This window comes from Diplotaxodon limnothrissa, linkage group LG4 (assembly GCF_057381915.1).
Source record: "Diplotaxodon limnothrissa isolate DT_005_m linkage group LG4, D_limnothrissa_male_GT1.1, whole genome shotgun sequence".
In the NCBI taxonomy this organism is placed as follows: domain Eukaryota; kingdom Metazoa; phylum Chordata; class Actinopteri; order Cichliformes; family Cichlidae; genus Diplotaxodon; species Diplotaxodon limnothrissa.
The window spans coordinates 6292307-6436485 of record NC_140599.1 but is presented as its reverse complement, the minus strand read 5'-3'; the positions used below and the strand labels follow the sequence as shown (position 1 = coordinate 6436485).

General features: G+C 40.7%; 4 protein-coding genes across 5 annotated transcripts; 1 reads left to right on the top strand and 3 right to left on the bottom strand.

Annotated features, from left to right (window-relative positions):
• Positions 1-48144: 48144 nt before the first annotated feature.
• prr15la (proline rich 15 like a) lies at positions 48145-48495 on the top strand. The gene has a single exon (XM_085352030.1). It carries the CDS (start codon positions 48145-48147, stop codon positions 48493-48495), a length of 351 nt encoding a protein of 116 aa, XP_085208156.1.
• An 11215-nt stretch (positions 48496-59710) lies between these two features.
• On the bottom strand, positions 59711-101239 carry igf2bp1 (insulin-like growth factor 2 mRNA binding protein 1). 2 transcript variants are annotated; one of them, XM_085352029.1, is made up of 15 exons: positions 101065-101239; positions 99869-99929; positions 67749-67797; positions 66046-66097; positions 63689-63752; positions 62947-63240; positions 62491-62625; positions 62253-62375; positions 61953-62088; positions 61596-61718; positions 61370-61486; positions 61100-61174; positions 60859-60990; positions 60631-60744; positions 59711-59866 (listed from the first exon to the last, which is right to left on the bottom strand). In XM_085352029.1, exons 1-15 carry the CDS (start codon positions 101237-101239, stop codon positions 59711-59713), a joined length of 1806 nt encoding a protein of 601 aa, XP_085208155.1. The 2 variants fall into 2 exon arrangements, with proteins under 2 accessions (XP_085208155.1, XP_085208154.1); XM_085352028.1 differs by having other exon boundaries at positions 66046-66110; positions 67750-67797.
• Positions 101240-112802: 11563 nt separating this feature from the next.
• On the bottom strand, positions 112803-125023 carry LOC146633137 (uncharacterized). The gene is made up of 6 exons (XM_085352027.1): positions 124822-125023; positions 122263-122558; positions 121922-122168; positions 117057-117263; positions 116786-116968; positions 112803-113422 (listed from the first exon to the last, which is right to left on the bottom strand). Exons 1-6 carry the CDS (start codon positions 124954-124956, stop codon positions 113255-113257), a joined length of 1236 nt encoding a protein of 411 aa, XP_085208153.1. The 5' UTR covers positions 124957-125023; the 3' UTR covers positions 112803-113254.
• Positions 125024-127724: 2701 nt separating this feature from the next.
• rab11fip4a (RAB11 family interacting protein 4 (class II) a) lies at positions 127725-143550 on the bottom strand. The gene is made up of 15 exons (XM_085352026.1): positions 143398-143550; positions 137812-137899; positions 137271-137359; positions 134490-134635; positions 134219-134380; positions 133370-133504; positions 132449-132484; positions 132095-132203; positions 131658-131761; positions 131273-131413; positions 130504-130585; positions 130136-130273; positions 129860-130006; positions 127922-128065; positions 127725-127841 (listed from the first exon to the last, which is right to left on the bottom strand). The coding sequence occupies exons 1-15, from the start codon at positions 143548-143550 to the stop codon at positions 127725-127727; spliced, it is 1791 nt and encodes a 596-aa protein (XP_085208152.1).
• Positions 143551-144179: the final 629 nt, after the last annotated feature.

Sequence of the window (144179 nt, the reverse complement as noted above, 5' to 3'; positions counted from 1 at the left end):
TCCCGATTGCAGTGGTGTAGAAGAGGAATTATGGAAGGAGCAATTAATCGGTAGGACTGTAGATTTTGACCAGTTAATTGAGTAATCTGATATTCTTGCAAAAGAGTTTATCAATTCAATCACCCCAGAGATATTGGTTTGTGAATTTTGGAGAAAGAGTAACACAGGGGCAGGGATAGCTCAGTAGGTAGAGTGGTAGCCCCATGATCGGAAGGTCGGGGGTTCGACTCCACTGAACGGCTACCCTGAGGTACCCCCGAGCAAGGTACCGTCCCTACACACTGCTCCCCGGGCGCTGCACTGGCGGCTGCCCACTGCTTCACTGGGTGAATGGGTTAAATGCAGAGGAACTATTTCCCTATGGGGACTAACACGCACACTTTTTACTTTTTACTTTATCATCCGCATAAAGGCTGATTTTATGTTCCACGTTCTTGCATTTTATGCCCTTAATTACTGAATTCTGTCTAATTGCTGCTGCTAGTGGTTCAATAAAAATTGCAAACAGTGAAGGGGAGAGTGGGCATCCCTGCCTGGTGCCCCTCAAGAGACAGAAGCTGGAGGATGTCTGGTCATTTGTTCTGACACAAGCTGTTGGGGAATTATATAATATTTTTAACCAGTTTATGAAAGAGGATCCAAAACCAAATTTGTGTAAAGTTGCAAATAGAAATTTCCAGTTAACTCTGTCAAATGCTTTTTCTGCGTCTAAAGAGAATATTGTAGTTTCTAGGTTTTTACTGTATGAGTAGTCTATCAAATTAAGTAATCTACGTGTATTTGTTGATGAGTGCCTACCTTTTATGAAACCAGTTTGGTCAGGATGAATTAAGAGGGGGGTTATTTTCTCCAGTCTCTTTGAGAGAGCTTTGCAGATTATTTTAAGGTCTACATTTATAAGGGATATTGGACGATAGCTTGAGGGATATACAGGGTCTTTGCCTGGTTTTAGCAGGAGATTAATGTTTGCAGAATTCATATTTGATGGAAGTCTGCCCTTTTCTTTAATTTCCAACAATGTTCTGTAGAAAACTGGTGCTAGAATCGACCAGAATTCTTTGTAGAATTCTGCAGGAAAGCCGTCTGGACCTGGAGCCTTATTATTGGGCATACTTATCAGGGCTTCCTGGAGTTCACCTGGTGTCAGTGGTGAATCCAGTGCCATTGCTTGAGTGTCCAATAATTTTGGAAGAGTTATGTTGTCCAAAAACTGATCAATTTCTTTTTTAGATGGGTTTATTTGTGGTGAATACAACGTTTTATAGAAATCCCTGAAAATGTTGTTTATTTGTATCGGATCATATATTGTGTTCCCAGATGAATCTTGAACAGCACATATAGTTGTTTTTTCTTTATTTATTTTTAGCTGGTTTGCTAGAAATTGACCGGATTTATTACCATGTTCATAATTTTGTAGGCGTAGTCTTTGTACTAAGAATTTTGTTTTTTTTTTATCAATTATCTCATTTAATTCTAGTTTTGTTTTGCATATTTTGTTCAATGTTTCCTGATCTTGGTGGGACGCGTAGGCTTCTTCTAGTGATTTGATGTTTTTTTCTAATTCCTGAATATTTTTGTTTTGTTTTTTCTTTTTATGTGATGAGAAAGAAATTATTTTACCTCTCATCACAGCTTTCCCTGCTTCCCATAGAACAGAAGCTGATGTTTCGGGAGTGTCATTATAGTCCAAATATGAAGTCCACTCTTTTTTAAAATATTTAATAAAGTCTTCATCTTTAAGTAGTGATATATTAAATCTCCAGTTTTTTCTTGGCGTAGTATTATTCTTGTGCATTAGTGTTAAAGATACAGGACCATGATCGCTGACAGCTATAGGGTGAATCTCAGTGTCTGAAATGTCGCTCAGCAGTGAGCTGCTGACCAAAAAATAATCCAGACGGGAGTAGGAGTGATGGACATGTGAGAAAAAAGTATATTCCTTACTGGTGGGGTGAAGGGAGCGCCATGCATCGCAAAGACCAAAGTCGCTCATATACTGTTTGATTATATTTGTGGACTGCCAATTACGCTGAGTTCCCGCTGTATTGAGCCTATCCATGTCTTCATTTAGTCCAAGGTTGAGGTCGCCTCCAAGAACAAGTGTGCCATCTAAGTGTTCAGAGAGTGCACTGAAAAAAACCGTGAAAGAATGAGGGATCATCAACATTTGGACCATATACACTTGCAATACATAGCTTTTTATCACGTATAGATAGTTTAATGATTAAGAATCTACCCTCTGGATCTATAACTGTATCGAGTACTGTGAAATTTATATTTTTATGTATTTAAATTGCTACTCCCCTTTGTCTAGAATTATAACAAGCTGAGAACACATTAGGAAACTCAGGTGTTTTAAGTTCATTCGAACCTCTAAGAGGTCTGTGGGTCTCTTGTAATAGGACAACATCCGCCTGTAGTTTTTTGAGTTGGTTAAATATTTTTAACCTCTTTACTCTGGAGCCAGCTCCATTTATATTCCATGTAATGAACCTCAGTGTACCCATAGATGTTTGTGTATAACTAGGGATGTATGCTGTGTGCGTCGCTTAGACAGGTGGAGAGAATACGTCACTTGTTCATAAATAAAGAGAAGGAGAGAGAGAAAAAATGTGTGGCGAGATGCTCCCTGAGTCTGACTATGTGTTTGCATATTTACTAATATGAGTAGGCTTGGCTTAAGTGTGTGTATCCTAAACGACTGTGTGCGCTGTCTGACTGATGTAAATGTGCTGCCGTTGAGCGCATGGTGCGTATGTGTCGAAATAAAGGATGTTTGTGGATGAGTGTCGAAGCAGGTGATCGAGGCAGTGAAAGGAATAAAGAAAGAAACCAAGGACAGGGGTGAGCAGCATAAAACCAAGAGGGGGAAAAGAGAGGGAAAAAAAACGAGAAGAAAAAAAAAACAGAAACAAAACGTAAACATTCCAATTAAATCACTGACGGAGAGTGACGGTGTTAATTCTGCTATGAAATCACACTTTAAGATGCGATTTGATACTGGTAAGTTAAACAGATGTTAATGCAAGTTAGTGTGAGTGGATAGGGAAATGGTGTAGCTGATTCTTATCTGGTGTGAGGTTAATACAGCCACGGAGTGATGTTGGGGTCGCGGTGGAGCTGTCCATCCACGTACAGCCGGTCCACAGCGATGACAGCGCGGGAGCCCTTCTGGATGAAGCCGCGTCGGATTGGGAAGAGGACCCTGCGTCGTTCCAAGATCTCTTTGGGGAACTGGTCGTTCACGATGAAGTCCGTTCCTTTTAATTCCCTGCCGCGGCTTTTTCACATGTTGCTTTTGTTTGAAGTGGCCACGATAGGACGTGGTCTCCCGGCCGTAGCCCGAATGGGGCCGAGGCGATGTACCCGATCGAAGACGATGTTCTTCACAGTGTCGTCCGGCAGCTTCAGGTGGGTTTTGATGAAGCTTTTTACCGTGGTCTCCACGTCCTCTCCAGCGGCTTCTGGAATACCAGAAAATACCAGATTATCACGCATGCTACGAGCTTGTAGATCGATAACTGTTTCTTTTATTTTTTTATTTTCTCTATTGAGCTGGGTAACATTATCTGTGAGACATTTCACCGACTCCCTTAGCGTGGCATTTTCAGCAGCAAGCGTTTCCACCTGCTGCTGGCTGTACTCCAGGGATTCTCGCAAGCATTTAAATTCTCGGTGAAGAATCTCCACCAAGGACAGCCTTGCGTCGAAACTGGACAATCGCTTGTCGATTGACTCCAGTATGTCGGCAATATCTTTGCCGGCTGGCGATGTTGAGCCGGGGGAATCTGCCGGGCGTTGTCTTTTCGATGACGGCGTCTCAGGTTTGGCCGGGGAAGCTGCACACTGGGTCTTCTTCATCACGAGATCCTGAAAGCACTGATCAATATAATCTTGGAGAGCCTCTAAACTCTCCTCGTTGTTCTCCAGGGTGTTGGAGATTATTTAGACAAATAGTGTTAGTTATAAGACAATTGATAAGTGTATTTGGTAATACTGAAGCTTAAATAAATTTGTTCAAATCTAAACTACCATTTGCTTTAATTTTCCGCCAAAATCTCCGGCGTCTGACGTCAGTTACAACATGAGTCGCTTACCTTGTCCGTCACTTACCTCTCACTTCCGTCACTTACCTTACCTTCCCCAAAGTAACCTAACCAGAACAAGCAGGAGGAACACTAGGAAAATACACTAGGGAGGTGGACAGACACTCTGACAAAGACTAAGAGGAAGACAGTGCTATATATGTATACAAAAGGCAATCATATGGAGACAGCTGGGGGAAACAAGACACAACTGAAAAGAATAAGATGACAAAATAAGGGGACAAATAACAATTAAATCTAAAAAATTAAGACAAGACAAGACAAAATAAGGAACACTGAAGGAAGAATTAAATTCTAATACAAACTGGAACTATAAACTTGAGACTGAATGCAAAGAAAATACATAAAGAAAATATGAACAAAAGTATAACTAAGAACTAAGAACTCGGGAATAAATAACACTGAGGGATAAAAGAATCCAACAGAAAACATTTAAGTAAATAAAACTAGAAAGTCCAAAAACTCCAAAACAGTTGATCAACAATGCAGGAGGTGACACTCACGAGCACGATTGAGTATAAAAGAAGACCTTAGAGAGGCAGAGTCTCTCAAATCTGCAAAAAGAAAACATTGTATTTACAAATTGTATTTTTATGCAAATTGTTGGACAATAATATTCATCAATGTAACATTATGAAGACTGAGTATCTCATCTTCTACAGTAGATAATAACATCAAATAATTATAATTACCAAAATCTGGAGAAATCTCTGTGAGCAAGGAACAATGCAGAAAATCAGTAGTGTTCTCAGGGCGCACTGCATTAAAAACAAGCATGTGGTGGTTCGCGGTGTCCAGGGCTGGGTGCTCGGGTGTGTACTGGCTCACTCCCAGTGGTTGCTGGCCCCCGAACTCTGTCGGGCCCTCGGGTCTTGGTCTGCTCTAGCATAGCCAGCTGCCGACAGAGACTCCAGGCTTGTCGTTGCAACCCACTGTGGCTACTGCACCGTGGCTGCTGGGTGACCCACATCTGGGGCTCACCTCAGCTCTTTTCCAGGTGGGTGGCCTGATTGCGCTTGCAGTGGTCCTCTTTGGGCTCTCGTGCTCTGGGGGGCCTACGGATGTCTGGGGCCTGGATCGCCTCCATGCCTACTTCATGTCCTTGGTGTCATGGTCCAGGTGAGTGGCTGTTTCTCTAACAGGTTTCCTCCCCTGGGTGGAGCCTCATATGCCTGTCTATTCTCCACACCTGTTGAAATTCAGCTGGCAGTATTTAAAACTGATGCTCTCAACGAGTCGTCACCAGAACATCTGCTAACCTTAGTTTAAGTTGTGCTCCTTTTGTAGTTTACTCTCGTCGTGCTAATTCTCTTCTCTTATGTCATAGTACCTCCCGGACCATTACTCATCTGTGCAGTGTGTCTCCACCAGTCACTCACCATTCTGGTTACCTGCTCCACCTGCCTGCCCTCCTGCCATCCCCTCTGGACTTGGAACTCCCTGGAACCCTGGATCATAGCCATAAGGTCCCTCACCCAGAACCCGCCGGCAGTTCCCCCCCCCCCCCACATTTCCTCCAACCTGCTCACAAGTAAGACAGAGACTCAATACCACCTGTTCACTTGTCCTCCCTCCTGAAACCACCTGACACTTGTCTCCTCTGTTTCAGAACCTCAAAGCCCAACACATCGTATCCAGATCAGCTGCCTGTGCAGTACCATAGTTACTGTCACTGAACTCATTTATAGCTAAGTTTCGTAGTTGCCTGTTTTTGTGTGACTCCTCACACCTACTATTAGACACTTGCTCACACGCACAGGTGTATACACAGGTACTCACAGACACACACTATCTTCGTTGGCTGCTGCCTCTAAACATATCATGCATTATTAGTACTGGATGCTGCTCAGTAACATTCTATATTTATTATTTACTGTTACTTACACATATTTTGGTTGTTGCATCTCTGATGCTATGGGCAAGTGTCAGTGCCTGTGGAATGGGCAGCTTCCAAAGGCACCATCAATGCTGCAACACATGGTCCCATCCAGATGAGAGTCAATAGACAGTGTATGTTATAACTATATACTACATCCATTAACTGTACGGGTGCAAAGCACGCACACATACACAGTGTCGGTGTTATGGATGGACCTTGAGGGGTTCAGGTCCTTACAAAAAGGTTACTTTTCCTACTCAGCTGAATTCTGCTGACACACTTCTACAACTATTAAATTAAGTTAGTTTGGTAATGAATAACATAAACACCCACATCACTGATTAGTCATTGCAGCACAAGCTCAAGTTAATTTTTCAGCTGATAGTAATTTAGTCCTTCTAGGACCACTGTGAGGTATACCGACTTTGGATAGGATGAGCCTATGCAAATCAGACTTTGGGAGCCAACACTTCTAAAACTGTTGTTACATTTGTCTGTGTGTATACAAACAAAACACAGTCCCGTGTATGATTGTAATTATAGCTACTGTTCATGAAATAATTTAAAATGGCTTTATTATTCTTAAATTGGATTTGTAGCCTATAACAGTGGCTAAGTGCAGTGCAGTTTAGTTTCTTGTTTGATAGAAAGTATAGAGAAAAAAGTGTTTGTATGAATGGTTGTGAATGAGGGAAGTTGTAAAAAGTGCTGTGAGTGTCAGGTAGAGTAGAAAAGCAGTCCATTTACTATAGGATGTGTAAGCGCACAAGCACAATTGCACATAAGTGACAGTATGAATGTTTATTTTGCAATTTACTTGCAGAATTTATTTATTAATTTATTTTGTTTCATTTCTTTCAGCTTAACTGGAAGTGCCACAAGACCTTGACAGATAAGAACAACAGAGATTTGGGGGCTTCTCATCCATATGCAGGACAGATGTTTCTGTAAACTAGCCCATCTACTTATCTTATCTTCAAATATTTGCAATTTATTTCAGTTTTATTTTTACAGCGCTAAATTACACAGTCGCCTCAAGGCAGCATCTTTGTAATGTATTTGTGGGTGCTCCATAAATACACTCACTAAGCCTCATCCTCCCTCTCTCTGCTGCTCATAGAGCCTCATAGTAGACCAAATGTATTGAATCTTGTACCTACCATTCATCTGGTTTCTCAGCATCCAGTTTACCTTCTGGAGGCATTTGGCTGTGAGTGAGCTTTGTGCATCTTGGCCTGTGGGATATCCAGGTCCTTCAGTCCATATCACCTTACCTGTCTTTGCAACCATTTGGCCAAACTTATCCAGTCCAAACAACATCCTGATATCCTCACTGAAGATCCTGGTGACGTGGATCAGTAAGTTGATGCCCACACACTTTCGGCATACAGCTTGATGCCATCCATGTACAGGAAGTGGCTGATCGTCACTCCACACTTGAAACTATATCTGTATCTGTTGTTAGTGATCAGCTGGCTAAGTGGATTGGGGCCTATCCCAACTAGCATCTTGGCCTTGCTCTACACACGATGGTGACTTGTGCTATTGCCTTGGTTTTGGCCTCCAATGTTGTCATTTAATTCCTGATGATTGTTATCAAAGCTATTGGCTTTGATACAGTGCCAAGCACTCCAGTGTCCATTTGTGGGACATTTCTTATAGTCAATCCAGGTGGTCCTCAGGTTGGTCTGCCTGGTACAAGAGTCCTGGTGTACAGTGTTGTCAACTAGGAGCTGGTGCTTCAGTCTTCTGGTGTTATTTCCATTGCCTTTCTGTACTGTGTTCATGTATTAACTCATGTGCCTAATCGGCTTGATTGTTTTAGCCTGTTCTCCAAAGGACTTAGCCTGTACTTCTCTGATATATGATATATGTAGCAATACCAAGTGATAGCAACATAAAGGATGAATGGGGATAACCTCACTTAAATATACACTCACTTAAATCATTTAATAAGTGCTGGTACAGTAAAGTTAAAGGTAAAGGTAAGTAATTTTTTAAAGGTTTTTACTATAAAAAAGAATGTTGCACATATACATTTTTCAACATTGTATATGTGCAACGTCTTTCAACAAGTTGATGCATTCTCATAAATGTAGAGTTAATCCATTGAAAAAAGTAAATTTGAGCAGGCGCTGGTCTGTGGTCTTGTTTTAGTTTTTTAATCATTGAAGTCATTTGCTGTACAATTATTCCACCCTGTAAAAACAACAATACAATGCCTGTTCCAGACAGTTAGCTATATTATTTCATAGATTATTCTAACAACATTTCCAGAAATCACCAAGTCAGCAAATCTGATGTCAACATCAGTGAAATTAACTAACTAACAGACAGCTTTCAGCTGCAGCTGATTGCACCAAATGCCACCTGTCAAAAAACATGGCTACACATGTAATTTGTGGCCAAACGAGTTATAAATTGCCCCTCCATAGAGTGATGAAGGAGTAAACTGTCTATAGATGCCAAAACCATCTTTCTATGAGACCAATGACAGGCTTTTTAATGCTGGACAAGCTTGGTTTTTAATACGGGAGTCTGCAGGGATTGATTTGCTTTTGGTGCTCAGGTGACGGTTTAAGGACTGCAGTTCACTGCACTTGGATTTACATTTCAGTCCCAAAGGTTGCAAGTTGTCTTACATTAGCCACCATTTATAGCAGGTTTGAGGGATGTGAAACATGATTATGAATAATGAAAGCAGCAGAACGTGAAGAAGTCACTTGGATGAGTGACGAAACGTTTCTCCCACAAAACGCTACGTCCAGATGAACAGAATCAACTTTTGGAGAAAGCAGCAGAAGTGTATCCATCACTTTGTGTGCAGCATCAAGATTAGCAGTTTTGAATCCATATATAATGAGCATAAAAGTCAAGTCATCAAGGCTTGTGACTATCTGTTTAATTTATCTGTTTAGCTTTATGCATTTATTATATATACCCTGCTACACAGGAATAAAAATTCCTGCTTAGTGTTGCATAATATTCAACATACGGTAGTTTGAAAGATATTCAGTGTAGTGTCCTTTAAATAATGGTCAAATAAGTTGACTCAGGTCAACAAACACACCCTTCAGATTGTAAATATTTTGTTATTCGTCTTCTCCACTGTACGTCCAAGTCTTCCCTGACTAATGTCCATTCATCTTCTTTGTTTCTCTGTCCCCATCTCTCTTCAGGAAGCAGAGGGTGTGTTAGGTAGCTAATGGCTGGAAGCTTTTCATTCCTCCCAGCCTCTAATGTGTTACATACACACACACATACAGATGGACACCTACACACCCGAATCCCACTGTGACATCATGATGAAGTGTCAGGTGCTGCTGGCTAATTTCTGCCTCAATGTGTGCATGGAGGAGAGGTAGCGTGGACTGGTATGAATACTAAACAGCCAGCTAATGATCTCTATTTTCAGTGTGTGTGTGTGTGTGTGTGTGTGTGTGTGTGTGTGTGTGTGTGTGTGTGTGTGTGCAGCAGCTAGCTAATGATATCTATTTTCTTAGTGAACAAGCCCACTGTTTATCTCTTTTCCACTTCTGCTGCCGACTGTTACAGGATTATGTGTATGCAAACACTGTCACACAGGGTAGGATACATATCACCATAAACGTGAGTGATGTTCCTGTAAGTTCATTTAGGAAGCATAATAAAGTTGCTGCACAATGAATGAGTGCTGATGAGATTCACTACTTTGAGTAAAAGTCGCAGAATTGTGTGCTTGTTTTTTTTTTTTCTTCCCAAATATTCGAAGAACCACTACAGCAAAAAAGCAAAAACGAGTCTCCATGTTTGACTAAATAATGGTGAAATATTGTGGGGGAATGTTTTTGAAAAGATGAATAAAAAATGGATGTAGCCACCATCCATCTTTTCTAGCGTGTGGCCAGTAAATATGTTTTTAATGCTGTAAAGTTGGACAGCTTGACATGTGAGTCTGCAGATACTGAGTTCCTTTTGGAGCCAGACCCAAGTGGCACCTAGAGGAATTGTAGCTTTTACCCCTTGGTGAAAATACAGACAATATCACATTGTCTGTATTGGCTTTAGCTGTTGGCTGTCTGCTCGACCCCACCTCTCCTCTCTCCCTATACTGGTTTTTCTTCACCATTTCTGTGACTTTAGGGCAATTTGAAGCAGTTTTAATCTGACAAATAATATCAGATAATTCACTATAATTCACTTTTGATGACTGAAATTATTATTCTGTTAGTGTCTGTGTCTACGTGCTGCACGGGTTTATGAAATTTATGAAATTTATGAAAAAAATTTCCCATCCAAGCTTTCTAGCTTAAACTAATAATTTAGCACTCCCAGTTAACCCAGTTATTCAAATACAGTCACTTCAGGCACCAAAAGGCCGTGTTGGCAGCCAAAACACTAACATTAAAGCTTCAGAATGCACAATCCAAACCTAATGGTTAATGCCAAAATGGCTGCGTCCAACTATTGCATCACCTCTGGGTCATTCTAGGTAGGTGCAGTGAACACTGTGTTACAACTATTTCATAACCTAATCCAAAACCAAACGTTCTTGCTCAATGGCAAATATATACATCACAGTTTTCCCTCCAGTTGTGTATTACACAGAAATACACCACTTCTAGTCCTGGTGTCATGAGTGCTGACCTCGCTACCGATTTCATTTCCGTTGCCTGATGGCAAGTGATCCCTGAGGACAGAGGGATACAGGCAAACCTCTGTTGATGAGTGTGTATCTGCCTCACACATGTACACTGTGTTCTGGAGGTCTATATGTGCATGTGTGTGTGTGTGTGTGTGTATTGTCATAGCTCAGTGGGTGGCCTGTTTACACAAAGAACCTTCTTCTGAACCACAGATTTTAATCTTTCCTAATGAAATTATCAGAATTCTACTCCAGACCATGCAGTCTCTCTCTCTCTGTCACTCTCACAAAGACACGCACACAATGGTATGCTCCATCCCTACCCATTACTCTTAAATCTATGTAGTGTGAAGCTCATAAACAAATGCATGTTCAGAGGTTCTGGCAGATAAATACTCACAATTTCACAATACACACACATTCACACAGACTTCTCAGGATGCCATTCATCACTGTGGCAACAGCAGCAGGCTGGAATGTTGACCTCTGACCCCTCAGAGGTCAGTTCCCAGGGGTCAGCATAGCTGTTTGAAAAAAAGGAGACATGCGGGCATCTGGTTTGAAACAACGATGGTCTGTCTACACTGGTTGGTGTGTGTGTGTTGTGTGTGTGTGTGTGTGTGTGTCATGTATGCATTTTTTTGTTTGCACTTTGTGCTGAAAGTTACACAGACAGAAAACAGAAAATAATCATGCAGTGTTTCATATTCAAATAAATTTAATTTACCTATGCAACAAAATCATATTAAAGAGCACCACTAAAAATAGCAACACACTGAAGTGGGCAAAGAAAAACCCTCTTTTATGCTTTTTAAAATATTTTTAAATGTTGAGAAAGGCTCGCCGATTTTTTGTACAGTAAAAATCACTGATTTGATAAGTGTAAAGTTTAAGATAAATGTGCACATCTGGAATTATCCACTCATTCTTGAGTCTTTTCTGCTGCTAAATGAACAGCTCCACTTGAAGCATAGTTTTCAGAATGGGAGGGGTGACTCTTCATATGGAAACACAACAAGCCAAAAGTCTACTTCTCTACTATTGTAGCGCAGATCAATATAAAAGATGAATGCCAAATGAAAAGGGAGGAGCCCTTGTGGGATGTGGAATAGCCTTAAATGCTTTCATTTTTTTTCAGTGGCCAGCAGGAAGTGACTTCGCTGGCTGCAAAAAGAATTTTAGTTGTGTCGATGTTTATACAAAAAAACCATCACAGATCACAGCTGGTGTACTCTTGCTGTTGAAAATACGAGCACTGGTTATAGAACAAACATGCTTAACAAAAGTGTGTGTGTGTGTGTGTGTGTGTGTGTGTGTGTGTGTGTGTGTGTGTGTGTGTGTGTGTGTGTGTGTGTTAGAGTGGATAATTAGAGGTGCTCTAAAATTGATTGGTTGACAGTTTTTAACAGTTTTAATATGTTTTGTCATCTCTGATAATTTTGTGAGACTATTGTCTTTACTTTTGAAGTAATGAGGGATCACAAATACAAGAACAAATAATGCAAAAGTGCAAGAAACCCACCCTTCAGTAAATTTTCATAGTAGAGCGATAAAATTTTATACGCCTTCATTACATATACTAACATTAGTAGGTCACTACTTCCACACTGATAGCTGGTATCATAGATATGATAGCTTGTGTGATCAATGGCAACTAAAATACATAGATTAAAAGGTAATCACCTACTGCATGTTAAGCCTGAATGCTGACTCAGCAGCAATTAGGGTTGCTGCAGTTTAAATATCTTTATCACCAGTTGTATGTCTAGACTTGAGACCAATGTCCAAAGCAAAGGCAGAATTTATCTGTTTTAGGCAAACTACTGATTAGGATCCATACATTTTGGGAACATCTTATAGACACACATACTTAGTGACAAGTAACAGACTAATAAAACATAATATTTTTCACATAATTCCATTAAAATTCTCCAAAAGGCTCTAACAGCACATATACAGTCAAGGGGACCAGAACAGCTGTGGTTGAAAGCAGTAAGCTTACAGTGGCTTGCAAAAGTATTCGGCCCCCTTGAACTTGATCAATTTTATTGGAATTCCACGTGAAAGACCAAAACAAAGTGGTGTGCACGTGAGAAGTGGAACGAAAATCATACATGATTCCAAACATTTTTTGCAAAATAACTTCAAAGTGGGGTGTGCGTAATTATTCAGCCCCCTTTGGTCTGAGTGCAGTCAGTTGCCCATTGACATTGCCTGATGAGTGCTGATGACTAAATAGAGTGCACCTGTGTGTAATCTAATGTCAGTACAAATACAGCTGCTCTGTGACGGCCTCAGAGGTTGTCTAAGAGAATATTGGGAGCAACAACACCATGAAGTCCAAAGGACACACCAGACAGGTCAGGGATAAAGTTAATGAGAAATTTAAAGCAGGCTTAGGCTACAAAAAGATTTCCCAAGCCTTGAACATCCCACGGAGCACTGTTCAAGCGATCATTCAGAAATGGAAGGAGTATGGCACAACTGTAAACCTACCAAGACAAGGCCGTCCACCTAAACTCACAGGCCGAACAAGGAGAGCGCTGATCAGAAATGCAGCCAAGAGGCCCATGGTGACTCTGGACGAGCTGTAGAGATCTACAGCTCAGGTGGGGGAATCTGTCCATAGGACAACTATTAGTCATGCACTGCACAAAGTTGGCCTTTGTGGAAGAGTGGCAAGAAGAAAGCCATTGTTAACAGAAAACCATAGGAAGTCCTGTTTGCAGTTTGCCACAAGCCATGTGGGGGACACAGCAAATGTGGAAGAAGGTGCTCTGGTCAGATGAGACCAAAATGGAACTTTTTGGCCAAAATGCAAAACGCTATGTGTGGCGGAAAACTAACACTGCACATCACTCTGAACACACCATCCCCACTGTCAAATATGGTGGTGGCAGCATCATGCTCTGGGGGTGCTTCTCTTCAGCAGGGACAGGGAAGCTGGTCAGAGTTGATGGGAAGATGGATGGAGCCAAATACAGGGCAGTCTTGGAAGAAAACCTCTTGGAGTCTGCAAAAGACTTGAGACTGGGGCGGAGGTTCACCTTCCAGCAGAACAACGACCCTAAACATAAAGCGAGGGCAACAATGGAACGGTTTAAAACAAAACATATCCATGTGTTAGAACGGCCCAGTCAAAGTCCAGATCTAAATCCAATCGAGAATCTGTGGCAAGATCTGAAAACTGCTGTTCACAAACGCTGTCCATCTAATCTGACTGAGCTGGAGCTGTTTTACAAAGAAGAATGGGAAAAGATTTCAGTCTCTAGATATGCAAAGCTGGTAGAGACAGACCCTAAAAGACGGGCAGCTGTAACTGCAGCAAAAGGTGGTTCTACAAAGTATTGACTCAGGGGGCTGAATAGTTACGCACACCCCACTTTGAAGTTATTTATTTGTAAAAAAATGTTTGGAATCATGTATGATTTTCATTCCACTTCTCACGTGTACACCACTTTGTGTTTGTCTTTCATGTGGAATTCCAATAAAATTGATTCATGTTTGTGGCTGTTATGTGACAAAATGTGGAAAAGTTCAAGGGGGGCCGAATACTTTTGCAAGCCACTGTATGTACACCATCAGTCAGTCATAATTCCCTAGTTTTTATGTATAAGTTATTATTAAAACTCTTCCCATGCCGTTAGATAGGTGTCACTACATAGTGTTCATTCGTTGAGACCAAATCCAAACTGGGTACCGGTATTTATGCAGCACTATTACATACATAGCCTAAACTCTGATTTGAAAAACTGAAAAAACAGAGTCATTACTTTATAAGATAAGAATCTCCCATAGACTATGGATTTGACTGACACAACTCAAAAATGGAGTGCAAGCCAGAGACTTAAAATTATTATTATTATTTTTTTAAAGGCAACTTCTGGTTAAAAAAGAAAAAAAAGGGAAAAAAAGTGAAAGCATTGGACGGCCTGGTAAGCTCTGAAAATGTGTTCCTGTAACTTGTAATTTGGTTGTACTCTTCCTCCTGTCACAAGCTGTCATTACCAAATATTTGCGTTTTTGCAAAAACACTTTAGTGACTTTATTTGCAAGATTACCTTGAAATGAAATGGTGCTTTGCATTTGGCCTGAGCAGAGCTTGTCACTTTCCCGGGGAATTTCTGCAAATGAAAACTCTATCCATAGACAAAATCGATGTTGCACAGTTCTGGAATAGTTACAGTGATAAATCAATTCAGTAAAGAGGTAATGCAACAAAACCCACCACAGCACCCCTGTGTCTGTCAGGTCTGACTCGCAAAATCAAGTTATACATTTGATTCCGTAATACAAATTCCCATGTTACCACAATACAAGCATCAACCACTTCTTAGTGTGTGTGTGTGTGTGTGTGTGTGTGTGTGTGTGTGTGTGTGTGTGTGTGTGTGTGTGTGTGTGTGTGTGTAATATAAATTGAATTGACAGCACTTTTTCACCCCTTTCCAGCTCAAGCACCCTATGTGTTCTGCCAGCTGTCCATCACATCATTTCCCAGTGATGACCCTTTCCCATAACCTCTTCCCCAACTAGACACACACACACACACACACACACACACAAAGAGAGAAGGAGAGAGAAAGGAGAGAAATGGTGTCAGTGTTAAAAGTATCAATCACAATGACAGAAAGACTGACAGGACACAAATAACTATACACACACACACACACACACACACACACACACACACAAAAAAAATACACACACAGCTACTCTCACTCCCTCTATGTCATGCACCCATGCAGCCATATAATCACTCCCACCACCACCAAATACACAAACACACGCACGCGCACACACCTTTTTCTCGGGCTCTTATATACACGGGTGTGCGCAGGCAGCCAGTGTGAGTATGAGTGATGGTTTCAGCTTGTGTCTATCCATTACAGCGGTCTGGCTGAAGACAGGTGAGCAGGCTGATACATGAGCAGGGTTTTATCTGCACCCACCGACTCCCCGCGTCGTTTCATTCAGCGGCTCGCAGTGTTAACAGCCCCCCTCCACCGCTACCACACACCCTCCCACACCACCTTCATCACCACAAAGAAGGCAGGAAGGAAAGAAATATCTTCAGCTACCATTAAATATAAATTCATTATTAGAATATTATATTAATAGCTGGCAAGTATGAAACATGAGGTGGTTGTTATCTACGCTTCACCGGTAATATCACTCACTGTTTTATTTAATTGGCATTCACACACTTAACATACAGCAAGTGAAGTGCTTATTTCTCAAAAATATATTTCTGTGTGCGTTTTGAAAAAAAATAATTAGAGAGCGTCATTATGTCAAGCTCATAATTCAAGTTAAAGTATAGAGCACTCTCAAAAACTGTAGTTGCAGGCAGAATGAAAGAGCAGTAATATTTGCTGGGTGTCACCTTTTTTAAATGACCTGTGTGCTGTTCTGAGACAAACCTTTTTTATACTCAAATGTAATCATTTACAAGCTTTCACATTAAAAGAAAATCCTTTTCACAAAAGAAAGTGCTGTAGCATCCTGTCATCACATACTGATGCTTGATAGGCTTCACAATGTGGCACATTGGGTGGTATGATAGAGTTCAAGCTATAGTTCAAAAAGAGAAAATTTGAACCCAAACCTGATGTTATTCCTAAACCTAATCAGGTTTTGTGCCTAACATCAACTACACATGTATGGAACAAAAACAAAAAACAAAAGAAAGTACCGGTAATCAAAAAAGTGTGAAAATAAGAAGTTTTATGATTGCTCCAACCAACCTCCAACTTCTAAACATGGACTTTGGTTGGTTGTTAGTTTTCTTCAAGTCAAAAAAAATTGTATCCTGATGCTGAAAAATCCAACTAAGGTGAAAACCTTTAGTCGGTATGACTAAAGGTTTTCATTAGGCCATGAACTGGGAATGAGAAGGTGTTGGCAGAAAGATCTTTCAAGGCAGGACAGAAAAGTTGGTGTGTACAGTGGGGCAAAAAAGTATTTAGTCAGCCACCGATTATGCAAGTTCCCCCACTTAAAATGATGACAGAGGTCAGTAATTTGCACCAGAGGTACACTTCAACTGTGAGAGACAGAATGTGAAAGAAAAATCCATGAATCCACATGGTAGGATTTGTAAAGAATTTATTCGTAAATCAGGGTGGAAAATAAGTATTTGGTCAATAACAAAAATACAACTCAATACTTTGTAACATAACCTTTGTTGGCAATAACAGAGGTCAAACGTTTACTATATGTCTTTACCAGGTTTGCACACACAGTAGCTGGTATTTTTGGCCCATTCCTCCATGCAGATCTTCTCGAGAGCAGTGATGTTTTGGGGCTGTCACCGAGCAACATGGACTTTCAACTCCCGCCACAGATTTTCTATGGGGTTGAGGTCTGGAGACTGGCTAGGCCACTCCAGGACTTTCAAATGCTTCTTACGGAGCCACTCCTTTGTTGCCCGGGCGGTGTGTTTTGGATCATTGTCATGTTGGAAGACCCAGCCTCGTTTCATCTTCAAAGTTCTCACTGATGGAAGGAGGTTTTGGCTCACAATCTCACGATACATGGCCCCATTCATTCTGTCCTTAACACGGATCAGTCGTCCTGTCCCCTTGGCAGAAAAACAGCCCCATAGCATGATGTTTCCACCCCCATGCTTCACAGTAGGTATGGTGTTCTTGGGATGCAACTCAGTATTCTTCTTCCTCCAAACACGACGAGTTGAGTTTATACCAAAAAGTTCTACTTTGGTTTCATCTGACCACATGACATTCTCCCAATCCTCTGCTGTATCATCCATGTGCTCTCTGGCAAACTTCAGACGGGCCTGGACATGCACTGGCTTCAGCAGCGGAACACGTCTGGCACTGCGGGATTTGATTCCCTGCCGTTGTAGTGTGTTACTGATGGTGACCTTTGTTACTTTGGTCCCAGCTCTCTGCAGGTCATTCACCAGGTCCCCCCGTGTGGTTCTGGGATCTTTGCTCACCGTTCTCATGATCATTTTGACCCCACGGGATGAGATCTTGCGTGGAGCCCCAGATCGAGGGAGATTATCAGTGGTCTTGTATGTCTTCCATTTTCTGATGATTGCTCCCACAGTTGATTTTTTCACACCAAGCTGCTTGCCTATTGTAGATTCACTCTTCCCAGTCTGGTGCAGGTCTACAATACTTTTCCTGGTGTCCTTCGAAAGCTCTTTGGTCTTGGCCATGGCGGAGTTTGGAGTCTGACTGTTTGAGGCTGTGGACAGGTGTCTTTTATACAGATGATGAGTTCAAACAGGTGCCATTCATACAGGTAACGAGTGGGGGACAGAAAAGCTTCTTACAGAAGACGTTACAGGTCTGTGAGAGCCAGAGATTTTCCTTGTTTGAGGTGACCAAATACTTATTTTCCACCCTAATTTACGAATAAATTCTTTACAAATCCTACCATGTGAATTCATGGATTTTTTTTTCACATTCTGTCTCTCACAGTTGAAGTGTACCTCTGGTGCAAATTACTGACCTCTGTCATCATTTTAAGTGAGGGAACTTGCATAATCGGTGGCTGACTAAATACTTTTTTGCCCCACTGTAACGGGTATGGCAGTCCATTCTCCCTGCAGCACGGACTACACTGCCCATGAGGCTACATTCTTTAGGCCTATGCCTGTAACGCTCTGCTTATTACCGTATTCCGCTACTCCCCAACACTGTTCATTGTCAGAACGTGAATGTTAAATAGAAAGCACTTAAGCATATAAAATTATTCTTGTGTGAATGGGTGAATGAGGCATGTTGTACAATGTGCTGTAATGAAGTAGACATGAGCTAGTGTCACATACTAATGTCAGCATTGTGAGTGTTGCTTGTTTTCACTGTGAAGGGCACTGCTCTAGTTGTTGGGTTGATGTGACACAACTGGTTTGCTCACCGGGTGGCTCAAAAATGAAGCCAAAATCATGATTTGGGTTTCAGACGAAGTCTAAAAATACAGTTAAAATTGTTACATATTATTAGTCTGTTATTGAGGACTAAGTAGCAGATATGTGTCTGTGCATTGCAATTAGTGTTAGCTAGCAAGTTAGCTGTCCACCTTCTCACGTTTGGTAGTGTCCAAGTGCTACTTTTAAAGCTTTAAATGCAGCGTGGACAGTCACAGTGACTATATTTCTCTTTCATACGAAGTCTATGATGCAATCAGATCATTTCAAACCAAAAGACAGGGCTTTTGGTCCCATCAGTTTTCAGGCCCCTCTTCTGTGGAACCAGCTTCCAGTTTGGATTTGGCAGACAGACACTATCTCTACTTTTAAGATTAGGCTTCAAACTTTCCTTTATTCTAAAGCAAATAGTTAGGGCTGGATCAGGTGACCCTAAATCCCCCGTAGTTATGTTGCTGGGGGGATTGAGTTTTTGATTGAGTATTTCTTCTTCAGTCACCCTTCTCACTCACTATGTGTTAATAGACCTCTCTGCATTGAATCCTACTTGTTATTGGTCTCTGGCTGTATCCCAATTCAGGGTCTGCAGCCTTAAAGGCAGCATTCTAAGGCCGATTACGTCACCGCGACGCGACGAAGGCTGTCCCAATTCGAAGGCTCCTCGAAATGCAGCCCTCAAATGTGTCTTTCATTTCCCTGAATTTTAAGGATGTGGCGGTGTAGACTTCGTGGCCCAATATATCCCAGAATGCATAGCGCAGCGGTGGGTGTGGATAATTTTGCCGAAAAAAACGGCGGATGAGGGGCGCCCAAAGAGTAAACTTTAAGTACTGAATATTATGTCACTTATTTATGTGCAAATGTTTAATAACGAAGAACACTAAAACATTACTGTTGGCCACATGTCGGCAAAGTTATGTGACATCAGTGACGTTTGTACTAACTTGGTTTTAAAGCCTTTACTTTAAAATATACGCCGTTCAATAGCTGAGCTTAATCTTACAGAGAATGATCAAGGCTCATGTAGAAACAAACAAACAAATGAACAAAATATTTTCTCCTTCATTTCTGTTAAACAAAGCTGTATGAAACGTTTCCAGCTGTTAGTATCATGGTTGCTAGTCCCATTTCACAAGCCTCGCACTTCCGGCCTTAGCGGTCTTTAAGTACGCGGCCCTTGAGGATCGTTGAGGCTGCGTACTTTAAGGCTGCAGACCCTGAATTGGGATACAGCCTCTGTCTCTCTTCCACAGCATGTCTTTATCCTGTCTTCTTTCTCTCACCCCAACCGGTCGCAGCAGATGGCCCCGCCCCTCCCTGAGCCTGGTTCTGCCGGAGGTTTCTTCCTGTTAAAAGGGAGTTTTTCCTTCCCACTGTCGAGTGCTCGCTCATAGGGGGTCATATGATTGTCGGGTTTCTCTGTAGTATTATTGTAGGGTCTGCCTTACACAATACAAAGTATCTTGAGGTGACTGTTGTGGTGATTTGGTGTTGTATAAATAAAACTGAATTGAACTAAATTGAATCTGGTGCCACTGTTTTAATGCTTCCAGTTTAGACTTTTAATTTTCTTGTTTCTCTTTGTTTATGTTTAGCTTTAGGTTAGGATCACTGTGAAGGTTAAAAAACTTCCTTTCAGAATATTAATCACATGTTTCAAGGCAAACATTTGCCATCTACATGTCTTTGGTTTCCAAGCTTCTTGACAACACTAGCACAGCACAGTTGGCTGCCCGTTTCAGTTATTCAGGGACTTGGTGGACTCAAACTACCATACATGCTGAAAATTATACTAGGGTCCACAATGCTTTAAACACCTCTGGGTCCTGATCAAGTGTCAGTATGAAACAAGCTTTGAGTGAGAATGTTGCCTGGTCCTGGCTTTAACTCCACTGGTCAGCTGCTTCGAGTTTCTCTCTGGGTGCTCCTGCTTCCTCCCACAGTCCAAAGATATGCAAGTTTAAATCTAAGACATCACAGATTTTAACCCTACCCTAAAAATAGTCTTTATAATTATATATTATAAAGATATATATATATATATATATAATTTATTTGTCTCAGACTTGAGAGAATAATGGGTAAAGATTAAGGATAAGATTGATTTGTCTCTGATGTTGACTTAGACCTCAAATAGATAAAGGATTACGATCAGCATTTTGTTTGTATGCTTGAATTTTGTGCCTGGCAGTAGTCAAACTGAGCTGAGTTTGTGACAGACGATAATGTTCAACCTTTATTGTCCATTTTTGCAAAGAATGACATTCGGAGGAAATTCAGCAGGGTCAATTTATTTAAACTTCCCAAGGCCTTTTCCCTGTTGTGAGAGAACAATCCATCCCCATCCCATAATGTCATGCCTAATGCCATTTAGTCAGGTGCATCTTCTCATTACATGCATGTTGTCCTGTGGAGTCAGCTTCCTGGTGCACCAGCCATAGCACCCGGATAACAATCCACTTTTTTAGAGGTTTGCTAAATCCAGTAGGAGGTTGGAAGGATGGTGATGGAATACAATGGTTTTGCTTCTTCTTTGTGTTTTGCATTTTATTTGGATATAAGGTAACAATGTATCTTTTTTCACTGAGTGAATAAATACTGTAACTGTTTAACATGATGATTTAACAGCTGAGCGTCTCACTCCTATCTCACTCTCTACAAGAAAGGATACGAGAGAGTTTGTAGTTGAGCAGTTGCTAAGAACGTATCAAATTTCAGTAGCATGTAAACACATTCTATATGTAAACAATGAATTCTTTTTCATATTTTGAAGTTTTAATGTATAATTGGAGTGAGTCCTGGTCTTCATGATGGATTGTTCCCTTTTCGTCACGTTTCAAAATCATGTATAATATCTGCTACTTTTACATATTGGAGATTGAAAGATAGACAGTGAAAACAATCAATAAACAAAGTAGATGACTCAAAGAAAGAAGTAAAGAAGGAGAGCAAAGTATTAAAAAAAAGAGAAAGACCAATGTTTTTTTCTTGATTTGAGAAATTAAAGACTGGGTGAAAAGGTAAAAGTGAGGCAGAGAGCAAGTGGAATGAAAAAAAACTACACATGGCACATGAAAAGACACACACAAGACACACTCATACACACAGACACACTCGCAGACTTCACTAGTTTTCACCACTCATGTTAAGGCACACACATACATTCAGTCACTGTTACTGTGGTGAAGTTAAACAGTGCTTAGTATGTGACACCACCATCTATTACACTAAAACAGGAGAGTGTGCGCCAAAACCTGAAACTGCACAGACCGTGTGTGTGTGTGTGTGTGTGTGTGTGTGTGTGTGTGTGTGTGTGTGTGTGTGTGTGTGTATGAGAGAGTGAGAGAGTGAGTGAGAGATCCATCCATCACACCTGAATAACTGCTGATCTGACAGGAAGTGCCTGTGGCCCTCCTGCTTCCTGATTGGGCTGTCTCTCTGGGGTAGCACAATAAACAGGGGTTAAATGTTACATGATGGTGAATTTGAACAGCACTTTCAAACTCTAATGGTATCGCTTACTTGTTCGGTCCTTGAAAAATGCCTGCCACTGGAGGGCACCAATGTGAAGATAACTGATGGATTTTAAGTTTCTTTTAAATCTAATGAAATTTTGGCATTACATGTTCTTGGTATATATGAGATGGGTCAACTGTGGTCATAAAAGGATGACATGGTCAGGTACGCTGGGATTAAACAAGGCAGAAATCAGAATTCATCAGATCAGACAACTTTTTCCAACCATCTATTTCCTGTTCTCAGGTCACAGGAGTGACATCCGGTGTGGCCTAATGCTGCTGTAACCCATTGAAGGATCAACACGTGTGTTTAAAGATGATCTTCTGCATACTTTGATTGTAACAAGTAGTTGCATTATTGTTGCCTACCTATCAGCTTAAAGCCAATCATTCTCTTCTATCCTCTGACACCAAAAAGGAATTTCTGCCCAGAGAACGGACACACGGGATATTTTCTCCTTTTCAGAACATTCTCTGTAAATCCCAGAAAATGTGCAGAGATGTCAGCCTTAGTGAGAAGTATCTCTGAATGCTTCACTATCATTTCTATTATGAGATTTTTATTATGATTCCTGAAAGATAACATTATTGGTGGGATGATTTAAAGTAAACAATTATAAATACACTACCGGTCAAATGTTTGGACACACCTTCTCATTTAATTTTTTTTTAAATTATTATTATTTTTACTACTTTCTACATTGTAGATACATACTGAAGACATCAAATATATGAAGCAAGATATGTGGAATGATGTAACAAAGAAAAAAGATACATAACTCTAAATAGGTCTAATATTTCAGATTCCTCAAAGTAACCACCCCTTTGCTTTGTTGACAGGGCTGCAAACCCTTGGCCTTCTCTCAGTGAGCTTCATGATGTAGTCACCTGAAATGGTTTCACTTCACAGGTGTGTTGTGTCAGGGTTCATTTGTGGAATTTCTTTCCTTCTTATTTGGGTTGGGAACATCAGTTGTGTTGTCCAGAAGTCATGTTAGTACACAGCTGACAACTGTTAGAATTTGTATTCTGACAAGAACCAATCAGCTAAGTAAAGAGAAACAACAGCCCATTATTACTTTAAGAACTGAAGGTCAGTCAGTCCGGAACATTGCTAACTTTGAATGTGTCCCCAAGTGCAGTCGCAAAAACCATCAAGTGCTTCGACGAAACTGGCTCACCTCTGCTGCTCAGGATTAATTCATCTGAGTCAACAGCCTCAGAAATCTCAAGTTAACAGCACCTCAGATTAGAGCCCAGATAAATGTCACACAGAGTTCCAGTAGCAGACTCATCTCTACAACAACTGTTCAGAGGACACTGTGTGAATCCGGCCTTTATGGTCAAATAGCTGCTAAGAAACCACGACTAAGAAAAATCAACAATCAGAAGAGATTTGTTTTGGGCAGAGAAACACATGGAATGAGACCAGTGGAAATCTGTGCTTTGGTCTGATGAGTCCAAATTAGAGATCTCTGGTTCCACCCAATGTGTCTTTGTGCGACGCAGAAAAGGTGGTCTCTACATGCATGCTTCCCACTGTGAAGCATGGAGGAGGAGGTGTGATGGTGTGGGGGTGCTTTGCTGTTGGGGATTTGTTCAAAACTGACGGCACACTGAACCAGCATGGCTACCACAGCATCCTGCAGTGGCATGCCATCTCATCAGGACTGGGTTTCATTGGACCATCATTTATTCTTCAACAAGACAATGACCCCGAACACACCTCCAGGCTGTGTGAGGGCTATTTGACCAAGAAAGAGAGTGATGGAGGCCTGGCCTGCACAGTCACCTGACCTAAACCCAGTCAAGATAGTTTGGGATGAGATGGACCGCAGCATGAAGGCAAAAGGGCCAACAAGTGCTCAGGATCTCTGGGAACTCCTTCATGACTGTTGGAAAACCATTTCAGGAGACTACCTCAAGAAGCTCATCCAGAGAATTTCAAGAGTGTACAAAGCAGTAATCAAAGCAAAGGGTGGATTTGTACACATATGACTGTGTGGCCACTACCAGCTCCACCACCATCATCAAGTTTGCTGACGACACCGTCGTGGTGGGCCTGATCTCTGATAACAACGAGACGGCCTACCTGAAGGAGATTAGGAATCTGGAGAACTGGTGCCAGAGGAACAACCTCCTTCTAAACGTCAGTAAGACAAAGGAGCTGATAGTGGACTTCAGCACTAAGCAGGAGAGGAACTACCAGACCCCCGTCATCAACGAGTGCCCAGTGGAGAGAGTGGACAGCTTCAAATACCTCGGAGTTCACATCACGCAGGACCTGTCATGGTCCTGTCACATCAACACCGTGGTGAAAAAGGCCCGACAGCGTCTCTACCACCTCAGACGCTTGAGAGACTTCCAACTGCCCTCCAAGGTGCTCAGGACTTTTACTCGTGCACCATAGAGAGCATCCTGGCGGGAAACATCTTAACCTGGTTCGGGAACAGCACCATGCAGGACAGACGAGCTCTACAGAGGGTTGTGCGGTCAGCTGAGCGCACCATCCGCTCCGAGCTCCCTGACCTGCACTCAATCTACAGCAGGCAGTGCTGGACCAAGGCCAGGAAGATCGTGAAGGACCTCAGCCATCCCAACAACAGACTGTTCTCTCTGTTGAGGTCAGGAAAGCGATTCCGCTCCCTGAAGACCAACACAGAGAGACTGAGGAGGAGCTTCTTCCCGCAGGCGATACGGTCTCTCAATCACACCACCACACAGTACTGACCCACACATATGGTTCTTACACACACACTGGACTTTCTGGACTTTGGTTTTGCACAACACTGGTCACTATATTCTTCATTTCCGGTTAATACTTGTACAGCTGCTGTTATTGTGTATATATTTATTTAGATTTAGATTTCTTCATACATTCTTATATAGTTCTATATTGTGTATTGTGTATTTTGTTGTACAGTTATTTTATTTTCAACTTTAATTTATATATTTATCTTTATCTTATTCTTCCCAGTTAAATTTACCCTTCATTCTAATTTGTGTTGTACAGTTATTTCATTTTTAACCTTAATTTATATTTTATTCCTTCCTAGTTAAATTTACCCTTTTTGATTTTTCATATTTATTTCCTATCTTATTCATAGCCTTTTCCTTTTTTGTTCTCTTTAGGTCACGAGCAGTTGTCCAAGCATTTCACTACATATCGTACTGTGTATGACTGTGTACATGACAAATAAAATTTGAATTTGAATTTGAATTTGAATTTGGATACTTTCAAGAATCTAAAATATAAAACATGTTTTGAGTTATTTCACACTTTTTTGTTTCCTGCATGATTCCATATGTGCTCATTCATAGTTTTGATGCCTTCAGTGAGAATCTACAATGTTAAAAGTCATGACAATAAAGAAAAACCATTAAATGAGAAGGTGTGTCCAAACTTTTGACTGGTGGTGTATGTCACTGTAAACAAATAAATCTGTTTATCAAAATCATCATTATTTTTAGGGGTGGAAATCAAGAACCACTTCTTGTTGATATTGAGTATCAATCCCATTTATCCGTTCCAGTTAAACTTGAATTACAATCAGCTGATTCCAGTTCATGGATTCAGCAGCTAATTTACAGAGTAACTCTGCATTAACTTGCAGAAAAGTGCTCTGTGTAAATTTGTAATAATTACTTTTTTTGAGTAACAGCCTAAACACACAAAACAACAAAGAGGGTTATGCTGCCTATTGATGGTGGTGAACCTCAAAGCGAAGCCAGTGAGAACCCAGTGAGCGTCACTAAGTGACTTAATAAGGAATCAAATCGATAATGGAATGAGAATCATTGAATTCTTATTCTTCTTATTATTAGTATTAGTATTAGTAATATTACTAGTAGTAGTAGCATTAATAATATTATCACCTAGTAAAGTGTAAAATTTTGCACCTTACTAGTCTTGCACCATTTGTCATACAAATGGTTCTTCAGATTTGCTGCCTCTGTAGACATGTAGGCACATTTTGACATGTTGATACGATTTACTGTTTTGATGTTATAAGCCATTTTTTAGGCTGGATGCCACACACAGACTGAATGCTGTTACCATGGTAACTCAGTGGCTTTTCCTCTGACACAGCTGCAAGCTAATGACTGTTGATGTGTGGATTTATTTGAATATTACCATTTCATTGGGTTGAATCTCTTTTGTTCCATCACCTTTCTCTATTAGTATGCTGTACTGTAGTGGGGGTTTCAGAATTCAGGCCATAACATGGTTCATGTAGATTTCAAAATGTCTCCAAAAGTGCTTAGAGGGCAATTTCAATGTATGAATAGCCACAAAACTGCCTTTTTTGGTGATTAATAATCAGAAAAAATCCGTAGATCTATAGTTTGCATGCCACAGCATGTTAACAGCATGTTGTTAAATCTTTGAATATTTATTTATGAGTCAAATACTGAAGGATTTTTTGAAATATCCTGTCTCAGAGTGACACTAAAAAACTAGCTCTTGCATTTATTACTTCTAGGCTGGACTACTGTGATTCATTATTATCAGGATGTCCTAAAACTAGAAAGAGAGAGAATATTTCTCCTGTATTGGCTTCCCTTCATTGGCTCCCTGTTAAATCCAGAATTGAATTCAAAATCTTGCTCCTCATATTCAAGGTCTTAAATAATCAGGCCCCATCTTATCTTAATGACTTTGTAGTACCATATCACCCTATCAGAGTTTGGATTGAATTTGGGAGACACACTCACTATGTGTTAACAGACCTCTCTGCATTGAATCATTACTGTTATTAATCTCTGTCTCTCTTCCACAGCATGTCTTTCATCCTGTCTTCCTTCTCTCACCCCAACCGGTCGCAGCAGATGGCCCCGCCCCTCCCTGAGCCTGGTTCTGCTGGAGGTTTCTTCCTGTTAAAAGGGAGTTTTTCCTTCCCACTGTCGCCAAAGTGCTTGCCCGTAGGGGGTCATATAATTGTTGGATTTTTCTCTGTACTCTGTAGTATTATTGTAGGGTCTACCTTACAATATCATAAAATGCAACTTAGAACACACATGCGTCAACACTACATATGAGCGGGCGGAGGGAGGTTTGGAGTCTTCACACACCCCCGTTCTCTGTTGGGGCGGGGGGGCGCTGGGAGGAGGAGTTGGCCATCCAATTGGGGTCTGGAATGTGGGGCCTCCCTGCTGCCGCTGAGCGGGCGGTCTGTTTCTCTCCACCCCAGAGAAAAGGGTAACACTACCTGGGTCTGGGTGCAGTTTCCCCCTCCAGGGGCAAGGGTACCTAGACCTGGGGCTTAGAGTATGCTTGGGGAGTGTGATTGTGTGTACAGTGTCTCTCTATGTCTGTCTCCACGTTGGTTGAGTGTTGAGTAATTGCATATGAGAGCATGAGGGTGGGAATGGATGTATGTATCTGTGTGTGCCTGTTTGTCTGTGTCCATATGTCAGGTTGGGTATCAGATGCCAGCTCTCTGGGGACATCCAAGGTATGGAGGTCGATCTCCCCCACCACTTCCCCTGCCAGTGGCAGACACCCTCAGACATCCGTGCGTTGGTGGTTCTTTGTATCCGGGGATGGGCGTCCAGGTACACACCAGCTCACTCCTGGTGGCTGCTTGTCGGGGCCTGGAGCCTGGGGCTCGCTCGGGCCACTTCGGGGGTGGGGTGCCCTCGGCCTGGGGCTCGGTCACTCTGGCGCAGCTGGCTGCCGGCGGAGCTCATGGGCACGTCACTGCAACCCCCCCTGGCTTCTGCTCTGCAGCTGCTGAGTGAGCCCTCATCTGGGACTCTCCTCAGCTCTTTCTGGGATGTGGTGCAGCTGCCCCTCTGTTGGTCTTCCTTGGTCTCTTGTGTTCTGGGGGCCTCTGGATGTCTGGAGTCTTGATCTCCTCAAAGTCAAAGTCCTCTAGGCGTCTTGTGCTGGCTTATCATTTTAAACCACTCTCTCTCTCTCTTATGCCAGTGTGTGAGTGTATGTGTGAATGGGTTAACATCAGTTCTTGTGTTTCAGGGGTGGGACCTATCCGGGGATCCCACATTCTAGCTCTATTCAGCTCCAAAGGAGCCAGAGCTAACTTGTTAGCAACCTGCTGCTGTTTAAAATATATTTCGTCAACATCCAGACAAGAAAAAACATGGTTCTAGTTTACTGCATGGACATGACACCATTTAATCTGTCACAGCGAGGGACAGATTCACACTCACTGACATCACTCATTGTATCCTGTATTCACTACAGCTGGGATTATTTTCATTGTTATTATTACGAGTTAATCTGGGGAGTTTTTGGTTTAAGTTTCACGTGTCATGATCGACATGTTTACAAATCATAGGAACTCAAAATTACTGATGGACAAGTGAAGCTTTCTTTAGTATCAAAGCTTGTATCTAAAAAGGGTTCATCACTCAGAGCTTTTCAACACCAACCTCCTTGGTGACATCTGGTGGTCAAAAGTATGAAGAGCAGCTCAGATCTGCAACTTGAACTTTTGCTTATTTATTTAATAAATAATTTTGATTAAAAAAAAGTTTCCCCTGTTTAAACGTGTCATGGTGTGGTTTCTTTGCTTGTGACTTATTGACATTTCAAGATAAGAGGATAATAAATATTTTTTTTAAAATAAAGCAAAAAGACAACATCACCACCAAAACACACCAGAAATCAAACCTCTGATTTACTTCCTTACAAACCACTGAATCGGGTACAGAGGAAGTGACGTACTGATTGAAGCTTCTGATGTCATTCATCACGTCACTCTGGTCAGAAAAAATCAAGCCTTACTGCATGTCTCTGAAGCACTGTTTTTATTTATTTATTTTGACTTGTGCTTCAGCTTCAAATAGACCATCACTACCCAGAATTTATGCTGAGTCTGTCCGGTACTTTCCTTCACATTTGAGCCAGACTACTCTACAAATGGTGGCAGTGGTGGCTGAAGGCCAGTAGGTGGCAGTAATGCACAATGTAGATATAAGTATCCAGATGTCAACTAGCTGCTACTACTGTAGCTAATGAGTAATCTACTGAACCACATAACATTGCTGAACTTTCTAACTTCTTGCATAGCCTGAGCCAGCAGCAAATTAACTAAGAGGCTGGATGGGAACTGGATAAGCAATGGCAGAAGGAGCATTGGTGAAAAAATGGACACCAATTCACTCAGTTCCAGAAGTAAGTGCAGTCAGAAGTGCAGTTCAGTTATAAAGGTAAAGAAGGACATTCTTGAAAAAACTGAAATATGTGCAGAGACTTATAGGCTCAGATTTCGCCCCAGTATACTGGAGGATGATTAGACACCTAAAGAGTTGTGTACATGCTTGAGAGATAGGGCCAAAAGAAAAAAAAATACTAGAAAATAATACTAGGAAATAGAAGATGCCATTGTTTTGGAGCAGTTTCTGAGAGTCCTAAATGCTGACTTGCATACTTGGATAAAGGAACAATGCTTAAGTGCATCTAAGTAGCATAGAGGCCTGACGCTTTCTTTGCAGCCCAACTCCCAATAAAGGACTATACAAATCCCAAACCATCAGCCCCTGCAATCGTAAGGAAGATTGTGTGTGAGAATGGTCACAAAATTAGAAATTTAAGGCAACAGCCTTAGATAAGCACCAACTTAGATAAGCACCACTCAGAAGGACTTTAAGTTGGAGTGAGTTTCTGTTTGAAGAAAGCAAAGTTCTTGGCCCATCAGATTGCAAACTGTTTAATGCAAATGTTCTTGGGGGTGGTGATGCCCAAGAATTTGATACTGACCAAGGGTCCAATTTTACCTCTAACTGCATAAGAATCAGTTCAGCAGATTTAAATGAATAGATGATGTAGTAGTAATCTATGTAGTAATAGATTATGTAGTATCTATTAGAGAGAATTACTACTATGTTTTTCACTTAGCCGTTGCCTCCCTTCTTCCATAGATGAGCAAGAAGGCCCCATGCTATCTTACTTTCTACAATGGCCCAGCGTGTGTGTGTGTAGAACACATGTGATAGAGCATAAGACACATTTGTGATGCTATTCTACGTGTAAATAACTAAGTGAGAAAGTGATATTGTTAAAATATATGATCATTTGCCATCACACAACATTTACAGTGGCTTGCAAAAGTATTTGGCCCCCTTGAACTTTTCCACATTTTGTCACATTACAGCCACCAACATGAATTCCATGGCAGTTTCCCTGAGTACTTCAGCTGTCCTTTCCTAGACATCTTAAGCCCTTACTATTTTTTGCAAATTTATATCTTCTTTAATTTCCACAACTTAGTCCTTGTCTCCGCTTCCACTTGTTTCCTTCTTTTGATGTCCATAGTAAATCTACAGATTACCATATGATGCTGCATACGCACATTGTCACCTGCCACCTCAGTGTCCTATCTCTTTGAGATCACACCTTCTGGCTGAGATGTAGTCCGCCTGTGCACACCTTCCTCCACTCTCATACATCACCTTCCATTCCTCCATACCAACACCTCCTTGCCACCTCTATTCTTTTCACCTGTAAGTCCACTGAAATCTGCTAAAATGACCAGTCTCTCAGTCCCTACATTTGGAATCCCTCCTCCCACAGTCCTGCCTTTTTTTTCTCTCTTGCTGCCTCCTACCATCCCCTCCCCCTCTTTTCTTCCTTTGTCTATGGGTAACGGATGCACAGTTTCCACTGGCTTCCAGGTGGCCAACAGGACTCCAGGTACTCATTGTTAAACTCATGTCAAAAAATTCCAGTACAGAAATCTTATTGTTTATGATCCCCAAGTTGCACTGATGCAACCCTCAACATTTATCCAGGGTGCTAGAAGTAGAAGTAGAAGGCTTGTGGCCCCCTGGTGGCTGAGTTATTTAATTAATCGGATATTGTTTATTGTAATTTTAAATGGCTCAGTCTCTAACTTGAGTAATTTCATTTTTTATAGTAGTATGTGTTTACTTAACTAAAGATTCTTTTGTGAAGTTTATCTTACCACCTAAATATATTTTATGTGTTTTCATAAAAAAAAAACATTAGCACAGACCTGCACGTGGTGCCACACATTTTGAAACATTCATATTATATTCTTGTAATACTTATAATTACAGTCCATGTCATATTTAAGGACAGAGCCAAACTGTGGCTGTTGCTATTCAAATCATATTATGTGTGTATGTATGTTTAGCATGTGTGTGTGTCGCCAAGTAATGAACTCATTATCCCAGATTTAATAACTGCTCATCTGCATAGCAGCATAAAGACAAAGCTGAACAGCCAACAGAGACTGAATTCACATGTAATGAATCACATGCATGATAATGGGGGCAGGGGGCATGATTTAATGCATGCTCTTTGGTGATGTGTGCGCACATGACAAACAAAGAGAAGAGAAACAAATTTAAAGAAGACAAATATTCCAAAAATCTAAATTTGCGCCGCTTCCTTCACATGGTCTGGGTTTTTTGGGTGAATGTGAATGTGTGAATGTGTGTTGGTGTGTGAGTACATGTTTGGCCAAGATAAATGTAGTGTGCAGATGAGCCTACCCACTATCTAGGCAGCTACATATCCCTCGAATAATGAATGTATGTGAAAACCTGCATATAAACCTGTTATTTGCATTTTATTTTTTTTATTTATTCAATATTACAAAGATTACAAATTAAGTAATCTACATATTCCAAGGCTGACACTATATCATGTGGCATTTGCCAAAGAAATAAATTCATTCAAGCAAAGCTAGATACAAAGTAGTCGGTGTACAATTTAAAGAGCAGACAGCTACACAATATGGGGACCAGATTAAAAATTCCATCTTCTGGTGCAAGTTCCCCTGAACTGGGCGTCTCAGATGTTCAGAAAAGGACAACTTTTCTCTAGTCCAGTCAGGGTGCACTCTGACCCTCGAGTATCGTTTGTACTGTGAGCACATGAGTGATGGCTTTCAAGGAACCCTATTCTCTATTCTTCCGACTGCGTGAAGGCTTTCCGTTGGATAACATCCTGCATTAAAACCCTGCAGGCTCAGAATGGGACAATAATAATCAAAGTTTTTAAGCCAGTCAGGAAGTTAATTTCTCTCTCCTCCACTCATAACAGTAAAAGTATGTGAATGGTAAACTGGGGCGTGTAGTGTAAAGGTTCTATGAGTGGTCAATGGAAAATGGACTGCCATTTTTATAACACTTCAGTACTCTTATTGATGAGTCAAACTGGATTAATGCAAGCAGCTTTACCATTAGGCTTTTAGCTGCTCCTCTGTTGCTCTTTGCTCAGCGCCATCATCTGATTATTCTGCACTTTTTCCTCTTTCAGTGAACCCATGCTGGCTTTCTCTTCTTGAAGATGGCCTCTTAACTTCTTAAAGTTACTTCTCCTCTATGTCTGTTGAGGGTAGACTATAGGCTGATTAATTTAGCCTTAACATGGTTTGTAAGCTTTCGTCTTCTCTTTGGGGGATTTAAAACGCTCACCAATTTTCCTAGTTGTTGCAACTTGAAGGGGTAAACCAAGGCCAAAATAATAAAGAGAACTGGCAGTCCTAAAAGGCAGTTCAACCTTTCTAACTTCTAACTAACTCTTGATAAACAAGCTACATACAAATAGGCTGATGTCCACAGCAACACTAACGCCTCACTACAGAAAACTCGAGGCTTGGAGTTTTGGAGGGGCTTGGAGGCCAAGGAGAGGACCAGAATGCTGCTGCTGTCAGTTGTTGCTGGGAGTGCTGCTGGAACTTGTTTTTTTAAAATGTAAGTATTTGACACCAGACTCACTATTACCCTGACCAGAGTGTCAGCACACTGATGCCAAAGGACAGTATCACTAAGACGCCAGCAGATATCTGAAAATGGAAATGAGAACTTTCTCAGTTATCTCAGCTATTTGTTCATGTAAATTCAACATTAATAAATGTCAAAATAACAGCAGCATATCAGTCAAGATGCAAATTCCCAGTGATTAGTAAATGGACTGGTTCTTATATAGCGCTTTTCTACTCTGTCTGAGCACTCAAAGCACTTTATACAACTAATTAATTCACCCAATCACTTCTAAGCTTAAGTATCTAACATTCATACACATTCACACTCCGATGGATGCATCGGAGAGCAACAACTTGCCCAAGGATATTTGGCATGCAGACTGGAGCAGCCTGGGATCGAACCACCAACCTTCTGGTTAGTGGCTGATCTGCTCTGCCACCTGAGCTACTAGTAAACTGAACTATACGACTCAAACTGTACTAAACTATTACTGAGCAAACTACAGTGTTTATTCTATCAAGAACAGTGAATGAGTCATCAAAGAGGTGATTTTGAAACATTCTGGGAAAAATTCTTCCATCTTTCCTGCAATACCTGAACATGTAAAGTTTATATATCAACTTCCAACATAAGTGTCACAATATGATTCATAAGAAAAAAGCTCAAAAAAATGGACTGGTTCTTATTTAGGACTTTACTATTCTGCTTGAACACGTTCTCACAAGCCTCTTACACAAATTAATACTCAATCATTTTTCTATATCTAAGTAGCTCATATCTGACATTCAAACTACGACGAATCCATCGGGAGCATCTCAGAGCTCAGTATCCTAACAAAGGGTACTTTGGCATGCAGACTGGAGGAGCCAGGGATTGGCCTGCTCCACCTCCTGAGCCACCCCAAGGGAACAAAAAGGGTTGGTTGGTGTGGGTTTTTTTTTTACATTATGTTTTTTATGCATTTTTAAACTTTTTGGGCTTTTGGGTAAATTTTTAAAAAATGGATCTCAGAACTTGTTTAGTTTAATGTCAACATTCAGCAGGTATCCAGCAGCACATTTAGGTTCAAGGCTATGATTCAGTTGCATTTTAGTGAAATACTTAATAACAACAAGTTATTTGTCATATTAAGTGTCATAGTCCAAATATTCCCAAATCCCAAATATTCAAAAATGTAATGAAAGTAAGGCTAACCTCATTATGCCATCCCTAAATTAGGATTAACATCTACCGGTAATCTGGTGGATGTTATTAAACTGAGGCATATTGAACGTGTGCTTAAAGCTAGTAGGAAGTGCTGAAAGCAACATGAAATTCAGCAGTCCAGCCCAGACGGAGAAGAAAGGGTTAAGATAAACAGGGAGTCTTCACTTTAATCTTCATAATGGAAGCTAAAGAGAACTAATGATGCTTCCTCTCTCCTCCTCCCTCTACTCCTTTATCCTTCCTTTTTTCCACACCTCCATTCTTAACCTCAGGACCCTATCATCCTTATTGCTTCTCTGACTTCCATCCTTCACCACTCCATCATTCCTTACTCACCTCCCTGTCTTGTCTCTGCCACGTTTCCATTTGCATCCCTCTCTTTTTTCCCTCCTCAGACACAGTCAGGCATTACCACAGTGACAAATGTATCCTCCTACAGCACAGTACTGCCCACTGTATGTGTGTGTATGTGCGTGTGCATGTGTGTCTAGGTGTGTCTAGGTGTGTGTGTGTGATAGAATACAAGGATGGAATTTGGATTAAGACCAACATTTAACTTGTCTTAAAGTGTTAATGACGAAAGTGTGTGTGTGTGTGTGTGTGTGTGTGTGTGTGTGTGTGTGTGTGTGTGTGTGTGTGTGTGTGTGTGTGTGTGTGTGTGTGTGTAAAACTTTCTGTAGTAGGAGATAGAAGTGTTTTTTAAAAATCTTGCCTTGCGAATAAATATGCGAGAATGCAATGGGTGGAGAACAATGGAGGTGTTAAGACAGTGTGAAAGAAATTATAATGATGAAGAGAGGTACATAAGTAAAAATGGGGAGGTTAGAAAGCTGCAAGGCATTCTTATCCAAATGCATCATGAAATGTTGCTTTGTCAGATGCCACCTGCTTCCACCCGTAAACATAAGTTATTTCATGGTATTGGTTCCTTGATGCTGGTTTTTCAGAAAGGAGACACTGGTCTGGTTTGTTTTTATTTTCACTTTTTTATGTTTATAAAAACAGGCCTGGCTCAGGATATTGGGTCTGATTAATTTTGACTTACTTAGAGTGTGTGAATAGTGTTGTGTAAGTAGACAGGATGAAGAATCTGAAGCAGGCAATTGAAGGAGGGAATTTGAATGTTGTCAACATGTATGTGCCACAGTCACACATTTAGAGGAGAGAGAGGAATTCTGGAATAAATCAGACAAAGTGGTAGAGAGTGTTCTTGAGAGCAGATTGGATCAGACATCGATCAACATACAGGTGAAGGGAACCGTGAAGCCGTCTTTAAGAAATGTGTTTAAAGTTTTTAGAGCATGTTTAGTGCCACCTTGTGCCATTACAGAACATGACATCACTGGGTTGGTTTATGGTTGGTTTATGATTACTCAAACGACTGGAGAACTGGGCAGGTCTTTCAGGAACTGTACTAAACTGGTTCAAAACATACTTAGAAAACAGGAAATACTTTGTATCAATAGGTAACTTCACATCCGAGCAGACAAGTATCACATGTGGAGTTCCCCAAGGTTCCATCTTGGGACCCCCTCTGTTTAACATTTACATGCTCCCACTGGCACAGATTATAAAGAACAACAAAATAAACTACCACAGCTATGCAGATGACACACAAATATATATCACAATGTCACCAGGAGACCGAGGCCCTGTACAGGCTCTTGGTAAATGCATTGAGGAAATTAATGACTGGTTGTGCCACAATTTTCTCCAACTAAACAAAAACAAAACTGAAGTAATAGTCTTTGGCGCCAAAGAAAAACGATTACAGGTCACCAGAGAACTTCAATCTATACATCTAAAAACCACAAACCAGGCGAGAAATTTGGGTGTAGTGATGGATGCAGACCTAAACTTAGAAAAACACATTAAGACAATAACAAAGTCAGCTTACTATCACCTCAAGAATATTTCAAGGATAAAAGATCTGATGTCTCAACAGGACCTGGAAAAACTAGTCCATGCATTCATCTTTAGTAGGCTTGATTACTGTAACAGCATCTTTACAGGTCTACCTAAAAAATCAGTCAAACAACTACAGCTCATTCAGAACTCTGCTGCTCGAGTCCTCACTAAGACCAAAAAAGTGGACCACATCAGTCCAGCTCTGAGGTCTTTACACTGGCTGCCTGTCCGTCAGAGGATAGACTTTAAAGTTCTGATGCTGGTCTATAAAGCTCTGAATGGTTTAGGACCAAAATACATCAATGACCTCCTGACCCAGTATGAACCTTCCAGATCCCTCAGGTCATCTGGATCCGGTCTTTTATCAGTTCCCAGAGTCAGAACCAGACACAGAGAAGCTGCATTCAGCTTTTATGCTCCTTATATCTGGAACAAACTCCCAGAAAGCCTCAGATCAGCTGAAACACTCAGTTTATTTAAATCCAGGTTGAAGACTCACCTGTTCTCAGCTGCATTTGAATAAAGCACCAAATCCACACTTTTAAGCTTAAATTTCAAAATTTACACTAACTACTGATCTTATCTATTTCTGATTTTATCTGTTTTGATTTTATATACTGTTTTGTTTGTTTGTTAAGCTTAAATTTCAAAACTTACATTAACTACTGATTTTATCTACTGTTCTGATTTTATCTGTTTTGATTTTATATACTGTTTTGTTTGTTTGTTTGTTTGTTTGTTAAGTGGGTTTAGAGCTCTGGGTAGCTCCCCAGCTGGGTCTAGACTGGGTCTAGAGAGTATTTTAAATTCAGGGAATTTAAAATAGAAAGTAGCTCGTCCACAGAAGGACTGGTAGCTCCCCTTACGATAAGGGTTCAGATCGCGCGAACAGGTGTGAAATGTGTGTGTTTAGTTAGTTTGTTTGTTTGCTTGTTTTAATCAATTTTAAATCATGCTTTTTATTTGTTTTTGTTTCTAATGTCTCTGTAAAGCACTTTGAATCACCTTGTTGTTGAATTGTGCTATACAAATAAATTTGCCTTGCCTTGCCTTGCCTTGCCTAACTCAGTGGAAAACAAGGAAACTAAAACTGAAAAGCAGTCAATTACTTTTTTATGGTAAAAATCAAGGATACTGTCCACTTTTACTCTTAAGCTCTTAAGCAGTAAGATGTTCTCCACCACTGATTTGTGGTGATGATACAGGAAAACCCAGCTATTAGCCTTAATGTTAAGGTTTGTGCAGCACTTTTGGACTGAGGACAGTTTGGAGAATAGCTTCTTTGAGTCAGGTGCAATACTGCTTCACCAGATTGTGAAGCTGGAGTCAGACACTCTGTTTGATATCATATAGATTAAGTCTTATCTGAAATTGAATCATCCATTTCACATGTTTGTTTTCAGCTGAGTTTAGTCAGTCTGTCTCTCATGTTCTTTTCATCCTGTTCTCATAATAAACATCGTCCACATCCTCAACCAGCCTGCGAGTCCCATGTTTGGGTCCCCTCTTCTCCACATCCACACAGCAACTGTGACATTTATTACTTGTTTTTCTTAAATACATAACTGATAATAAAATAAAGGGTCCATTTTGTATCACTTTTGAAACCTAAATTATCGTCCAAGTGTAGAATGACCCAGCCCTTATCACTGACCTCGTCCACTCACCACTTTCAAACAAAAATAAAAGGTTTGTATGAGTCGAGAGGTTACATAAGTTCCATTTTTGCACCTAAACAAATATGAATAAGTAATAATGACTCAGTACTATAGACTGGTAACACTATAGTTTAATGATTTACACATCTGCCTAACAAGTGAAAGATTTCCCCATTGTATTCCAGGAGGAGATACAAATCTTTGGGGCTGTGTCAGGAAGGCCATCTGTTGTGATGACCCCTCCCTTTAAATAAGGGAGCAGCTGAAAGTAGCTGTCATACTCAATATAACAGCCTGAGCCACCAACACATTGCACTGGACTCCTTTTTATTTTTCTGAAAATGTTTGTTGAAGATCATCAGTCTTACGCTGTCTCTGACAAACGTTCCCCGGAGTCCATGTGGGAGTTCAGCAGGTTGTGTAGATGCACTTTACAAAACTCACCACAGGATGGCAATGTTCAACCAAAATATGTGCACAACACCACCCAGGGCTTCCTCACCAGGGCAGGTAAACATGGTTTTTGTTGTTTTTTAAAGCTGGTGTGTTAATATATGTAAGAGAAATGTATCAGTTACAAAAGAGTATTATTACTCTGTACTGTCTGTGAAATGGAGAATCCCATTACATACAGTATTCACACAGAAATGTCACATATCAACTCCTCTCTTTTAAGTCTGTTTAAAAACAAAATTCATTTGAGACTTAAAAACACCACTGATTAGATATGCACCAGTCAGCTACCATGAACACACTTAAAAGCAGTTTGCATATAAGGTGTAAGAAAATGTGTTCTTTTATAAGCCTTAAAATACTACATCTGAACACAGAAGCAACTAGACTGAGCTGTTTGCTCATCATAGCTCTTATTGAAGTGGCACTGATCAAGAAAAGACAGGTTGAGCTGAAAAGATTCAACCTTTTTGGTCTGCTAGTTCAACGGACGCAGTGAACGAGTGTGTAGGTGGTGGTACTTCTTCACTTCCTGCCACCATAGACTCATTTCAGTTTGCTTACCGGACTAATTGTTCCACAGACGATGCCATATCTCACCTGCTCCACACATCCCTGAGTCACCTGGACACTGGCAGAGGGAATTATGTTAGGATGCTGTTCGTGGACTACAGTTCAGCATTCAACACAATAATTCCCTCTAAGCTTTTCACCAAGTTGACGGATCTAGGACTCAGCTCATCACTGTGTCAGTGGATCCTCAACTTCCTCACAGACAGACCCCAATCAGTGAGGGTGGGAAAACAAGTCTCTCCCCCCATCTCACTCAGCACTGAGGTACCTCAGGGCTGTGTGTTTAAGCCCCCTGCTGTATTCACTGTACACTTATGACTGTGTAGCCACATCAGACACCACCTCCATTGTCAAGTTTGCTGACGACACTGCTGTTGTGGGCCTGATCTCCGACAACATCGAGACGGCCTACCTGGAGGAGATTAGGAACCTGGAGACCTGATGCCAGGAGAATAACCTCCTCCTAAACATCAGCAAGACTAAGGAGCTGATCGTGGACTTCACTACAAAGCAGGCGAGGAATTACAAACCCCTCATCATCAGTGGCACGCCAGTGGAGAGAGTGGACAGTTTCCGATACCTGGGTGTCCACATCATTCAGGACCTGTCATGGTCCTGCCACATCAACACCCTGGTTAAGAAAGCCCGTCAGCGTCTCTTCTTCCTCAGAAGACTTAGAGACTTCCATCTGCCACTGAAGGTGCTCAAGAACTTCTACTCCTGCACCATCGAGAGCGTCCTGACGGCAAACATCTGCACCTGGTTTGGGAACAGCACCAAGCAGGACAGACGAGATCTGCAAAGAGTGGTGCGCTCGGCCGAACGCATCATTCAATCAGAGCTCCCTGACCTGCTGTCCATCTACACCAAGCGGTGCAAGACCAAAGCTAGGAAGATTATGATGGACCTCTCCATCCTCATCCCAACAATGGACTCTTCTCACTGTTGAGGTCTGGGAAGCGCTTCCGCTCCCTTAAGGCCAAAACAGAGAGAATGAGGAGGAGCTTCTTCCCCCAGGCTATTCGGGGCCTGAACCAGGTGTAGGACTGGACTCTCCCAAACACGTCACTATAAGACTGGACTCTCACACACATCACATCACCACACGCACCTATAATCCTATAATTCCTATAATTTATAATCTTTATAATCTCTTCAGCTATTTGCACATTCTTTACTGTAAATTCCTAAGTTAATTTGTAAATTTTGTAGTAAACTGTAAATTGTAAATATTGTAAAACTTTTTTTTCTGTCATTTAATGGTTGGGCATTGTACAGCTACAAGCATTTCACCCCCATGTCATACTGTGTATGGTTGTGTGTGTGTGACAAATAAAATTTGAATTTGAATTTGGTACTAAACTGGAATTCACCGAGCTTGATTTTATACAATCATGGAAGTGATTGGAACACGTGAATTCAATGAAATGAATTTGCTTGGGTGAGTCAACACTTTTGGCAGGAACACAAACCTCAGGGAGTGGTATGTATGTCTTCCTCAAGCAGGCCCTCTACCATAGGCCTGGGTGTTTGAGAGAGAACGTCCAGGAATGGTGATGCTATTTTCTGGGGGATTGAGGAGGTTGGTCAGTAGTTGGTGATTTCATATCTCTAATATGGAACCTGACCTCCCCCGGAGCAGGTTAGTCTACAGGATAAATTACCACAGCGATGTAATTTATGTGCATTTTTACTCATTACTTCTTATACTGACGTTTTGCAACTTATTTTTACATTCATTATACTATAAGAATGGACAACCAGTCATCTTGGTGGGAGGGGACCTTGGGGCTTTTACCTACTTTGACAGGATGGATGCTGGGTGGATAGTGTGTAATAATATATAATTCTATATAAATATAGAATTATATTCTAAAAGCCTGTGTCACCTATGAATAAATTGCACATCCTTATTGCACATCTAGAACATACCGCATGTGTTCTGGGATGATTTTTATTATATACAGCTAACTTAAAAAGCAGCGCCACATTTTTATAACAATAATAAAGTCAGAAAAGAAGGTCAGCCATGCTTCATTAAAGCTGTTTAATCTTAATGTGTCAGCATGTCAGAGAAATTCTGCTTTAGTTTAATAAAGATCTGACAGCTTTAGTTTCCACCATGTGATCTATTTTAAAATGCATTTAGAGAATACTTACCTTCTGCTAAAGGCTGCATTATAACAGGTGTTTTAACATGTACATATCACTATTTTTTCATATCAATGCATCTACTGTTAACTATACCACCATAGCCTGGATAAAGAGATTAGGACATGCTGATTAGGCTCACAGGGCTGCTATTATTCTTGATTTGCATGAGTCAGTGCTGACAGAGAAGATACAGTTTTCTGTCACCATGTTCAACAGCTACGTGTCCAATAGAGACAAGTGTGCGTGTGACAGGTACTTGAGTATTGTACTTCCATAAAGTCTCAAACAAGTAAAACAAAGAAAAGTACTAGAGTAGGAGGTAACAACAGAAAACCTTGTGTTAACTGTGTAGATTTTTTCATGTACTGAACTAGTCAACAAAGAAATATGCAGTTTCAATGACTATGAAAGATAACCACGTAAACATTTCTTCTGTTGTTAGCAAGTTCACTTTCTTTCCCCAACATTTGTTTCCTGAAGATTTTGTGAGAACAAAATACTACGTTCAGTTGCTCCATTGTTACCCACTGAACATTATAATGACTTCAGCTGACATCTTAAAATTCACCAGCTGACAGGCGAACCGCTTAGGGGCAAGGTTAGGTTGCATTGTAACCACACATTAAACAAACACAGAATCTAACCTACTACCTCTACACAGGTACCAAGCCACCTGGTGCATGTTAAGAGATAGTGTATGGTTAAGGTTGGATCCACATCTATTTTTTTATTAAAAAAATAACTATTAGGCCAAGATGCATGTAAAAGATTTAACTTGAAAGGTAACATCTTCCAGTTTCTGATAATATGCTTGTTTATTATGTGGCTAAAGTGCAATCTAACCATAACATTACCCCTAAGTGGTTTGCCAGTGACCTGACCTGTGTTCAGAGGTAAACGCATACAGCCCAGTTTGATCTTAAGTGGAGCAGACCAGTGAAATTCTCCTTTCTATTGTTGTACAGAAGTTTAACTAAATCCTCACTATATAAGAAAAAGAAGTGCAATTTCAACATTACGTCTCAGTTTTGTTTTTTGTTTTTTGAAATGATAAAGAAATGTTGCTTGTCGTAAAATAAAAGAAATCTTTCAGTCTAACTCTTTTGGCTTAAATTGTTAGAATTTAATTTATAAGATTACAGAAAAAGTTCTGGTAGGTCATTCCTCAGACTGTGCTGTAATTGTAAAACAGAAAGCTTTTGTTAATTTGGTCCTTTTCTTGTTTTGTTTTTACTTTAGATCACCTAGTAGAAGGTCCAAAATTGATTCCTTCCTTCTCATTTCCAAAAACCATCCAGTGGGCCGGATTGGAGTTGTTGCCAGGTTGATTCTGGCTTTATGTTTCAGTATAGGTGATGATACTTACCATAACCCTACCCTTGCTTCTGTATTTGGAGATAATCAAAAGCCTTTAGGAGAGCACCTGTGTCTTTTATGTGTAGTACTCTGTCCTTTGACTCTGTGGCCTCCACAGTCCTCCTGGGAAATACTTGAGGGGCTCACTGAGAATAGTGAGCACACTGGCTCCAAAACTACTGCACCAAAATCAAAAGAAGCGGATGTCATATATTTTCTTTTAGTTTTGCACTGCATTCTTCTCCATCCAACATTGAGGGAGAATTGCATGCGTTTCAAGGACAACTATCTGCACACTTGTGACATCGAGTGATTTCCAAGTTCCTCCTCTTTCTTTTCATTTTCATTTACTTCATTATTAATCCTCAGGGGATGGTTCAGCTCCATCAGGGTTGTAAAAGGCACAGTTCCAAATTACACACTGAACTTTAGTCTAGGCAGTAAACACCTCGCTGGAGAAAGAATGTGAATGCATTATCTTGAAGAAACCAAGTCATAAATGCGAGACAGAGGTCTGGCTTTGAGATTTATTTGCTCATAATTCTACATTTTAAAAAAAACGGTATCAGTTTGTGTGAAATAAAGATAACATTAAACTTGCACAGAATGATCACATAATTGGTGCTGAATTTCCAGTCAGAGTAATAAGGAAATGTTGATAATTAACATATAAGTATCTGATACAGACTGATTATGGTGTACAGATATGACACCCATGCAGAGGCGTCTGCAATAGCTTAGATTTTGCTCAAAGTACAGGTTACAAAATACTGTCATCTGGTTGATTACAGAAATATAATGTAGCATTGGTCTGTCACATTATGTCAGAATGTCCATTGGCTCAAAGCTAGTGTGAAGGAGTAAATACTACAATGAACCTTGGGAACTCACTTAACAGCAGTTCCTACTGACCATGTAAATAAAACTATCAACTGTCTAGGAACAGCTCAACAAACTAAACATTATAGCAACCAAGTACTAACTACAGGGATCCAAAGCTACTATGACTTCTGCATATGTTGTGAGAAACAAGGGTACGGTATGAATAGCCAGCTTTGTTATGTTTGAGTCAGTCTAGCTTTCAGTTTGACATTATAGGTATTATTGTTAATAAATAATAATTACACTGATTGCTAGACTACGGTAATCAAAATATATGTTTTGCATGAAAGTTATCAGTAAATTTGGATCATTATTTGCTGACATACTTTGGCAGTTTTAAAGTTTTCTATGAAACCTGAAGAGAAAGATGTAAGCTGAGATAAAGTGAAGGTTAGTTTAAGGTCAGGAAGTGAAATGTGGTTAATATTGTACACACACAGTGCAGTCTGTGTGTCAGTGGGAGGGGCCAACTGCAGCACCTGTAATGCACCACCTGAGAAGAGACAGACAGAGCAGTGAACAGAAAAAAAGGAGGAAATACAGAGATGAACACAAAGACATGACTGAACGAGTGAGTTAGCTCTCGTTCTTGTATCGTCTGTGAGTTGGAGCCTTTTAGAGAGACCTTCAGCGGGGTGGATGATGTCAGACGTCCTCATTTAACCACACGGCCTCCTGATGCAGGTGTAATCTTTCTTAGGGTAGTTGTGCGGGAACAAAATGGATTGCGGACACTCTTGTATGAAGAAACGAGGATTGAAAACTGTCAAGTGAAACATTAGATTCCATGTTTCTGCCAGATTGCCAAGACAGCTTATGATTAACTTGGGCCTTGTAAACTCAGACCCACTTTCTGTCTGAGAGAGCGGTGAAACAAAGGTCAGCAGGACAGTGAACGCTGAACTTTTGTGCCTGGAAGCCTAAATTCTGGAGTAAAGAGGCTGGAAAGTGATTGGGAACCTTGCTAAACACAACTACAGCAGGTGAGTCCAGAATCATCTCTGCCTTTAATAAAATATCTAAACTGAGATTTGAAAAAATGACAGCTGCAGCGCATTGTTGCCATGTACGCGTTGCCTTCTGAAGACTTAAAAAATAGAAGTGGCCGTTGTCATGTGGGTGTTAGCAGCTCTAAAGTCCTTGCGTTGTTAAAGTAATACATTTTATCAAATGTCATTACAGTAGTTAATGTTTGACAAACAGGATAAAGATTAGAAAACAAAAAAGAAGTAGAAAAAGATTTTTCTTCAAATATTTTTTTCTATTTTTCATCTAATTCCAAGCAAGGCTTGGCTACATTGTTAATGCTTAATTTTTTATTTAAATTAGCACCGTATCAGATTCTCACTTAATGATCAAATATTGTCATTTTCTCAACACTGCCAAAATACGTTTTGACTTAACTTTTACACAAACAAACCCAACAATGTGAGAAAACGTTGGCATTGTAGGTTTTCCACAGGCAGAAGAGTGTGAGCTCAGACCACGCATTTGTTTTTCCCCTGCTATCCCAAAGCTATTTAACACTGATAATTGCAGGAACATCGTTTTTTGTTAGTAAGCATTTAGGCATTAATCAGGAAATGTTTCTGAGCTTCGGACATTTTCTCACCCTGCATTCAATCTTTGACTATTAAAAGTTCCAGTTGGATTAATTCAATACATTAAAAAAAGCGTTACATTCATCAGTGATCTGTGGGTTTTTGGTTTCTTAGGTACGTCTGCCTTTCAGGCTGGCTATCAATTTCATCCACACACATAAAGTCCAGTTGTCATTGAATTTGCCAACGTTTACTGGACATATATAACATGTGTGCATCTATAAATCTGCTCATTGATTGTACAAAACATTTGCGTTCTTGGATTGTAGAGATGTGCTCCTTAGAGCTGTTAAACTACAGTGTGGCTGTAAGCACATGCATTTTAATGTCTGCTTTGTGTGATCATCTGACAGCACTACTCTGGTCTAGTACCTGCCAGGTACAATACTCTCTCGCACACACACTCACATATCGTAAACATTATGGCTATTAATGCAGAGACTACACCCAGAGCACCATCATATCTGCAGTGACAGTAGTGATCCAATCTGTTCAAAAAATCTTCTAAAAATGTATGATTTTGTTATTTAACAGGACAGTTGCTCTTCCTACAACACAACAGCCAACACAACAGACACCAAGCCAAACTGAATAGAGCATTGTGTAGCATCAGTAAAGGAAGAACCCATTCAATCTTAATTTTCCTTTTCTTTCAATTTGAAACTCACAGCATTGAGCTTGGCAGAGGATCCCTTCTAGATGAACTGTTTTACCTCAAGGTTCCTTTGTGGACTTTGACCATTTGGTGCCACGAAGTTGCTTTTAAATGCATGAATCTCTACTTTGTGTGTACATTACAGGGCAGAGAATCCTCACAATCACGGGTCTTTGGTCTCCTGTTTTAAGGCCTCAAGTTGGACTTTGGCCGCCATTATCTTAGTCAGCAACATTTATTGGTTAACAATGTGCATCTGTGACATCAGTTCACTAATCTCATCAGCTAGCTTGAAACAGAGAGAGGGCATGTGTGTGAGCGAGTAGAAAAGAAACGGGACACAAAATAAAACAATGTGGTCAGTTTCTATTTGCTCAGCTGAGAGAAAAACTTGCCTCAGGCCACAAGGCGATCAGGAGCTGGCCTGCAGCCAGTTTGCATGCCAGCTGGGAGAGTTAGGTGATCTTTAGTTGATAGGTCATTTTAAAGCCGAAATAATAGAACATTATTTTTTTTAAAAGGGGCCTCAATGTGAATCAAGCTGGGTGATTTCCTGTTTTTCCCCTTTTACCTATATTAAATTTAATAGTATTTTGCCCCGCCCAGTACGCCCATCATTATGCTCACTGGAACCATTTGATCATGTAGGAGACTTTAACACTATATCGCCTGTACTGTCCACATATTGTTGCATAGTTTTAATCAGAGTCTACTGAAGCCAAAGAATAGTTTGGATTTATTTCTTGCTTTGCTGAGAATTGGATAAATGATCTGTACCAATCTCAAATCTGTATGCAAAACACAGAATAAAGTCACAGATAAAAGAAAATTAGCTTAGTTTTGCATAAACACTGAGTGCCATGGGAAGGAGTTAGCTTCTCTCTGTCTAAAGTTACACATGAGAGTATTAGCGTGCTAATGTTCAGCAGGTATAACAGTAAAGATTAAATGATAAGAAAATGCCATGTCAGGTTTATTGCAGGGCAGCACTGTTGGCTTCACAGCAGGATGGTCAAACTTCACAGCAAGTTCAATTCCTCCATCTAGTTATTAAGTATAAACACAAGGCTGACAATGCACAGCAAGCTGCAAACCAACCAAAGTGACTGCAACTGCAATTATACTGTAAAAACATGAGCAGGTAGAAATAGAGACGACAATGCAACAAGCTTGCTGTCACACTGTTTTTTTACACACACACACACAAAGGAAGAAGAATCTTTTAAAGTATTGAGAGTTGGCTATCCTGCTCGCCTGGGGTCACTTAGCTTTGTCATCCCTCTGAGCTCCTGACTAGCTTTCTGTTAGCTTTCTGTTAGCATGTTATCGATGTAGATGCTTATAGAGAGCGCTTGTTGTGTTTTTCGTTAAACCCTTCATCATGCAAAGAATTGAAAAGCTTTGTAATGCAGCTATCAACACAATTGTTATACAGTAATGCATTATATTACTGTATTACCCAATAAGGTACAGTAATTAAATTAACTTGTTAGTTTTCTTTTTGAAATATGAAGTGACCATATTTTCAACCAAGTTTAGTTAAAAAGATACATTAATAAACTGTATGGGTGCAACACACAGGCCCATATAGGGATTATTGCACTAAAAACACACAAGTGGTCAAGGGGTTCACCTCAGCGAGTACAGTTAGTGGAGGTAACATCTATCAAACAACTATTAGATACAGCTGCCAATCAGATTCATAGATACGTTATAAAAATGTTCGTGCATGTTGGAGGTTTACCGGGATCAGTGTTGGGGTTATTTCTTCCCTAATGAGGACACACACATGATCTTAGTATTTGGGTATTAACACAATGTGGACGACACAAAACACAGATGAAAACAAGCCCACTGAGACTTCCAGTGATTCTACTGCAGAAACTTGAACAGATAGAAATGGAGGCTGCTACCTGACTGGTTATCGGTTTGTTAGCTGTTGAAGTCCAGTGCATGGCTGCTAGGCTGGGGTTGGTCACTTTTAATATCACTCTGGGTTCTTGGCTAGCGTTAGCATGCTGTGTGGTGCAGATCTTTGCAAAGAGCCAGAGTTTTCTGTTATGGACAGATCACCCTGTAACTCGTGCTTCTGTGCAATAAAAATAAAATGTCCAATGTCCAAATCCACTCTGTAGACTGAGAGACTGAACTGAAATCAGCTGATTGCAGCGCAAAGTGCAAGTAGATCTGATAAGCAGGCAGACTAACAATTCCAAGGAACTGAACTGCTGGGAACCAAAGCTCTATAAGAACTGGTTCTCAATTCCCATCCTTAAGTATATCAATTGTAACTTTAACAGCAAATCCAATCAGTCATTATTATAGGTAAATATTTCAATCTGGGCCAGAATGGTTATTTACTAACAGTAAAGTATAGTAAGATTTACTATAGACCTGCACTCTGTTTAGTATTACTGTTATTATTAATATTATTGTGATTGTTACTGTTTAATCTACTAGTGCCATAATTCATGGATTAATCACACTGTATGTATGAAGTTTACAGCGCACATGTCACGTTTGTCAGCTCATCATGACTCCAAAAATCACACTGAACAAACAGCCAGGAACACGATAAAGCTGTAACATATCATTTGACATCAGACATGCACACACCCCACACACACCCACTGGGGATTAATCACAATGACTTCCTATATGTTTGCCTTCTTATTCAGCTTTTTTTACACAGACATGCAGGCACACGCACATATAGTAATATGAGTATGTCCGTATCCACGAAATGTGGAAACTATTGGATTACACTGAAATATTAACAATGCCATGGGCAGAAAGTGTTTAGATACACAGTCAAACACACATATAAACAGAAATTATTACCCACACATGCACATTATTCTTATTAAATACAATTATTTATAACAAATTAACGAGTCTCTAGTTTTCTTATAGCCATCCTAATTAATTTTTTTTCTTCTCTTAAGGTTTATTCCACCCCACATTTTATTCATCATGGCAGAGTCATCGACAGGCTGGTGGAAGCTCACTTTTATGAGGAGAAAAAAATCCCAACCAAAGGTTTTGTATGAAATCTCTCCAGAATTTGTGTCCAACTCACCCAGCAGTCAGCATCGTTCAAGTGCAGCCTCAGGAGCTGCTGCCCAAACAGAAGATGCCCAGCTGGAAGCCCGACTGGGGAAGATCGTGGACAAGACGACAGCCAGTAAGGGGCGTCACGTCAAAGTGTCACATTCTGGGAGGTTTAAGGAGAAGAAAAGAGTGAGAGCCACACTGACGGAAAACCCAGAGATGTTTCCTGGGAGTGGCCCTGCCAGGGATGAGAACCAGAAGGCTGAGAAGTGAACATTACACAGATGAAGATTCACAAACATGTAAAGACTAACGCAGACGCATTTATGAGAGAAAAAAATACATACCCTGTTCAAACGGTCCAATCAGTCAACAAGAAGGAAAGGAAAACAACACAAAATCCAGCCAAGGATCTCTGGTAGATCTGTATCTTGAGGCACTTTCAGTCTGTTTTCAGCTTTGGTGATTGTCAAACACATGCTGCTGATAGTAGGACAAAAAGTGTTTGCAGGGATTTGAAACAACTGTTTAGTCTATTAGTCCAGTCTCTGTTTTTAGTCGAAACCCTGCCTCATCACCTTATAAACACCACTGGATCACCTGGACTACAGTTCAGCTCAGACACACACATGGACTGTATCTACACAGCAATGTGTCTTTAACTCAGGCTCCAAGCAGAAACTGGATAGAACACGAGCTATGACAGCGTAAATGTGTCATATAGCATATTTAGTTCAATGCTTTAACAAACCAGACCCACTGAGTGGTGATACTAGTAGTGCAATAAATAGTTTTTCAAATTAATATCATTTCAGGTCCCGGTGATCAAATATCCATGAAAAGTTTTCTCTCTTTTTTCCTTCATGTGTTGCATTGAATGCATTTAATTATAGTTGAATTTTTGCACTATGATAATGGGCACAAAGAAACACTTCATCAAATGACTGGTTCAAATAAGAATTCCCAGACTGGCTTTAAAGAATTTCTTTTTCTCTTTTACCACCACGTTATAGTTTATCAGCAGATATTTCAGATTTCAACAAACTAAAACAATATGTGGATATTACTTCTTTCCAATAGAAATGTGGAACCACATTGTTTTGTTTCTGTTTTTCAAACAAAATTATCAATTTTTTGTTTGTTTGTATGGTTTTATTGACATAAAACAAAACAAATTCTACTAGAATCAAAATTTGGCACCATTAAAGCACAACAGAACTACTGGGTCAAACAATGGAACCAGTAAAGTTAGTGGCTACAGGACTGAAATCCACCATGGTTTCTTTAAAAAGAAATGACCCCACACTCTTCAGACTTCAGACTCTTCACACTGAGTTAAATGTTGGGGAACGTTCACCTCTGAATTTCCACAACTGACCATATCAACCAGAAGTTTGAAGGCAGATGTTAGAAGTCACTGATGCTAATGTCTATAAAAATGAAATGCAGGAACTTGTAAATTATGGGGGGGTTAACTAGTAATTAGTAACAATTTATGAAGCTTTTTCACTTAAATTGTTTACCCTTTTCATAAAGCTCTTTAAGTGAAACCAGCGTACTCTTTCCCAGATCTAACACTGAGGGAGAAGATGCAGCCGAGTAGTGAGGAAACAGAAGGAAAATTTTAATGTCATTGGTGCGATAAGTTGTGGTGAATAGCTAGCATGTTGAGCTTCGCTCTCGACCAATTCTCCAAACTCATCGGGACATATTTCAGGTGTGATACACATGTATGAATGTTCTAGAATTGAGAAGAAACGTGACTGTCTGACAACTTTCTGGACACTGGACACCACGAGGCAGTTGTGTCCTTGCAATGAATTTGAATATGTCCTGATTTTTGTCCAATGTGTAGCAGTAAAGAATGCTTGTTTCATGTTTTCCCTTTTTCTTTGTAGATCTATAGTTTATCTGTTAAGCAATATAGTTTGTGTGTGATTTTTTTTTTGTTTTTGTTTCCTGGGCGGGGGGGTGTTGATAAAGCTCATTTAGCAGGAGTGTCTAAATAGTTCCAGTTTAAATCATGTTTCTTCATGTATTTTACTAAACCAGCAAACCTGGAGTAAGAACATTGAGCATGCTGAACAGACATTATTGAGGTGCTCACGGACACCCACACATTCGTTTCATCTCATTTGTTATCCAACAGAGGAACACATCCAACTCTGACTCAAGTATTGCCTTATCATTTTAGCTGGAGAAACACGCTTTTCCTAGAATCGCCCACTAGAGGGTACCATTGTTTAACTCAAAATAGAATTTCACTGTTCAGCCGCTGCTCATCGTTGGTTTTCATGAGAACATTTGCCTGTTTAAAGGCATATAACAGGTGAGCCCTGCTGGTCTTTTTTTCTTCTTCTTTCTATTGTTCTATTTCAAGAAAGGCCAGCAACCCTGAAAGGTGTTGTGTCCACAAAAATAGAATAAAAAGGAGCTTGCAATTGACTTAAGAAGCTTGTTTCAGAAAAGTGCTCATTTCTTTTATAGCATCTACACTGCAAACATCGACTTTTAGTCTGTTCAGTAGTAGTGTTTAGTTTTAACTTTGTGTGATATTAAGATGGTATCCTTCAGTTCTTTATTCAGTTCAATTCTGCAACTGATTCGACTGTAATCACCTGATTTTGGTACTTGGCATTGCTATTATACATTTGTAATATAAATAATTGCTATATGAATAAAACCTGCAACTTTTAACCCCCAAATGATTTGCTTTTGTGGTGGGTAGTGCTATCAGCTGTGCAACTATTCATTTATTTATTTATTTATTTTTACAGAATCGTCCTCGACAGCTATTCAAAAAGTTATACAAAATGAAACGTCATAAAGAGTGTGACATTGTTTGATAAAATTATGCCCGCTAGTGGTTAAAGGCATAATAAACGGACCATTTGCATGTTTGGTTTTGCAGCAGTATAATGAATCCAGTGTTATAATTTGGCAGCATTTTAAAATCACAAGAAGAAGAAGAAGAAAAAGAAGTGTAAGGAAGGTCCTTCACTGCTGAAGGACACATGAGAGAGACTGAAGGCAAGAGAATGAGACGTGCAATTTAAAGTATTCAGATTGACTTGAAGAAGGTAGGAGGAAAGACGACTGGACTACAGCAATAAAGCATCGAGTCTTACACGTAGGAAGTGATGTAAAGGTTTCGACTAGCAGTCGGACAGCTGGGAGAGCAGAGAGATGAGTGAATACAGAGCTTCCTTATTGACCTTATGCATAACCTTCATGTCTAGAAGAGTAAATTTGACATTTTTAGTTTAAACACCTTTAATATGTACACAGGAGGTCAGGTATAACAGTAAGTCTTTACAGATATTTAAATGTAGAAAATATTAAAATTAAACAAAGTTGTTGCACCTCATTCCTTTATCATTTGGTGAGGCTTGCAGCAGATTATTGAAACATGAGCAAACATGCATGCAGCTTGAAAAGGCAGCATGACCGTCTTTATTCTTCAGCACAGCCTGAACTCTCGTAGACGATCTTTGGTCTTGCTTTTAGTAGTTCTCCAGGGTTCTTGTAAGACGTTCTGAAGTTCTTCTTTGATTGCTGTCTGTTTTTTGTTTTGTTCACTGCCAAGACAATCCCACACTGCTTCAGTGATGGTGAGATCCGAACTCTGGGGAGGTCAGTGTGTCACTGATAGCGTTCCACTGTGTCTTTTTCAGCACAGCTATGCCTTCATTGCATTGACAGTAAGTTTGGGTTCATTATCATGCCGAAATTTAAAGGCAATCAGATGTTTTCAAGTGGATCAATATTTGTGCTCATAATTCCATCAATTATGACACGATCCCCACTCATGAGCATCTATAGACATCTGTTTTACATTTGTAGACACTGCTGTTCCCCTCTCCTTACCTCTGTGTGTTAAAGAGAATTTTAAACAAAAAATTCAAAGTTGGATTCATCGCTCTGATGTTCCCACTGATTTTCATTCCAGATTATGTGTAATAAGGCATACCTCAGCCTTTTGTGCCCATTTCCCTTCCTTAAAAGGTACTGTCATTTTTTAGGGTTATTTCATTAAAGGACGTAAAAATAATAATTTAGTCAAAAATACATTGTTGTTGAACGTAATTACATACCAAACTGAATCATTATCACAAACTTAATATCAATCCTAATCCAAAAATACATAGCTGCTTCCACAAACTCGTGCCCTCTACATCAATACAGCAGAGACGGACACTGCTGCTATGACTAATTGTGTTTTATGTACATGGCTAGAAACCATGTACATATGTAGTACACAAGTCTACACCTCCAGACTCAATTTATGAAGGGTCATAAATAATAATAAATCACATTATTTCAGCCATTCTAGCATTATTTTGTGGTAATTACCCAACATTGTAAAGACATTTGAAAATTTCAACTTTGATTTTTTTTTCCCAAAATAGTAGTAATAGCAGTAAAATACGTATATAATAAACATGTAAATATTGTAAACAAATAACTAAATGTAATAAAAGTTATTTATAAAGTTATTTACAACCTTATAAACAGTACACTTGCAGAATGACTAAAACTAGTCAACTGAATGAACAACAGGCTGTGAGGTCAAAGGTTCTCAAAGACACCGTTTACTGGGGAAACCTGCAGTCAGCTGAGACTGAAGAAGTCACTTGGAAGTCACTTTATTTTAGAAGTACCTAAAGATGCAACTTAAAATTGGTTCTTTGCCCATTTCTTATGCAGAGAAAATTTGGGTTAGGTGTCTTTTTTATACTTGAATAGTTCATAGGTTGGTGTTAAGTGGACTAGCAAACAAACCTCAATGTCCAATGAAAAAGCAAACAATTTTGAGAATGCCTTGAGAACTACAGCTGAAGACCACTTAAGAAAAAAAAAAAAAAAGAAATCACAATGAAATATAAATTATATTTTTTAAATGGCTCAAGGCTTTTGCGCAGGTATGAACAGCTGTAAAAATCCTCAAAATCTCACCACATTAGACAAATCATTCATTGTCTTTGTATAATGTGTCAGATTTTGTGAAGGCCACACAAAAAGACAAAAAGCCAAGAAGGTCAGTTCTCTCGTCTTTTAATAACACATTCATATCTATGCTCTGTTTTGTTTACAAGGAGTTTAAAACAAGTGTTGATGACGACTAAAGGAATCAGGCAGGCAGAAGGTGAAAGTCCATATACTGTAAAGACCAACGGTGCCATCTGCTGGAAGGAGGGAAGACCTGACACTCCTGATGAGCAAGGAGTCGCCTCAGGCTGCGCAGTCAACAGTGAGATGGGTTTTTTTTATTAATTTGAGGTTAGGTCAAAATGTGATTATTCTAGATCCAGCTCAGTACAGAGGACCTCCCTCCTTCCAGCTACACCTACATTATCAGCTAAAACAACAGGTCCTTTTGCTTTTCATTGGAATTGAAAATAAATCATCAGTCGGCATAGAAGGTCCTTGCAGGGCACTAACTCATGTAGGCTTTTCACAGAGAGAAAGAAAATGCTAAATGCACCCAAACACAAGAGATTCAATCTGCTGTCATAAAGAAGAGAGAAAAATGTAAAGTCAACCAAAAGAATATTTTGAAGTTAAAGAAAGCTTAATGAAACAAACTACATAAAATGCAAATTGGATAAAGAAATCTCTTATGCTGGGTTGTTACAGAAGAAAATTAAAAATTGGTGGCAAGAGTTTCCATCTCCCAATTTCCTTAATATTCCATTTCAAATACAAGTCAGAATGCAGAAAGAAAACAAAATCATCTTTGGAAGAAGTACGTTTTTTTCCTTTAATAGACTATCCACTACAGTATATGGAGATGCCACTACCCAGTTATTTATTTACCTATATTTCTTTCAAATGACTTTTTTTGTTTGTTTTTTTTAGTTATTTTGTGTCCTTTTTCAAAAGTTTTTTTTTACCATTTATCTATTTTTTCCTTTTCCTAAGAGGTAGATCAACAAAATAATTACATGGTTATAGGTGTTGTGCCCCTTGATTTGGGAGGTGAGCAGCAGGGCAGAGCCGAGGGAGGGTTACGAGTAATTTTAGTGTGTGGTCAGAGCGAGACGAGCAGAAGAACTGAAGTTTGTCTTAAGCTGTGATGTGAAGTAGGGTTAGTGAGTAGCATCGGTAGCTTTGAGCAGTTTAACTGAAACACCTTTCCCAGGTCAACAAGTTGACGCCCTGCTATGACTGGCTCACTTCCTCCCTACGCATGAAGAAAATCTTCATCCCGTCTGGCTCATGTCACCCTGCATCACAATGTGTCCATAGAGTGAGTGTGTGTGTGTGTTTTCTCTTTTTTATTCATGTATTTTTTATTTTATTTTATTATTTTTTTTGCATTTACTTTTACAGTCCCATCTCTAAGCTGAAGAGGCACAATTGCAAAAAGCTGAAAAATAAATTAATAAAGTCCAAGAATTGGGGGGGGGGTTGTACTAAAACACTGTCACTTTGTTGTCTGACTGCTCGCTCTTACTTTTTTCTTTGAACAAACCAACAAGAGACAATCTTCTAGCTGAGTTTGCTTGTGTTTTGAGGTAGCGTTCCTAGTTATGTGTCAAGAGGTTTGTTTGTTTGTTTGTTTGTTTGTTTTAGTTTCCTTCTTGGGAAAGGAGTCCCTCTGTCAGATTCTGTTTCTGAATTGTCAAAGCCCCATTCCTGCTGACGGACAGAGGGGTAAGAGGTGGGGAAGTGTTAGGGACACAACATGGAGGAGTTTGTGCTGTTTTAGAGCAAACTCTGCCCATCCTGGAGTCAGTATGTGTATGTGCGCGTGTGTGTGCGTGTGTGTGCGTCTTTTGTCTGTTTTTTGATCAGGTAAGATAAGTTTACTCAAGTCGGAATTTCCTTTCGGTCGGAAAGGGGCAATACCAGTCAGGATCTGTTTTGCCAGTTTACTGCGTGTGCTTCTCATCAGTGCTGACCATGTTCTAAAGCATGCCGGGTTTAAAGTACGACAGGCGTAACTCAAATAACTACGTGTGACACAGCCAAGACTCATCACCAGGAGCATTTTAGCTTCTTTCAGCTCACAGTTTTGCTTTTTTGGCCCACAGCATCAACTTTGTGATCGCGTAGCAACAAAAGCAAAATTCTGGCTCTGGTAAGTTGTGAAAATATGTGACTTTGGAACCAATATTAGGGCTGAATCTTTTATAGGTTACAAAATGACATCAGTGACTAATTCATACAAGCCACATGAGGTTTCACCATCTACTTGCTCAAGAGACGGGCAAAGGTGGCGCAAAAAGCTAAACCTTCTCCCAGAAGTCATAACAAGAACAGGGACTGTTATGAATATTAGACTTATGAGAGGATGTTTTTGGATGCCCCAAATAACTGTTTGTCAGTAGGTTTGCCTTTCTTCTTGGAGCTCTATATCAAAGTGAAATGAAACCAGTGGGGAAACGTTGTAGAAAATGGTCAGCCATAACAAGCACACAAGCAACAGGTAAACATGTCTGAAACACTGGTATGGTCCTTTAAACAATGTTAGAAACCGTGTCGGTTTTAACTCAAATGTTAGCGTGCTGGCAATGATACTGTTTTTATACCACGTGGCACCTCTCACTACCAAACTCTGTCCACTAGCTGATACAACTTATTGGCTCAATCACTCAAATTGCAATAAAAAAAACAGAACAGAGAGGAAAACCAGATGAAAATGAAGAAATAAATGATTTTTGTCTCTGTCTCCGGCTGCAATTTGTGTGAGCCATTCTTTCTACATTCTTACTTACAGAGCGGGCGTGGCGAGCGGCACGGGGGCGTGGCGAGCGGCACGGGCGCGCCTCAGTTTAAACTGTACTGTCGTCTCTCTATCGTAACGAGACAAGAAGGGTTCAGGTGAAACTTCACCTGAGTTCTAAAATACTTCAAGTCCTTCTCAGTGAGCTCATTTGCTTAACGTGGCTCTATACTGCATTTTGGACTCCGCCCCTTCCTGTTTGTTTGGCACAGTCACTGTGACATACTGAGCTACATGTTAGTACTTCGTCTCATTAAGTAGCTGTAGATTTCTGCATTAAAAAAAGCTAAACAATAAGATGGGGTGAAATTCAACTATTTTCCAATAAAGACTCAGAGTGTGGATTCTGGGAAAAATAAAGAAAAACGTTTTTGAACAGAAGCGAGCAAAACGAACACAATGGAGACCAGCGCAAGAGAGGGCAAGGGACCCTTACATTCCCGCCCACTCCAAAATCACTCTTCTACCAGAGGACAGAAGAGCAACGACAAAGCATGAAAACGTGGTGTGAAAGAGCAAGAAGGGAGAAAACTCTGACTCCTCACCATCCACTGTTTTTGTTTTTTTAGATTTGCATCAGATGTTCTCAGTTGTTTGCTGAAATATTTAATCGATTAGTGCAACAGTACGTCCCCAGATGTCACTTCCAAACAAAGCTTGCTGTACTAAATAAGAATGAAAAATAAAAAAATGTCGTTCGAACCACTCCAGAAGCCCGCAGGCTGAGGGATGAATCCTGAATAGCATGTTGGTGGCTGTGAACGGAGCGCTGTGGTTTAGAAAGAGGTGGAAACTTAACAGAGTCGAGCTGTGACGTTAGCGCCTCTGGGCAAAAATACAAGCGCAGACGAGGTGGAATAGATTTTTCCCTGTTTGTTGATGAGCTGGTGGGGTAGCCGATTAAGCTTGTACCAAGCACAGGTAAGACATTAAAAAGACAGTTATTTGGCAGTGTCCTTCCTCAACTTGGCTAAGCGCAACCTTTCTGTCTGATGGTTCTTTCCCACTTTGATTTTTAAGGTTTTTTTCTCCAAAAGTACAAAAGGTTAGAGATCACATTTCGAACATGTTATGTACAGGTTAGAATATTATCCCAGCTGCGTTGCTGTAGCTCCCATCTTTTTCCTCTAAAAGATTTGTGGATTTTCTCCACTGGGTTCTCATCCTACTTTTATCTGCTTATTTTTTCCTCAACCACATCACCCAAACACATCCCCTGACTTTAAAAAAAGGAACATTTAAAACCAGCGAACACAGACGCGCCTGCATTCACACATACACACAACAAGCACACATGTAGCCAACAGGGAGCATCTGAGGTGGCACGGTCAGTGCACAGGTAATAAATATTCACATTCAGAGAAGTCCGAGCTAGTTCCTGTGTGTAAGTAAAACACCTGACACAGTACAGCTACTCTGTAGGTGGACCGCTAATATTTAAAGTCCCAACCTCCAGGTGAGAAAGGTCGCATTTTCATATGCCAATATTGCAGGTCTGTAAAGCAGTCTCATAATGTTTGGCGCTTCGTGGCAATGTCGTCAAAATAAGACGAGGAGAGGAGGGTATTTCAGGGCACACGGCAGGCCAGAAGCCACAGGAACGGGGTATGACACAAAGGTTATCCGATTACCCCGGTGGCGAGCTTGGTCACCATGTGCACTTGAGGATCCTCTCTCGAGTTAAACATAACTCCCTTTTGGCCATTTCTCTGTTTCAGACTACAGAGGCTCCACTCACACGTCAGGAAGACCGAGCATGTTTCCCCCCAAAAGATGGAAAAATGGGACCCGTTTCTTCTCTACACCAGCAGACCGATCTCTCTCCACTTAGGAAAAAAGAAAACAGCATCTTTGTCATCCTGAACTCATTCAACCATCACACCAGAAAACACAAAAAAGGAAGAAAAAAAAACTACCAAAGCCATAACTCAATACCTAAAAAGAAAAAAAAAAATTTTTCTTAAAAAAATAAAAAAATATTCAGGACTCTCAGCAATTTTTTTCCTATTATATAGAAGACCAGCAAGCAAAAAAAAGGAATACTGAGGTAACTTTACCCTGAGGTAGGTTTTTTCTTTTTCTTTTCTAATCTGTTCTAATCTTGGCGAGAGCGTCCAAGCATCGACCCCGCCCCTCATTATCATACGCAGGCAGGGTCTGGAGGCTCCGCCCACAGGCCTTCAGCAGACAGGGAGAGAGAACGAGGAAGCTGCTCCCTTCATAACGACATTACCATTGCTGAGCTCAAGGCAAGGAGCTTTGGAAGACTTTGCTTTTCGTGCTCGACCAAGATCAGCCTCGGACTGCCTTCATCACTGCAGACATTAAAGGCATTTTTATTTAAGAGAAAAAACGCAGGGATGGCTGAAGCACCCGACTCTCCGTCCGAGACTGACCTTGACTTTCTGCACAAACGTAATGAGCATAATGTCTGTCGCTGACACACTTACTCATACTTGTTAAGCAAAGCCGTCAATACATTCACACCACGGGCCGGGCTAACTCACATATCATATATATATAATATATATAAAATATGCCGTTTGGGGTGCAGGTCGCTCGCCAGCGAGCACAGCTGCTGGCAGTTGTTTTTTTGTTTTTTTAATCTAACACGTGAGCTAAGCCGCTGCAATAGAACTGCAGGACCAGCTGCGACCTCCACTCCCGTTACTGTCTCTTGCCGCGCCTTCCGCCACATAGCTAAATATTGGAAGGGCATCTTCAGTGCCTCCCCAGCCCCGAGCCTTATTGTAGGCTAAATGATGCTACACAGTACAGGCAAGGGACTAAGAAAAATAGAGAAGACGTCCTCGTTTTTTTTTTTAAAGAGGAAAGGCAAGGCGGCCAGGCGCAGCTTTTTTTTTTTTTTTTTTTTTTTTTACATTTACATGAAGATTATATATTTACAACCTCATATTTTCTCTTTTTTCCTTTTAATCTCTCTACTATCCTGAAAGGTTTTAAAAGAGCAGTGTTAACATCTGCGGCCCCTCTTCTACGCTCTCATTTGGCCAGTAGGTTAGGGGCGGGCGAGGCAGTGCCAGACCCCGCACCTATCCTCCTGTGCCACTACAGCAGTTCCCCTGTTCCTTCTCCCAGCTCCACCTCACTGCATTCTATTAATAATAGCTCTGAATAAAACATTTCTATACATATATCTCTATGTTAAAAAAAAACCACCTTTAAAATATAGGACTGACTGCAGATGGTTGGAGAGGTCTCTTGGAGGCGATAGGACAAGAAGGCACCTGCTAGTGTGCCTGGGAAACGCAGATCTGCTATAAATCGGAACCCACCATAGCGTTGCTTCATCCATACATGGAGAATAAAGTCGGCCATGTTGTTTCGACTTATCTGGGTGGGATCCCATAAAGTTAGAGCAGATGAGGAGCTGGCTGCAGCCATACCGAGGCACACTAGGAGGAAACTATACCCTCTCTCTCCATGTTCCTCCTTACCCTCATCCCACCATCCTCACTCAGTTTCTCTTCTGGCCTGGAATCTGATCTCTGTTCTGTTTCTTTTTTCTTAATCCTGTTTTTATTATTTGTTTCATCTTTTTGATTTCACTCGTCTTTGTTCTTTGTCTTTCTCTGTGATTATTGGGCGTACTCTCTCCCTCTTTATATCTCTCCCTGTCTCTCGCTGGGTCCGTGTGTCGCTCTCATGTATCCGTCCGTCTATCCGTTCGTGCATTTGTCTGTCTGTCCTTCCGTCAGGCAGGGGGCCCGCGGCATGTGAGAAGGGTGCGGGGACCCCTCACTTCCTGCGTGGCTGGTGGTCCTGAGTCAGTCCCTGCGTAGGTCTGCCCATCTCTGTGAAGCCCGGCGAGTGAGGGCCAGGGCCCATGCCAACTCCGCTTTTCTGTGTCTGTTTGACCTGGGTCAGAATGTCTCTGATCTTTCTCTGGGCCAGCTAGGAGACAGAGCAGAGTTGAGAAGATGAGCTGCATAAGTTACGCCTTTTTCCCCTGCTGCAGGGAGACAAAGTTAGCAACACATTAGATATAGCAGACAAAACTGCGACTTCAGAGTTTGGTCAATTTTAGGTTTTTAGAAGGCATCAAGAAAAAGTTCAAGTACACAAAAATGATATTTTAGACAATCAAGGATGACAAGAAGATGAACATTCTGAGTATCAGCAGCATGAACATATGCACCATTAAAATGAATCAATGTTAGCACAGATACTTAACCTCATAAATGCAGGAAGACAATCACATGCCATTGGCTACTTATAAATGCTAACATCTTTTTGGTAGCTAAGCTAACATAGCTTAGCATAGCGAGCATACAGTGCTGAATAAAATAAATATGACTAAGCCATGAATGTGTTATAATGTATGAGGTGTTAAATACGCAACAGGGCACTGAGTAACCATTAGCACCACCTAGATGTGAGTTCAAATTTCAACCAATCAGAGAGGTTTTTTCTTTTTTTTCCATCATTGCTAATTAGAAGTGGTCACTGAATTTGTCTCACACTCACACTTTTTGGATTATGAGAGTCAAAGAAAAATACCTGCAAACAAAAACTGAGACCTAATTATGTGTCAAAACAATTAAAATGACACATTACAAAGGTCATTGTAGCAGTAGTGATACTTCATAGTTCATAACCATAGAACAGTTTGTTGAGAACATGATATATGAGCACATTACAAAACAGTAAAGGTGTACCTGGCTAGCATAGAAATGCCCATTGATCTTGACGATGACCTGGTCGTTTTCATCAGGTGTCTGTTCTCTGGGAACCACCACCTCAGCTGCTGTCAGGTTTTGCAGCTCGTTCACCTGGAGACACGAGACTTGGTTAGTGCGGCAGCAACAGTCCTTACTTAAAGCACCCTGATGTGCAGAATATGTTACTACTGGAAGTACACCAACGTATACGGTTTTGTGGCTTACCGTCTTGCCTCCCTTGCCAATCACTCTTCCTGCAGCAGCAGCTGCCATCTTGATGTGAGTCTCAAGTTTGACTTCTTCCTTTGGCCCAAAGAAGTTCTCTTCCTTCAGTTTGCCATAGATTCTGCCCTGAGCCTGGAGGAGAGGGCAAACAAAAGAAGGTTAACACTTTTCAACAACCAGTTGTTCCACCAACCAGGGATATTATGTCAAACAAAAGAGGTAAATGACTATCAGTGATTACCTTAAACTGAGCCTCAGGGGGTCCTGTCACAATCACCATCCTCATTTTGGAGTCTGGAGATTCAGCTGGTGCGATCTGAAGGAGATACAAGAAATACATTATTCAAATCTCAGTGTTTGGTTTGAGAAGTGTAAATGCTCTGTAGTCCTCACCATCTAGCAGTATTTGGAAAAGGAAATATTAGTATTTTCAAAATACCTTTCTGCAGATGCAAACAAAGTATTTTTCCCCTGAAAAGTGTTTACAAGATGCATCTGTTTATCAACACACCTTAATGGAGGCTCCAGCAAAGCGGCTCAGCTGTTTGATGTGCTGTCCTTTCTTTCCAATGATTGCTCCCACCGCCTGTGCTGGGATGTAAACATGGACCGTCTCCTGTTCTGGAGCCTGAAAAAAAAAACAAAGCCAAGAAAATCCCATTAAATAAATAGCAACAGTCTTTTAAAAAGAAAAAAGAAAGAAAACTATAATCAGCTGATCTCTCAGGTAATCTTACCCCAAAGCAGCCGTAGGGGGTGCCACCAACTGCATTTCCAGGTGGTGGTGGGGGCATATTGGAGGAAGAAGGGAAAAGGCCCAGAGCACCCAGGTTAAGGCCAGGGATCAGATGTGTCTGTTGCTGCAGAGAAGGACAGCGTAGGTAAGAAACCGCAATGACAGTTACAATAGGTGGGCTGGTTCTAGTGTTGAACCAACACAAAGAAAAAAAGCACATCTCTCGTACTTGTGCTGTACTACTGACATTATTTGAATACGATTCAAACAGCCTCGCCATCATATTGCTATCATAAGTTCACAGAGTTCAAAGTCCGTCGCTGGGCTCCCCTCCAGTTTTCTGTGAGCGTGCACTCACATTCATCGCTGCGATGTCGTTCTCGTAAGCCTCCCTGACCTTCTTCATGATCTCCACCTCAGCCTGACAGCAGGCTTCGATGGAGCCTTTAACTGTGATGGTTCTCTCTGGATTATACAGCGTCAGGTCCTGGAGACTGCACACAGAGACGGCACACGGCGAGGTGTTACTCACTGACGTGGCTCAACTAGAAATTTTATCTGCTCATGGGTGAGCTGCAGTGAGGCGTCTTTCTGTGCTTTAAATCAATAAATCATTCACCTCAGCTAATACACAACCACAAGTTGGTGTGTGTCTTACGGGGAAATGGTGATCTTGGTATCCGTGTCCTGCTCAATTTTCTTCAGGTTGCGTCCCTCTTTCCCAATCAGCCGCCCAACAAAGTTGTTGTGAGCCATGATCTTCAGAGGGACCTCATCAGCACTGCAAGTGGAACCCACTGTTATTTTCATGCTTGCTGCTATAGAGAACTCATCAGCTCCAGGATCAGTTTTACTGCATTAGGTTGTTACCGTGCTGGATCACTATGATAACTTACGTCTTAGTGTCTTTGGCCTCCTGGTGCATGATGTCCAGGATCATGCGACAGGCAGCTGAGCAGCCCTCAGGGGTAGAGTGAATGCTGATGGGCTTCTCAGCAGCACCCGCATTCTCCTTGCGGTGGACGTCAATCCTGCAGCAACAGAAAGAAATGCACACATGGAATTGTGTATGTCAATTCTGACACAGGGAAAAAGCTCAAAAGCAGAGTTTTAAAATGTTAAAAAAAGCATTTTTTTAACAAGAACCAGAGTGTCTCGATACAGTTATGAAAGCAGATTTTTCTTTCTAAGAGCAATAGATATCAAACTTTTAAATTTGAGCATTTAAAATCATACATTTAATCTGGAGTGTTTAGGAAAAGGTTTCATATCAGAATGCTCTCATCCATCCATCAAACTATCTTACAGATCATACATTAAGTGTGAAATAAACCCATCACGCTGTTACCCACTTGCTCTGTGTCTGCTTGGTGATGTTACGAATGGTGGCTCCTTCCTTGCCGATGATTGCGCCAACGTACTGTGTGGGCACCAGCAGTCTCAGAGGGATGTCGGCATGTGGAGGTTTGGAGGGCATCCCAGAATTTGGGGACCCACCGCGGGGTCCGCCCCGGGGCCCGTAGCCAGGTCGCCGGCCGTTATCAGGCCCCCGCTGGCCTCCCTCCAGTTCAGAGGTTTCATCGGGGATGTAGGAGACACGCAGGGCATTGTTTTCAAACTGGTATCCATTCAGCTTCTGGATGGCTCTGAGGACCCAGCACAGCAGCAGTAAGTCATATTTACTTTGATTATCGACACGGCACAGTTTTAAGAGGTCACCGCGACAAACATATACATACATATACACATATATATATATATATATATACATATATATACACATATATATATATATATATATATGTGTATGTATGTATGTATGTATGTATGTATGTATGTATATATACATACATATATATATATATATATATATATATATATATATATATATATATATATATATATACACAATACATAATTAATTAGAGCATAACAACAGACTCTTTGCAGGTAGATTTCGCAACAAATGCTACACAAAGTCATGATTCAACTTTTCACACACACCTTAGCGGTTTGTTATACACAAAATGGACCAAAATTCAAAAGACTGTGGAAAGAACAAGAGATGGAAAAATATTAAGATGAGCAACTTACTGCCTGGCTTGTTCGCGGGTTGCATAGGTAACATTAACCACTGCGGTCTCACTATCTGTGTTGACTGAAAGAAAGAAAAGAGGAAGTCTGAATACATTGTAACTTGTTTCATTACCAGGTTAAACAGCATCCTCGCTGACTGACTGATGTGTGTGACACATTAGTGCACGTCTCTCAGAGCGTTCTAGAGTGCACGTGTGCTTTTGTCATCAAAAACTACTTTTTCATGTGTATTCAATGACATATTTATTCCTTTATCACTGGTGGACATGGGTGATTACAAGCTCCTAGGTCAACATGGATATTTATCATTGGCAGAACTATACTTTTTGCACTAGCCTAACTGCATTTAAACAGGTAAGTTTGGCCACTTACAGTGTGATTGCACAAAAAACATTACATAAAGGGGTGAAAACACACATGAATCAGTCATTTACAGTGGTCCTTCACTATATCGCGGGTTGCTTCAAACGTTCCTTTTTGCTAAAGCATATAGTTGGATCAGGTGACCCTGAATCCTCCCTTAGTTATGCTGCAACAGGTTTAGTATTAACACTATATGTTAATAGACCTCTCTGCACTGAATCACACTTGTTATTAATCTCTGGCTCTCTCTGGCCGCCCCTCCCTGAGCCTGGTTCTGCCGGAGGTTTCTTCCTGTTAAAAGGAAGTTTTTCCTTCCTACTGTCGCCAAAGCGCTTACTCAAAGGGGGCCATCTGATTGTTGGGTTTTTCTCATTATGCATTATTGTAGGGTCTACCTTACAATATAGGGCACCTTGAGACAACTGTTGTGGTGATTTGGTGCTGTATAATTAAATAAAACTGAACCGAATAGAACAAAGTATCCACTTCATGTACTAGCTCATGTAACACATAGAAAGAAAACCACCCCCTTAATCATCACGGTCATGCACCATCTCTGCTCATCTGACAGCTACAGGAAGGTTCTTTGTGTTTTGCTACTAAATTTAAAAAGCACATCACAGAGAGTTACGGTTCTCTTTAAAAACAACTAAACACCAAAATGGTTTAGAAGACAGAAGCCTTTTTGTGTACTCTAACTGAATGACTCAATCCTAGATATGCTCTCTAAAGCATGAATATTGGCACCCGCAGTCATTTCTGAACTTTTGGAATAACTCGAGTATCTCATCTTAAATCGTGGAAATAACAAGCATCCAAAAAAAGTGTCTGCAGTGAGTACAGGTGTAACTGTGCATCACTAACACATAGGTTAATGTTTTCATAATATGGCTGTAACTATAAGGTACTGTAGGTGAAGATCAGAATATATGTTACCAGCAGCTAATGCAGAAAGAGTTGCTGTGCTTTTTCCATGCACCACATACTCTAAGGTTTATGGATCAATAGCATGCTGTCTGGTCCAGGCTCAAATTGAATCAGTGATTAATATCCACAGTTAGCCAGTCGGTTATATGATACTGCCAGCATTTTCTACTTCTGTCCCATGGAGTACCTCAACAGTGACATTCCTGCTAGATCTACTTGTTCTCACTAATGTTCAAGAACTGATATAATAATAATAATAATATATATATTGGTAGTGTGCTTGAGAATTCAAAAAGTGATGATGCAGGGGTTTAATCTGTGTGGAAAGTGTTAACTGGATTTCTACATCATCATCATTAAAAAAAGAAGCTTTTCTCTTTGCCCACTTTTTAAACAATTGAAGCAAAGACTTTATTAATTACAATAATCAAGAGATCATTAACAATAACCTACCACTTTGATCAAATCACTGGTTTTCACGCCACAACACTGAACGCTATCATGTAAAACGTGACAATCTGAATTAATCAAATATCTTTTGAGCATTGGATCATTGATAGGAACGCCCTGAGCTCTAGTAAAAATCTTTAAAAGATAATAGTAATTATTCATTTGAATAATTTATGGTGAAAATATAAAATAAATGGAACTGAACCAGTGGGTTTAAGATGAGGGCCAAGCGAAAGTATCTTGTGAATCCACGGTGCAGTGTTGAACACAGTCACCTTACATCATTGGTTGAGATTAGGAGCGACTGTAAAGTCTAAACTCTGATTTAACACCAGGTCAAAGAACTGTGCCAAATCAAACCTGCAAATACGCTGCAGAAACCTCTTTGCCAAAAGGTTTTTGGTGGTTCACTTTTCACCACAAACTTGCTCAGCTGAGCTGCAGTTACCAATGTGCTGCCACTAGGTGTCAGCAAAGCATTATGCTGTCCAACAATGGCGCAAAAGGAGAAGTTTAACTGCCAGATATTTTTATTTAATGACACATGTGGGAGATAAAAAACATAAGTAACAAGTACTAAAATAAAATGTGCTTCAAGTTTATTGAGATCTCACCTTGTTCACAGTTTTCTACGGTTCCACACTGGCCCAAGAGTCCATCCAGCACCTGATGGAGAGACGGAGAGAAGGGAACACTATAAAATCCCAGCACAAAACCATTTTAAGGAAATCCTAGACAATGTCATTCAATTCAAAACATCTTTTTGTTAGCACAAATGATTATTTCACAAACATATGTGTAGAGTAATATAAGACAGGCATTCACTTAAATAAGATATTTCATCATTTATGTGTTTGTTGACAGGTCTGCAAGCTCAGGAGCAAAAGACGCAATAAACGAAGAATAACACCACTCAGCTGGTCACTCTTTGACAACAAAATGACTTTGTTTTCATTTCTGTGAAAAATCAAGATAAATTTAGCAGAAAAAGATTGAGAGAGAAATAAAATGAGGCTGCTGGACAATCAGCTACAAATGTTAAACATGTAAATATAACCTGAGATCACACCAGTAATAACTGAGGAGATTTTAAAGGAAACGAGTCATCATGATTCCCCAACTCCACCCCAAAGACAGACGTTCACATATTTACACAAACTTAAAGCTCTAAATTTACCAGGATAAAGCTGAATTGTTTTTTTTCCCCTTTGAAATTTTTCAACTTAAATGTAACAGAAAACTATTAAACCCAACATACTTAATGAACTTTCATTATTTTACATTCATACATAGATGATGATGTCGTAAATGCCTGACCCCAAAAACTGTGATTCTAAGGTTAAATCATGCGCGCCTGTAAATTCTGGATGTTTATTAAGGTTGATTCAAGCACGTTTCAGTCAACTTTGCATTGAGACGTTGCCCTCACGTGGACAAAGGCAGAAGTCTGGCTCGTATTCACGCACACATACGCACATGCACACATGGAGCCACTCCCACAGGCGCTCGCTTGCCAGAAGAGGCAGACGGGTGTGCCACGCCCTCACAAAAACAATGAAAGTGCACAGAGCTACACACCAAATGTAGGGAACAGTGATCCTTCCACTTTCCATTCTTCTGTAGTCAGTCATGTTTGATGAATCAACAGATTTAAAGCCTAACAGGGGAAGAAAAGTCTGTAGTTTTGCCCTAAAAGTGCCTTCTGCACTCTTCTTTCCATTCCATTTCTGTTTGCATTATATACACACATATATATGCTTCAAGTCTCTACCAGAGGTCTGGGAGCCTGAGGGTTCGGCACAGTATCTTAGCTGTTCCTACGACTGCGCTCTTCTGCACAGAGATCTTAGATGTTCTTCCTGGGCTCTCCAGGAGCCACTTGCCTAGCTCATCCTATTCATGTAGCATTCCAACAGTGCCCTATTTTTGTCTCTTTCCCACCGATGCCTTCTTGCTCCAGTAGCCCACTTCTCATCAGGGTCACCTGACACAGACATTGTTAATCCGGGCATGTCTGAGGTAGGCTTGGTTAGCATGGGGTTAGTCTAGCCTAGGAATCTTACTTCATACAGATGCCCCAGTCGGGACTCGAACCTACGACTCCTGTTTCAATTTTTTTTTTTTTTTTGCCAGACAGACCTGGAAAACCCATCTTGGATGGGAGAGAAAGTAGTGGCCATTTTGCACACACTGTTTCCCTTTTACAGTTTACACATAAGCAAGCAACGTATTTGTAATGTGATGTGGCCATCTGAAGTGTCAGCCATAAAATTTGTACGTTATAACCTTAAAAAAAATAAAGGAAATGGGAACTAACCTCCCACTGCAGGTGAGGTGGAATGTTTCTGATCTGGAGTTTCCTGGTTCTGTGGAGAGAAGAAGATTTAAGGAAATATTAACACTTTGCAAACAGAAAGAAGCTTTTAAAAGTTTCAAGAGAATGAAATAATGCTTGTGTGTGTGTGTGTGTGTGTGTGTGTGTGTGTGTGTGTGTGTGTGTGTGTGTGTGTGTGTGTGTGTGTGTGTGTGTGTGTGTGTGAGAGAGAGAGACTCAGAGATACAAGAGAGTGACAGGAAGAAGCAGCTGCTGAATGAAGCCAGAACGTGTCCTGAGTGACAAACAGGTGATGAAAGCAAGATAGCCTTTGGTCCAACACTAAACCGAAACAGTGCACCAACCTTCTTTGCTATTATTAGTTCAGATGAAGACGTTTATATCACTTAGAAACAAGCCCTGTGAGCTACAGATCTAAAGATGCACATTTGCTGTTCTAGCAGCGAACAGTTAGGTTTCTCTACAACACTGTGGTGACCTACAACAGACTGGCGACCTGTCCAGGGTGTACCCTGCCTCCTGCCCTGCGACAGAGGGCATGGACCCTATTGCAAAAATGAGCCTAAACCAGCTGAGTGGTTAAGAAAATGGATGGAGGTGTGTACAGACTGACCGACAGTGTTCAGTTCACGACATTTGTGGCACCCAAAGTGGGGTAAAATGCACACACACACACACACACACACACACACACACACACACACACACACACAGAGCTCTTAAATGAACCCAAGAACAGCGGAGAAACAAAGCCATTTCTAAGGCTGTGGGACTCCAGCGAACTATGATGACAGCTACTATCCACAAGTAGAGACAACTTGGAACAGTGGTGAACCTTCCCAGGAATAACAGACCAGCCAAAATGATTCCAAGTCTGCATCAATGTCTCATCCACACGTCAGTGGATGGAGCTTCACAATAAGACAAACCAAGTATTTTGAAACTACTGCCAACCATATTTTACAACAGTGGAAAATTAAACCAGAAGGAGACAGCATTGGTAAAACTAATTATGTGATTAAAGCAAGTTTGCAGCTAATAAACATGGCAATTTAACTGAAATACTAATTACAGTGAAGGTTTGAAATTCCATTCTGCAACGGTTTAGTTTTTCATCAATGACTCAATATTGACTCTGCCAAACTCACCTACATGCTATTTTCAAAACAAAGCTTTTTAAATCGTCTCTATCTGAACATGTCAGACTTGAGGTAGCCAGTTGGGAAATTCTCTGCATTTCTCATATAGATCTGTCCTATATCACCTCGACCTGAAGAGTAGCCACACCACCCACACACAATGAGAGAACCATAGTCCGACACATTTTCCCCTCGAATAAACCCATTTGTATCAGCTTTTTTAAAAATGTGTGAACAGATCTGGTTTTCCTGCCCACATCTCTTCTTTAACCAGTTCACCAGTGGATAGATTTCCACAGGCATGAACCTTCCCCCTCTGTGATGGTTCCTCATTTTCATCCTTACTCAAGACTACTCTATCTGCTACATCTTTCACTTTTAATGAAGCCGTTTATATTAAAGAATCATGCTAGTGGCATCTTTTAATGTTAGAATGGTTATTTTATTTGGCTAAGTAACTCAAAAACCTTTAGCCAATCATTCTTCTATCTTTACCGTCTTTAAGAACCATGCACCCCACCCAACTGAGCATCAATAGCTTTAAACGGCCAACCCCCATACTAAACGCCAGCCTAACCCCCCAGGAGGCTGGAGCACAGATGAATAGCCTTTTGTACATATAGAATACCTGACATCCTCCATCCATACTCCATTCCCCCACCTCACCAAAAAAGAAAGAAAAAACCCTTTTGATCCTCGATGAGCGCTTGGCTATCAGCTACGTCACCATCTCCAGCCCAAATAAATACTTTTTTTTTTGGACAGACCTGTCCAAATGTTACATGTTTAAACACCACCGACTACACCAAAGTTCAACTTTGTCAACACATTAGCCCCTCATTATCCTTCCCGTTGTCATTCCAACCCATCACCCCCACAGACAAATATATCCCAACCCCCCATCAGGCCACGGCCACTGAACCTGTTTGACCTCTGGCGTCACCACCTGCCAACCAACAGCCTACACCATTGGCTGAAACCATGGCAACAAGTTAAGAATGGGCGGGAAAAGAAGATGGATGGGTGGGCGGATGGACAGCACAACAAAATGCGTCACATTTACTTATGTGCTACATCGCTCATCTGTTATATCTTTTCAGTTTTAAGTATCACCTTTTTTACTTACATGTGAGTTTGCCTGCCTTTGACATATCTGTTCAGCTGCTTCACAAAATTAAGATGTTATTTTTATAATATATGTTTTGTCATTAGGCAAAGTAGTGAAAACAATAATGCTGAACTAGACTGTTGTTAGCTACAGATATATGCATAAAAAAAAACAAAGTAAAGGCAATTTTAAGTGCACAAGACTAATTTAAGTGTCAAACTGCACAGCTTAAAATAAACATAAATTAACGAAACAAGAAAGAAATCTGCTTTGAGACGTCCCCCCCCCGCCCCGAGTCCGCGTTGATGCGCAAAGATGGAAACCCATTGTCAATGCAGCTTGAAAATGCCCAAGGTTGAATATAAAACCTGAAGGTGATGAGGTTCCCTCAGCTGTGAAGGCATTAAATCCAAGCTCTGCTCCAGTCCCCAGCAGGACAATGGAGCAAAGAGAAAGACAAGAAGAAAGGAAAGAAGCCAAAAAAAAATGAAAAGTGAGGTCCTCAAGGAGGTGGTGGAGGAGAGGAGAGAGGAAAAGGTCTTTGCTCTAGAGGGGGGGGGGTCAAAGGCCGAGGGTCAGAGCTCTTCAGATTAGCCTCCAATACCACAGTGAGGCAGGTCTGTGGGTGTAAACGTGACGTCCTACACTTTCACAGCAAAAAGTACAACAGGAACTCAATAACAATCCCGTTCTTGGATCCTTCTATGTCCCCCAAATGTCATCGTGTCCACCATCAAGGCAGCTATACACAAAATAGTTCCAACGCCTGTTCAGAGCTTCACTGATGATGTGAGAAGTATGCTGCTGGTTACAAGGCTACAAAGGGCAAACTAGTCGTCACAAAAGTATCTTTACTACTGCTTTACTCACTAACTAGATTGGGACCTTCTTACCTTTCTGAACTCTTAACTGGCGTCCTGCTAATAGATCGTTACAGTCAGTTGATCAGATACTTCTGGTACCAAGAAGCAGACGACAGCAGAGGAGACTGGGCCTTCTCCCTCTTCGAACTAGGACCTCGCCAACATTTCACATCTCTAAAACCACATTTTTAGTCTCTGACGTATACATGTAGTATTTCTAGCATTACACTCATACTTCATGAGACACATGAAAATGTTTTAAGAGGCAAACGTTACTTAAACAAAAATGCATTTTTGTAATAATTCAGTCTACTTTTAGTTTGTTTTGCTTAGGGAGACGCTTGTGCCACAATGAAACATTCATTCATAGTTATAGTTTAATCGACAAATTTGGAAATGGGTATTTCAAAATTTCCATTTCAGAATATACAGGTTTGGGTTTTTTTATTTTACTTTTAATTTTAGCGTTAGATTTATCTTGCTGTTAGAAGTCAAAGGACAGTGTTCACCCAGCACTGTAGACCATGAGTTAACCACGAATAACTTTGACTGTTTTACCCTCTATGAATAAGGCAAAGCATTTCCTGTTAACATCAGAAATCATCCAAGTGGTTTTAGTTATGCTTAATGAACTTTAGAGACGCTGTGTGTAATGGCACTGCAAGCAGCAGTGTTTCCTTTCATTTCATTTATGAAAGAAAGAGGCTCAGAGCTGAAAAATCAATGAAAACTGTCCCCAGCAGTCGAGTAGCACAAAACGCACATACATGTAATAACACACACACAATCTAACATGGCAGCATTCAAAGCCACAAAGTGTAAAGTCACCCACAGTCAGGGCTGTGATGTGTGCATGCATGTGTTTCAACAGTGTTTTACTGCTCCCAGTGGGACTTTTCAGTGACACAAAAACATGTTTGACAGGTTTCACTGCCAACTCTTCCAGCAGAGCAAATAAAACCCAGATGACAAATGCTACTATTTTTACTTACTGAATAAGCATTTATATTAATGAGACATATTTGGAGAGTCTTAAGTGTAAAAAGAAAGGATACATGGTCAAAGACAGAAGATTTTCAGCATGTGGGTTCAGAATGGTTTCTTGTCAAATCAAATCAAACAAAGTTTGGTTAAAGTCTGCAGATAACAAACCTTAGAATGAGTCCAATAAATATTAAGATGATGCAGCTGGACTGACCTCAGTCAAACAAATACTCCCAGTAATAGGAAAACTAAATGCATACAAATGGTGCCAATTACTCTACAAGTGCTCATCAATACATCTCAAAGTCTTTTATCTGCATTTTTATTATTGAGCATTAACTGCTTTCTGCAGAGTGACCTCACCTACAATCACTCTACTAAACCACTAAACCACAAATGAGCCGAACAGGCTCAATAAACAAATCAAAAGACGCGAGTATGGCTTAAAGAAGCTTCTAGCAAGCTATGAGCCCCTTTGTCCCACTGTCGCACTTTGGCAACAGTGGGAAGGAAAAACTCCCTTTTAACAGGAAGAAACCTGTTAAAAGAAGAAACCTCCAGCAGAGAGGTCTGTTAACACATAATGAGTGAGAAAGGTGACTGCATTAACACCTGTGGCCACACAGGCCACAAGTTTGACTTCACCACAAGAAATTTCCTAAACACTTTTCAATTGCAGCTCACAAACAACTTTAAATGTCTGTCATCTGGATGAGACATCAAACAGCCACAGTTCTCTTCTCTAGCACTAACACAACATACATTTTTAGGTTTAACAGCAGCCAACAATTCCACTTTTTCTTTTTGGGAATTTCCAAATGGAGATCGCAAGTGCCAAAAGTTCCCCTAAAAGAAATGCTTCTGAATCTTTCTATTCGCCATTTTAATTCACATTTTTAAAAATTGAAACCTTAAAACTCATGCATTCATGTATTTAATTTCAAGTCTAACTTAAAATGATAATCAAAAATCTTACAATTTCAAAAGTGTTAAAGGAAATGAATGTGAGAAATAGTCAGAAACGAAAACCTGGAAAATTATTATGGCTTAAAATAAAAACAGCTAAATTATACAAACTGGAACATCTTTGCACTTTATTTAGCCAATAACGACACTCACTGCTTTGTTTGTACCTTTCATTATTAGCGACCGCGGTGGCTAACTTTCACAGAACTGAACATTTATTTTTTTGTGGGTCTAAACAAGCGCGACTCTTTTTCCAGACAGAGATATGCTGTAATTAAGCTAACTAGCTGTAGCCTTATTGTACAAAATAAATCTCTTTAATATGTGACTGAATTTATTTTTTGGCTAGGTGTGTAACCACTGATTGGCAAAGCCCATGAACACAATTTGAGACCATTGTGTAGAGAGAAGTCATTACCTGCTTCCATTACAAAACCCTTACAACACTCAAATATCCCCTAGCAAGAAGCAAAGCTGGTTGCTGGCACAAGGGCACAGAAGTGCAGGGGGTTAATATTTTATAAGAGCTATCTGGCCGGCTTAAAATCGTGGATGAATATTTTATCGCTAACAGTGAGGAGTGAGAGGATGATGGCGACCAAACACCATGGCCCAATCTGCCCACCAACGTTGTCACCGGCCAAAGACCCATCGTCCAGTCCCACCTGTACATCCATCAGTTAGATGGAGACCATCCTTTCTCTGCCCGGTTACCCTTCAAAGACAGTGCTCCTCAAAGCGCTGAGCTGGCAGGTTAAATAGACGCGGAATGACCATCGATGGTCAGGTGAGATAAAGAAAAGGTGGATCGGCCTTTGAATTTAAAAATCTGGTTCATCATAAATTCACTTAAACACAATAACCTCACAGACTGCAATGAGAAAACAGTCACAGTGGGCTATTTTCAGTCTTTATTAAGCAAACAAGTGGTGCTTCCTTTTGAAGAGCCTTCATATTTTTCCAGAACTTTTCGAGCGATATGCAAAAGCCAGTAGAATGAAAATCTGCTCTCCGGTAAATCTCGTTTGCCTCACTGTGGGTGTGGAAAACCAGGCCCAGGTGTGTCTCATCCTTTTCTTCCATACGTATTCCCACTCCTTTCTACATCTCTGTATGTTTCCTCCTTCCTCCATGCCCTGGAGTTTTCCCCAGGGCTGCAGGCCGGAGTGACAGTTTCAGTAGAAGTAACTTTAGATGCATGAAAGCTTTAAATAGACAGTACAAACCTGAGGAGGAAGGAGGAAACTGAGCAAGAGGTGGTGGGAATAGGGGAGAGGGAGGAAAAGAACGGGTGGGTGGGGGGTGGTGCAATGTAAGGAGAATAAAGCCGTAGCCTGTCCGTGCTAGATAGAAGAGACAAGTGAAGCATATCAGTCAGTGGAAAGGATCGTCACCTACCAGCTGGAAATGTGTTAATGCACAGGTGTGGAAAAGAACTGTAAAAGAAAAGAAGGGAACATCTCCTAAAGAGTAAATCCACGTGGAATTACAGAAGGCAGAAAACCGCATGCTCTCAATGGGTTCATGATGTCTGGCAATTTAACGGTGTGTAAACAATAAGTTAGTTACTGATTTTGTTTTCCAAATAAGTAAGCAAACCCACGATGAGTACCACTCCCCATCTTCAGCATATTTGGAAGCTGAATCCAGTCTGTTACATCTGTGAACTTCTCTTCTCTAAAATACCAAGTCAGCATTTTTTTCTAATAAATAAAAAACAAACAATATTGTGCAAAATTAAACACAGACCTGGAGAACTGTCCAGGTCTGAGAACATAACTGTCACCATTTCTGGATTTGCCTGGATTTATAGGGGAAAAGCTGTTTCCCTCACCGACAGCACTCTCATTGGTCCATCAACACCCAGTTCCACAACTTAAATCTAAGTCCAGCGCGAGCTTTGTGGAGGAAGCCGACGGTGCAACAGCTACATGCGAAGGTGCACAATATGTGTGTGTTACTCGTAAATATCCCCGACTTATAATAACAGAGTTATTAACTTTGGTTAATTAATATGCAAAAACTTTGCTGAAAACTGAAAATAACCTTTAACCAAAAAAACCCCAAAACATTTATTTCTTACTTTTATTTCTTTATTCCCTTTTACACTTTTCACATACTCATGAGACAAGAACAGAATAAAAGAGAGAAAACTGAAAAACAACTGATTCACTGCCTGTGAGAACTTTGAATTTAACGTGTTGGCGAGAGAGGCCTCCGTTTGGGAATTCCTTTAGGTTAAAAAGGGGGGAGGGTGTAGCAGTAGGCTACGGGTCAAAGTTCAGGCTCTGTTCGCCACTCTGACCCCGCCCGCTGCTCGTGCGGTAAGTCTCCATTTTGGAGAGGCGAGGGTCTCCATTTTGAGAAGTTGAATTGCGCCTCGCTGTTTAGGTGGGCCGTTTGTATTTGAGGTCTATAGGCACAGCTTCCATCTCAGGGTTAGGCCTGTGACATTGTTACCGTGGACAAACTTACCAAATCAGACTTTTTAAATTATTTAATATTCAACGTATGCCGTTTATATAGGTGTGATTCAGCCTCTGTGAAAACGAGTTAGCCCGTTACGCTTAAAATAATCCCTGCGTTTAACATTCGTCTAAACCTTGGTTTTGTATTTAAAATTATATTATTAATAATAATCACATGAGCTGTTGGCGTTTCAGCACCTCCACCAGCTCTCCCCTCTGCGCCTCCGCCCCTCCTCCTCCTCCTCTTCTCGCCATTTTGTGTTCCTATAGCCGTGTCATATAACCATTGTACCAGGCGGAGGAACTGCGGCCCCACAGCCAAGCAGTGGCGTTAACCTATAGTAGGAAATGCAGTCTGCGCAGTGATACAGGCGGGATCAGGGAGTAACCTCGCGTGTTACACTGTTGCACAGTTTATCAGAAAGCGGTCACCTATTGATAAACGGGAGACGAGGCCGGAGACGGAGGTGCTCCTCATGTTCAGATTGTAAGGTCACATGTCTGTGCGCCATTCCTGCTGATTGTAATAAAGTCTCCACGGATAACCCGCGACGTGGAGACAAAACACACGTTGGCGTTGTTGTCGAGTTAGAGAGCTTTACGGTCCGCCCTGAAATGGTATCCAGCATAAACACAGGTGTTAGAAAGCCAGGTTTGCGGCTTCAATAGAAAAGCATATTCCTTCCTTGTATTCCCCCCCACACACAAATAATACTATAGACTACATACATGTGAGAACCAGTCATCGGCCATGTTGACCAGGCAACGCCCATTTACTACAATGAATGTGCAGTCACATGACAGCGGAGAGCACATACAGCACATGAGAGGAGGAGGGCGAGGAGCCCACATACGCCATTACATGAACATGGGATCATGCAGGCGATGTGTTGGGTTGTGGGCTTCTTCATACGTCTGTTTTATCTCTCAGCTACCACCATAACAGTTGATTCAGTCCTGTTATAAGCTGTACAGTTGAGTAATATTTAAAACACGGCTGTGGTGTGAGTACGGTTCACCCCTTTAACACATCCCTCCGCGAGGTGCCTTACTCTCAGTCTCCGCATACTGTCGGAGATAAGTCCGCCACGAAATGTTTACGGGAACTAATATGCAGGCCGGGAGTGCGTGCAGACACCGATCTCGTCTTAATCACCTGAACATAGGGATTCACTGTGAGCGCGCGCGAACGCTCTGCTTCCCCTCCACGCGCAGCCTGTGTAGTGGGGAACGCGCATGTCCATTCACAAAGTGCTTAAAAACTACTCTGAAGTTACTCCAGCGGCGCGAGGGAGGAGGGGGCTAACAGCCTTCTATAGAATGTGTGCCACGAGTGCTCGCGGCTGACACGTTTGGGGGTTGTTGTTCGGGTTTGTGTGGCCGCGAGGATTGGAGAAACAAAAAGTGTCGGCTTCTGTTTGCTTTTTGCAGCCGACAGCAACGATTAAACTCCAACCTGAGTAAAGGTTGTAGAGGGTTTTTTTAAGGTCCCGAATGAACGCTTCGAGTTTAACACTTAAAAGAACGAGCCGCTGTATGACCGCATCTCTACATTTTTTTTATTTTTTCGTAGCTCAACCGACAAAGTTGTGATGCGGCTGAAAACAGATTAATGTCACGTAGAGCCACGTTCTCGGGTTTAATTTGAACACGAGGAACAACTCAATAATATGACAATATTAAATTACTGTAACATGGCGAGTTTTCTCTGTTACTGTAGGGTCTTTACAATATAAAGCGCCTTGAGGTGACTGTAGTTGTGATATATGAGTGAACCGCCATGTTAACCTGATAACGGCAGGCTGTTGCTCATAACATGTATTTTAATGACAGGAGACGGTCGGGAAAATATTGAAAGATTTGAACAATAGTTCTTGGACCAATTAAAGACATTTAACTCCAACAAAAATCTTGGTTAAAGAATCAAGAAGAATGTTACCATCTAAATCCAATTACTACATTTTTCTGATTTTTGGTAGCTTTATTTCTTGAGAAAAAGTAACAGGCAAATATTTTTACTGTTTCCAGTTTCTTTACGTTTTATAACAAATGTGTTGCAAAACAGTCAGAAGGAAAAAGGAATAATTAAGATTCCCTGCAGACAAGAGAACAAAATGAGAGTAAAGGCCTGCCTATTTTTCACCTGCAAACAGCAAACAAACAGTTTTAATGTCAACTCACAAACTGGTTTTAAGTACGGTTTTTTTGTTCATGTTGGATCCCCTCACCTCTACAAAATAAACAACATGAGCTGATGATGTTACAAAGAAAGCCAAGTTTACATTATTTTAAAGGAAAAAAATAAAAGGTCTAAAACTAGGGCACACTTCTGTGAACCAGAGATAACAAATACCAAAATCGAATATTAGAATTTAAGGATTCACTTTGCTCTTCACATATTTATTTTAACTTGTCAAATGTTTATGATTTAAAAATAATAATAATAATAATAATAATTGAGCAATATTTAAGGTGGAATTTCAGGGAAAGCTGAAAATGGGACGCATGAATATGAAGGGAAAAAAATTAATACTTTGAGGAAAAATTGTGTTATAATCTTTTAGAAGAGTAGGTCTTAGTATTTTATAAACAGACAGATTCTTTCTTCATAACATGTCTCTCAACAAAAATACAGAGTCCAGCCCATTCATCCTGTCACAGTCAGCAGGGAACTAAAGAAAAAAGCCATCAGCTGATTTTTAACATTGCAGCTTTCTATACTGTCTAAACATACAGTCAAACATTGTGCAGAAAAAACGAGTGAAAGCGACACATGATTGTTTGATTTGTTACACTGGTTTCAGCTGTGAAGGTAAAGCACTGTTGAGCGAGAGCTTCGGGATTCAGTTTTTTTTCAACAGCATTAATCTTCTGTCATAAAATAATGAAACGAGAGTGCGTCTGCGCATTTAGGAACTTCAACAAGCTTCCAGATTTTACTCTCTCCACAGACTTTTATCGAGTCATTTGTGCAGCTGTGTCTGGGTAAGAACACAGAGCTTTTTCTTACTGTTCATTAAAGAATATTTGTCAGGACAATAATTCTGGTCCAGAACTGGAAGACTTCAAACACATAAAACACAAACACTCCACATATTCATTCCTTAAAGGCAACACAGCCATCATATGTCCAGAAAACGGACTCTTCTTATGTTAATATTTTAGAGACAGAAACAACAAGTTACCAAGTTTTGCATTTTTGTAAGGATTTATTTCGTGGACAGCAAACAGAAAGTGGACGAGGGCCCAGCTTCTGCCTCTCCCCGCTTCAAAAACAAAATGGGGGAGAAGGAGTAAGAAGGGAGGGGAGTTCCTGCTTTGTCTTGAGAGAGAGACAGCGAGTGAGAGAGAGAGAGAGTGATGTCAGCCTCTGCTTTGTTTTGAATCTGTGAGGAACAGGGTGGGGCCAAGAGTAGCCTATAGAAAAGCAGCAAGAAAAGGGGCCCGTCTGCTCACCGCCCACACACACACACAGACACTTTTTTTTTTAATTTAAAAAAAAAAAAAAAAAATTGTGTATGTTATATACATATATATATTATATACACTAACACGAACTACACACTTCTCCTGTCTCACCGCCTTGGATTTCCTTCCTTGAGTTTCCAGCTTTGAACAGCAGAGGGCCGAGTGAGTCATCGAGCTCCTCACTGCTGTTCAGACCTCAGTGAAACAAGTTTCTATAGCATAGCCAGCAAAACACTGACAACGTGGAGTTGAGTTCATATTGAGATGAGAATTTTAGGTCTGTGGTCACTGCAATGAGCAGTTCAGGGAGAAAAAAGGAGAAAACTAATCAAGAATATCAACATAAATATATTACAACTGCAAACTGTACTGCAATAAACATAGTAATGACAAAACACATCGTTATCATACTTTCACAGGAATAAAATCCCTGGTTTTGCGTCCCCACACTGTTAACATTTGCATGCAGCACGGCTCACCCAGACGTGACTGTGGTGCTCAGCAGATTGTGTCTGACAAACATGACAGCAGTAAGAGTTCAGAGTGCAAACAAATCTTTCAAACTGTTTTCCCACAACATCAAAGCTCAGTCCTTAGACTCAACTTTATTTTTTAAACGTGACAGATAATTAACAACACTTTACATGTACTGAATTTAAATATTACCAAAGCTTTCAATTTAACTCCCTTGTTGTTTTAATAAAAATAATAATAATCATTATTATTATTATTATAACAAATAATAATAACACATAACAACATTATAATAACTGTTTTTAATGATATTTTGTTTTGAATTTTTGTTTTATCACAATTTTTAAGCCAAGTAAAGTTTAATATGAAAATAAAAGAGAAACTCTTCACCCAGTTTTAACAAAATAACCTCTCCCTTTGTGTGCAAATATTATCCAGGCTCAGATGTGTAATTAAGTTTCTCGTGTACAAACTAAGTCATGCTTCATAAATCCAGGTGTAAAACAGTAAAGTGTAAACAGAGCTTCAGCGAGCACGGTGGGAAAAAGGAAAAATTGCTGCACACACAATGTTTTGCAGAGTGACACCTAATCGTCACTATGAAACACTTTTTAAAATATTATTGTGAAACATGAGGGGAGCTTTCATTCCAACTTTATTTAAACCACTTGTCTTCATGTTGTATTTCATACAAACCTTATCTGGTAGCAAACAGCTACATCAGATTTAAGTGAATGAAAAGGATTTGTAAAAATACAAATTCATGCTGCAAATGTAACAAAACCCAGCTGCATTAATTAGGCAGTGTACTCAAAAATAAAATAAAATAAGAAAAGCAACATGTGAGATTTTTAAAACAATTTTAAAATGAATAAATATGCAGGAAAATACTAATGAAATAACTAACACAAATTAGAAAATGCATACACATCTTCTATAACATTATCACAGATTTCTTTCATTTAAAAATAATTTTAAGAGGAAAAAAACAAACAAACGTTTTTTCTCGTCTTAAAATGAAAGCCAGTCCAGTCAAGAACAAAGACATGAAGATGGTAAACATTCATCATCATAACACTGTAAAGTTTATGGCAGGAGCCTGGCAGTGGCTGTCGTCACATCACTTAGTCTGAGTCTGCCAGCCGTTTCCCTGCTAACTCATTACCAACACAATGAAGATCATCTCTCATACACCTCGCCTGAGACTCCCTAAGCTTTACCATCACATGCTGCTGAAATGCAGAGCCAATAAATACGCTCTCGTAGTGCCCATGAACATGGCAACTCTCCATCACCCTGACAGAAGAACTGAAGCCTGCTTGATTTAGTTTCAGAATAACAGACGACACTGTGCAGCGACTCTGACCTGTGCAGACCCCTCAAACTCTCACAGTATCTTCTCGAAGGTTCTCACCCAACATCACAGCATACAACCGTGGCACCTCCTTCCACATACACACATGCCTCAGCACCACGTGAGCTAGTGCAGTGGATGTGATATGGCACACCCCCAGACTTGCACACACCCACTTCAGTGAAGGGAGGAGGGAGAGAGGCATAGCACACTTTTATTGCTGGGGGAGGGGTTTCCTCTTTCTTTCTCTATCAGTCCTTCTTCTTCCCTCTGCAGCTCATGTGTGTGCGAGTGTGCATATGCATGTGCGCGGCCACACCGCATGCCTGTCTGTCAGACATGTGACCAGCAGGCATAGCTTCTATTTTAACTCTGAGAACGGCAGATTGAAAGGAGAAAGAAGAGCAAAGTTGACAGAAAGCAATCAAAATCTATAATGTGGCTCAGGAAAAAGCTTTATGTATTTCAGTTCATTTAACGTTCATTCAGAGGCAATGCATTTAAAACTGAACTAACATTTATACTCAAGTTCCCACAAAGTGATGTCCAGAAACCCTCAGGGTTAAGAGTTCACCCAGATTTATGTGTCCACAGCAGGGATCAAGCCACAGGATGATTCGATAAATCACAGTGTTGACACATCAAAAGCGAGATGATCACAAATCCCCACCATCATCCTTTGGACAATGAAGCCTGGACTACTACTACTACTAAATCCCTCTTCCCCTGACTGTCAGCCACGAGTTGCTGCTGCAGTTTGGAGCAATACTGCAGAAAACACTAGTGGATTTGACCAAATGTTGGCTTCTCCGAGTTCCTAAGCCCAGTGGTCCCCAACCCCCGGGCCTCGGACCGGCACTGGGCCGCGAGAGTTGAGGCTCAGGTGTGAAATGTATGGTTTTCAGGGTTTTTATCGGTTTTCAGCGTTATTTTGTTATCGTTATGATAACTGTGATAGTGATATTTTATTCCTTTTGCAGTCATTTATTCCTGTTTGTGGCAGGGACAAATGTCATAGTAACAGTGTGTCAAGCACAAAAGGTTTTCAGCTCTTCATCATGTCTTTAACCATTTATTTATGCACATTATTGGCCAAAAGATTGGTTAGTGTCATCCCATTTGCTGATATTAGTCAACAAAAAAGTTGCTGATACAGAATTTCTGCACTGATGCTGATTGGTGGATACCTAGGATAAATTTATAGGTCGTAAACCTCGACACAGAATCACGATTTACACACACAAAAATAAAAAAATAAAAAAAATAAAAAAACCAATCCTTCTCCCAAGGACAATGGCTTTTGCTTTTGCCTGCTCTTTATTCCTTTCACTCTGAATGCGATGAACCCAGCACTCGTGCAGATTCTCAGCAGTGGAAACTCAAGTCGCAGACAGACAGACATAGTGAAGCCATGTTGGACACAGTCAGTGAGTCACATTAAAAGGTTGCTAGTTTAGCTCAGTGGGTAACATATGTCGCATTGATAGACAGAGTAGGCCCAGGTTCGAGTCCCACCCACCCCTTTGCTGCACATCTTCCCTCCCCCTCTCTGTTTTCCTGTCTATCCACACTGTCTCTATCCAATAAAGGCTAAAAGGCAAAAAAAAAAAAAAAAAAAAAAAAACCTTAAAAAAACAAAACAAAACACTGAAATTTAAAAACCATTGTTCTGAGTCTAAATATAGACCGAGCAGCCCGTCAACGCATTTTGCTGATCAAAGGCAAAAGAGTTGCCTGCAACGCATTTATGTGGCACGAACATTCATCCGAAGAGAGCATTTCAACAACTTTTGCAAATTATGCTCAATTTCACACAGAAATTAATCAAGTGAAGAAGCAGAAAGAGTGAAACGTTTTAACATCTTACAACATTCCAGGAATTAGTCAAATTGCATGGCCCCTGACAAGCAAACACTTAGTGACAGTGGAGAAGAAGAACTATGGGCAGAAATCTGTGCCATCAGAAACTGAATTTGAAAAAGTTAAATTTGAATTTTAATGGCTCGGATTGAATCTGAATTGTAACTTGAATAAATGCTTTTAAAAACTGAATATGAATTAGCCTAATTTGAAATTCAATTTATTGGTTTGAAAATGATCAACATTAAATTGAATTTTATATTCTGAAAATGAATTTATTTGCTTTGAAACTGTATTTTATCCTTTAAAAGTTTAGCTCTCGAATAATCTCAGATTCACTTCACACCATTCAGTTTCAGTTCTACAATTCAGTTTTTTGGGACTTACACCCGGTTCCGGTTCAAGAGTAATGAGCGCAGATTAATAGAACTACGTTTTACTAGCGGACCGAAAGTGTTACTGACGGGAATCTACAGCATCTTGAGCTGAATTAAGACTTCAGAAGTCATTCGTCATGTCGAATGACCAGCGGATAAACTCTCAGGTTGGTAATAAATGTATTACATGTACATGTATTACTGTAGCTGCCTCCACCAGTGTGTGAATGTGAGAGTGAATGAATAGTGGCATTGTAAAGCACTTTGGGTGCCTTGAAAAGTGCTATATAAATCCAATCCATTATAAGAACAAGCGTCACATTAACAAATGATAGCCGTACGGTAACTTTTATGCTTCTTGTAGCTGTTAGCTAAAGACGCCAATTTAGCCTAGTTTGCCCTGAATTCAGCTTTGACAAACAAATATGATCGACTGTTTCTAGTAGAATTCCAAAGTTGTCATCTTCTACCCTGTCAGAGCCCTGTATGCTTACAGCAGGGAAACATGCAAAACGGTGCCCAAACCTTTGTATTTTAGCTTTATTTATGTCTTACACAGCATCCCAACTCTTTAGCTAACTTAATAACTTTAGCTAAAGTGAATAGTTAGTCTAATTCATTAGTGCAGCATTACTGGATCACCTCTGAAGTGATATGATATACAACTATCACTGAAACAGCAAACTTTGTAAATAAACAAACAACACTTCTCATTCTCTAAACATTTGGCCACAGCTGTAGATTACACTATCAGTGCTTGTTCACTCTTGACAATAATTACATTTCTTTTTTTTCCTCTCTTTTATTTTTTTCTTATCTGTGTGAGCACCTGTGTGTACACCTGTGAGCATGAGCGCGCTTGTATTTAAAAGGTTCCTTCATGTAATGATCTGCTAGAGGGTGTGGGGGAGCCACAGCCCCGTCCTCCAGGGCATGAAGCAGGTATGGAGGAGATCAAAACTCCAGACATCCAGAGGCCCTCAGAACACAAGAGACCAAGATGTTAAAAGATGTCCCCAGAGAGGTGGCGTCTGATACCCAACCTGACATATGGACACAGACATACAGGCACACACAGATACAGACATCCATTCCCACCCTCATGCTCTCATATGCAATTACTCCACACTCAACCAACGTGGAGACAGACATAGAGAGACACTGTACACACGATCACACTCCCCAAGCGTACTCTAAGAACCGGGTCTAGGTACCCTTGCCCCCGGAGGGGGAAACTGCACCCAGACCCAGGGGGTGTTACCCTTTTCCCTGGGGTGGGGAGAAGCAGACCGCCTCGACTCCGCAGCAGCAGGGAGGCCCCACACTCCAGACCCCAGACAATAATTACATTTCTAAATTCTCTTTGTGCATTTACAGGTAAACAATATCTAATATTTTATCTAAATGACTGCTTTGTCTTTGAAAAGGTGAAGAGCCTGCGGCCGGTGATGGTCCAGTTCTACTTTAAGTACATCCTTACGGTGGCTCACAGGACAAGGTTACATTCCTGTCCTGCCAGAAGAGAAGAGAAACTTCAGAGTCTTCATGCAGTTCAACCACACCTGTCATATTCGAGGGCCGGTGTCATGCAACTTTTCCATGCGTCCCTGGTGCAACACACCTGAATACAATTAGGTCATTAGCAAGAGTATAGCACTTGACTGCATGCTGAGGTGGCAACCCCTAACCCTACTCAAGTAAATTTAAGTAAATGTATGTATTTGGAAACATATACTTCTAAAATACTTTTATTGCACCATGTTCATTCACTCATGAGCTGCTGTAACATGAATCAAATGGCTGAAAACTATTCACTTTAGCTAACTTAATAACTTTAGCTAAAGAGTTGGGATGCTGTGTAAGACATAAATAAAGCTAAAATACAAAGGTTTGGACACCGTTTTGCATGTTTCCCTACTGTAGGGGTCTCTGCAAGCATACAGGGCTCTGACAGGGTACAAGATGACAACTTTGCAATTCTACTAGAAACAGTCGATCATATTTGTTTGTCAAAGCTGAATTCAGGGCAAACTAGGCTAAATTGGCGTCTTTAGCTAACAGCTACAAGAAGCATAAAAGTTACCGTACGGCTATCATTTGTTAACGTGACGCTTGTTCTTATAATGGATTGGATTTATATAGCACTTTTCAAGGCACCCAAAGTGCTTTACAATGCCACTATTCATTCACTCTCACATTCACACACTGGTGGAGGCAGCTACAGTAATACATGTACATGTAATACATTTATTACCAACCTGAGAGTTTATCCGCTGGTCATTCGACATGACGAATGACTTCTGAAGCCTTAATTCAGCTCAAGATGCTGTAGATTCCCGTCAGTAACACTTTCGGTCCGCTAGTAAAACGTAGTTCTATTAATCTGCGCTCATTACTCTTGAACCGGAACCGGGTGTAAGTCCCAAAAAACTGAATTGTAGAACTGAAACTGAATGGTGTGAAGTGAATCTGAGATTATTCGAGAGCTAAACTTTTAAAGGATAAAATACAGTTTCAAAGCAAATAAATTCATTTTCAAACCAATAAATTGAATTTCAAATTAGGCTAATTCATATTCAGTTTTTAAAAGCATTTATTCAAGTTACAATTCAGATTCAATCCGAGCCATTAAAATTCAAATTTAACTTTTTCAAATTCAGTTTCTGATGGCACAGATTTCTGCCCATAAAAAACTCCCTTTTAACAGGAAAAGGCCCCTCTCAGAACGAGGCACAGGACAGGACACCCACTTACTGCGGCTGGTTGGTGGCAAGAGGAAATACAAGAAAGTGGAGTGCAGAAAAAACACTTTCAAATTAATGTTCAATTTTAAAAAGTTAAGAATCCTTAAATTAGTTACAGATGAAGGGGGAGACCAATGGGAGCTCAGTGCTTCCGTGGTGCTCAGTGGGTGAGCAGGCAGCTATACTGCACATGGCTGGAGTTGTTCAAGTACGACCTGTGGCCCTTTGCTGCCTGTATTCCACATCTTCACTGCTCTACTATCAAATAAAGGCCAAAATGTCCAAAGAATATTTAAAAAGAAGAAGAAGGAGAGGAAAAAAAAAAAAAAAAACAGAGCAGACCACACATCAAGTTTAGTCTTCTATCAAAGGTTGAGAAAAAAAAAAAAATAGAAAACCCAAAATCACATAATTCCTGAATTATGGAGCTCACGAGTTTCATTATGGAAAAGTGGTGTAAATGTTCTGATTGGTTCCCCCACCGACACCACCAAGGGAAACCCCATCACTACAAGACACTGAGAAGTGTTTAACACTTCGCAACAATCTTATTAAATTAATAATCAGAGGACTGGGGACAAATGCGTGTATTTGTCCCAGTCCTCTGATTATTAATCAGTAGATCTTCACTTTCTTGACATTTTAAATTCTCATTTTAATATTTATACACTGAATTTCTTGAGGGTCTGCAGACACAAGACTCTAAACTACTCACTCTCATGTGTGTTCTTACAGATATGTTTATTAAATAGGCAAGGCCCATTTTACATAATGATTATTTGACATGCCGCTACTAGTACTACTAGCCCGTGAAAACAGCAGTGAAATGTCTTCTGTGACCTCTTAATGACAACTCTGTTCAGCTGCATTATGGGAATTGCAGGATCTAACAGATGTATTGCTTAAATGATGAATTGTGGAAATTGTGATACTTAAAAGAAAATCTGCAATTTAACTGAATGTTTTATATCATTAGCATGTTTTTTTAAAAATTAGTTTCTACATCACTATTTTGCTTTCCAAAACACTGTGGCTGCAAACTTTTCTAGACAAATTAGACTAAAAATAAATGAAATTAAACCCTTTCAGCATGAGCAGGGTTCCAATTAAAACACACCAGGTCTAATTTACTGTTTCAGTCTTTCTAATACAGTTATTTGCATCACATAGGAAAGGCTATCATATCATTCAAAATAGTACCGGTATACAGTGGGGCAAAAAAGTATTTAGTCAGCCACCGATTGTGCAAGTTCCCCCACTTAAAATGATGACAGAGGTCAGTAATTTGCACCAGAGGTACACTTCAACTGTGAGAGACAGAATGTGAAAAAAAAAAATCCATGAATCCACATGGTAGGATTTGTAAAGAATTTATTCGTAAATCAGGGTGGAAAATAAGTATTTGGTCACCTCAAACAAGGAAAATCTCTGGCTCTCACAGACCTGTAACGTCTTCTGTAAGAAGCTTTTCTGTCCCCCACTCGTTACCTGTATGAATGGCACCTGTTTGAACTCATCATCTGTATAAAAGACACCTGTCCACAGCCTCAAACAGTCAGACTCCAAACTCCGCCATGGCCAAGACCAAAGAGCTTTCGAAGGACACCAGGAAAAGTATTGTAGACCTGCACCAGACTGGGAAGAGTGAATCTACAATAGGCAAGCAGCTTGGTGTGAAAAAAATCAACTGTGGGAGCAATCATCAGAAAATGGAAGACATACAAGACCACTGATAATCTCCCTCGATCTGGGGCTCCACGCAAGATCTCATCCCGTGGGGTCAAAATGATCATGAGAACGGTGAGCAAAGATCCCAGAACCACACGGGGGGACCTGGTGAATGACCTGCAGAGAGCTGGGACCAAAGTAACAAAGGTCACCATCAGTAACACACTACAACGGCAGGGAATCAAATCCCGCAGTGCCAGACGTGTTCCGCTGCTGAAGCCAGTGCATGTCCAGGCCCGTCTGAAGTTTGCCAGAGAGCACATGGATGATACAGCAGAGGATTGGGAGAATGTCATGTGGTCAGATGAAACCAAAGTAGAACTTTTTGGTATAAACTCAACTCGTCGTGTTTGGAGGAAGAAGAATACCGAGTTGCATCCCAAGAACACCATACCTACTGTGAAGCATGGGGGTGGAAACATCATGCTATGGGGCTGTTTTTCTGCCAAGGGGACAGGACGACTGATCCGTGTTAAGGACAGAATGAATGGGGCCATGTATCGTGAGATTTTGAGCCAAAACCTCCTTCCATCAGTGAGATCTTTGAAGATGAAACGAGGCTGGGTCTTCCAACATGACAATGATCCAAAACACACCGCCCGGGCAACAAAGGAGTGGCTCCGTAAGAAGCATTTGAAAGTCCTGGAGTGGCCTAGCCAGTCTCCAGACCTCAACCCCATAGAAAATCTGTGGCGGGAGTTGAAAGTCCGTGTTGCTCGGCGACAGCCCCAAAACATCACTGCTCTCGAGAAGATCTGCATGGAGGAATGGGCCAAAATACCAGCTATTGTGTGTGCAAACCTGGTAAAGACCTATAGTAAACGTTTGACCTCTGTTATTGCCAACAAAGGTTATGTTACAAAGTATTGAGTTGTATTTTTGTTATTGACCAAATACTTATTTTCCACCCTGATTTACGAATAAATTCTTTACAAATCCTACCATGTGGATTCATGGATTTTTTTTTCACATTCTGTCTCTCACAGTTGAAGTGTACCTCTGGTGCAAATTACTGACCTCTGTCATCATTTTTTCATGATATAAAAGTGTGATAGTGATATTGCTGCTATAGCAACAGCGTGCTTTTATGCTCCCTAGTGCAGATCAGCGAGAAAAGCCTGGGCATGTCTGAAAGCTTCATGTCAGCCACTGACGATTTAGTACCTAAAAGGGAGCTACTTCAAACACCTCCCAGGAAGCACTGCATTTTGCAAAATGTGTAGGAAAACTGATCCTAAAGATGGAAGCAACAAGCACGTTTCACCAGAGGCAGAAACACATTAAAGTACAACCCGGCTACAAAGGAGGAGATGCTAGTAGGTGGTGATGTACGACCCAAATGTAAATAAATGACTCCACCGAGCGCTGCTGGAGCACTTGCTAGTTACACTGAACGTGATGGTTCTCTTATGTTGTGTCACTGGATATAATGCTGTGTTGTGATAATGTTTGAGACTATTTGCCCAATTCTAAAGAAATAAAATGCCCCCTACAAAAAAAGCAAAAGATAAAGACAAATTGCATCAAGGCTGATGCCTCCTGTCCACAAACGTGTGTCCTGTCGGACAAAAATTTCAAGAATTCAGATCTAGCGGGCAACGGCGTTGGGCCCCAGCTCCCTCGGCTCCATCTGACAGACACGCACGCAAACACAGACACGTTTTCATCCTCTTCAGGAACGGGGGTTTTGTCGCCTGTTGGTGAGGAGCTCAAGTTTGTAAAAGGTCATAAAAAGCTATTAAAAATTCATTAACTTAAAAAAATTAATAAGTTAAGGAAATAGTAAGAAAGATTCAGTTTGATTCAGATTAGGTCACCATTCTCAACACCTCATTTTACAGCAGCTGGGTAATTGTTTAAAATTTTTACTTGAAGGAGGGGTTTGTTTTTTTTTAAGTTTAGTTTTTTTCCTCGTAGAGGTTTGATGTACGTATTCTATAAAACTAAAAGCATCCAAACTGTGCTGTAAAGTTATGGATTTCTACTCGTTGGTTTACGTAAAATCCGCTTTGGTCGGGAGATTAAGTGAAGCTTTGTGCTCTTTGTCTGACTGTTTATACAAGAGGCCTGTTGTTCTCGGAAAACAGAAGCGGAAGTGGAGGAGCTGAAGGAAAATGTCTGCAATCAATGCAGTTCAGTTTCCTTGCATAAGCACGAAGGAAGACCTCCATTTCTGACCTGTTAGAAATACATGAAAGTGTCATTCGCCTTTGCAGATAACTGATCTCATGCTACGGCTCCCCTTGAAATCACAGTTCCTATTTAAAATGAATGTGGCTCCGATTGTTTTATGCAAAAAATTATAAAATTAAACCAGTTTTTGTATTTAAATGTTATAAATCAATTCCAACGTGTAGGATTTTTTGCAATTTTACAGCATTTTTGAACTATGTTCTCTGTGGTGTTGTATTTTTATTTGTGTAACTGTCTGCTGTCAGGGTTAATGCTGACTGAGCTTTGTAACACCCTGAAATGATTGGGGTGAAAACACCAGCTCAAAATACATGACAGTGACTTACATCCTGTAAAACATTATTTTAGTGCTTCCACATTCAACCAAAAGCTGAGAAACACCAAGAAACACAGATTACCACTTGATGTATAGAACAAATGCTTTAGCAACCTGGCTAGCCAATATTTGCAGGGAAGCTTCTGCTTTGCTAAAGAAACGCGTTATCTGTAATAAAAGCATGTGTTATATTTGGTTAGCACTGGTTTTGTGGCTTGTTTTTACTAGTTGGTAAAGTTTTAGCTTAGCTTTAGCTTTTCAGCCTAAGCAGTCAGCTTCTAAATATATATATATGTCATATAAGAAATAAAAATGAAAAAAGGTTAAAAAACACATTGACAATATTGTCAGTCAATAACGGGCCATAGTACAATTTAAGCAATTCTTTACAGTGCTGTAAAAATCCTTTAAAGAGAATAAATACAACATTTTTAACAACTACAGACTAGATGTACCAATCTTGTGGCAGAATTGCATTCTCTCTATTTAACTTGACTTTTCTGTTTTAGTTTTCAGTTTATTGATTTTATTGCAGACAATTATTTCTAAATCTTTGTGAAATGGTTTAAATAGTTTACTCTTTTCTTCCTTTATTTTATAAATAGAGCACAATTGTAATCATATGCAATATACAGCACTAACATATTGGAGGAATAATAGGTGCAGTTCATACAACTTCAGTACCCGTTCGACCAAAGTGTGGGCTTAAATGTGCACGTTTTAGTTTTTTAGAAAAACTGAAAAAAGCAAGTGACTAAGAATGGGGGGGGGGAAAAAATCTGTCCTATTTAATGGCATTACTGTGTGCAAGTGAGGCAGGACTCAGGTACATGCACGCACGCACACACACACACACACACACACACACACACACACGTAAACATGAGGGGCCCCATCCACCATGCACACCCGACCCCTGGCCCCAACAACCCTCCTCCCTTTCCTACTTTCGTTGTCTTCTTTTCTTGATCACTCCTTCTTCCCCCCACCCCTTGAATGTGTGTGCACCAACTAATGTAGGGAGAGGACAGATGGTTTGAACCAGACAGAAGAAACAATCAGAAAGATGGGGTGGAGGGGGTAGGTGGGGGTCTTCTTAAAGAGACAGATCTCATTTACCCCTTCACCTACATTACACGCGTGCCTCCACTGTCCTCATCCCTTCATTTTTACACCCTCTCCTCACCTTATTTTGGCTTGGACCTTTGTAATTACATTCTACATTAATATTGTTCTTTAAGTTTTAATGTCTTTTCTCTCTTTTATAGACTTAGAAATGAAGAACCAGTGGTTAGCTAAGTTTCTTTGTTTTTGCCTTTCAAAATAAGAAAGTAGAGGAAAATGCATTCTTACATCTTTAAATTTCACTTAAGCTCACATGTAACCATTTCTATTGCCCAGGCTGCTCAGATAACACTGCTAATGCTGCTTCTTTCCTTTTGTTACATTTGGATTTAGAAACAAACAGCAAAAATCTGACAATGCTCCACAGAAGATTTTAAGCAGTCATGGGCCAGGAAACAGACCAGTTCATATCACAGACTTGTGCCTGTAGAAATTAACCTTTTAATAGTTGGATCAGTACAGTTTGTTTTTACAGAGTAAAATATTTGAAATCGAAATACTTTGCACAAAACACCATTTCTACATGTATGCTGACAGAAATAATAACTAAACGGGATAAAACCATTAAATAGTTCCGGCAACACAAACACCCATTTGAAACAAAGCTTTCACACAGATAGGAAGACTCAGCATGAATATATACGACACCAGTTTGGTCCAAAAATGTAGACCAAGTGAAACCAGTTACTGCAAGAACTCAAATATCACAGTCATATCACACACTGCAAAATGATTTTACGTTGTCTGATTGGATCATTTATGCACTAATTCAAGTTAAAATAAAGCACATTTTTATTCATGGTTAGCTTTCATAATAAGTGGTTAGATTTTCACAAAAACAGATCAGTTTAATTCCATTACTTTATAGGAAACTGACTTCACTGTAGTTCCTATTATTTCAATGCAGTGAGCAAAACCTAAACTTAATGAGCATCACCAAAACATTTTTACCTGAAAGAAAAACAAAGAGCAGCTCTTTGTGTGCTTCTGTGCGACTACAGTGACCCTCAATGACTAAATACCTTCATTAATGTTTTGCTATTCTCACTGCAAAACTAATGAAATACAGAACACAGCCGAAAATAAACTTCCACAATACACCCAGTCTGGATGCTGGAATACTTTTCATAGAAGAGTACAGACTGCACTAGACGCACACAACAGCAGCTCTGTGAAATTACATCCGACTTAATCAGCAAACGGAAAATTGTTTATACTGCAAGCTTCCATTTGAGTAAGACGGCAAATTACTAGTAGTAGTATAGTGGTAGGAATTGTAGTACTGATGTACGTTAAGACTGTTGCTGCCAAGCGGAATGTTTTGTTTTTGTTTTTTTAACTGTAGCTTCAATAATTTGCATTTCAGGAGCAGATTGTCTCTATTGCAGGAAAAAAATGAATTACACAAGTATGTGGGACATTATCTCTGCTGATGAATGCCAGTTAGAACAGTAAAAGGATTATTCTTGTTTCTGCGAAGTTGTAACTGGCATAGACAAATGCTGTCCTTCATCTGCCTTCACGTAGCTGCAGTTGAGTTGAGGAATCTGTTCATGCCGTCTCAAAATTATCCACAGCTATTCTTTTAGTTTGAATGCACGGTTTACCTCTCAGTGCATCAACCACTGCAGAGCAGCAGCCTGTCTAATCAGATTACAACTGAGCTATCCCTCAAAACTGTTTGTCCAACATCCCCGAGCAATGCAGTTCAGCTGACATCAAAATTTAAACCACATTCATCCTCCTTCCTGTGACTCTCTCTGGATCCTTTTGGTTTGTCTGTCTGCTCCTCGTTCCCTTACCCGGTCTCAGCTCTTGTGCAGACGGGGCTGAAATGGTTCGGGGATCACGGCAAAAAACAAGAGGGCGAAACGAGCACACTGTACCAGAGAGTAACCAAAACAGCACAATGAGACCATGAACACGCTGAGCAGAGAGCGAGCAGAGAGAGCAGAGAGCGAGGATAAAGTATAAAGTCAGAGCATGCATGTGGGTGAGCGAGGCACAGTGCTGCTACCAGACGATTGGTCGCACCCCTCTTGCTCCCTCCGCCCACTTGTCCCCTCCTCCTTTGCCAGCCATGAGAGAGGAGGAAATAAAACCATAGCTCGCCTCTCTCCTTCAGCTCTGTGTACTGCTGTGTGAAAGTGCTAGCCACACACATCCAGCTCCTCACATGCATGATCGTTTGGGTGCATTTAAAGCTGCGGCACACTTTACATGGGGGAAAAGGCACAAAGCTTCAGCAAGGGAAATTACACAGAGGTGAAAAACAGAGCAAAGATTTACACACACTGCATACATTTCATAGCTAAGAAAAAACAAAGAAATCTGCTAAAAAACTTGAATGTTTCGATAGCATAGTGTTCACTGATAAACAAGATCTTTATTCCAACAAAGCTTTGTCAGCAGATATTCAGGCATCTGATATTTTAAACACTGCTTTTTATGAACAGAGTTTAACTGTGGTACAAAACCTACAGCCTCATCACGTATACAGGATTTTCTGGGCTTACCGGTAGTTTACAAACTCATAACACACATTTTTGGATGCTAATGGAGTTATAAAATGTCACTAATTGATTCCTTCTCTGTACTCCATTCACTGCCCATACAATTTTGTTACAATCATGTAGAAAATATAACATTTGCATTCATGTACCTTATTGATCCAAATGCTGGACAAACCATTCGTTTATTTAAGGAGAAGAGAATACTGGCTGGTTTAGCAAATTTACCTACGAGGCTACAAATGACCAGAGATTAAACACTGTGGAGCAAACTGGTAAACTTGGGCCATCCAGACATTCTGAATAATTTTGGGAGAATAAAATTGAGATGTTTTACACAGTCATCACCTCTCGATGGGGAAAGGCCTGCTTAAGATTTATTCAGACTACTGGAAATACAACTTGTTAAATTTAGGAACTGCTTAAATAGAACCTGTCTGGCAGGTGAAGTAGGCTAAGAAATGTCAAAAAGTGTCCTGTTACTTCTGGCATAAAACCAATACAGCACTTCATACAAACGTAACAGTCAAACATGGTGGTGGAAGCATGAAGACTATGACTGTTTTGCTGCTTTCAGGAGCTGGATGACTTGTAGTAATTGATGGAACCATGAATTCTGCTCTCTATCAGAAAATCCTAAAGGAGAACATCCAGAAGTCAGATTGTGCACAGAAGCTCAAATCCGCTTCAGTTATGCAGCAGAGCAGTGATCTGCAACATACCAAAAATTCCAGCTTTGGCGAAAGCTTTTTCACACCACTACATGTTAGCTTCACCAAGAGATTCAAACTTTAGAAGCAGGTGGGACAAAGTCTGAGGCCATGGTTCTGAGCCAGAAAAGGATAGATTGTGCGCTCTGGGTTCAGAACAACTTGCTTCCTCGAGGTCGAGCTTGGGTATCTCAGGGTCGTGTTCATGAGTGGGGAAAGAGTAAGACAGAAAATTGATGGACAGACTGGTGTCTGCAGGAGAGGCTGTACCAGTCTGTTGTGGTGAAGACACCAGCGTCATGGAGAAACTGTGGATTATGGCCACAGGCTGTGGGTAGTCACCAAGATAATGCATACAATGGCAAAAATTAACTTCCTCCAAGGGAAGTCCAGATTCATCCTAATGAGCCCACAACGCTCACTGGACTGGTCGTGTTGCACGCAAACGGTGACGTCACCATAGCTCCATAACATTTATACCAGTGCTGAGGGCATGAGTACTAGTCCTGCAGTATTTTCCAAACAGATGTCAACACTCAGACAAAAAAGTTTTTCCACAGAAAATCGCCTCTTTTCAAACTGTTGCAACATTTCCCCCTAAAATGATGGTCACATGATCAACCACTCATGTCTTCAAAAAAACTGAGGACTGCACAACCAGCCAACATGATGCCAAAATGCAGCGAGCACTACCGGATGTGACATCACTTTTAGCGTGCAGCAAAACTTGAGTGAAATGGGCCCATTAGAGATTGTTATGAGTGCTGTCACTTGGGAGGGGCTCATAGTAGAGCGATTGCTCATCCACAGCAGAAAGAGCCAGTTAAGGTAGTTCAGGCATCTAATTACGGTGGCTTGAACGTTAGATGTCTGGGGCAGACTCAGGACATTCTGACTTTGGTCTTAACATCTCCCCAGAAGACCTGACACAGTGGCCAGGGAGGGGGATGTTTAAACGTTACAAGCCAGGGAGTTTGGGATTCACTAATGCGATGAAGACAACATCACCTAATGATGCACAAACTTTGACAGACCTCTTAGACTCGTCAGAAGTAGAAGGGCAGTTTTGATCATGGAAACTGTTTTGTCCACCTCAGAGAAAAAAAACAACAACTCAAGTGGGAAAGTGTTAAGATTTTTTTTTGTTTGTTTGTTTGTTTTTTGGGTTTGGGGGGGGTCAAATCTAAAACCACTTCCTCGTCTTCTGACTTGGACACTGCATGCTAAACAGTGCCCCATTAAACCAGATAGCAGGTTTATTACAAAAGCATTTACAGCCAAGCTTGTTGTGGAGATGATTTTATATACGTCAAACTCAATTACAAGAATGGACAAACAAATGGTGCCTAAAATATCTAGAATATAGCTGTTGCATCCATTAAAAGGGAAAAAAAGTGGGGGGACACAACATGTACAGTAACTTCACTCAGCTGCTAAAAAGAAAAAAAAGCCAATACAAAATGTGTAACACCATTACAGAAAGGGAGGAAATGACATTTAGCTTTTGAAGCCACTTTCATAAGAAAAATGGAAGGATATCAGTATTTCAGAGGATGTTCCCAGCCATTTAACTGCTAACACTGTGATGTTATTTGGACGTGATCTATCAGTCAGTCTATGAGTCGCAGGAATCTTTTTCTCTTTTAGAGGTTTTCAGTGAAAATTAATAATTATTATTATTATTTAAAAAAAAGATTCCTAAACAGTGAAACAATGACAGCAGATATGCTGGCATGCTTCACGTGCAGCAGTATTTTCAGGATTCCATGCATTTTTTTCCTTTTGAAGGAAATGCAAACAGGAAGCTGTAACACATGAAGACTAATGCATGAAGAAAGTAGAACAGGTTGCAGCCTCCAATGCAATTTCTCCTGTTTTGAAAGGAGCCAACATCATCATTTCCTTTTTGGATACAAATGGAAAAATGAGTCGAGACTCAAAGGAGACTGGAATTAATTCCCACAATTATGAAATTACAAAATTTTGGTGTGCTGTGCATAATAGCCTCATGTCGCGGTGAAGGCGGGGTGCAAATCCTAGCACACTGAACGCTAAAGATAACATTTTGGTGCCAAAGGTCACAGCATACCAGAATCAGACACTAAACCCTGCCTCTAGAAGCAAGGACATACAAAGATACTACAAAGTGGGAATAATAATTATTATTATAATGGTTTTTAGCCACACACTAATTATGGGTGAATTATGTTTATTCAAAATTCCAACTTTTTTTCTTTTTGCTTTGTTTGTTGTTTATAGTTTTAGTGCAAGGAAGAAAAAGTCTTCAGTGGAAAATAAATAAATAATCGATCTGTTTTAAAGTACAATTGTTTGCATAATACTGACCCAACAACTAAGTATTGGCCAATGGCGTCTGTAAATACCATTATATTTCCTGATGTCAGACAGCGGGGCTAATACCAGTTGATACTGATATTCTGCAAGTTGCCCGTGCGAATGTTTAGAGGGAGTGTAATAAAAAATGTGAACTTTGCAGGAATGCACCTAAAATCAAAGGCTAATTTTAATATTTTGTTTGACTACATCTCTTGTAGAATCAGTGTAAGACAATTATTACAAGACTTCAAAGACTTTAAAAAACGCAAAAGAAACACAATAAATAAGCTAGCCTATAATCTGTAGCAGCTCTCGTTTTACCTGTGACATCCAACAAGACTTTTTTTTTTTTAAGTGCCAGGTTGCTGCAACAGAATTTTGCAGAGCATGGGTAACAGATGGAAAAAAAACACACACACACCTACCCATGCCATTTATATTTCAACTGGGTTTAACGGGATTTTTGGTGGGCGTCACCACTGATTTTCTTCACGCCAACAGCAAGCGTTCTATACATTTCCCCTCTCCAAAGAGGGAGGCTTGTTCTCTCTGAGAACCCACACACACACAAAAACTCCCCTCCCTTCTCTCCCCTCTCCTCTTCCTGTAGCTATACAACCCCAGCTTTCCACCTTGCCAAACCCTCTGCAGCCTTACACAGTAACCAAACAGCTCTCTCTGAAACTTACAACTCGTCCATCTTTAACGTCCATACATACAAACGCAAAAGGTACCGTTCAAAACACGGTCAGAGGTCAGGACAGGCAGGGCCAGCGCCCCCTGCACTGAGACTTGTGGAATATAAAGAAGGAATTGAACCTTCATTCTTTTAGTTAAGGGACTGACACCCCCACCCCACCTCCTTCAAATAGCCCAAAGGGCTTGTTCCTTCAGAACAGCCGCCACTCCCACACAAACACACACACACCCTCCTTGAGGTTCAGAAGCAACTGCAGGAGAGCAGTTTTAAGACGTTTAAACGTATGTACTCTGGCAACTTTCTTTTAAACACGTGTAGAAACGCGAGCACCCCCGAAACCTTTTACTTCCACGTTAGAATCACAATAAATGAGAAACATTCAAAACGGTATCAAAACAAGCAGCTTATTGAGTGAAAGTAGATAAAAATAAAATATATGCTGGAATCTATTATTTTGAGTGTTTTTGCCCAAATGCGCACGTCGCCAGAAAACGCCTGATTCGTTGCCCCACAGTCTTTGTTTGACAACTGGAGGATTTTAAACATTTACAAAATAATTTCGTAAAATCAGCGTTTGCTCAAACAGCTCGCACACGCTTGTATGCTGGAGATGAGCAGATGTTTTGCATAAATATTTAAACGCGATCATTTTGCGACATAATTTGGATAATTTAGCTCTGGCTGACGGACTACACGAACAGCCATTTTAAGAAAGGGCTTCCACAAATTTCACAGTTTTCCGTCATGTTAATATTTTTCTAATTTTTTAAAATTTACTTAAATTTAAAAGAAAAGCACACACACACACTGGAACACGTGATGTAGGCCACGGGGCGACCCGGGCGCTGACGAGACCCAAAGTGACACACTGTGGAAAAAAAAGAATAAGGAGCAATCTGTACAGTGGCTGCTTCATTCAAGGCTTCGCCATTTTGCCCCCCATGCCTGACGTGGTGCAACTCCTCTTTGCGTGGACGCACCACGTGTTGTGAAGCCACGAAGGGCCACAAGCTCGTCCCACGGTACCCCCGCACCCACCCACTCACAAATCACCTTTATTATGGCTCTTTAAGGTGATCACAGTCAAGATCTGGGACTCTTCACGCACCCGCTAAGACACCTGAAGGCATTACAGCCATGTTAGCTCCGTGTGTAAGGCGAGTTTGGCAATAAGTGACCACACTCGGCCCCACTCATCCACACAAAGACCACGCTGCTGGGATGTGTGTGCCACAGCCATGTTGCAACGTTTTTACTCTGCTTTCGTGGCGCAGGGCGGGCGCCCCAAAAGCCAGCTCAGTTTGAAATATTCGGCCTTTTTCATACAAAATCCCACGAAGAGTGATTACGCCAAATCGTAGCATTTATTAAAAGGCAACAAGTGTGGAAATGGGGTGGAATCTTCTACATTTCCTGGCCATTTTGGCTCATGGTGAATACGCACACACATATACATACGCACACATGTGGCCAAATGGCGGAACATGGAGAACTGTGCTCAACTCGTATCTGTGCCAAAGGTTACGGGCATAAATGATGGGCTATAAGAGAATTGCATAGTGCTGTTTGTATGAAGCAGGTCAAATGAGCACAATGGACACCAGTTAGAGCTACTACTGAACCGCAGAAATTTCATTGACACTCACCCAATTACAAAGAAGCCACAGCTACAGGTACACTATCAGGCTGCCACATAAATGTGTCCGAGTTGGCGTGAAGCAAAAGGTATTTAAATGTGAAATATTCACACCCAGCACCTATTCTGGGTTAAAACGAGCATTATATATTTAAAAGAAATACTACAATTACTAAACAGCACAGCTGTGTTTTAATTGGAAAGACGTGTTATTAATTTAACTAAAAAAATAAAATAACAGCTCCATTAAATTACAATTTCCTCGTCAAATACATTCTAAAAGAAACCTATAAACGAAATAAAATAATCAACACACCGCATTTCCGTCACAACTCACAGCATCATTAAAAACTGATTTGTTTTCAGAGTGTGAACGTTAAACCGAAGAGTTTTAATAAAAGCAAAAAGCGAATATTATCCATGCACACGTTAAAGCACTGAAAGGTTGTCCAACACGTGAAACCACACCACTATACATTTATAAAATACATATGTGCCAGTGCATTTTTAAAATCGTGTTAAAGAAATTGTGTAGTGGCTGTAGTGTAAGGAAAGAGTAATTACATAAAAGGCTGGGCCTAGAGCATATAGTAAACCACAGGACGTGCTCACATCAACACTGCGACTTTACGAAGAACCTATATCTACGTGCTTGTTGAGCTCACTCTAAAAACACAGCAGCATTTTAAAAGGACGAGTAAAAATCCAACCACACTGCACAGAACGGCAGGCACCTAGCTAAAGCTGTCACAGTTCAGCTCCACAGCAATGGCCGACAAAGTTGAGGGTCCACGCTACACTGCCACACCAACAAACACAGCCAAGCTAGCCACTGCTAGCCTCACAATGGCTTCTAACGTCAAGTGGGCGCAAGGGCCGAAATCTGTGTCCCACTAATAGCAAATCATTCAGTGAAGTCGTTGTTTTCACTTATTACCCCATGAGAGAAAGACCCACATAAGGTGATGCAACACATGAAAGGTTTTTTCCCCTTTTCTTTTTGAGAAAGGAGGGGGAGGGGTGATACAAGTGCTCAATGTACCTTTGCTTCTTGGGGACGGAGTGTTCGACCTCAATACGTTTCCCATGAAGTTCCACTTTACCTGAAAAAAGGAAAACTGGTTCAGAACAAAGTGTGGCTAAATGCTAACTGTGTACTAGCTGCAAAGGCCTACGAAGGGAATCTACTGTATTCAGGGAACACAGTGTGGGTTGCCTTGCGGTTCACTTATTTCCAATTAAACCTGGTGATCTTCCAAGCACTCGTGAAAAGTACTAAGAAGCAGTTATGTTGAAAGTGCTCAAAACATGCCCTAAAGTCGGGGAGCAAGTGAATAGTGTACATCACGTCACTTTCCGTCTGCTTGAATCCCTCAGAAATGCCAAGCGATAACTATACGTTTATCAGTTTAACTCTGAGTGGCAGTTAAAAGGTTTCAAAGCCCACATGGTTGTAGTGTGAGAGGGTTGTTTGGAGAGTTTGGTGAGGGTTCAGGAAGGATCAGAGGGAGCTGACTGGCATGGCGACCTTGCCTCCTCACGTTACATGTGTAGGGAACCATGAGAAATGGGCCACAGAGCTGTCGCCACGCAGGAAAGCGAGCTGTACCATAGCAGGGTAGGTTTGTGTAAATTCTGGGTTGGTCTGAGGCCAGGTTTGGTAAGGGCTAATTTATTTGTTTCTGCCTTTGTCATAGTGGACTCCCGGCTTAAAGGGGGAGGGGAAGCAGCAAGGCTTCATCCTATATCACAAGAGAGTAGGCTACTCTATCCAGTGCTCAGGGGTGCAAGATATTAAAACGCCTACCAGAAGCACGCATTAGCTTGAAATGCACGTGTCATAATTAGCACAGTACTGTTAGAATCTCCTTTGATAAATTACAACGATATCAAGGAAAGCTTCACCAATGGCTGTGTTTTACAGTATAGCTTTACACTACGTGCGCCCCCCCCTCCTGCAAAAGTTGAATGGCTCCCGTGGGTGTGTAGCTTTCCACACACTAATATTCCTTATTCTAACACCAATAAAATAATTTCAGGAATTTATGTATTTATTTAATCTCGCGTGGAGCCTCGGGAGGCGAACGGATAATAAAACTGGGATACACCGCTGAAGGTGAGCATGCAACCGGGGCTGTGCGCCGGCGTCTACGGCTTCCCTATATATAGAATGAATGAAATTAAAGGTGGAAATAAGAGAAGGCTTTTTTTGGTGACTTGTAGTCCACCTTAACTCACCAGAAAATGTCTCGATAGCCTTCATGGCCCAGTGATCGTCCGGACAATCCACAAACGCATAGCCGGTTTTCATTAGAAACTGTCCGGTGTATGGGATCTTGTGTTCGTCAAAGGTTTTTCCTAAGTCCTCGGCAGTCACGCTTTCGCCTAGATTCCCAATGTATAGCTTGTGCATTGTGGAAATTGTTTTCCCGAGCCCAAAAAAAGAAAAAAAAAAACAAAGCCCAGAATAACTAAAGATTGGAGCCAGCAAAAAGTTTCTGCTGAATGTGCTAATAGCGCAACAAGATATTGTCACACTTGCCACTCAAACAGAAAGTGTAAATCACGCTAGAGGACAAAAGTACGAAATAAATTTGAATTCACGATGACAAATTCAAATAAAAAAAAATGTAAAAAAGTAGAATCAGGTGGTAACGTTGAATATTGCTGTAAATCCAGTTGAATAAGTGGAGCAGGAGAAGAAATGAAACCCCCTGACTTGCAGCCGGCCCCAACAGACGAATAAAGCAGCAGCCTATAGCCTCTATCGCGCTGTGGAGGAGGTGGGTTGGACTGGGTCTGATGATGGGTCTATGGCAGAAGAGTGGGAAAAACTATGGCGGGATCAGATCGGGAGAAATGTTTTCCTCTCTCTCTCCGCCTCTCTCTCTAGTTTTCTATCCTTCCCTCTTTCGGCGATCCGCCTGCTGCCGGCAGAGGGGTGACGCCGCCCCTCGTCGACTCCAATTCACGTTTTTTTTGTGTGAGAGAGGAAACCACGTGGTGTAGTTGGAGTAGGTAAGCAAGGCGGAAGGGAGGGGGCATCCCCCTCTTATCCCAGGGTTTTCACCAGATGAGCGCGTGTGCGTATGTGCGCCTTCATGGTAACAGAAGCCGAGACTCCCAATTCCGTGCTGTACAGTAGTGGACAACAGTACAGTTTGCGTGTTTTCCTGAGCGGTGGGGGGTATGCATCACGATGTACATGTAGACACCCGCGCTTAATACGGGCGAATATGGAGAATTGCAGCTAAAAGCTGATAGCGTGTGAGCGTCTACTTTGTTGGTATTTATTTTGTTGGGGGGTATTTCCTCCACCCTTCAGTCTAGTGGAAGGCCTCGGTGGCCATAGCCGTTTTACATTTAAATAACAAGGCACCGCCCGCTCATTCTACTGCGTAGCACCCCCACCCCTGTTGTTGCTGTTCCCGCCCTCTGGATGGGTATGATTTGTGCTAAAGTTAAAGAAGTTGTCTTCGTGACGTTACATAAATGACCTATGGTGAACCCATGGTGGCTGTCAAACAGCGGGACGGGGCCTCCATTTTGTTTTAGGGGCCACAAGTGTGCTGTAGTAAGATGGTAGGAAACCCATGTCCTCGTTTTCATACGTCGTCGCCAGGGTCCTTTTCCCCACCAACTGGAACAATGTGTCAGCTATGGCGTCGATGCATTACAACCAGGCACACTCTCGTAGTTCGTCTCGCTTTAAACACTTTACTGTGTGTTGTAGTTTCCCTGTGAGGTCATGGCTCCCAACAGGCGATACCCAGAGTTAAAGTACAGCGGGAACATGGCGCGCTAGCCTCTTCTCCAGCAATTTCTGCACATTTCTCGGTGTGAGGCGCACACAGGAAGTAATACCATGGCGAAGTCGCTCGCTACGCTTCACACGCACACTGCGCGCCCCTCTGGGTGGATGTCTCCTCAAAATGGAGGCAGTGCGTGATGCAGGCCTGCCTCTCCCCCACTCACTCACTCATCACGCTGGAGTTTGGCTGTGGATATCGGCTCCCTTCTCTCCAGGTTGTGCCAGTCTCGTCTCATGGTTTTCTAATTTTGACGGGCTTGGTCTTGGCTTTTAAAGGGTCCCCTTTTCTCTGTGCACGAGGTTTGGACTTTTTAGCCATACTGCACACGCCCGGGGGGATACGTGGCACTCTGGTGAAGCTTGCTTTGGTTAGAAAATGGCTTCCACTCACAAAATGGATTCAAACCCTCAAAGAGAAATGGAGCTCTCGCCAGTAACTGTTGAATCATCAGGAGTGGGTTTTTTTGTTTGTTTTTGTTTTTTTACAGGGGGAGACATTAAATCTGAAAAGCACATCACATATTTCCCTTTTTTTTTTTTTTTTTTAAACTAGGCCTACTGGCTGTATTTTGTAACAATATATTTAATCAGTGTCCACTTTTTCCTCAGTGTCGTTTGACATTTAGTTTAGTACAGCGATGGTTAAAAACATCTGTACTTACATATTCCTTTCAGAACAAATTTGTTACCAGTTTTAATTCAAAGTCAGATTAAGTCCACAACTGTTTGTCTCAATCACAGACAGACATCAGTCACAACAAGCATTTATTGGCGTTTAGCTGCATTTAAAAACAAATGTTAAAGTGCTCAGTGTGCCATAGTGCCTTAGTTCACCTTAACTCAGCAGGAAACGTCACAATAGCCTTGGTGGGGTTTTGTCCTGAGATGGATAAGGCACAAAGGACACCCCCACCCAACCCCCACATGTCCATTAAAGCCTCAGCTGTGATTAAGACCAGGAACTAAAACCTGGCCTTCCATACGTGCCTGTTTAAGATTCAAACATAATCTCGTGTTTTTGTTGTGTAGCGTTAAAACGCACACCTTTATGCTTTATGGACATTTTTTTTAAAAACAGAATTGTTTGTTTGGCTGACGAGGTGAACGTTGTTTTTATGAAGTCAAACCTCTAAAATCCAAATTTCCATTGTATCAGAGTTAAAATGTTAAACGATACTTTTTTTTTAGTGTGTGTGGGGTTGTTACACTGTCTAGATACTCTCAGCCGTCTCAGAGCGTATGTCCCCTGTATTCAGTTTTCCATGAAAACTATAATAGTGTCCTCCTGTGCTTACCTGGAGCTGAAGCATCTAAATGAAAATGCAGAGTAATTAAGTTGATGAACTTCACTGCTAACCACCAGATTCCTCCTACAAATCAACAAATGCCTTCCTTTGTTCTCTGAAACTTTCTAAAAACTGTATCACAAGATCCTGTCTGCAGTTACTCTTCTGTGTGTGTGTGTGTGTGTGTGTGTGTGTGTGTGTGTTGGAGGCAGAAGGGTTGATGGGCGGAGGTCAGATGCAATAGAGGAACTGCAGGAGGAGGGGAACAGGCTGAGGAAATGTGAATGAGTAAATCTCTCATTTATTTCCTGCCACACTTGTAATGTGAGATCACTGCATTGCAGGTGATACAGTCGTTCTTTAAAATCACCCGGATGGACAAATGATGATGTTTGATTTTTGGAACTAACTTTGTGAAGACACATTTCAGAAACAGCCACATTCCAGTGGAAGTTCAGTTAGCTGCTGTGTATCCCTGATCGTCAGGAGCCGGCAAAAGACGAATTCCAGTCAGAGCTGAACCATCGCAGGAACCTCGTTCCACTTTGAACTGAAAGTTTAGATCTCTAATTACATTAATTGCAACCCTTTAAGTGTGAGGTGAAAATAGGAATTATTGTAATCTGCTCGCTGTTAAAAATCAAAACCATCAGTGTGTGTGTCTATAAAAGCCCACTCTGTGCCACTGAGCTACAGGGGGAAACCTGTGCATCAGTCAGCTAAACAATCCCAGCCTAACAAATGTGCACGGGCCTAAAAGCTGCAGGTAAAGTGTTTGTTAGAGATGCAGGAAGACGTTGTTGTCTCAGTGTTTTCATGAAGCCTGAGGAGCAACCAGAGCAGCCCTTTAATGAGTGTTTTTACGTATGATGCTGTCGGAATAAGGCAAGCTGCAAAATCCCCAACGTGAAGTTTTCATTCATCACTTAAAAAAACAAAATACACAATCACTGTTCTGAGAGGCTGCGAGGGCATTTATGCCCAAAACGTTCAAGAAGAAAAGTCGGACCTCGCCTGCTTTGTGCCCGTTTTAGGCCCAGTGCTCCTCCTTGCAGAGCCTGCAGGTAGGAAACGTCTCGTTTCAGCATCTTTGTGGAGAAAACAAAAAGACAAACAACAGTCCTCATTACTGTAATGATGAGTTTGCTCAGGCAGGAAAAGAGGAGACCTTGTTCAAAATCAAATAATGAGGTCTGAGCTTTTATTTATTTATTTATTTGCCTTTTTTCAGAAATGAGCAACAGAGTTTGACCGCAGATTCCAGTTTTCTCTACAAAGTCAGCTAAATATGCTCTTCGTAAAGCTCGGGCCCTCTGCTTGCCAATTTCCAAATATCAGATACGTAACATTTTTGCTATTAAATGTAAAGCGAGCACTCTTTCATTCACACTGTATAATAGTCATTCGGTTTCTGTCACGTTTGAAGAGTTTCAGTTAGGCTTCTTCCACCACTTCCTTCTTAGTGCCCTCTCTCTCTCTCTCTCTGGGTTAGCACAGAGCAAACATGCATGTCAGTCATGTGTCACAGCTCTTCCTGTCTGCAGTTCAAAACACATCTCTGCAGATGATCTCCATGCTATCTGCTGCACACACACAGTCGATAGAGGATGTGCTGCTGCTGGATTAATGAGATCCACCATCAGTGTGCACAGCCTGCACGTTAGTCCTGTTCATCTCAGCATTTCTCCCCATTGCTTCTTCCCCGTGTTGCCTTTTCATAATTATGACCTCAGACTTACTTTCCAGCTGCTCTGACCTCTGGCCTCGTTGCTGCTGGCTGATTGGGACTATTACAGTGTAGTCATGTGACCTGCTGGACAGCGAAGAGTCTTAATATGTAAATGTGGAAGTACCAGCATTCACACTCTGCACTGTTTGTGTGTATTATCTGCTTCACGTGCTTAAACAGCACAGATTTCTTCAGTGTAGTGAAAGCGATACAGATGTGAACCAAGAGGCAGTTGTTTCATTACAGATGTGCCTCCGCCACCTGCCAACACCTCTGTAATCTGGTCCAGAAACAAATGTTGGCTCCTTTAAATATTTGTTTCTGACAGATCTATTCTGGTTCGATGGCTTTATAATATCAGAAAATTCAAAATGAGAAAATGAAACAAGCATTCAGATGTTGGACGTTTAATATGAACCTCCAGAGTAACTAAAGTACACTTTTTTAAATCCTTAGCACTAAAGTTGAGTACATAGTTACTTTCCACTGCTTCTATGAAGACCTGCTCTGGTCTTTTCTTTTTCCGCAGCAGCCTCAGAAGCGATCAGACAAAAAGGATATTTTGAAAGGACGCGATGACGACTGGGCACCCATCATGACCGAAAGCTCCTCATCGGCTGCTAAATGGACCTGGAGGAAACATCCTTCTGCCAGTATTGTTTCCTTCAGGTTTTACCACAAGCACTGGGGGAGAAAAGAGACAAACAAATCAGCTGTATATATTTCTACCATCTTTGCTATGTTGGTTTTTTCTGTTTTACAAAAACAGTAGGTAGAAATGTAAGTAATGAAAAGTACTCAAGCAGACTAGAGTCTGCACGTTTTTAAAAAGATGTTCGATGAAACGTGACAGGAATGTGAAAAAGGCTTCAGGGGAACTCATGGAAAATGTATAAAATGTGCAACATTTTCAGTGGGAAAGAAGGAGAACGTGCCATTTATAACCTCATCACTTCTTGTTTTCATTTGATCATTTTTAAGTAAGAAAAATGACCGCAGGAACATTTTTACTTCCTTAGTATTGCTGTAGATTTGGTACATATGTGACTCCTCTGTGTGCAGTCACACAAACAAAAAGTAAAAGTTGTTGAAAGCTTCAAATAAAACACAAAGGAGGAAACTGTCCCGAATGTCCCCTCGTGTTTTGAAGAGATCCCCGTGGAACTGTGGAAAAAACTGTTTGACGTTTTTTCTGTCATCGACTTATTTAAGAATGTTTCACGTCTTAGATCTGGAAGAAAATTCACGTTTTGATTGTCTGCTTTGTTTTCACAGTATCATTCAGTGGTGAAGGCCTCGTCCATGTTTTGAAATCTAACTATTTAAATTTTTGCTGTATCTGTGGATTTACCTAATTTAAAAAAAATCTACAAGATTTTGTACATTTTTCATATTTAAAAAAGCTGTTTTCCCTTCCCCTCCGCTCCCAGCAGAGTGGAGTTGTCAAACCACATTCCTGGAGGAACAAGGACATTTGTTTAGCTTTTTATTGTATTTTCTCTTTACTCACTGGTCAGTGTAAAAAGGTTGGAGAACAGGTCTTATTGGAAAGATACGACAATAAAACGGTCAAAGAAAAACTACCAACTCGAGCTTATTGCAACCAAGTAAAAGTTCCACAAAAAAGTTGGGAAAACTTTATACTCATGTTGAAAAAAATGAGCCTGAATACACGTTTTCATTTACTAACTAGTATTTGGAAAAAGGATACATTTGAAGCGTTTTGGTCAATATTTACTCCACAAACCCTTTTTTAATGTGTGTGTGTGTCATACAGGTCATTTATAGTTCAGTCTCAGGATTCATTGCTATGATTTGTAGCGTGGCGTTGCTGTCAATCTCATGCTTATGGTTTTTGTCAAACATGGCAGACTTGATTGTGAAAAAAACTAAATGTTTTTATCTGCTCAAATTGTGGAAAAAACTTGAAAATTAATATTTCAATATTCAGTGATACTGAAATAATATTTTGAAATTCTCACAATAGCAGGCTGTCAGTGTTTGCTTCTGTTTTTGGAGGTCAAATGTTAACTTTCAAACATGTTTAGGATTTTAAAACCAAATGAGACATCGTATGACACAAGGCTTCACTTCCTGTGCCGACATGGAAACAGGATGTGCTGTCTGCCACTAAGAGAAGCATCATCATCGGGATGATGACAAATCCTTTGTGTTCGAGTGAAATCCTGTTTCTTCGTTTCAAGGAAAAACAAACGCACGTATAATTATGTGGTAATATGGAACTGATTTTATAGAGGGCTGCAAACAAGCTGTGAAGGACATAAACATGTATGCGTGCATGCAAACGTATGCAAGTGTATTTGAAACTTTACGGAAACAATAACTGAAGTTGTTCTGTATTTGTCAAAGCAAGATTGGCAGCAAACACTGTATAATCTGTGCACAGGGGACTGAATACAGACTGTTTCGTTGTGGAATGAATGAAAAGTACAGACCTGTGCGTGCACACCAAAGCTGAAATACATCTGCACCGTGTGTATGTCTCACTGATGTCTGATGATGAAACTGTGGTAAAGTTTTTCTTGTTACCCGGTGGCTTTTTCCTGGGAAGTGTTCAGCTGCTATAAGCGATGTGAAGTATTGTATTTGTACAACCGAGCAGAGTGAGCTTTACGGAGCTGCAGAGTCAAACAGAAAGTTTCCACACAGCAGCCGGGAAAAGATTGTACAGAGAAATCAAACCCCAAAGTTAATGCAACTTAACTAACTTCGTTAAAGCTGAATGGGAAGCCGTGTGAATTCATGAGTAAACAGGATGTCGCCTGAGAGCACCTCACTGAAGCCTTTTCCACGTTTCTTGGGACAAAAACTCGAAAACGACTTTCTACGTGAAATGAGATGAAAGCATTGATCACGAATCACAGCTCCGTGTGAATTATCACGATCAAAAGCATCGTTTGTGTCCAAAACAGATGCAGCTCCAATCAACTAACTGCCACTGGTCAAATACAAAAAGACATTTAAATGGCTGGTTGGATTTTAGTTAATGTGAAATAGGTTAAACAGAGGGGGGATCCGGATCCTAGATCTAACAGCCATTATGGTCGGACAGGATTGGATGACCGAATTAAAAAAAGAAGAAGAAGAAGGGAATTTTGTGTATCGGACTCACCGGCTACGACCTCGATCAGAATAATAGTCTCTCACGCGGTGGACAACGAGAAGACCCGGGGACGAGACCTTTGAGCAAGCACGCAAAATGGAGTGAGGGGGGGGGGTCTACTCTGAAGAACCCGCTGATTTGAAGAAACAAAACGGCCATGACGACTGAATTACTCTGTCAACTGAAAACGAGGCGGTATAACGTAATAAGAACAATTTCATGAGCGGAAATGGGCGGTTTTATTGAGCTGTAAACTCCTTGCAGTGGGCTATTGTTTGGAAATGTTGTGTTTACAATTAGCATGAAGTGGCATCAAGATTTAGAAGTCAGAAGTAAAAGCAGCACAAGGATGTAGGCGGAACTATGTACTCTCTAAAACTGTTATTCTTAAGTCAACTTCCTTTTTATCCGTACAAATCCTTTAGACAAGAATCATCCCGCCTCATATGCTGTACGAACATTTTATTTTATTTTTTAAATCTCACACTGCCGCATTTAAATCTTGGCAATGAAGCCTAAAATGACATAAGCTTTGTGTTCTGCTTGTGATTGGAGGTTGCAAAGTAAAACAGCCCACAGTAAATTTGCTGCATGCGGCTTCTGTCCTCTTCTCCGACCCATTACCGCCACCAAGCGGCTGACTCAGGTCGCTGCACTGTGTCGTTAGGCCTGAAAGAGGAAGTCGAGGCCTTCAGCCGGGAGGCCTGTCGAGACGCAACAGTCTCAACCAAGTAACGCAGAAACGTAATCATTTGCCTGAAATAAAGTACTTAAAAAACTTTTTTCTTCATAAAAAATATTTAAATAATGGATTTCGACTTTTTCATTTTTCTAAACGGCTCTTTTCGGCGGTCATATTTCTTCGTTATTAAATGGATAACTTATAGAAAATATTATCTAGATTATTATCACGCATTAAATAATATTATTTTATAAAATTTATACAATTTAATTTGTAACAACCCACTCATATTCAACGCATATTTCGATTTTGTATTAAACAAACAAAGAAAAACACGTTTTTGAGTCGTTTAACGCACCAACACAGCTGCTAATATTACACGCCCTGGTTCGTGCATCATTGGTTGTCGGGGTCAGGTATGGCACACCGGTCTGTAGGTGAGTCAGCGAAATGGGGACAATTTGGATCCGTTTAAACACGGGAGTCAGATCCACCGAGGCCCGCACACGCTGAAAAATCCGAGCCTGGTCATCGAAACGGCGAACGATTTTTCAACAGTGACCAGCGTCCATATGGAGCAAACGCTCCATCCACTGACGAGTGGAAATTAATTCACTGCCAGCCGCGCCGGAGTGTCGCGCGGCAGGAAAGTTCACAGGCTACCGGAGGTCCGACAAGGACGCGCGACCGGCTCATTCACTTCTCCATCAGATGGAATACAATGCGCGTTCCCGGCATGTGCACGCAGTCTTATACACTATATGGACAGATCAGACTTAACGTGACGACACCTGCAGACTTTAGACTGACATAATAAACCAAATCATTCCCCTCTTTATAAATATTTCATCTCTTACTGTAAGGCTTCCCGGTTTTCCGATTGATCACGTTAATGATTGTGATTATTCGATTAAAAGATGTCGCTGCAGTGTAAACGCCCACGTCCTTGTTGTACAACTTTAGCCTACTTTCACGACCAAGGCATTTAATCACTCTCCATTTAAATAATCTGCCTTCCCCCCTTTGTTTTTAGAATTCAGTATATTAAAAAAAAATACAAATTCCTCCAAGTAACGTAACGTCCTTCCATCCCAGTACAGCGGTCTCTTATCACGTGGCTTCAGTCCTGACTGACTGGAACCTTTAAGATATAATACATGCTAACGTTAGAGAGACAGTTTTTACCCACAAAAAGCTAAATGCAAACATCCTAAAGTGCCCATTACTTCATATGGGGCAAACCTGAGGTTTGAAGCACCTTACCATTCAACGATTTTCTTTTCTTATACTTATCAGACTAACATTCAAGCTGCACTGTGCCGCTTGTTTTCACATTCATCTGGGCAGACAAGGTTATCACCTGGATGTATTTGACATCAAATCCTAGTATGAATTTGGACAAGAATGACTTGGAGTATTGAACTGTTATATGAAAATTCATAGATTTAGCATAAGGACTTTCTGGCAAAGTCAAAAAGTCTTTGTGGGGAAAACCTTTGTGGCTTAACTGTTAAACTACAGACACTTACCTGAAGACCATTTGTCATGTGACCATGTCCATGCAGAAGACCAGGCATCTTCATCTGATTAGCCATTCATTCAAAAAGTTCACTTTTATTTGAATTAAAATATAAATCAGTGCTTTGGGTGCATTTCAGACAGTGATGTGATGAGCAAACAGATGTGAGAAAGAGCTACACATTTGTTTGCCTTGCTCTCCTTTTCTCCCCCAAAATTCAGAAAATAAACTTGCCAAATCCATAAACCCATCATTTAAAGTTTATGGAGGTCACAGAACGAGAGAAATGAAATGCTGTTTTTCCACAGAGGTCTTTAGAAATATAACAAGTCCTCTGCTGGGCATTACAAAGAGCACAGGTTTAACCTCTGAATATTTCAAACATAAAAATCCACCTAAATGCTACATAATCGTTTAAATTAACCCGCATCTTGCAAATATACACACCCCTGCATAGGTCACTAAGAAAACACAGCAGACTGGACTGATGGTAAACAGCAGCGTATTACAACTACCTCATTTACATCACAGGTCCGATTCCTCGGGTCCCATTTTGCTCATGTGTGGACTATGATGACAAGGATGAAAACTTACTTATTCTGCAATTGTAGCTGCATCACAGTCTTCAGCAGGGGTTGGCTTTTCTGTCACACAGAATTTAATACTTTCCAAAACTTCAGGCAACTTTTAGACTCTGTAAAGTTGAGCGTGATCTCTCAACAGCTGCTGTTGAGCAAAGCAGAAATTCTACTTCCAAGTCAAATATTTACATCTATGTCCTCTCTGTGAGAAGAGCAGCACTGATGGTGATAATAATAAAACATTTTATTTGTATAGCACTTTTCTAAATACTCAAAGACACTTTACAAGGATAGAGAAAGCAACAATGAAAACATATGAATAAAAATAGAAACAACTTTAAAAAGAGAAAATACAATGTCAGTAGAACTGTGGGTATTTCAATGAACACCATGTTAGCGAGAGATAATCTAACAGAACTACATACTGGAGCCAGTCTTTCACTGTCAGATTGGACTAAATTCTTATCAACTTGGCCAGAAGTGATTGGCTGCTTACTGAAATCTAGGCTTTAACTAAACCCTGGGAGTAGTGAGTCAGGTGGTGTCTTGTGTGTGTTTGATTTTTCCCTACAGGAGCTGGAGGTGTGTGGGAGCCAGGCCCGGTGCGACCGCTAAGTCACTGGTGATGGCGTGAGCGAGTGGTGGTGGGAGGGGGTGGCAATGTCACATCTTTACAGCAGACACAGCTCTCGGTAGAGGGGTGGAAGTGAGACCGTGATAATTATACAGCACTTCTTCAAATGCTTCAAAGTGAAAGGAACAAACCTGGTAACAGTCAGTTTGGAACAAAAGGGATGGAGGCTCGCTGTTATCTTCTAGATTTGATTCCCAGCCAACATATTATTAAAACTACAATAACCACAAACCACCAGTTTAGAAAAAACGTGAGCTTTCAGTTGTGTGTTAAAAGAACAGCGCCCCGACTGTCCTTGTTCGGTGGCTTCAGTCTCCACAGCACACCTGAGCTGAGCGGGCAGGAACAGGGAGACATGGGTTTTTTGCAGAAATGTTTCTTTTGTGGTCCTTGCTGAGAGAACGGAATTCATTACACCTCCTAACGCACAATATACACAATGTTCGTTCTGGAGCTCGTCCGAGGGGCGGGTGAAAAAAAAAATACAAAGAAACTGTTCATGTTCCCTCCGTCCTTACTTTTTCCAGAAACCTCATTGGACGAAAAAATAAAATAAAATGATGTTATGTTTAAAAAACTTTAACAATTATTTTTACAACTTGGCGCCAGGAATCCATTATCATTCATGGGTTTGGAACACACTCTTAATAAAAATAGGCTTCATTTAACATACGGAAAAGGTGGTGGGAGACACTACTCATAATGGGAAGGATAAATATTTCATAACTAGGGTGATAGAGGAGGACGAGGGAGATAAATTCTTAGTGAGGACAGATTAGGAGACAGACATTTTAACTTATATCCAGTACATGGCATAGATCATACATGAGGGTCAAGGCAACACATCGTTTTAAACCTAACTACTCAGTAATCAATCTCAACTAGTTCTCAACGGTGCCCTCCCCCAATCCCAAACAACGTTCCAGAGGAGGACTGAAGGAAAAGGCAGGCGTCCGGCAGTCGTCCGTCCTTGACGCTGGATCTGAGAGGGTCGGGGTGGAGAAGGAGGGTGTGTGGTCATAGATGTGACGCGAACAGGGAGGTGTTGGTTCCCCAGGTGTCTCATTGGTTGTAGAGGGAGCGCTGTTCCCAGGGCATGGCCTGGATGGTGCGTGGCACGGGGGAAGGCTTGAGTGTGGGCGCTCCGTTCGGATGAAGGGAGTGGCCGATGGGGTTGATGGTGGTGAGGGGTCGCTGGGGGGGCAGAGAGAAAGTGTCCTGGTGCTTTGGCTGGAGAGGGAGGTGGAGAGACAAAGAATTGTGTCACTGGTGCAGAAAAAGAGTCGGTGGATGAAATAAAACGACAGTCATGAATAATGCAGTGGATGTACGAGGAGAAGGCAAAAGGAAAGAAGTCACAGCGATGCATGAACGGTGGAAAAAGCCACTGCAAGGGCACAAAACACAAAAAGCAATGGCGGTGCAAAAGCTGCAACACAACACCTGACTGCTGTGATATATATCCTCCCTTCTTACTCAAGTGGAATTAAACCATCAGGGCACAGTAACTCGTATCGAGAGTTAACTCCATTTTTGACTTGCTGTGGGAATGTGCACGAGTGGACGCGCTACACAGAAGGAAACGGGCAATGTTTCCTGATTTAATGACGAGAGCTTCGTTTTTGGTCGACAGTGTTTCTTGTTTTCGTTAGTTTCCACACTGACTTTGTTTATTTTAGTTTACCATTGAAAAATCTTTGGTTATTTCACTGCTTTACTTCATGAACACTCTTACAGGTGGTTCTAGAACAAGAGCCCGTGTTAAATAAACTTCACAGTCAGTCCTGTTGATGTTATTGTTTTTATAAACAGCATGTTGAAACACTCGACCACTCTATGAAAGACTAAGCCTGGACAGTCTAATACAGGGGTCAGCAACCTTTAACACCCAAAGAGCCACTTGGACCCTGTTTCCACGCAAAAGAAAACACTGGGAGCCGCAAATACTTTTTGACATCTAAATTAAAGATAACACTGTATATATTGTTTTTTACTTTCATGCTTTGTGTGAACAACTAAGGTGTGTTGCTTAAATCCATGAAGTGCTACAGAGAAAATTACATTTTATTTATGTAATTAACACATTTTGAACTCTTAAAGAAATATAACAAAAGGAAAGACACCCAGCTGAACTAAAATAATCCATGTAGCAAACAAAAACTGTTGTGAGCCGCCACCCTTATATCGCCTTTGGGCTTTTGGAGCCTTGGCCTGGCTTTTAAAAAAATAATTGGAAAAAAAGCACTATGCTGCTAAAAAAATAGATATTTGCAAAATTCTGCCTAAATATGTATTTTACCTGGTTAATGTGTGTGGCGGGGCGTGGTCTGCAGCGCCGCTGCAGGGGAGGAGGACGCACCTGAGCGGCACCTGCAATCACTGCCGTGATATGTTTACAACGGGACTTCTGTTCCTGAACCTCTGCGCACAGCGTCTGCAAATCAGGGCTGTACGAAGTCACTTTCATCTTTACGCAGGACTGTAAGCTGTCGTCTGTGAGGCGTGAGCGGTGTTTGTTTTTAACATAGTTCACGGTGGAGAACAGCTGCTGATATAATGTGGATCCGAAGATCCATAACTGGCCTACCTGGGGTTGAAAGTCTCGATAAATGCACGGCGTTTCGGCGGGTATACCGGCTTCCGCGAGTGTGACGCTTATTTTGAGCGATGAAAAAATAATAGAATATAATTTTATTTTCATATTTCAAAATCACAATAATCTTCCAATTTAGAAGTACAAGTTAAAAAAGAACTAACATAAATAAAATACACTTCAGCTAAATACTTTTCCCAAACCACGTGGAGCCGCACTATAAGCACTAAAGAGCCGCAGGTTGCCGACCCCTGGTCTAATAAAATAATGGCACCAAAGTGGAAGAAGAAGGCTGTGGGTTCAAATCCTACAGTCTTCAGCAGGTTTTCTCATTTCTTTAGATAATATGACAAATTATAGCAGCATAAATATATTTTAAATACTCCAATCTTATTTGTATGCCTTGTTTAGAAGAACTAGGCATTTATTCTTTTAATCATAAACTACTCCAAAGAAGGAAAACCTTTACATTTGAAAGGTTTTCTACACAAAGACTTAACAAAACTGTTTTTACACTGATTTTTCTGCCTTTCAATCACAGGTCCTGACCGTCTGACCCGGAACATGTTCCTCCAGGGTTTTTAGAAGTGTTTGCAACAGATCTATGTTGCAGATGTCCAACTTTTTTAAACTTAGTTTTGGACTGCTGTATGAACATGGATGTCATAAATATGTTTCAGTATGTGATGGTGTAAAGCCTAAAATACAACATGGAAACGTGCAACACAAGCTCACAGGGTGACTGGTGTGAAAGAGCAGAAGGCACAGCCCCAGGTTACTAATGTTAGAGAGCCTCATACCGCCAGTGAAGGTCCACAGGTCACAGCCCACGACAAAGGATCACCTTAGCAGCCACATTTTAGCCTGTTTTCTTTGCTGGCTGACTAATTGAAAAATGAAATTTCTACCATAATTGGAGGCCGTTAGTAATAAACATCCTTCTTACGGAATGTCAGTATTTGATTCAATACAATGATTAAGGTTTAAATTAAAGCCAGGAGTGCTGCTCAGATGGGCTTATCAGCTGACAGGACATGGAAGAAGATCAGCACTAAACTGGCTTTATTGTTTACAACCAAGCAATGACTGAAGCCCTTTACTCCTGTATTGTTACAGCATTACTGTAAAGACCAAGTTAACACTAACATGTAGTATAATAATACACTAGAGTCAGTGAATCACTGCCTGTGTACGTGAGGTTACAGACTGTGAAACTACCTGGATTCTTTTAATAATTTTCCTTAAATTAGAAAGCTTAGAGTTTTACATCCTAACCTAAGTTACAAGTGACCACGTTGAGCAGAGGGTCAGCTAAAGGTCAGCTCTGAATCACACCCTGTACAGCTATGAAGGGGGAAGCTATTCACAGACACCCAAATAATTTTTGTACCATGCTGTAAAACTTGTTCATTTCATTTCTGAAGTTGAGCGTTCTGACACGGGACTCAACCATCGTTGGCACGATGAGAACTTCTTCCTGTTACCCAGTAATAAACTCTAAAAGCCTACAGTTGTTCTCTTCGGACAGCGCTTTAAGATCCAGCGTGGGTCACGGATTCGCCGCTACAGAACTTTCCCAGTGTGAGCACTTCACAGAGAGTGGACACTGAAGGAGAGCATCTTGAAGTCTGGCTCAGTGGTAGCTTTGCGCAGTTCTGCTTACACAGCTGAAAATGACACGTACAGTTAACCGACACTAATTTGGCGTTGTGCAGACAGACGGTCCGCTTCACTTTGCAAAGAGGAAGCCACGAACTTGCCACCTTTATCATAACAGAAACTCATTTCTGTCTCTTATAGATGAAACTGTTTCCCAATAGCAACAGAAAATGTTTCTCTGCGACTTTGTCAAGAGTGAGAAAGACCTGTGAGGAGAAGCTCCTGGTAGAGAGAGTATTATAGCACTAGTCTCTCTCTCCTGGTGTTATTAGGTAAGATAGAGGAAAGGCAGCTAGCCAGCAGAAAGCAAACAGCGAGTGTGTGGCGGTGCTCTCTCATACCATGGGGTTGGCGCTCAGCCTAGTGTATCCTGAGCTCATCTCCTTTACCTCAGGCACCAGGGGCTGAAGAAGGGAGTAGGAGGAGGACGGGGTAGCACTGGACGAGGAGACGTGTTTATTGGAGGACGAGCTCCTCATGTTCTGCTGGCTGGCCTGAGAGGACACTGAGCTGGGGCGGCCCTGCTGAGACACAAAGAAAGCTCGACGTAAACGCCGACAACAACAGAGCTACGAAGAAACAATCGCTCACCAGAGCTCCTCCTGACATTACCTGGTGGGGGTCAGGAACAGACTGACTAGCCACGCCCCCACCCTGCCCTCCTTGGGACATTGGTGAGACGCAGTGAGAGGGGAGAGGTTCCGGCTGGCCATGTCCACCATGCGGTTGCATCATAGAGTTAGCATTATTCTGCTGCTGTTGCTGTTGTTGCTGCTGGCGACGAGGTGTAGCTGAGAAGTTGGAGCGACGACCGCCGGACTGGATGGAAGCAAGGGTAGGAGGGAAAGACACAGGAAAGGGTGATTGTACCTGTCGTTAGACACGCTGTTAAACAGAAGAGGTGACAGATGAATGTGATGTTACTGTCGAGGTTGGTCTCAAACCTCTTGTGCTGTTCAGACCTGATTCTTCCACATCTATCTCACACCTTTCACTGCCCTGTCTAAACCTATTAATATGATGAAGATGAAGTGGTAAAGTTACACACACACCCACGCATGCACAAACATATACACGCGCGCACACACACGCACACATTCAAACAGAAATTCAGTATTTCTATTAAGGTTGCCGCTCCTAAAACGGGACAGTCGACTCCAATCTCGTCTCTGTCATTTAATCACGGAAGACACCGTCGTCTCATCGTGCCGTCCTCCAACCCCGACAGCGTCAGGATTTCTGCTGACATTAGTTTAAACCTAACATGCTCTCTGACGGTTTCCCTGAGCAGCACATAAATCCCTCTCACCCATACCTTTGCCTCCTCACACCTCTAACAAAACGAGCTATTTTATGGGAATTTGTGGTTGGTTGATTTTTTTGTCTGTTTTACAACCTTCTCATCTTTGTGGATATCTCTCATATTTACTTTTGTCTACTGTTATACAGAGCAGTGACATGGAAGTGAAAACAAATGCGAACGTATGAGACTCGGGCAGTATTAAAGTATGTTTGAGTATTTAGAAATACAAACACTAATGTGTTTTTAATAATGTAGCATTGGGATTCTGTATTGTGCTGCCATGGCAACAGTAAGTACAAACAAAGTAACTGTTGCACTGAATTTAGCCCAGCTGATAAAGGTGAGCCAGTCAGGAACAAAGCTGCGTGACTTCAGCCCGCTGACGTCTGCTGCTCCAGCAGCTGTCTTCAGCTTTAACAGCCAGATGTTTCCTGAGCTGCTGATTTTCTAATCAGTAACAGAAATTTAAATCGACATGACTGAGCTTGTCTGAAAGCTTAATGTAGCCTGTGCTAAATTACAGTTTGGGCTACATACTAAATATTCAAAATGCGGCCTTCCACAGCAGGAAAACCACACGTATAATCAATACATTACAAGCTGCAAAGCACTAGAGATCAATGCACTGATAGGGCGTTTTCACAAACTCTCAGATTTAGTCCATTTAAACCAAAGTCTGGACAGTGTTTGACTTTGATGCTATTTATTTGTGCAAAAAGACAGTTATAATTCCAGGCGTGGACCTTTGGAGTAGCTGGTCTCAGCCCTGTTCCATCAAACTCTAGAACAGTTACCTTGATGGTTAAAACATGATCCGACCTCAACCCAACTACTAGTTATGGTAGTTGGATGCAACAGGTGTCCAGTACACTTTTGCCCATTAAGTAAATTAGGAGCTATCCACTAGTCCACAATTCAACACCAACTTCCTGTTTTTACTTGTGTCTGCACAGACCTCAGACATATCTGGCAGGCTGAACATCCTGATGTGGTTTGTAGTGACACATTTTGGCTCGCCTGCTGTTTTCTGTGTATGAAAAGAAACCAAACCGTGGGAAAACGCTACAAGTACACAAACATATCAACTGATTCAGACCAAAGTAAATAAACCACAGGTCTGAGAACAGCAAAATTAGAAGTTGTTTAAAATAATAATTTAGCTCATGGCCTCTTTTGGTATCAATATTTTTTTTTTTGTTTCCTTAATTTGCTTCTTTCTTTTCTGCAGTTTCCAGGACTGATACCGGCTGATGCTTGTTAAAATCTGCTGATACGTCACTGCATCCCTACAAGCAATGCACACTTCAAGCAGAGATGCTGCTCAATATTCACCATTCATCAAACAGCTGTGCAAAGCTGGGGTAGACTTGTGGATGTGTTAGCTCTCCCTGGCAGGGTTTGCACTGGATCTCATTTTTGCTGGTTTGTTTTGTTTTTTTAAAGAAGATGACTGCAGTAGTCTTTACTGTTCCACACTTGTGCTGTTTTTTCAGTTACCTCTGATCTCACAGCTCCACAAAAAAGTCAAAAGGTTTGCTAAGTAAACTGACGTCAACTCTACTTAAATATGGTCAAAGAAGTATTGTTACACACCTGCACGCCAAAATAAGTGGAAAAAAAGTAGAACCCATAAGGCTGTGCCTGCTGGTCACCGTCTCTACTTTTGATTGGATTGAGACGTGTCCCATGACTAAGGTTTAGTTTGAGAGTTCGAACATTGATGCTAGTACTAGCTGAAGTTATCCACTTTGGCCACCTTGCACTCCATCTCAAATATCAGCAGTCAAGTGTTAGGAAAAAAAAGACTCAAATATTTCTGTTAAGAGATTTTAGATGTTATAGTCAACAGCAAGCTCCAAATATGGAATCCAAAAGTGTAGAGTATACATTCTGTGAAGACAGCGCCAGGAAAAAAGATCCGATCTAAAAAGAACATTGTGATGGTTTTTTACTAAAGAGCCGCGCGTACATCAGAAGCAGGCTGCATCAGGAATTTGATCTAAAATCTAAAATGCCCGTATGCGCTGGTTCTCCCTGAAACTGCCGATTCTGCCTCATACGCCACATTCACACACATGCTCACTCACGCTCACACCAACCTGGTTTTTGGCCGCGGCGCTGCAGCGGTGCTGGGCCAGGTCCAGCATGGTTCGGTAGCTCTTAAAGCAGGACGGGCAGTTGAATCGGTTCTTATGAACCAGCCCCATGCACACACAGACACACACAGACACACACATATAAGTTTGTATTACTGTACTTGTTAGGAAAATCAGCTGAAATGTATTCATTCTCTGTCATCTGAGCCCTGAGCCTTTCCCTAATCTCAGCCTAACCCTAGTCTAACCCTAGTGCCGCGGCACACTTCCACTACAGGAAGACTGGATAAACATTCTCCCAAGCAGGTCAGTGGAGAGAGGAAGGAAAACACAGTACAAACTACACTGTATTACATGCACACACACTTCAGTGTAGAAAAAGTCCTAGCCATACACATCAACATCCATACATGCCAGTGTTCCCACTAATATACATATACATACATATATTATTATATATATATTATTGACCCCCACATCTGTTCCAGCAAAATCAAGGAAACGTCTTTACAAGAAAAAACATAACACATTTTCTGAAAAATTAAAGTCTTCATTACTCTTCACTTCAAATATTCACCCAATGCAAAACTGGTGTGACACAACAGATAAAGCGTCAGTAGCTTTAAATGAGTGCATCGCTAATGTTAAAGGTTAACAGCTGTAACATGAGTGAAGAACAACATAACATACGTTTTGTTTGATTAGACAATAAGTGTGTTTTTGTCTGTTCAGGAGCATCTCTATCGAGCTCTAGAGCTACTTGAACGTAAGGGGAGTAAGGGGTAAAAAAAATGATATAAATAATCTTTCATATTGTTCTTTATGTTTTATTAAAAAAGATGCTAGCTCTGTTAGCAAAGTGTAAGCTACAGCATACCAAAGCTTCAAGTCAGGATCTCCCTGCTGCTGCTTCATCATTTGAGTCTTTTAATCGATGACGTGAGGCACGACACTAAGTTGCAAGATTACTCTTTAAGAGGTTAGCTAATGAGTGCGATGTTATTCCACAAACTAGTTACTGGGAACAGTTGGTTTACTAATGTGTATTTTATGTGCATAGTAAAGCTGGGAGTTTGTAACAGAGGACCCAGCAGATACAATAAGGTTGGCTTACATGGAGCTCACATTACATCAGTGCATTGAGCTAGCAGGGTCTGGCTTTTTCACTCTTATGCAGGTAAACTTACTTTATGACCAACTAAAAGCTAAGCTGTAATAACTGTTAGTTTCTCTGATGATGGTATAGCATTTTATCATGAAGGTGATCACACAGAACAGCTTTGTATTGATGTGCAGTGTCCCTTATAGCAGTGGTCCCCAACCCCTGGGCCATGGACCGGTACCGGTCCATAATTCGTTTGGTACCATGAGTTGAGGATCGAGTGGGAAATGTATGGTTTTCAGGGTGTTTTACCGTTTTTATCGTTATTTTGTTATAGTTTTTATCGTTAACTCGGTTCCCTGGGTCTTTTCCCGTGTGTTATGAATAAATCTTCTTCTTTTTTGGTACTGGTTTTATTTTGTTGTATTCATCCACGACACCTTAAAGGCCGGTTCGTGAAAATATTGTCAGACATAAACGGGTCTGTGGTCCAAAAAAGGTTGGGGACTGCTGCCTTATAGTTAAGAGGACAAATGGACCCAAAATGCACAACTCCCACAACACATCAACACAAGGGTCAAAGGGTCAATTTGTAACCAGTCTGTGTATTCATTAATTCATGCTAGGAAAAAAGAGAAAGCAGACTTCCCTTTAATGATATTCTATATTGCTCTACTTGTGTAATTACTTTACCACTGAAAATAATCCCTAACGAACTACATTTCCTCCTGTGAGTAAAGTTTAACAACTACGATACCCAGGTGTTTCAGGAAAACACTGAGCCTTTTTCTTTTAGATCACGCTGTAGAATAGACACACTCATCAGTGGGATGTGTTTTTGTAGCAAAACAAGTCACATTTAAACGCAGCTGCATTTTACATTTCTTTCAAATACAACACAAAAAACGGCTTCGAGAGAACTACAGTGTTAGTCACATCAGTTAAGCCCACGCTATCATCAGAAACACAGACCTACCTGGTTGGACACAGCAGCGCTGCAGCGATGCTGAGCCAGCTCTAACATGGTTCTGTAGCTCTTGCAGCAGGAGGGACAGTCAAAGCGGTTGGGCCCATCGTCGTGGATCCTCTGATGGTTACGGAGGTACCGGGCCAGGCGAAAGGCCTTCCCACACAGGTCGCACATGTAGCGCTTCTGACCGTGGATTCGCATGTGGTTGCGCAAGGACATGTAGTTGGTGTAGGGCTTACTGCAAAAGTCGCACCTGGGTTTTGGAGTTGAAAATGGCGTGAACATTAGTAACAAGGAAAGGAGTAGAATGTTTCATGCATTTACGCAAACAAGCCTCACGTCCCAACCTGAAGTCTCCGGTCTTGTGGGTGAGTTTGTGGTTCAGCAGGGAGCTGGCGTGTTTGTAGGCGCAGCTGCACAGGTCGCAGACGTACGGCCTCTCGTCTGATTCCATGTCGTCTGACACTGTTGTTGCTGGTGGCGGCGCCGGTGCTGGTGCTTGGGACTCCATAGAGAGCCTGGAGCTGGAGAGCGACGCTGAGGAAAGGCTGGAGCTGGAGAGCGATGCTGAGGAGAGGCTGGAGGTGGAGAGGGCTGCTGAGGATGAAGGAAGCTGATCGCACCAGCTGATCGTTGAACTTGGCTGTGACGGTAACGTTAAAGGAAATGTTAACACTAACTACATTCATACATTAAAGAAGAATGAGCAAAAATTCCTCAACAGCAACGCAAAAGACTCATCGATAAGTGCAAACGCTTGATTGCAGTCACTGCTACCAAGGCGCAACCACTGACTGTGAATTACTTTCTTATACAGGGCGAGGTTTTCTTCCCTTAAATGAATTCATCATGCAAAAAATTCAATCATAACACTTGTTCATAGCACTGGATAGTCTTGATATTTAATTCATCATTGACCTCCTCTCTCTTTCTGACCACTTGAAACACCTGACAAACCTGCACATGCAGCTGCCTGGTGTGATATGTGGATATCTGGGATGATAGACAGTGCTGAGACAAAGCTTTACACAAGAAAATTGCTAGAACACAATTCCAGCCAATCAGAGCCCAGATCTGACATAGCTTCAGTACCTAGTGGGAACATCTAAACACTTCAAATAAAGGGTACAGCCCTTCTTAAATATTTATTACTATGTATTAAACTTAAGCAACATTTAATTATATTTGCATTAAATGACAGCTAACGACTCTTATTATGTATTTAATACATATAATTTTACTCTTTCACGCATACGTATCTTCACATAAGTTCAATCAGTATGTTGAGAGTAAATTCTGAAAAACTACTGCAGTACCACATGTAGAACTACACTGTGGGCCTAGAAACACTAGAACCAAACACACACAGATTCTGTGGAGACACTAACAACTCAAAATCCTCAGGTCATTCATTAGACTGACACCAAGCATAGAGCAGAATGGAGTAATTAGATAAATCAACGCTTGTGATGCTTTGACAGTTCAAACACAGGCCTAATATCAGCCTCTAATGTGTATCCCCAAATAAGATGTCATCTATCAATGGGACTCTCTGTTTATCTGTTGTGCCACATCAAGTTTTCCTTGCCCCCTGCCACAAAGGGGGTAATTAAAGAAAAAAGAAAAAACCCGCACACATTACAGCAGCAAAATGATGATTTTAATGCTCAGTATCACTATGACCATTCTTACAGCTAGTGCATCCCAAAAAAATTCACTACGTTAGTTGTAAGAGTCTGAGATGAACACCAGAACTGTCTGCTTGTGTGACAACTTGTTTTTTCACCCCCAGAGTGACTAAAACATCAGGACAAACAGAAATGTAAACATTAAACTTCCATATTTGGCACTACATGTTTGAGATGCTACGTGACAACACACCAGCAAGCGTTTTATTGTTTTTACATATCAACTCCTAAGGAGCTTCTGTGGAAGAGTATACACTGTGAGACAAATATCATGCTGGTGTGTCCACTTTACACTGTTGGACACTAAGGGAGAGAGGGGAAGGAATACAGAGTGACACACCGCAGAACGACTTCCACAAGTCACAAATCACAACAGATGCCTTGGACCTAAAAGCTACGGGACGCTATGGGAGCTACAGTGAACTCAACGGTTCATACCCCGCAGGCCGTCCCACAGACTATTATGTTTCGATTCTAAAGATTAAAGTGTGGTTGTGGTCGCTGATAATCTGTCGGAGACTGAATGAAGTGCAGTCCTCCGCGGGGCGTCTTCCGCTCCCGTTTCCTGCGAGGTAGCCAGCCGTGTTTACTTTGCGCTGCTCGCTAATATTGTAGGCCTGATACATGTAAAACTGGTTCCACTGCCCAGAAATGCACGCTTGTTTTGGTCTTACACCAAAGACAGATTAACGTGTAGAAGTCTACACATTTAAACTGTTTTTCCAGTCTTGTCGTAATGTGCAAAGACTGCTGCTGGCTAAGCGTACTCTGCTTTGACTGAGACAGTGTTGTGAGAAGTTAGCTTAACCGCGGTGCTTAGCTGCTCCATCATTATTTTCCTAGCAGGTAGTCACTTGGTGTTTCTCTTTCCATGACAGCATGCGTGGACATAAACGTCCAATTTCGCCAAACAGTTTGTGGAGTTGTAACAGAAACGAAATTCAAAAGGAACGAGTTATTAGCTACTTAGCTCTGCAGCTATGAGTCAAACTAGGCCGGAAACCGCTCAGCATGACGTTAGCCGAATGCTAACGAAGCTGCTCTGTGACACAGCCTGCAGCTTCAGCTCACCCACAGACACTCAACCAAAACCCACGTGTAACAGAGAGGCTGCTCTAAATGCTTAGCTGTAAAATTGTCGCTCCACTAGTTATTTGGTGCAGCTATTTCTACCCATGGTCGCTAGCTAACAGTGATGGCAGCTGCTGGCTTTCTTACTCCGGAGTCGTTGGGGTCCTTTTTCCAGAACAATTGAGAGCAGTGGCCGAAAGACTCTGTCGATGTAACATAGTTCACCCCGTTTCTATCTTGGAAGTCTCCATGTGTGCTGCTGGTATTTGTCCGAGCGTACATCGTCGGTTTTCAGATTTTCGACTATGTTTTATTTTTTTAAGCTGAAAAGAAACAGGGCCGCTTTGTCGGGATCTTCTTCCGAAAAGAAAAATATTGTTTCTGTGAAATGAGCGTTTTGGCGGCGGGTATATTGAAGCGTATGGAGCATTACTGCCGCCTCCTGGACCGGAGTATGACAGCGAAATGAACGCATAGACGCTAAATTTCAACCAAAGCTTCATATTTTCTTTGCAATGGTTTTAAGACTAAGCGAGCAGTTTATTTACACATCGGATGCTGACGAAAATCTTTACCATAATGCAGTGTGTGTAATTTTTTGAGAACGAAATGACCCAACAGTTGCCAAAACAATATCAACTTTTTGAGGACTTGTTTTATAATTACATGAGAAATACTTTTTAAGTGTTTCTTTGAATCTTTTTGAGTAATAAACATGACAGTATTTCATTTAACGTAATTAACTTATTTACTAAAACTAACAAAGCCACACTAAATTTTACCTTCGTATGTAAATGGTCCAAGTTACAGGCCTACAAGTAATTTCCAGTAATTTTGATCCCTCATAGTTTAAATAGGAAAACAGAACCCATTTAATATGTATACAATTTTTTAAGGGATTCTGCTATTGAAACTCCAACATAAATAAGACCAAATGATATTAATGCCCAAACTTGTTCAGAATAAATCCTGTTATTTAGATATGGTGACTTAGTTGCAGCTTTCACAGAGCTTAAATATGCTTACATGTGACCAGTTCCTGTATGTAAAAATGAGTGCTAAAAAGAAAAAGAATACCCAAAAGGAATCAAATTTCAACGCTGTAACGTGGGGACAAACCCCCAGTTAATAATTCACATGACTTCATTAAATATATTAAAGTGACTGTATGTATGTCCCAACTGAGGTTGGACAGAATTCCTATCATTCTGTGTACAACATGACATCACACCTGCATTAACATATTTGTTACTTTGTACCCAGTAACAAGACAAGAAGACTACGAATAAGCAACCAGGACCAACTTTGTGGTGCTAAGCGAATGGATTTTATTTACACATCTAGTCACCCATTGCTCCATGTGTGGTACAAAAATAAAAGAAATCAATGTGAACATGTGAATTTTGACAGAACAAGAATGTTTACACCCTATTTTAAAATCATTGTTCCAGGTATATAAACTTTGCCTACGAAACAAGTGTGTTACTATATCACGTGCTATGTGCTTTCATAGTTGGGCTACAGTGCAGAACCTGATTTTAAAGGTGCCCCACAGAGTTTTCTTGTAATCTATATTCAATGCAAAGAACATCATTAGTTCACACTGTTAAAATCCTCGAGCTTCACCACATGTGTCACATGTATTCATTTCCTTGCAAAGCTAAATACAATTTCCTGAACCTGAATATTTTCATATTTGGTGAGAAAATTTGGAATAAGCTCAGATCAGAACAGCACGACACGATCTGGACTTGCAGTTTTTATGATGTGCGCACATTTCTACACATTTATTAATAAATGCATGTTACAGTTCTGGATTCATAGATACACATGCTAATTTGGCTAATATACAAGTACATGTAAGCCATCCAGCTCTGCAGTATGATGCTCTTCATCTACTAGATTATTTGTGGAAAACAAATGATTTGGCACATAATTCTGTTCATTGGCACCTTTAAATATCTCTATAGTGAAAAGTCTTCAGAAAGCAAAGGCTTCATGTAGTTAGTGACATTAACATTTGGAACTACTACTGAAAACCGATATAAAAGCATATGGTTCAATGTAAACATTCGGCTGTGTTCAAACAGCTAAATTAAAGGGTTAGAAACGCAATCAAATGATCACAAGAACTGAAAAGTTGAGTGTCACCAGAAAGGCTTACATCAGTGTTCATGTACTGTGTAGCTATCTACAATCTCTACAGAACAACTCGTTTCTGATTTTACTACAGAAACGGTTCACCTTCCCATTTTATTTGCTTCACTTCTTAAATCTGTTTTCCACTTGGTGCCTGTGAGTCAAAGACAGTTGTCCAAATTACATAACATACAGGAAAGATGCTTTTCTTTTATGTACTTTCAAACATACAGTGATAAACATCGGTGGATAAGATTAAAATGGCAAAGTTGCTCTACAGTGATTCCTTATAAAGAGGAGTTTACTTCGGGTGGATGTGGAGACCAGCTGCTGTGGTAATGTACATACATTTGTGTGCAAGTGTCAAACATTCAGAATGTTAGCTGCAATGTAAAGTTGTAATCCTTAACTTTTTAGTGACATCAGATTCTGATTGTACCCAAACCAAACACTGCCCATTTATTGCATTATCAGTAATTTGTGGTAACATCCACACATTAAAATGTGTTACCAGATTCAAAGTGGTCACACATTAAAGGGATTAAATATCCAGGGTTAGTGTCACCTTCCAAGTAAAAGCAATGATACCCAAAGAGTTGATGCTGAAATGCAGGAAAGCTTTAATGTGAACTGTTTGCTGCAGTTCAGCAGGAAAAAATATTTATGTCCACCAACAGAACATTTCCTGCATTTTGTACTGCAGCTTAAGATTTACATCTCACAGGGGGGACCAAACGTGCACAATATCTGTGAAAAAAAACATCACTGAGTGAACAATGCGAATGTGTTTGTCTGTAGCGTAAGCAGCTCCATCAGCTTCAGCCAGGACAGGAATGTTATGGATTACAACTTTACGGACTAAAGGTAACGGTAGATCAGCACAGCTTCACTAATACAAATGTGCATTGTGTTTAATTCTTGATCTCCAGGATGGAAGGATTGTGGTCGAGAATGGCCAAAATGATTTTGTCCATGTACTGCCTCAGACGCAGGTTGATCTCCTCCTGCTCCTTCAAAGCATCCACAAGCTGAGCGAGAAGAGGAATGCATTACAAGCGCAGTTATATCAAGAATAACCATTTCATCCAACCAGCAGTAACAGACCAACCTCATCTCTGGAAGCGTTGTCAATCTCAGCTGCCAGGCACTGGGCCTTGGTTTGACAGGAGAACAGGTTCTTGGCCTCGTACAAGCTCAGACTGAGAATCTGAGCGTTCAGGTCGTCGTTTTGATCGCGCAGCTTGTGGTTCTCCTACAGACACAAAGGACCCGGTCCTGACTCGATGTGTGTGTGAATTTGAGAAAGCAGTGAGCTTGAAAAATCTCACAAATATAACCGAGCCATATCCATTACATGTGATTAGGATTGCCTGCCTTTGACTGTGGGTGTATGTCTCACTCTCCCTCCAAACATCACATACACTTGGGTTTCTCTTCAATTTTTCTGAGTTGAAAGGAAGATTTTTACTTCATGAAAATATTGTTTTAATGATTTAATCAAGTATGAAACCACCGCTGGCCAATGCCAGTTTGGCAAAACTGGGTATTAACAGGGAAATGCAGGGTAGCCCAAATGAATGGTCATTACCAGTGATGGGAATAATGGCGTTAAAAGTAACGGTGTTACTTTTTTCAGTAACTATTTTTCAACACAGACTGTTGAAGCTGTCTTCAGCTTACTGGGAGATATGGGGGGGGGGGGGGGGGGGGGGGGGGGAACAATCGCACAGGTACTGCTGATTGGCTGAGAAAGAATAGAGCAGTCATGGTTAAACCAATCACATGACCAATTTAAGATGACATAGCAAATCCCAGTTAGTGTGTAGTGTAGTGGATAGTTTTGCTGTGTGTGTCAGAACAATGAGTTGCTGCCATAAAGCCACCAAAGGCAGATAACAGTATAAACGCTGTCTCCAGGTAGAAAACAGGACGAGTGATACACCTGTTGTCAGGCCTGCAGGTATCAGGCCTGTGATGTTCTCCTTTATCTCATGGTGGACAGAAATTATTTTTGCACAAATAGTTTGTGTGGCATCTAGATTGATGTAGAACACCTGATTGTTCTGTAAATAGTTTGAAATGGTTAATTTTTTTTTAGGTAAATAGCTGCATACAACTTTGTGGTTTGCAAAACTTGTGCATAGATTTGTAAAGTTTACAATGTATATTTGCATTTCAAATTATGAAAATGATTCGTTTGTGGTTGCTACAGTAAAAAATGCAACTTTTTTTCTACTCTGTTTTTTGTCTGATTTCGGATCAATTGTGCTAATGCAGTATTTCAAAATGAAAAAACAAACAAACTGTAAATTCAGACATGTGAGGTTGTGCTGAAAAGAACGATACCAAACAAGGCGAGGTAAACACTTTTTAAAGCAGTAAAATCAAAAGTAGTCAAAAACAGCCACCCCAGAGGGTTAACCATAACGCAATAGTTACTTTTCCTAGTAATTAGTTACCTTTATAATATTGTAACTAAGTTACTAGTTACTTCTTCAAAAAAGTAACTACAACTAATTACTTTTTCAAAGTAACTTGCCCAACACTGGAGATTACCCTGTGACTGTTGGGAAGAGAAAAACAGACAAGGACACAACAGAGAGCATTTCTGACCTGACAAAGCGCCTTTGGGCTTGCTGTGGACTTTACAACTAAAGACTAATATTTGGCTTCTCTGCAGCTCAACATAAACATAAAAGTTTGAAACCGAAATTGATGTGAGAGCAGTTACGAAATGGAGCGCACGTTACAGGTGGTCAGAATGGGACTTTTACACAGCAAAGTAAAGTTAGCAGGACTGAGCGATCCATCAGTGTATCAACACAGGTTTGGGAGTTCTACTTCAGTATGCTACTTCCCAATACACATTAACGGGGCTCAAGCAGCTCCTTGTTTGGATATATGCATGTTTCAAGAATTTATTTTTTGTGTGGATTAAATAGAAATAAATGAAATGACACAAATCTGACCATTGTGGAATTAAAAGTAGAAGAGAAAGTCTTTTCTGCAATGAGGAAGAACAAGGATGAGTGTGTTCTGTGTGGACCTGTTTCAGTCTCTTCACTTCATGTTCCATTTCCATCTCCCTGGTTTTGGCGTTAAACTCAGACAGCCCCTTGCCTTTCCCAGGATGTTCCATCTCCAGTTTAAACAACTGCAGATACTCGAGCTCCCGACGGAGATCATCAATCAGCTGCAGACAAAACAGTCGGTCAAACAACTCTAACATGTTCCACATTAACCTTTTCTTATCTTACCTGGTGACTACAGTGGGAAATGAAGTTATTTTCATAGAAATGATTGCCTGGGAGGAGTGTCTCACCTCCTGCATGGACTCTTTTTCCTTCTGAAACTCGTGGCGGTTTTGCCAGAGCTTGTCCATTATCTTCCTGTACAGGTCCATCTCATCTTTCAGCCTCAAACTAGTGTCCTCCAGTTTGTCTGTCACCCTCTGCTTCTCCTGCAAAATACACAAGTCAGGAAACAGTGGCTGAGAAAAAGAAACACTCATGTTTTTATGATATATGTAGGAAAATTCGCAACATTTGAGATATGGAAACCTAGCAGCAACCAAGATGAGTACAGACAAACTAAAAGAAAAAAGCTTGTCAAGGTGAAACTACTCATGAAGTTTATATAAAATAATAAAAGGATTACATCATGATGACACAGGAAGATACTTCAGCATACCTGATCCATTTTTTCAGTCTGAGACTTGAGTCTGCACACATTCAACTTCATCTCTGTATTCTCTTCTTCTAACTGCTGTAACCTTAGGGTGAACAAACGCAAACAAGCTTTAGTTTGGTATCACAGGTACCCCAGTGAACTTTAACCTCCTAAGACCTGAACTCTTTCATGGCATGCATTTTCAATTTCTCTTTGCTATTTGGGCTGATTGAGACCTGATGAATATAAAAAGAATTACCTGTTTTGTATTGTTTTTTACCAGATTTTTGTTTCTGAGAAAAATGAGATCCAAAAATGAGGACATTTGTTTTAAATGTTGATAGAAGTGGCAGTATAATGTCCCTGTAAGCGGATATTAGGCCCTTGTAGAGCACAAGGGCTCTACAAGGGCCTGACAACCCAAAATGTGATGTCCACATATATGGACGCCAGGCCCTAGGAGGTTAAAAGACATGAGTAAGGCTTGGTGTTTTTAAAGTGCCAGAACGCTGACCGTCTTTGATCAGCACAGCAGCTTGTAAATTTGCGCTGCACATTTCCTTATTTCCTGTCTTAATAGCAGGCAACGGCAGGGTAACAAGGCTAACAGCAGTTTCATTTCATGAGACCTACAGCCAATCAGTGTCTGTGGTAGTTTATGGTTACAGAATGCCTGCCTTAACAGCAGATGTGTAGTTGATCTTGTATCAGAGCCAAATCTAGCACCAGCCTGTTTAGGAGTTGGATTATGGGGGAAACTTCCCTTCAGGTAAATTGCTGGTTAGTTTACCTGTTACAGAGCAGCTCTATCTCTGTGTTTCTATCTCTCTCCATCTTGGTGTAAGCCTCCCGGTGTTTCTTCACCTCTTCTTTGAGACTCTCTGCAGACTTTGTCTCTGCATCCTTCACCTGCTCCTCTAGCTCATGAACCCTTGGAAGCAAAAACACAGAGGTCATTCAGACTGGTACAGACTAGTCAGCTAGAACCAAAATGCTGCACAGGTTTATATAAGATCTATGGACTAATTCACATCACATATATCTCATATCTGCACCACTTGTAAAGAATGATCAAACAGGTGCAATTAATGTTATTTGTATGAAAATAAACACCACGCCTTTTTGTACAGGAACCAAACCCAGCCAAAGCACCCACTCAGCTCAAGTATTCTTACCTGTGCACAAGGTGGGTGTTGTCATGCTTGAGTTTAGACTTGAGGTCATTGTTGGCCAGACTGTCACTTTCCAGTTCGGTCACCTTTTTCTCCAGGTAGCTGACCTGAGTGACACATCACACAGGTAAGGCCTAAAGGTTAAAGAGCATCTTCTTCATTTGCATACAGACATTCCCAGTATGCCTCTACACAGCTCGTTGTTAACAGGAGATTAATCGCCCGTTTTAAATTGATCCATCCTCCTACACACTAACACTATTTTCCCCACCTCACAGACTTCAATTTATTTCAGCATTGTTTTTATTTTTCATTAGCTAAAACGAGGCTGCTGCTTCACCAGTTAGACTCTTAGTTTGTGACAGTAGTCCTTGTTCTGCTCTGGAGATGTGCTATGAGCTAGAGGATCATCCAGCAGGTGAAGATTATTATGTGTTTACTTTCTCTGTGATGTCAAGGTCACAGGAGTCGATACTGTCTGTGAACAGATCCTCTGTGCTGCTGCCCTGACTGGACCCAAACACGCTGTGATTGGCCTGGAACAGCTGACTGCAGGGAGAGAGAAAACACCCGAGAAACAGGAGACATCATATTTACACTGCATAAACATGTAAATCCCGTATATGCTTTGCATTAGTGTCTACTACCACCATGTTCTTCAGTGGCTGCATTTTTTATATTGTAACGAGAAAGATGCCAAAACTAAGCAACAGTTTATGATATCTACAGTGCACAGATGATTTAGAGCAGCAAGAATTTAAAAAGGCGCTTTGTAAGAACGTCAGGTCACTCACCGTCCAAATGCCGTGCTGGAAATCTTCCTGTTAGGACTGAAAAAACAGGAGAGGAACCGAGTCACACATACTGACAGTAACACAGGCTTCAACTATCCATTTTAATAATCCAAAAGCCTTTGCTACAACTCTATTTGCTGGTAGTAAAATTAGTGCAATGACACCTCTGCTTTCATTCACACAGTGGTTTCAAACAATGTTCTTCTGTGGTTGCCATACGATACAGTTTTAACCACAGTCAGTGTTCTTGTTTCAGCTGTATTGCTGTTCGCACACAAGACACAAAAACTCACAACCAGTCATCCCGCCACATTGGGATACAGTTGCTATAGCAACAACTCGAGCTCACCCTTTGATGTGGATGCAGCATCTGATGCCAAGAATGAATAAGAGGGGATTTAGCTGGATGGCTAAGACAGCTAATCCAAGCTTTGTGACATTAGGGCGATGCTGAGGCAGCAAGAGTCATTACCATTACCAATAGCTCCAAAAAAATAGATAACTGTACGAATGTGCTATACTGACTGGTAAATTAAAGCTTGATCTTTTAGGCTAAGCTCTCTCCTCCCTGCCTGCATTAGCACTGATGCTACACCATCAGTCTTACGAACAAGACTGCAGCGTACTTGAAACATCTCTATCTAATCCCAGAGGGTCGAATCCACCGTTTTCTCACTGAAAATGAAGGCCTCATACTCGGAAGTGCTTCCCTGTCTTGAAAGGGTAATCAGGTGTTCCACGGTTAGCATGGTAGCCACGTTGGTCCTCTTGGACCCGGGGCTCAAGGCTGAGTAGTGTGATACCCCAATGATGAACACACACCATTTTTTCTTTTTTAAAAATCTGAAATTCATTCAGTCTTAGGATGAAGACAGTTCCAGGTCACTCCCAGAAATGAACATCAGTGAATGTGTGCTCCACCTGTTGGCCTTGAGGTTTCTCAGTCGAGCCTCCAAGTCATTGAGTAGATTCACTTTCTTGCAGCACTGCGAACAGTAGATGTCCAGCAGCTCACTGTTATACAGCTGCCGCATCTTTTGAGGGGTGTGGCCAGCACTGGAATTATAAAGAATGAATTGATTAATGTCCACATATATAATCAAATATAAATAAGCATGTCTGAAAAAGTGAAAGTCAGCTTCTTGCTGTTAGCTATAGATATTTGCAATGTCTGCAGAGCACATTGGCATGCGTCAATGAAATGTCTTCCAGTCTCTACTTCATAGGTGTCAAACTGTGGCCCGCGGGCCAAATTTGGCCCGCAGCCTAATTACATTTGGCCCGTGAAGCCATACCAAAAATACTATCAGAGCTGGCCTACTGGTATTATACAGCTAATATATATATTGTTTAGTATTAAGCTTTGCTTGTTCCATATTCAGTTTTTCAGCAAAACGTGTTTGAGTCCATAAGAAAAGATTCATTCTTAAATCTGGAGGAATAAATATATTTCAATAAATATTAACGTTAGCCCGCGACTTTGTTCCAGTTTTGAACTTTGGCCCACTCTGTATTTGAGTTTGACACCCCTGCTCTACTTTTTCAAGCCATGGTTCAGAAAACTTGCAGTACTGTCTAAAACAATGCACTGCATTCAAATCAAACAGGCCCATTGTTAACAGCCCTGTGCTTTTCTCTTTAGGACAAGCAAACAGCCAAAAAGTCTGATTTGTCTTTTTCTGCATGAAAACTGGGTCTTAAGATATGTTTGTATGTAATTCTGCGTGTGCATACGATTAAGGGAGTGCTTCCTTCTCATCAGACACCAACCTGGAGGGAAGCGAGGATCCAAGATCTGAGAAACCATTTGTTCGTGTTTCTTCTTCAGGGCAAGGGCTGCTGGGAGTAAAATCTACATCCTCCCCTTCACCGTAGTCTTCAAACTGCTCCTCTCTAGAGATGACGGGCGCAGACGCTGAGCCAATCAGGCGGCTAGGGTTGCATTCCAAAACAAAACAATTAAAGGGGAAAAAAACAAACCCACAATCAAAAGAAATTCTAAGTCTTCCTAAAGTCCCAACTCAGACTGGTTATGACTGACCTGCGTTGCCGTGTTGGGTGAAGCGAGTCAGAGCTGTTGCCATTTTCAGTGCTGCTGTCCATGTCGCACTCGCCATCAGCACACGTGCTTTCCTGGTAGGACCGTGTACACATGATAATTGGAGGACCAAGCTTTGCCTCACCATTCTGAACATACAAGAAAAATTATGTGAATTAGGATTAAAAATCGAACTTTACAGGACTTCAGAAATAGAAGTAACAGTCACATTAGACACTTCAACACAAGGCATCGCTTCAACAGGACAAATTGAATAAGTTAACTTTACATTTTTTTTTCAATTTCAAAGCAGAAACCCTTGAGTTCAAAATGACATCATCACACAGAGATGTTTACTAAAATCACATATAAACAGTTATTCAAAGAACAGCTAAAATCATGCATGAGATACAAGTCCGATACAGTGCCTAGTCACTGATTACACTGAACAACGGATCATCAGCATCTTAATATATAGTTCTTAGAAATATACATTTCAAATAAAAAATGCGAAGATTATAATCTTGCTTACAAGGAAACTGTCATGAACCACTGTGTGTAAAAACACAAAAGGTGAAGAGGGGCGATGAAAACAGCTGGGGAACAAAACACAGCTGAGAATAATCAGGTAATAAGAGAGGCAGGAAAACTGAACCTTTCAAAGTAAAGGCAGGAAGTAGCTAAAGGAAGAAAACAGGCCAAAATACACACACAATAAAGTAACGAAAGGGAAAGACAACTAGATATAAGACACGAGGAGCCAAAATAAGCTCAGGGTCACCAGTAACTAAAAATTAAGGCAAAAATGACAAGACTTAAATTACAAAGGAATTAACAGCAACAACACAAACAGAAAACTAAATACTATCAATAAAAGAAACCTAATACAAAGATGACCTCAAACTAGAAAGAATCCCACTGCATTTAGACGAATCCAGCAATAAGATCCAGGAATGTCAGCCTACATTTATTAAAAGGCTATTTAGAGAAATCAGTCTTGCCTTCCTGTGCTTATTTTAGCAGATTTAATCAAACAATGAAGTTTTAAGGGTTAAACCACAGTTTAAATAGAAATTTAAAAATGTTTCTGCTTGTAATCTACTGTTGTTTCAATACCCCATCACATACTAACTGTATGAGACGTACAAACTCAAAGAATTTCAGATGTTTAAGTTTGATCTCAAGATATTTAAGATGACTTTAATTGTCCAAACATTGGATATTACTAACAATATCCAATGTTTGGACCTTTGTGATTAGCATTAAGGTTAGCTTTAGGTGTGAGCCAAACATTTTCCCCAGAAATCACTAAAGCAAAGAGGGGAGTTTAAATCAGCGACACAAAGCGACGGCTTTAAGAGAGAAACAGCAGTACAGCTGGTATTCTGACCTGCTCTCATGATTTGAACAGAATATGATGAAGTTGTATTTGAGGTAGTGTCTTGGGCTGATTTATCATGTGGGAGTTAGCGTGCCCCAGATAGTATATTATTAATAAATCATGCTGCTGTCTGGCTTAACCCCACTGTAGTACCATGACAAGGTCACACCCAAGCGCTCTTTCACACACACAAAGTCAAGTTTCTCATCATTACCAGTAAAAGCAGTGGCTCCATACTCTGTTCTTACTTAGGATTCTGCTGGATTGTGGAAGTATGTTCACATATAAAGACACAAGACAGACATAATATGGCATCTGAGGGACTGCTACCCACCTTTCACTCATTAATTAAACACATCTTTGTCTGTGATGAAGGGATGTGGGAGCATATGTATATATATTTATATATATACACACACAAAATAACATAATATATCCCAATTCATCCACACACAGAAACGCCACATAAAATGAAAAACAACTTTAAGCTTTGTGCCAGTCTGTGTGCTTTTCCTTTATTGGACTAATCTTCTCTTTCAAAAAGTTAGAAATCAGTTAGTCTGACACATTCGTGCAACTTACCAAATAAGTGTGGACACCATCTCACTCATCTCCAATACAAAGTCACAAATCACACTAATGAGTGTGTACGTGTGAATGCATCTGCTGTGGTGGAGCTAAAAACAAAAATCTACTGTATTCCCAATGCCTGAAGGCTCAGTGTCCTCAGAGCTTAGACACAAATAAATACGACTGCAGCTCCAGCAGTAATGTAGAAAGCACAGCGAAGCTTTAGCTGGGACAAAACCACACCTCGGCTCTCTCGCTCTCTCTCGCTCTCCGTCTCGCTCTTGTCTCGCTCATCCTCTTGTTGCTAAGCAACGATCCAGTTAGGCTAATCTCTATGAGGGACATAATCAGCCACGCACAGCAACATACATTTCACACAGTAAATTTATGATACAAAAATAATTGAGATATATTTAAGGTAGTACACATGCTAGGAACCAGCAGCATCTTCAGAGCTGTATGGAAGCCCAGCAGTACAGGTTTATATAAAAAAAATTGTTTCTGAAAAGTCAGTCACTATATCATATTTTTGACACTTAAACTCTGGTGTTTAGGTAAGAAATCAGTGCCTCGTGATTTTCATTTATTATGAATATAAATCTAAACCTTGAGAAACACTGTTCTAAATGAACAGTTATCGATGATCTTAGCTTCACTGCTGAATTATTGCTGTTTCACTCCATGTAAACAATGTCCACTTTCACTCTGACATCTGAGTTTACAAAAACTTTAAAAAGTGTCTTTAAAATAATTTGCAGTATTAACGGAGACGTTTCAGGGTGTGTTTTCACATCATGCCACAGAATTATGTGCACCATTGAAGATCCAATCACCTGGTATATATAGCCATTGTCTGTGACAGATGGCTGGCTGGAGGCATGGCTGCGAGGACCCACGGTCATCTTCATTATTTCTTCACAACCTAGGAGGACAAGTGTGGGGAGGAAAGTAAATAATAAGAGGGGAAATAACATAAGCAGATGTTTCCTCTATAATAAAACCAGTAAGAATATTTGTTGTAATTTGAGCTACGTGAATAAAGTGGTATCATCTTCAATGTTTACATGTTTCATTTTATAATATCCAAACTCTTTTTGTCATTTTCAAGGTAAAATGGGGCATGTAGCATTAGAAGAAGAGTATGGAGCAGATTGTTTCCATTCTGACAGTTACATGAAAGTGCTGACAACACTATGATGTCTGTATAAACAACACAAGTGTGAGGTCAGCAGATGTTTGTCTTAGCTTAGCAAGAAAACTAAATAGTAGAAAACAGTTTACCGAGCTTTAACTAAATGTGACAAGGTTACAAAGTTACAAAGCTCACACATCTTCTCATGACAGAGAGCAGGACAATCAAAGTCCATGTCTCACCTTTGATAGCAAACACTCCGTGGCAAAAGTCTTTGAAGTTGATTTTCCCATGAGCGTTAGGATCCAGGTACCTTGTCAACTTCTTCACCTGCAAGACACAAAAGTAAAGTCAGCCTTTTCTAAAGGAAACCCGCTTTAATAAAAACACAGAAGGTAACTCGTACCCTTGTTAACTGACATCAGCAAAAATCTTAAAGGTGTGCATAGAAAAATATTAGACGATTCACACAAGTACATCAACCACGTTTTACTGTTAGAGGCGTCTGAAGAGACACCAGGGTCCAGGTTCACAAAGACTGCCTGTAACTACGGATTACATAAACCAAACAGCCGACTTCACAAAGAACTCCAGATTTATCCTACTTTTCTGGAAAAAGTGGCAGACTGAATAAAAAGTATCGAGTCCCTGTTTTCCCCTCCAGAAGATGCCAGCCACGGTAAAGTAGGAAACATCCTATTGCATAAAATTAATAATAAACTGCACAGCTATTACTGATGTCCTTAGATTAGGGCTGTTTTGTTGGTTTTTTTTTTTATCTTCATACATCAAAATGGAACTTAAAACACTTTTTTTCTATTTATTTGTATCTACATTACTGAAAAAAATAAAAAATATAAAAATTTTATGAAAATAATTGAAAATCTATGTTGTAAAGGAAAAATTTCCTGGAAAAAAGAAATTATCTGGGATGTTTATCCTCATATGCAACAATGAGTACTCTGACAGTACTACTACTACTACCCTGATATAGACTGTCAGATGTCAGAGTGGCCCCTTGGAGGCTCAAATGGAGTGAGACAACTCTGACAACTAAAATCTAAAATGTGACAAATTTGTAGTTTTATTTGTAAAAGTAAAGAAGCTTTTAGGATCGCTGTTCTGTTGACACAAAGATGAACTAAGTCAAAAGAGGATTATAGCTCCGGGTCTGGAAAGTGGTGGAACTACTCTGTGACACAGGCTTTGATCTTGCTCTCAGCTTTCTCAGTGAGGATAAAAAAGATGAAAATAACCAGTTAAGAGCTGAGGGTATACTGTGGGACAAGTTGTGTTATGTCAGCATCTATAGAAGCACAAACGGACACGTCCTGGAGTTCAGTGTCACGTTATCACAGAGGATTAAATGTAAACGTCAGCAGCTGTCTACCTGGTTTGACTTCAAAAACCTGAAGACTCTTTAATGTCACACGAGCAGAAACCAGACACTACAAACCTCTTACAGCATTAGAATTCACGAGAGGCTCTCTTGGGTCCTCATTTTCAACTTTAATCCAAAAGACAAAAAAGGTCCATCCAATGCCAACAAAACTCAATGCATGTATATAATAAAACCATGACAACAGTATTTTGTACAAAACCAGAAAGTAGCGCCACTGTGGATCTGACACTCACAGGACGGTTAGACAGGAGAGAGCTTCAGGAACAAATACTCAAAACAGAAATACAGACTGCAGCCAACAGAGCACACTAGAAATGCAGCCCACTAACTTACTTTGGCATCTTTAAATTACGGTTAAAACTCTTTTTTTTTCTTTTTTTTTTAAAATTAGGTGTTTTTTCTATGTAGCATCAGAAAAATGTGAGGAAAGTTAGATCGAGACCACAAACCTGACACAATTATCAATAATTTAATTTTACCTCAGGGTAACGAGACTGCTGCAAGCTCAAACTAATAACAGGAACAAAGGAAGACAACGAGAGGCTACTGGGGAACCAAGTCCACACAAATATAGCACCTCATTGTACTTATACAGGTACCTCGATCTGTCACTAGGTACAGAGGGGCGCTGCTACTAGGGGCGCTTTTAGCTTCGCTTCCTGTACCTTACAAAGATAAGTTTTCATTCGTGTACCTTCATACAGTACTACAGGGTACATTAAAATAGTGCAAACGTGCAAAATATAAAAAAGTAAGAGAGATGAAAATGGAAATATACAGCTCAGAGTGCTGAAACATTTCATATCATGTTTTTACAAAGACTATAAAATGTAGTATTGTATTCAATGGCTAAAGAAAAGTACAAGAAGCTAATAAACTAAAAGGATTCATATTACGTTTATGGATGCTGCTTTTAATTTCCCCAAATAAAAGCTCTGAGTGGAGTGCTCTTTGCCAGCCAGCTCTCATATCTCAGATTTTGTGTTTCACAAACATTTAACAACACAGTACATCAGCGGTAGACCTTTCCAATTGGTCTGAAAATAGTTTTTACCATACAGTGAGAAGATAATTCTGCCAAAGGGGAAAACAACAATGATTCAGTGTCAGGCTTTCAGCCAGGAAACGTATTAGACCCAGCGACTGCGACAAGAGGGATTCTGTGCTAATAAATGTCGCACTTGTTTCACATAGTGGTGTCCATCTACTTAACATGAAATGTGCAACGCTTCAGAGAACAGTGAGAGGAGGGAAGAAAGTAACGTCTAAATATAGAATAGAGAGCTCACCAGATCCCAGTTGGCCGTGTCCACATTAAAGTGATGAATAGTTTAGTCTGCCATGTTGAGTGGACATAGATGAAAAGATATCAGGTGTTTTCGTATGTATAAAAAGAAATCAACAGCAATGAAGTATTGGTGGCCTATGTATTAAAATGAGCATGTTTTTCACATATTGCATTGAAAAGAATAAACCAATCGTTTTGGGTCATGCTGAATAAAACATGAAGTTCATTTTGTAAATTCTGATCATTCTAATTGTCAAAAAGAGGATAACTGGAGTATATTCAATTACATATCATTAACCAAAGCATGCATAATCTTACTAAGAGCGATCTCTCACTCATCACGTCTATTTTTCAAAGACCAAAGTGGCGATGACAGAAATGCTCATCTCTGTGCTGTTAGTGTCTCTGGGTGTTACTATAGGTACATTCTCCTTTATATTATCTATGGTCAGAAGCAGATCAATGAAAAAGCTACATTAGTGTTGCATGCACATACACTCACCAGCCACTTAGATACAGCTGTTCAAACTGAACATCAATGCAAATAATCTGATCAGATCGAACGGCAGCAGTTCAATGTGTTTAGACATGTGATAAAGACAGCCTGCTTAAGTCCTAATCGAGTACCACAATGGGAAAGCAATGTGATTTAAGTGATTCCAAACATACAGGGTTGTTTGTGCCAGATGGCCTGAGTCCTGCCAGCTAAGAACAGGAAAGTCTGGATACGGTTCACACAGACTCACCAAAACTGGACAGCAGAAGATCATAAGAATATTGCCTGGTCGAATCGTGACGTTCAGATTGTAGGCTCATAATTTTGTATAAACAACATGAAAGCATGGATCCATCCTGCACTGCCTTCAGGTTGGTATTGGTAGTTTAATAGTGTGGGAATATTTTCTTATGAGACTTTTGGCCCTTTAGTAGCAACTGAGCATAAATCCTACATTGTACCTGAGAGTTGTTGCTGATCATGTGCATTACTTTATGAGCAGCAGAATGCAACACAAGTCACAAATTTCAAACTGGTTTCTTGAACATGACAGGGAGTTTATTGCACTTAAATGGCCTACACCGTCACCAGATATCAGTCCAATAGAGCGTGGGATGGGGTGGAATAGGGGATCTGTAGCAACTGTGTGATATTATCATGTCAACATGGAGTTTCCTGCACCTTGATAATTCTATGCCATGCAGGATTACGGGAGTTCTGAAGGCAAAATGACATCCAACCCAGTAGTAACGAGGTATACCTAATAAAGAGGCATGCAGGTGTATGGTCGAAATGAGCACAATAGGATTTGTTTATTTTAGATGATAAAATATAAAAATGTACATCTTTAGCAGTAAATTTCTACACAAAACATACAGAAATATGTCTTCAAAAATATGATGAAATAATACAGGATGTGTGTATAACCCACGATCCACAGACGCTGCTGGAACAAACAGAAATGCAGAGCTGCTGGTGTTCTCCTGAGTTGTTTTGAGCAGCTGAGCAGATCATTTAATTACTTAATAATCAACCAATCCACTTGCGGAGATCTAGTGAAGCTCCCGTTCCCATGGAGACAAAGCACAGAGATGAGTGGAAGTGCACGAGGGGAGGAGCGACATGAGGAAGTAGCTTCATTTTAGCATGGCTGAGCTATTTTTAGTGATGTGTCCTGGGTTTTCAGCCGCTGTTGCACTTTAAAGCAAACTCCACAGTCACAAGCAGACATCACTCCACCTTTTCAAATATGTAAACTCAATCAGCAAAGGACTGGAAACACTTGCAGACTAAGCCCGCTTAAAGTCATCAGTTATTATTTATATAGCTTTCTTATTTATGTAAACCTGAACAACAACAAGCATATTTCTAAATAAATTGAAGATCTACTCTGTGTGTGTGTGTATATATATATATATATATAGTTAGGTCCCTGGTTCGGGACTATAGCCCTGCTTGGGGTTATTATCATGGCACACAAAAATCATCATCCAATATGGAAAATTATATAATTCTGCTACAGAAAATATTAAATACTCTTTGATAAAATACTACATCACTTCACATATTTGGGGCTGTAATAAAATGTTACATAGCATCACATTTTTCATTAGCTGCTCCCTGACAGCTTAACGGGTCAGAAGCATGACAAAGATATGGTGCATCTCCAGGATCAACTCTGACCACTGAAGCAAGGCTCATCGATGGTTAATCACGGTAACTATGTGTGGAAATCTACGTGTGGCTCGGCCTTCTGGCATAATCCCCTTAAACACGCTCGTCCCAGGTGTGGACAAACTGTTTAGCTGCAGTGAAGGTTTCAGGGCGACATTTATCACAGTGTTTTAGGAACAACACAAACACGCTGATATCTGATCTTGCACACAGAATGTAAAGCCATTTCACTTTGTATGTTTCTTATCAAGGTTTAAATGACAAATGAAATTCTTCACTCGAGTCTAAACATTCAGACTGGAGAACAAAGCACTGCTCAGGATCCTGCATTTGCCCACTTTCTTCTATTAGTATAGTCAGTATCTAGGATAATATTACAATATTGTACAATACTATGTTTTTAAAATAGCCAAACATGTTTCTTATCCTGACAAAATCAGAGCACCTGTATTAAACAATGTATTTTATGATGCTGCAAAAATCAGATTTCAGAATTGTTTTCCCCCGCACTGACTTTATACAGCCACTGAGACTGATGTATTAGTTAACCCCTATTGGGGAGGGGGGATTACAGAAGACCTTCATCATTGATAAAAGTGTAGCTATAAGCAGTAAAGCTGCATTATTAGGCTTTCTAATTTTACAGAGGCTGTAATGCCCCCATTGTCGTCAGTCTTCAGCTTTCCTAATGTTGTGAGGCTGGAACAGTTTAAGTGAATGGGAAACGCAAGACAAAGCATGTCAGCCACCACCGAGGATGTCAAGTCTCCTGTAGCCTGTCCTATGTCATACCGCAGCAAATAAGCTGCTGGCACCTCTAACACACCTGTGACTGTTAATAAGCAGGACAGGTTGTCTGTTGTTAAAAGCTCCACGTATTACAGATTCACCATATTGGAAACATTATACGAATATGAATGCAGATGTGCTATTTGTCCTTTGTTACCCAGTCCCTTCCAGCCTCTCACCTCGTCTCCTTGACCGAATTGAAGACCGAGGTCCATCAAGTGCTCCACCCGGATGAAGCCGTCAGCATCCTCGTCACAGACGTCGAAAACCTCCTTGAGCCTCCTCAAAAACTGTAGGAGCTGTTCTTGTTCGGGAAAGGCACGTCCTTCCATTATACAGGCTTCGCGCTGCACACACACACACAGCTTATATTCTGGTTTTCCTCAATCAAACGGACTGCAAGACACCGACTCCGACGGTCGCCATCACCATCCCAGCCTTCAGCTCCGCCGGACCGACTGGTACCGCTACTGTTATACAAGCAGCACGGCACGCTCAAGAGGCGCGAGGAGTGTCGGAAATACGCGACGACTTACGAGTTCGTCACGAGGCATTACGTCACAGGCCAGTTGCTAATTCATAATCCAGGTGTGCTGTCACTTTCCTCCCGCTTTTGACGACAATGTATAAAATGTATGGAAGCCCAGTTTGGCCAATAATAAAAGAACTATATGACACACAAGATTGAAATACTCAATCATACCATGTAAGACTATTTAGCCTACCACATGAAAACTAAGCAATAAGAATATTTAATTAACATTGGGAAACAAAAAAGTCGACTTAATTTAAACATAAAATTAGTATAAATAGTACAAATTAACATAAATGTTAGCTACTATAACTGAACTCTGAACTAACCACGTCGTAAAAAGAATTTTTAGTATATGACTGACTTCCAGAAAACTGAATAAGAAAACTTAAGAATTAATGTATTATTTGGAAACGGTAATATTTCAAG

What these genes read in the sequence shown, in the direction of transcription:
- prr15la (XM_085352030.1), top strand. Translation starts at nt 48,145, where the DNA reads ATGGCAGAGTCATCGACAGGCTGGTGGAAGCTCACTTTTATGAGGAGA.
- igf2bp1 (XM_085352028.1), bottom strand. Translation starts at nt 101,239, where the DNA reads ATGCACAAGCTATACATTGGGAATCTAGGCGAAAGCGTGACTGCCGAG. An exon ending in ACCAAGATCACCATTTCCCC is followed by an intron (nt 62,089 to 62,252) that starts GTAAGACACACA and finishes CTCTGTGTGCAG; the next exon opens with TCTCCAGGACCTGACGCTGT. An exon ending in GGCATTTCTATGCTAGCCAG is followed by an intron (nt 59,867 to 60,630) that starts GTACACCTTTAC and finishes TCTGTCTCCTAG; the next exon opens with CTGGCCCAGAGAAAGATCAG.
- LOC146633137 (XM_085352027.1), bottom strand. Translation starts at nt 124,956, where the DNA reads ATGTACGCTCGGACAAATACCAGCAGCACACATGGAGACTTCCAAGAT. An exon ending in CACAAGACCGGAGACTTCAG is followed by an intron (nt 122,169 to 122,262) that starts GTTGGGACGTGA and finishes TCCAAAACCCAG; the next exon opens with GTGCGACTTTTGCAGTAAGC. An exon ending in GCGCTGCTGTGTCCAACCAG is followed by an intron (nt 117,264 to 121,921) that starts GTAGGTCTGTGT and finishes GCTTCCATCCAG; the next exon opens with TCCGGCGGTCGTCGCTCCAA.
- rab11fip4a (XM_085352026.1), bottom strand. Translation starts at nt 143,550, where the DNA reads ATGGAAGGACGTGCCTTTCCCGAACAAGAACAGCTCCTACAGTTTTTG. An exon ending in AACACCCACCTTGTGCACAG is followed by an intron (nt 131,414 to 131,657) that starts GTAAGAATACTT and finishes TTTGCTTCCAAG; the next exon opens with GGTTCATGAGCTAGAGGAGC. An exon ending in ACAACGCTTCCAGAGATGAG is followed by an intron (nt 127,842 to 127,921) that starts GTTGGTCTGTTA and finishes CTTCTCGCTCAG; the next exon opens with CTTGTGGATGCTTTGAAGGA.